We start from the raw sequence: 142,698 nt of genomic DNA on the forward strand, positions 1-142,698 counted from the left end.
TATTCCGATGCATAACTGGTACAGATACCATGTTATTTATTACTGGTAATAATAGTGATTATTAATAACAAATACATTTAAAGTCCCTCGAGGATGTTGAATGACTATACGGTAGTCTCTAGTAGCGGCCAGTCCTACAGATTTAGATACGAGAGTTGAGCGAACTTGTTCACAGTGTTTCAGATTGTGCGATAAACGAAATATTAATAGTTAAAAACTCTAATGATTTATGTAACAAGTAAAAATGTTAATGTCATTGCACCCATTTTAAGTTAATAAGCATCGAGTCGTCGAAAAGGCAGTTGACCGGCTCGCGTTCACTTTCGCAATTTGACCTACCTCAAGAAACAAGTGTTTCCTATGGTCAAGGTAACCCGGTCCGTATTTTTTTTTATTCGTGGATTTCAATGCGGCAGAACTTTAGTTGTTTTTAATTAAATTTATTCTATCGTCCGAAGTAGGTAATTTGAAGTATTTAAAGAATACCTCATTAATCTAAAAGTAAGAAAGTGATCGTAAAATTAACGTAAAGATATTCCAATTGCATTTAATTAAGTACTTATGAAGGTGAAAGAATTTATCTAACTGGTTTTATAACAATTTGTCTGGTTTTAATTAAATAATAACTAAGTAGTGTTTGAGAAAAAGAACAATTAAATTAGGTTATAAAATTGATTAATTGATTTCATAGGTATGTAAAAAGGTATTAAAAAATTTGTTTACAGAAATTATATTTATTGAAATCATAAATAAAAGTACAAAATATGTATATTGAATTTAAATATTAAAAATAAACACATTTATTTTACTTCTTTTGATAATTCTGAAATGAAAAGGCAATTACATTTATCGAGAGTCACATATAAGCCGCAGGGTGGTCACCCCTGTTATATTAGATGAATAATATACTTTTATTCAATCTGAATTAGTGTCAAATATCCTAAATATAAATATATGTTATATATTAATTCGATTTTATTTTTATAAAACTGTTGCCATTTATAAATTCCCTAAGGTCCAATTTCAATTCTTAAAGCTTATTGTTACACTGGGATTTTGCATGAATATCCTCAAATATAAAATATTATTTTAACAATTTAAATTTCTATTCCAAAAGTTTATATATTTAATTACCTATCTAAAATTTGTTTTATGTCTCATTCATGCAATAGAGTATCTAACAGATTTTTTTTATATTAAAATTACAACAAAAATTATGTGATTATGTCATTTTTTGAAAGTTTCTTCATATTCTATTTTTGCATTGAACATATTTCAAATAAAAATTTCAGCTATTTCAAGAATTTAAATTTAAATTCTAAAAGACCATATCTGCAATTATATCATCTTTACAAAATTTGGTTCAGTTGTCATTCTCGCATCAGCATCTTCAAATATAAGAGATTATTATTTATTTTAATTTCAAGTTGTCTCCATGTCATTTCTAATTCCAAATGTCTATCTCAGCAATTATGTCATTTTTCAAAACTTTGTTTTATATCTCATTTTAGCACAAGGGCCATCCGTAGATTTTCTAACTCAACAACAAAATTTTAAACTTGCAATTATATTATTATTCCAAAATTTGTTCTACAACTTCATACTTGTCTCAGGATGTTCAATTATAAAGCTTATTTTAATTTAAATGTCATTTATCAATTGAATATTAAAAAAATAATTATATTTCCTTAATAATGTATTTTATTATTTTGATCCTATATATATATATATTTATTTTAGAATATATATTTATAAAAATTGACATCCATTAATATTTGATTCATAGCCTGTTGTAGAACATTTCATTCCAGTTTTTTCAACTTTATAAGTTCAAAATATTTCCTAATAACTTAAAGAACGATATCAAGTTTTAATATTATTCGATTATTCTACTAAATAATTTTATTCTTATTATTGTCGTGTATAAATGAAGGATAAAAATAAGAATTTGTGAATAGGAAATAGATAATAAAATAAAATGAAGAAATCGATTGATTTATTGAAACACAATTGGTTTATTTCAAAGAAATATAATATTCGTATAAGGCCAAAGATTTAACACAATTTGTTTATTTAGATTACTATTCAATTAATTAAATTATTAATATTTTTTAAATTTATAATCACTTTATATAAAAATATATATTAATTAAAAATAACTATATCAATAAAGTTAATAAAAATGAAGATATATTTAAATTAATAATTAATAAATACTTGTTTAATTAAATTATTAAAATATTTTTGAGTTTTATATAAAATAACTATTTCATATAAAAATATATATAATATTAAGTAAAGAATATTAGTATTTTAATAAAAACAATAAAATATATTTAAATTAAACATATTTCTGTATATGCTAATGCTATAAATTAGAAAAAGAAATAATTATTGTATTCAAACAAATGTTTCTAAATTCAATAATTCAAAAGAAAAACTTATTTTAATAATGCACAAAGGCCTTTTCTAGATTTTCTAACTTAATAACAAAATTCTAAATTTGCAATTACATCATTATAGTATTCCAAAATTTATTCTACAACACCATACTTGTCTCAGGTTCTTCAATTATAAGACTTACTTTAATTTAAATGTCATTTATCAATTCTGAATATTTAAAATAATAATTATGTTTCCATAATAATGTATTTTATTATTTTGATCCTTTATATATTTATTTTACAATATATGTTTATAAAAATTGACATCCATCAATATTTGATTTATTAAAAGCAGCCTGTTGTACAACGTTTCATTCCAGTTTTTACAACAACTTTATAATTTCAAAATATTTCCTAATAACTTAATGAACGATATCAAGTTTTAATATTATTCGATTATGTTGAAATTTGTCATAAGAAGTACTCAAAATACAACGACAAATATAACATATTGACAAAATGAAATATAGTTGTTCGATTGTATTGAATAAAAACGGACTATTAACTTGTCAAATGAATATATGACCCAAATTCTTTTAGCAAAAATATTTATCAATAGTCAATCCTCTGGAAGTGCCATAAATATCCTAAAGAAATGTAGTACCACTTAGTACTGTATTCCAGGTGGATGGAAACAAATTGTCCATTACGTTTATCTTCTTCACTCTATTTTATCCCGATCGTTAATACATGTTCTAACCGACGTTTGGTTTGTTTAAACGAAGATAAATACACATCACGCGAAGATCAATATGCTGCACTATTAAGGGATGGCAGGACTTTTGTAACTGTCCGATCATTTATTTTTTATGCAAAATCGAAACATATTTTGCATAGTTGGACTATAAGTCAATAAGTAAAATGATGCCAGAAATATTAAATCTTGCAAATTTATCTCCCTCATTCGTTTTAATTCGCACCTTTCGGGATAGAACACAATAAAGGTGGGCAGAAAATTACTCACTCACAGTTTTATCATATTATTTTTAAGCAATCCCATTTCACATACAAATACCATGTACCTATTACTTCTTTGTGTTTAATTTTATTTTGTTTATAAATTACTTAGTCTCATGCTCTTATGCAGACTTTACAATATATTATAATAGACGTTTCAGTTTGTGCCTAAAAATTTATCGTAATTAAACAAAAATTAAAAAATAATTACACAGAATTTTATGTCAAGTACGTCTCTGCCGACATCATTAAAATGATCTATACTGTGTTTAATATTTTAATGTGAAACTATTACATGTGTGCGTGGACGGCAACAGCTTTTAACCGCGACTTACAAAAAGTGAATAAAATATAACTTACACCTTGCGGTTTCTAACGTTTGTTACTACTGCTAGGTAATTCCAACATCAATATAACTTAAAGTAAAAAGTTTATTTAATGGTCTTAACCAGTTTATCTTCAAACTCTCCAACTGGTATATGCAATTTTCAACAGGTCTTCTTAAACAACATGCATTATTATTTACATGTTTTAAATACTAGCATAGTAAAGCAAATGTATTAAATAATATCCTAATGGCATAAAATAATAATTATTTCTAAAATCCTGAGCATTCATTTTAACACCACAATTGATGTTCTACTACAACTAATTATATATTTGCATATTCAATTTGTTTCCAATTATTTTCATATAATCGTGCCAGTACATAGGTGTAATTTCCGGAATTAACACCTCCAGCGAGGACAATTCTAAGGAAATCGTCATGAAAAAAGAAAGGTAGACTCTTGCAGAAGTAAAATTGAATTTATTGGCGTTAAATTGCGCTCTTAAAATGATGCTCGTATCATATGTCCAATTTAAATAATTTTAACTTCATCTTCCATTCTTTAATTGGCCAGTTATGGTGTTGCAAAATTGGCTGCATCCTTGTTTTTTGTATTTATTTCTTGCGTTTGAATATTTATTCGTATAAGTAGAACAGTTTATGTATTTAATTGCGGATGGCTTTTTTACTACTAACTATTACGACTTCGTAAATTTTCTGTTTTCTTGCATGTTGTTACAATTATCATGAAGCATGAAAGAACAATTGTAAAGTTAATTACTACAACTGAACTAGTTTTTGTGTAGATGTGTATTCTTTTTGCACAACATTAACACTTTTATTTTAAAAATCATAAATAGTATAAGTTGTTGTTTTTAAATCATTCTAAGAAATGGATTAGAAAGTTTATATTTGACGAATGGTAATTTATGTGGGCGACAAAACAATTTTAATTATACTTTTCCTTAACAAAACTAACAGTACCTACCCATGTATATGTAAACAAAATAATATATGGTAAACATTTAATCATTAGTAACATGTTATTTTGATGTAATTTAGTAGGGCCACCCAAACTCATTCTTGCAGTCAAATTTCTTATATAATAATTACTGTGTAGATAAAAAGGAGTGCTGATTTTCTATTTAGACAATAAATTATTTCTTTTGTTAGCTTTAGTGCGGTCTTGAATAGATCACTAAACATAGTGTTTACTATGACAATTGATGGCAAATACACGGGACTACATTAAAGTTAGTTGCTTGCACGGTGTCAGGACATTTGATACCATCTTTGACAAATAATGACACACTGTACAATATTACTTGCATATCCAGTCTACCACTCCATAAATTTATACTTGACTTGACAGAGATTAGTTAAAAATTATACCTTCGTGTATATAAGGATGTATAAATAAATAAAGCTTGGGAGATTCATTTTATGTCTGAATAATACATAATTCTTGAATTTATATTATATCGACTGATTACTTATATTACTATACGATAGGTTTTTCATATTTTTACATATAATATTTGCATTAATAATTAAATAATCATAACAATTATTATCTTGAATACGATGCAACATAAATAAAAAAATAAAATTGGCGGTTATAGATGCTGCCGATAGAAGTGAAAACTTCAAACATAATGTTTGAATTAAATTTATCAACATCAATGTGGTTTTCACATCTACTGACATGTTTCACGGTGTAATTTGAAGGAGCATTAGTCCTATAATATTTGTCCAGCTGATCTATTGTTTCCTTAGCCGTTTTGCCTCTCAAAAAAATTAAAGTTGGCATTTATAGAGACTGCCGATAGAAGTAATAACTTAGAACTTTTAGTATTAAAATTTGAAATTTTATAATGTTTGAAATAAAATTATCAACATCAATCTGGTTATCACATCTATTGACACTCCGAACAACAATTAAATGCATGTTTATGTGATTTTTATTATTCAAATATATTCAAACATTATTTTAATAATACTTTCAATTATTTCATTTGTTCTAAATAGATACAATAGGCTTGTAGTTAGAAATGAAAATGTTTGATTTATCTAAGTATCGTGTAAAGTCGATCATTGGACATGGCCATTCAAATAACAATCAAACAAACAATGCACAGTATATACACATTGAACTTTTCACAAAATCTATTCAATTTCACTTATAAGATATACACAGCACTATACGTCAGCTGTATAGCTACAGATATACTGCTATAAGCATGTCGGTGACGCGAATACACGAGATTTCATCCATCCAAAAAGTGTCTAAGGCGCTAAGCACACTGCGCGTGCGTCACTATCAACACGATTCCCTGGTTGCTAAACAAACTTTGAACAATTGATGAACGAGCATGTCAGTGACGCGAATCCACTTATGGGAATATTCCCTTACCAAAAAGTGCCAAACGCGGCTAAAGAAGTTTTCACTTCAATAAACGTCAGATTTAATTTAGACATTAGGTCGTGAAATAAAAAATTGTAATTCAATAAAATAAATGTTATGAATGTTTAAGTTTATTCGAATTATAGTAATAAAAGTAATAATTACAATTATCCATACGGTAATAAATTTACTTATTATAACGCACATAAATGTGTTTTCTGTTTTTACGATCTTAATTTAAATCTACTTGTAAATCTGTGATGTCTTATTAAAATGTAAATATATATTATTAAAATAAATATTATTAGTACTATTGTAATAAAAATGATGATTACTGTGATAATAAAGTTATTTACTCGTTTATACATGTTAAATAATTGTTTAAGATTTTATTTATAAATTGTAAATGGGTCTTATTTCAAAATTAATTGGAATAATAAAACAGAAAGAGCATTTTAAAATAACTATCTTGGTTCTAATATACAACAATTATTTTTTATTATATAATATTATATATAATTGTATTAAAATATAGGAATTAAAATATTTATATACATTTTAAAATACTAAATAATAAAATATATATAATAATAATCAATAATATTAATTATTATTGTATTTTGTTATATTATATTAAAATTGAAATAATAGTATATGAAAATTTAATAAAATTAACATCCTTTTTTATAATCTTATTTTATGATTTCTAACTGTATTATAATATTTTAAAAACAGATTTTTATATAGATTTTTTAATACAAAAAATATGTTTCATATTTAATCATTTAATATACATCTTAAATTTCTTTTTTAAAATATATTTATTTAGATATTTATTTTATGCACTGTTGTTAAAAAAAAAATATGTTAAAATACAAATTTTCATGTGAGATATTAAAATATTTATTTATTTATATATTTATTAGTAATAATTGAGTATACTCCATTCAAACTAGGTACGAAGTAATATAAACCAATTTAGTTTAGTAGTAGATAAATGTCATGTTTCTTATTGATCAGTTCGGAAGGGTTGAATCGAGTTCTTTCATAATAAAATTTTGTCAGGCTAGCATAAAGGAGAGAGAGCATAAAGAGTATCATACCATTCGGGTTACAAATTTATTTAATTTATTATAAGTATCATTTATTTAAAATTACGGTAAATAGTATCAATTATAATGTTCTCTTTTATCATTGACATTCACGGGTGCTGTTCGTGAAGAGCATATGTTTACTTCGTTATGTACCTTGTGTGAGTACATTATAGAACTAATTCTAATATACATTGTATAGTAATGGTAAACTAATAAAAAATAAATTGAGAACATATTTTAAAAATGATAAAACAGAATGTTTATAATTAAAATTAACTGTAAATATAATGCCTACACTAACTAATTATTACAATAAATCTTTAAAAGAAGTTTCTTTTAGTAATTAATATATGTATTTTTTTTTTTTTCATAATACTACCACGAGCCACTCCCTGTCCATATGTGCATTCCAAACTTCGATAAACCTTTAATGACAAATGTTATAAAATCAGAGTCTGAAATCTCGCTCGGCTACCGTTACAAAAACGACGTGAGGTCCTCTCCGAGGTGTTGCAAGTTCGAACCCTTTTGCACCTTTTAGTCAACCCCCTCGAACCTATTGAGACGTCAGATTCGACTTCGATTAGATCTCCAAGAATAATAAAGTGATAATATTTCACAGCCTGGAACAATTCTTAAAGGTGGTCGACAAGCCATTCATAACTGTTACGTGCGGTTTTTTATTTTATTATTTTCTTTTTGGTGGCTGCGTCCCAGAAGACAAAACCATACGCTGATCGACAGACTGATAAACTAATCAAGTTGTTTTTGTACTAGACATTTTAAAGTAATTTTTATTTGATAGGAAAAAATGATCTACATAATTCTACATTTAACTTAGCTATTCTAAATCAGAAAGTCTCAACCGTATTATATATTATTATTCAATAACTTGACATTGATTATTCAAAGTGCACTGAGATGCAGGCATATCGCATCTCTGTAGACTTTGGCTAGACATGGTCTAGGAGCAAACCAGACTGATTCATGTAGGTCTAGGTTACCTACATTCTCTGCCGTCTGCGAACAAGTGTTTAAAATCTATTAGATTAGAATGCTGGTACTCGTATATTTTTATTGTTGTCTGGCGGTTAAGCTACACCTCCGCTATGACAATATGGCAAGAAATGCTCTTCTATGAATATTATTTTTTGTTTCTAGATATGTATATAATTTTTATTTTCAGTGATAATTTAAAATTCATAAAATATAAATAAATAGACTTTGCGGACAAAATATTGGAGAATGGTTAAAAACCTTATGACCAGATAGTGAAATAACCTGATGTACTCATTACCCATAATATGCATAACTTTCCGGATAAGCGTGCTAAAGGTTTAGGAAAAGTCCACACGTATAATCTGCGCTGGAATTAATTAGGAACTTGTAGAGCGGTGAGTACATAATTTTAAGGTAAATTTTAAACAAGTAACAAATCAGATATTAAAAAATAAAAGGAGCAGAACCTGACTTTACCGTAAAAAGTATCGCGGTAGGGTTCCAATTCGTTTGAAATATAAATGCGTGTAGAACTCACGTACGCTCTAACCTATAAATTATCTAGTACAGGACATCGCGCAGAAAGTGCTTTACACAAATTACACCTATTTCAAAAACACGTTTAAATCCTATTTGGTTCGGAATTTGAAAATTATCTCGCCTTACGCCATATAAGTACCATACGTTTTACTTATGCCCCTCTATACCGTTGCAGTCATGCAATTGGGTTGATTGTGCGGTAATAAACTCAATTGTACACCCGCCTGTCGTATTTTTCTTCATTAGTTATGCTAAAGCTGCGGAAAATGTTACACTAATTCTCTAAAAGTAAGCTGTTAGGTGATAGAGAAGCTCATTTGGATCGCCGTACATCATAATTGTGTGACTGAATAATCTTAATCTCGGTTTTCATATATCACGCAAGATTAAGATGTTGTTGTCACAACGTATTTCGTTTTACGTCCATTTACAACAGATTATTTATATTATTAAAATATAATAGATCTATTCTGATCCATTAGGATTATCAAGCGTTGTCACTACACGGCACCGAGGTTTCTTTTTAATAAAAAAACACTAAACATACGTTCGTTTAAAATTACAAAATTTCACCCTTTTCACATTGTGTTTGTCTGTTGTAGTGAAAGGGTGGTTCATCACTTATAGTCACCTAACCCTTCATTATGGATAAATGCCGAATAACAAGGGTTAAATTACACTATTGTATGTACCACTTAAATCCACTGCCGCTGTACACACGGCACAGAGTCAACAAAAATATTGATGGGTGGGATTATGGGAAAGGATTTTTACTGATTGCTATCCATTGTTCGATGTCGTTTTGTAATATTTTAAAAATACATATCTGTAATAAAGAACTGTGATTCAACATATTAGTTAGAAAAAACTACTAGTTTTAATTATTCTTAACGGGTAATACTTGTATAAAAATAAAAAGCAATAGAAAACAAATATTAGTAAAAATATTAGCAATTTTAATATTTAAAAAATATAAAAACAATTAAATCACAAACATTAAATATGAATATATGAGATTTTGTCTAAATATATGTTAGTATTTTTTGTATATTTTATATATTTTATTATTTAGAATATTCAGTTTTGTTTAATATTCAAACTTCAATAAAATAATGATAATTAAATTACGACTTTTGTAACAAATTTATAAATATATTCCTATTCTTTATTTTCTAAACCTAATTCAAACAATTTTATACATATTCTTTTTATATTGTATATATTTTTTAATTTTATTGATAAACTATTGAATATATTTTTTTACTGGAAAGAAAAATGTTTACACACGTCTTTAATTTTCAATTATTTTTATTTTTTGTTTAATATCTTTATTTCTGTAAAATATAATTATTAAAATATTTATTTATAATAGTTTGGTAAATTAGAAAATTATAACTAATTTTAGAATAATTATTTAATTTTATTACATACTTTCTTATTTTCTTTCTGAAATCATACAAGTTTTGAAAAAACGATTACAATATTATCTATTATTTAAGAGGTTATTCAAAAAGAAAATAAAAATTACGATTTTTTAAAAATTTTATGTATTTTTTATTTTGAATATCTACTATGACATTTTTTTGCACATTACAAAGATCAAAAAATTGTAGAAATTGCCTTTTTTGCATATTGCAAATATTAAGGAATTATAGAAATTGACGTTTTGCATAATATTACATTTACAGTAAAATATACATATTAAATCAACAATAATTAAATAATCACATTTAATTGTATAAAATTTGACTTTATTTTTTTTTCTAAACCAAAATTAAAACATTTTTTATCATTATCGATAAAATATTAAATACATTTTTTTATTTTTTGCTAAAAAGACACAAGACAATATTATTTATTATTTAAAAAAAAAAATAAATTAAATTTTTTTAAAACAATTTTTTATATTCCTAATTAAATACTTTTGAGTATTTTCTATAACACTTTATTATAAAGTACAAAAAATATTAAAATATATCTTACTAACATTAATTATTATTAATGATTATAAAAAATTCTATAATAAAAATTTATTATATACTTCCAAATAATAGCCAAATTATAATAAAAATTTATTAATAAAATTATGATTTTCAGGTGCTTAAAGTAAACAAAGTGGAATCATAATTTGCACCACACATATATTAGTATCCAATATTTACTCTAAGTGATTATAAATGCCTTCTCTAAATAAAAAAACTTATACTTGCAATATGATTTAATTATTTTTTACTTATACTATACTTACTTATTTAAACATTTTCTACAGAATAAAACTCATTAAGAAATTGTATAGTTTTGAAACCTATTAAACATACCTAATAATTATATCGTGGGTGGTAAAGGAATCAAAAGAATGTCTTAAAGCAAGATCGAAAACATAAAAGGTAACGAGCGGTTAAGAGCACTGTATTTGTCAGATAAAGTTTTTTGTTACTTTTTTTTGTGTGATTTATGTGCAATCAAAATTAGCAATGGACAAAAAATTTAAGTATGTATAAAGAAATTTGTATAATAAGATGTTCTCAATATGTAGGAAAAGTTAAAATTGATTTCTAATATTTACAAGTTAATTTTATTTTACTTTCCTAATATTTTTTTATTTATAAATTCATCTATATTCTATATTTTGTACTACATCTATATAATAAAATTATTTTTTTAAGATGTAGTTTTTTTAATAAATATTTTAATACTAGTTAAAAACGGACCAAGATAATATTTATTCAACCGTATTGTTAAAGTAAAAGTAGCAAACTATTTTTTATTTTTCTATAACGATCACTTTCATTTCAATTTAAGTACCTATTTTCAGTTACAAAGAACAATGTGCAAAGTAATCATTGACTTTGAAATAAATTGTCTAAAAGATTAAAGGCTTAGAACATTAGGTAAATAAGGTTTGCATCCCATTCCCGCTTCCCCTTTAACAGCGTCCCCATCCGCTGATCAAACAGTGTGAACAATATCGGATTGCAATTAGTAGACCAAATCCCAGAACAAATCGCTCTGGTGTCCATTCGATGTAAAATAAACAAGGGAACGCAACGGAGAGCTCGATGAGAGGATATTAACGAACCCCACATATTTATGCAAATACAAAACCTGAAAATGATTACTATTACATTCATTAATATGATAATAAAAATGAAGTATAATTCCAAATTAATTTGTGTAGTCTATAAATGAAAAGTGCATAATTAATACATTATATTTTCTAGCGCCAATAATTAACGAAGCTGATGCCACCGTCCGGTTTGCATTTTTACATTATCAATCAATTCTGCCAACCGTTAAAAAGTAAAATAGCACACGTTACATAAAACGATGTAAGTGTGCAGTTCGGAAAAAATGTTAGAATATCACCTGTACCCACATGCTTCGGCACACGCCCGTTAATAGTTACTATCATTATCTATCTAATACGCAGTACGTACTGTACGACCAGCCAACCAACCAGCCAGTACTGAAGAAAGGTGCACGCGTCATCAGAACTTACTTGCCGCGTTCTTTTTATATCTTTCGTTTAATATTGCCATAGCGATCAGTGGTGGTACTAATAACGGTCATAGCTAATTTTATTACATGCAATATATTTAATAACGATGTGTTCTTCATGAACTCAATATAAAAATTGAATTCTTATAAAATAGTACCAAAAAGTTACTAATTTCATTGAAATTAAAAATATTTCTTTCAAAAATTCGATTTAAAGAATGTGGACTGAAGGAATGCTAAATGGAAGAATTAGAAATATCATTGTTATATTTTCTAAAATTGTTAAGTAGAAATAAATGTATAATATTTAGTGTATATATTTGTTTACATATCTACATTATTCAAATTTATGATGTTTTACACCTCAAGGTATGAATTTTGTTTCTTCAATTTTAACCAATTTTTGTAGTACCAGCGATCAGTGGTGGTACTAATTACAGACATAGCTAATTTTATTTCAAGTGATATACTTAATAGCGATGTAATCTTTACAAATTGAATGGAAGAAAATACATTATCATAAAATTGTACCAAAATGTGTTGATAATAATTCATTGAAATTGAAAACAAATTTTATGAAGGTGTGTTAAATTTTAGTAATACCATTTTCGAATGTTTTTTTAATTTAAAGAAAACATCCAAGCATAAAAATTGAAAATCTTCAACTCCTTATAATCTTTAATACACATTTTCCTTTCTAATTGTAAAAGAATTATAACAACAATATCTCCGATTTAGTAAAATATCCTGTTTTTCTTTATGCATCACTATCTACATTTCTGAAATTTCTTGCACCCTAAGGAATCCATTTTATTTCACACAATATATTTAATTGTATAGTTCTAAAATATTATCAAAAAATGTAAGTCGTAATTTTAGTGAAATAATGAAAAGAAGTACGACAAATGAATGAATAGAAACATCATTATTATGACATCTTCATAATTTTACAGAGAAATTACAGTATAAAAAATGAAAATCTCCGTTTTACTCTAACATCCTGTTATTCTATCCTATTCTAATTTTTGACGGTAAGTAATACTTTTTGCAGATAAATAGAGATATTTGTATTACCAAAATATTTGTTAGATGATCATAAAAAAAAATATGACTTTGAACATTTTTAAATTTTGAAATTGATGAATTAATCCGAATCGAAAAAATAGATAAAAAAGATAAGAATCTCGTGACAAGTTTTTTTGAGCAATTTGACTACTGAAAAAGAAATGTGAATGATCTAATTTTTCGTTTAGAAAGTCTTAGTTTGTTTGCTGTACAATATGCATAACATAAATTTACAAACGGAATAATTTTAAAATTATTTACCAAGAAATATAAAAAGAGTATCTTAATATACCTACTTGCATATGTACATATGTATGTATGTATGTATGTATGTATGTATGTAAGTATGTGGTGCAGGTTAGTTTTTAATAAGGCTAGTTGAAGTCATTATTTTTTGTTGATGATCGCCACCAATCAACCGGAATTAAAACATAGCCGGCTATAAACGAGTAGTGTTCTAAACGCCACAATTTATTATCATCGAGACCGGGTAGATAATAATCAAGACGAAAGAATAAATAGTTAAAATGTTTGATATCCGTATTTGGCTGTATGTTCACGTCGGCATATTAGAGAGTATTAATATCGGTTACTTCAAAGTTGCATGTTCCGCTTTGGCTCCATATATGGATGCAGTATTGGCCATCCAATTATCTTGAAAACTTAAGGACAAATTGATTTGAAATCGCCATCATTCGTCACCTAATTGGCTCGAGCCAATAGTATTTATTATAATTCACTGATCGCTGTAATGAATAATATTAATTTACAGATCCCTTGAATACATAAATCGCTTGTGAAAGATTTAAGCAAACATTACTTTACACAATTTATTTTCTGGAAAATCTTATCTTAGATTAAAATACAGTAACATATTCACTTACATATTTGCTGCCATATTACTATATTAAGAATAACATAGAAATGCGATATGGGTAGGTTCCTTAAATGTATATAATTATTTAAAGTATGTTGCTTTAAAAGTGCATTCATATAAGGCATAAAAATTTTGAAAAATTTTATTCATAAGATGTTTTGAATAACTTAATATTTAGATGTTATATATCATGCAAGGTGGTACCAAAAATGGCTCCCATCATTTATCCATTCATTTTACTATTTCACAACCTACCCTTTAAGGAATCTGGTTAGTTTGTAAATATATCGTGTTCAAAAATATTTAAATCTTACTTTTTTATAAATAAAAAATTTATTGCATTTTAAACTGTGTTGACTACACTAATCTCCTCAATGTAATATATTTTTGTAATTCGACAATTTATTTCAGAATTAAGCGTGTATCTACAACTCATAACTAATGTTTTTTCACAGAAACTGTGTACTGCGAAACCAGCAGGAATACCACTGGAGATTAATGTGTTACATGAATGTCTTTCCACTTGAGGTCTTTTATTTTGTAGTAGGCGCAATAAAACTGAAATAAATTAATTCGCGACACTATTAAATTAGACGCTAAACAATTTTATGCTGAAACTTTAGCCGACTTAACAAATCTGTTGACCACCTTGATATCTCATAAATTTGATATATGTTCAAGTCATACTTTTACAAAATTTAATATCCAATGTAAAATTTATAATTCTGGACAAAAATATTTTATAAAATTATGACAATTAAAAATATTATACATAATTAGGCACAGCTTTCAAATATGTACAGATAGTTAAAATTCTCATTACATTTATTTAACATTATTAACGTGAATTATATGGACTAGTAAAATGAAATGTTCTGCAAGATTCCGTCACTTTTTCACACTGCAAACTGTTTAATATCTTGTTATTACTTTATTTTAATTTTTTAAGCTGCGGCACCTTTGCTCATTCACAATGTTTAATTTACCCTGTTAAACAACAAATTTGTAATAAAATTCCGTGAGTGCTTTTTACCCATATTCTGTTGCTGCTGAGTTTGTTATGAAGTTATGTGAATTCCGATTACACGACCACTTGAGATAATATAGTTAAATGGCACAAGTTCTTGTTGCACAATTAGAGTAAAAATGTGCATTCTATTTAAATTATCTTTTTACATAATCGTTATTAAAATGGTCAAATGTGTATAACAGAAGTAACCTGGTAAACAAATTGACAGGAATTTTTTTCCTTCATTGGGAAATTAACCTTCGTCTCTGGAAACAATATGTACGAGCTAAAAATGAGGAACACGCCCCACGTATGCCTTTAATTAATTTAAATTTCTCCTTGTACACATTATGGTTGCAAATGTTAAGTTAGGAAGAGATCAGTCGTGTTTTAAATTATATGGGGAAGCGTTTCTTGAGGCGTACCCTTTTCGATTTATTGATGGCTACTTATATGTCCTTGTCAACTTTGAAGTTTCGTTAATATTTTTTAAGTAGTTAAGTAAATAGTGTCTTTTTTTGTTTTTTCTTTAAATGTTCTTGTTAAATTACGTATGGGTAAAAGAATACATTATCCTCTTTGAAAATAATGTCTGTCTTTATTAGTTAATTTACTTACTGAAACAAAAAAAAAAAAAAAAAAAAACGTATGTAAAAAACAGTTAAACTTTTTATCGTACGTACACTTATCTAGTCTAGATACGTTAGAGGTAAAAGCACAATAATAATCGTGGCCATACTGTTAAAAGGATGATAAAACATGCTTTGTACACGTCAATGAGGTCCTCGATTTCAGCTGCCTACAGCACGTGACATCTGCCTAGGCGACACGCGCTTTTCATAATTTTCTACTTTATGTACTGTTACCTAGCAATATGCATTTGCAACCCTTGAAACTTTATATTGTTGTGTTTTATTTTGAAAAGGTTCTGGTTACAAGTCAAAAGGGTTTGCTGAGTATGACGTAGTAACGTTCAAATTACAGGTATTTGGGGATTAGTACAACAAACTAACTTTATATTTTATTAACAAATACACATAAGTACTTATAAGTTCAGAGTTCAATTTTTGTAAAACATTTACTTCTACTTTTCATCTACAACACAACTATCTCGAAAGCTAGCTAAAATATCTACGATTTTGGCATATTTTGAAAAAGTATATATTTCTTATATATTCATTTATTTCTTGAACTGACGGTAAAACATTCTACTGGTAATGTACTCAAAAAATATCTCCTTAAAATTATTTTTCATATGTTCCATTAATGATAATATTTAAAATATTCAAATTCACCAGAAGTAATATTATATCTTAACTAATTTTAATAGATTCATAATAATATATTCTTAGAAACCCCGATATTTCCAATATTTTACAGGCAAATTCAATTGGTTTTACGTTAAAAAATTTTTCTTTACTGCAAGAGAAAGCGTGAATGAAAAATTTTATTGCAATATTTCGAAATCTGTACACATCTGTGGAGTATTAGAATGTCAAATGTTTATTTGATTTATCTTGGAATATTACTTACTTATTACAATTTCCGAGATAATTAAGATTGTCGTTAATGAAACATAATTATATGAAAATTTGATGACGTTTTTAAATTTATGATATATGATAAGTATGATATTTAAAAATATATTATTAACATACCTTAATCACTAATTTTTTATTAGTAATTATTGTGTATATATTTCCCAATTTTCACGTTATCAATTACACCGTCTTTGTTCAATTATCTAAAAGTGTGTATGTTATTTTAATAAAGTATTTTATTGTATCAAAAATTGCATATTTTATGTAAACTTGATTATCATTTTAAAGGCAAACTTTCCATTTAAAAAATACACTTATTATCTTTAAATTTTAAAGAGATATATTTTTATTATCTTACAATATACATAGGAAAGTATATGTAGGTTAGTTAAAATAAATTAATAAAGTTCAATAAAGCATTGGAGTCGTGACTAGTGATAATTTTTCTAATCTCAGAATAGTATCAAGGCAAACACACAGAGCCAATAACCAACCTGCTCAATATGGTTAAGAATATTTCTGAATTTCTGTATTCAAGCATTTTTTAGATTGCGTAATAAATGGTAAGAACATTTTTATGCATTCCTGCTACACTTACGTTAGTAAAGTAGCATGGTCATTTTCCTCTTTTAGGAGACACAAAATTTGCCTTAGAGCTTCAATGTCAAAGAACCGCCTAAATAGACACTTGTTTTTCAGAAAAGCATACCCATTCAAGCAGAGGAAGTCATAACTCGTTTCGCGAGAAGACAAGAGAAAATTTCCCTTTCGTAGATATTCCAGAAACTAGAAATATCAATATTGTATTTGTGGCAATCAACCTTTTATGAAAAAAAAAAAAAAAAATGGTCTACAGATATTTAAAAAGTGTACATTAATAAATTTAAAAACTACATAACTAAATGAATATGGGTTTCATTATCCGTAATGCATCATCAACCATAATCTCCCCTAATTTGTGTTTATTTGCACTGCAGTGGACACAAACAAGTATATAATTGAAACTTGTCCAAAGTATGTCTGAGACATTAACAATAAATACCCCAACAAATTGCAATTTAACAGCAAATAATGTTTCAGAGAATGAGAAACGCATTAACAATAAAAAATTGCCAAGGTCTTTTTTAATGTTGAGCTACCACTACCAAAAAAGTTGATAATATTTCATTTATATGAGATAACTTCACAAATTTACAGTACATTATGTTATAAATTTAATGATATTATATTATATGTGTATTTGTGCAATTTTTTAGTTGCAAATATTTTTTGCCAAATTGTTAAAATGTAGGTTATTGTAGGTCATCGGAACTATAAAAAAATCGATTTGCAGTAATCTTTTCGCATGCATTAGTACCCGTATATTAATCATTAAAAAGAACAGACCGATAAAATTGGTCAAAATATTTATTTATTGAAAAAAGTTTGCATTTTTTGGCAAACAATGAAATAAAAGTCTAATTTATACTTAAAAAGCAATACTATTAAAATTCTCACATTTCAAGTTTTATATTCACATCATAACGATACATTTTTACAATTATGCGAATTCAAGGCTTAATTTATATTTTAATAAGCAGTTTAAATATGTTATTAAACTTCTTTAATTGTAATGAGATGTCACTAAGACGTAATTGAAATGAATTTACGACAGCCTAATTAAATTGCGTTATAATTGCATCATGTTGCAATAACTGTGGTAAACTTCTTAAATTGTTTGATTTAAAAAGGTGCGATTACACGAAATATCATGATACGTAATTACCGAAGCGGCGTTATTTGATCTTTCTATGAAATCAAAAAGTTCAAAAAGTAATTTAAACTTTCTTTCTTAAATTATTACACAATTTTATTGAAACTGTTGAAAGAAGTATTTAAAACTTAGTCATTAAAAACTTAAAATTAAAATAGTTCATGGAAAAAAATATTTTATATTCCCATCTGTGCTTATTGTAATATTACAATATCTCAATTCTCTGTCAAATGGTTTAAATAATGTTATATAGTTCTTTTTCTTTGTCAAAACTTTTTTTAATGTCTCGAGAATAATAAATTTTAGTTTATTATTTGCCAATTTTAGACATTATTAAATATGCATTTTGTGAATATAAGCAAATTTAGGTTACTAAAAATTGTATTACTTTTTCTTGTTTATTTATAAGAGAATTTGTAAGCATAATCTCTGTGGATATTGAGTTTAAACAGTAATATAAATGAAAAAAAAAAAAAAAAAAATAATTGTGGCTTGTGTATATTTCTATATAAATCTTCATATCTTTGTCAATATTTTAGATTAATTAATAAAGTTTATACTGTCACATAAATATAAATCAAGAAAACATTATTTTGGAGTTCATTTTACTTAAAAAATTAAATAGTTGTTTTTTTTTACATACGCATGTTTTGTGCTATTAAACTTAATGGAAATTATAGAATTGTCAAGGTAACATTCTTTATGTTGTCTATACGACAAATAAAAGTAAAACTTAATTGTGTAAATTTTGTAAAAATGTGAAGCGTTATAGACTAAAAACTATTGAAAAGGTTAAATTAACTAGAACTTACTCTTTATTTTCTTATTGGTACTTTTCAAAACTTGAATTCTATAGAATTTTATTAAAAAGTGTTTTGTTTTTGTAATTATTGATAATTATAATAAATTACTTAAAAAGTATTATTAAAAAAGGTCCAATTACACTAAAGATGGTAAATAATTATTGTAGGAGCATTGCAAACTATTTAAAAATGAATACTGTCACATAAGTAAAATTAAAAAAATAGTACTTTCTTGAGTTTATTCTGTAATTAAAAGTTGTTTTACTTTAGCACATTATAAGAAATGTTTTGTGACGTTAAACTCTATGGAAATTGAAGAATTGCTCAAACAACATTATTTACATTTTCAATACAATAAGTTTTTACAGTGCTTATTGTTACTTTTGTAAATCTAGTTTCTGTAATAGTCTATTAACAACTATGGCAAATTTCTTTAAGTGTATGATTACAAATGATGCAGAAACAATAAAAATGGTAAATAATTTGTATATACACTACCAGTATTGTTATTATATTTTTTATTAAAACATATGAAAATAAAAATATGTTTTAGCTTCTTGTGGCCATTAAATATTGTATTTTTCCTCGTCAAATATTTTTGATACTGTTGAAACAACAATTTTGTTTGCTTCTTTATATACTAAGTAGTAAACTATTAGTGTAAAAAAGTTAAATCAAACCTAAATTATTTCTAAAAATAATTAGAATTTACATCGATAAATATTGCATTTGGTAGTGAAAAGATTCATATGCTCTGTATTTATTTATACGTGCACTTGTATCCACAATTAATTTGAATTAATACTTAGTTAATAATTTTTCAAGGAACATAACATAAGCTGACATTTACATTTAGCTTTTAATTTTATAAAAAACACCTACATCCAACACCTGCTTGTAATATGCAATGCGATAATCTAAATAAACTTAATTCAGAACCGTAATTGTTAAATCCCACAACGCGGAATATCAACTTGTTCAACGGCGCAGAGTTTTATTGGTCGTGGTCATTTGCAAACTTAATTCCGTTTACTTAGCTGGAAAGTATGTAAGAATGATTTCAATTTGTTTCAGTGGAGAACAATTAAAAAGTTGTAAAAGTCGGAGCGACAAACTCTCAACTACGTTAGGATTTTTATTGGTACCTAAGGTTTATTGAGACACTAAAATTCTCCTGTATCTTACAAGATTATTTAAACTAATCCAGTACGTACTTACAAAAAAAGAAACAACCTTAAATTATTCCACCCAGATTTAGCACGGTATTATTACAAGAGCATTCACTCCGCTTACATTTGATTTCATATCATCGCGCACATATTAATTTAACAGTTGAAACAATCATTGACCTTCCCGATCATAATGATAAGGAACCATTTTTCTTTGTTCCAGTTGTAACGTATACACAGTTAGAGATTTCGGGAGGGAAGAACTGTTACGGTTGCGTGTGAACGGGGTGGTCCTGTAGTGTCCTTATCGCGTGGAGATCTGCCCCGCAGGACACCACTTCGGTTATGCAATTTGGGGTTTATTGCAAAGGCTCTGCTGTGGTCGCACTACCAGACGCTCTCGATGAGAACTTATGTGCCGACGGGGTGACGGAAAAAATGTATTATTTATTTTAGTTTTTCTACGACAATCACTAGAAGAAGTCTTCTTAAAAACAGATTAACAACCTGATTTATCAAAAACAAGTTTTTTATATTATACTATAGTTTAGTGATTATTCAAATGAAGTTGTCAAAGCGGCCTTTATATCTTTTAATAGTTATAATGAAAATTACTTCAAGTACTTTATCTTAATAAAATCTGGGTAATTTATATGAAAATGAGACTAGTTACCTCCACTTTTTCTTATAATCACTTACTTTTTTAATGAAATTGAAACTATTTAAAATTGTACAAATGAAATCTATTTTACCTGTTCTTAAAAGTAGTTTATACATTAAATGAACATGAATTGAATGAAATGTCTACAGATTTAATTACTAAAATATATTAGTCACTTCAATAATTATTTAAAATAGAAATACATTTTGGAATACATCACACATAAACTTCTTTATATATTTTTTATTTCATTTCAAAACAATTTTATTTTTAAATATATAGTGATTATTTCCCTATCAAACCAATATATTAAAAATTATTGTATATAGTAAACTTGTTTCCATCTAAATAAATACAGAGATACGCTAAGTTGTTCGTATATTTAGAGATTTGCTCCTTTATCTATGATTTGTAAGGAATAAAAACGTGAAAAGCCATTGTTACATCAATCGAAAGTCTTTAGCGCGTTAGATAAGACGAAAGTAAGGGGTAAGAAGTGCAGAAAATAATGGGAATAGTGAGATAAGAGCAATAATTGCAGTGGAAACTAATTCGTACTAATTGTGGTCAGTTAACTTCCTCATCCTTATCTCCTGGTTTACACACTGTCGACGTTTAAGGCACTATATTGATAGGGGTGATATTCTGAGGAAAAATAATATATGAATATTGCGTATAAAATATACGTATACTACTAAAGAAATTTTGTATTACAATTTTTATTATGATTTCAGGTTCGTTTGTAATATAATTTAATAAAATTATTTAATTTTTATTTATAATATAATTTTAATAAAGATTAAGTATGTTTCTACTATATGAAATAAAATTTTGAACTCCGTGGATAAAATAATAGATAACTAATAGTTCAAAGAAAATAATTATTTAACATTCATTTGATATATAATTTAAAAAAAAAAACTCAACTATATTTCTATTGTATATAATAGTAAGGAGTTTTGATCTCTGAAGATAAAATAATATTGTGGATAAGTCGTTAAAGTTCAAAAAATAAAATTTCATAATATTTATAAATATAATATAATTTAAAAAAAAGATTAACTATGTTTCTTAACTGTTTTGAATTTGAAATTTTAAAATACCTGCTTATTGCATTTAACAAAATGGTTTGTTTTCTAATTCGTCCTGACGTAATATCAAATTAATTGTGGAAATGAGTAATACTAAAGTGACATTTATAGTTTGAAATAATTTATATCCAATGTAAAGCCCGCTGCGATTATAAGCTTCCACTCTATGAATATAAATTATGTAATTTATCTTTCTAGCAAACGCTAAATAATCATTTTTGTAGTTATTGAATCAATTAATGCCTTTCATAAATTCCAATGTAAGTATTTATAACTGCAAGAAATAACTGCAAGAAATAACTGCAGTTTTATGTCAAATTGTATATCAAAAGTTTTTTTATTTATATCAAATATTTTAAAATTTCTTTCTACATATTTTAGGGTAGTTTGAGTGCACTATATTCGAAAATATTTTTTTATTCGGAATATTTGTGACATTCATCATGATAATGGTAATTTATTATGTGAAACCCAGAATGAATAGTCCAATTAGAAAGTAAATTACATATATAGTGGTACCTAAATTGTTTCCACAGAAAGAAAAACACACAGTGGATGAAATTCCAAAATTATGCGGTTCTTTTACTATTTTCAGTTTCTTCTACTTTTTGAATTCATCAATTCATTCAACAAATAAACAAAGCCAATATTAAAAGATTTACACTTTTACTTTATTCAAGGCCAGATGAAAAATGAAAATATCATAAAAGGAAATAGAAGGAGCTGGTATATAAGATTCGTCTCAATCGACATTTTCGTTGATTCTGAAAATTTGTATTTTACTAAATATAAAACTTTTTTAAAAACATAAATAAAACAGATGACTTACGCCCCCTAGTTATCAACGAAGATAATGTATTTTATCCCGAAATTTACCAGAAATATCACTATATCTTAGCTAAAAATAAATTAATATATTTAGAATTAGATATTTTTGGAAAGCTCAATTATTTTAAAGTATATAGATTCCGCTTAAATAAAAATGTATGTAAAAATATTATCTCGAAAATTTAAAGAGATACAATTGTTAATGTTTTGTTTGTTATAATAAGTAAAAGAAAGTCCGCTTGCAAGTTTTCATTGTTTGTCAACTAATAAAAAAACAGTCAAATTAGCAAATTTGGTACACCCTACTGAAAAAATGTATGTATGTATATATTAATAATATAACCTAGTCCTTTACCCGAGCCCAAACAAATATAGGTGGGGTAGCAACGAGTTTAATGAGCTCAATGAAATAAAGAAACCACCATTCAATAAAAAGCGCACATGCAAATATAAAGTGTAACGCGTCGACACATATTTGAATAACCCCCCGGGTGGCGGCAATGGCATTTGCATAGAGCTGGTAAAAGTGCGTAACATTGTGCATTATTCAGCATGATCTTTATTGGCTAATAAATCCGTTTCGCCACGCCAGATCAGTCTTTGTCACTCAGAGGAATCAAAGCGTTCGCGGGGCCCGACCACAGACCGTGGCTGCATCGAGCTTTCACACTCACCTCGTAAAGGAGATCGTAAAATTTTATTACGCAAGGGTTAGGTTATTGAATATGCGAAAAAACTGTCACAACACTGAGTTGCTTATTTATGCCGTGAGAATCGCTTTATTTTGGATGAGTTCATCGCGTGGTCGTGTTCTATATAAAAGCAAATGATTCGGATAATTGAGCAATATACTGTGTATGTTGGTCACTTTGACTCGGATAGTTCTAAAAATTAAGTACTACGTCCATGTTTTATTTTACTTTACTAGTTTCATAAATAAATGTTCAACATTTTAAAACAAAATATATATTTAGTTCCAGCACAATTGAAAAAACTTATCTTCATATCATAAATATTTTTTAATATTTAAATAAGCAAACTTCATTTTATCAAATTTTAAATAATTGTTCAAATATTTGTTTCCATGTCATTACAAACTTGTTCGAAATGTCTTTGAATTTGTTGACTTTTTATAATGTTAAAGTATATTTAAGTCAAGAAACCGGAGGGTTTCTAATTTTCTAAGAATTTGTGTTGAAATATTTTTCTTATTCTGATAAATATGAGTCATCATCACCTATCTATTGAAATTAAAAGTTTTTTTCTGCCACAAAGAACATTTCACATATTACATTATTTTTCGAAATATTTGAAGATTTCGGGACTTCTAAATTATGGAAAATAATTTTTAACTCTTCAGATAATTGTCTAATAGATTTACTTACTTTTGTTTTTCTTTTGAACTTAAACATTATCCGTATTTTTTTAATAAACTTTGATTCAAATCAGTAAAATTAATATCATGTGTTTACAATCAAACTGATTTATTGGATTTGAACTAATCGATATTACATGAAGAAATAATTCATTTTAAAAAGTTAATTTGGTGCGCAAATTATCCATTTCTTCTATCACTGGAAAGTACATACTTAAATATGTTGTATATTATTATTTATTGAAAATAGGTATAACAAACAACTTAATAAATTATTTCACAGATAATTTAAAAATAATAAGACTATAAAATGAGGTTAGAATCTTAAAAAAAAAATGGAATATATTATTAATAATATCTCTATTGAGATGTGCATAGTTTTCTCAGAGATACGCAGATTGGATGTATTATATGAACTATTCAAGATTCAGAATGAATCTAACTTTATCACTAATCGATATGCAAATTATCCGAGTCTGTGTTGATCTTTTTCTTCTGAAAAATATGCTTAAAACATATATTTCATAAACAATTTATCATTATTAAATGATTTTAGTTTTAATAGAGGAAGGGAAGAAAGTACTATATTATTAATATATTTTATGCAATATCTAAAGAAAATTGTCGATGTTTGTGCCCCTTCATATATACATTTATATCATAAATTATTTTACCCACAGTAATCCGATATTACCATCAATGTACCATATGCAAAAATAAACCATATAAAGAATGAATATTTAAATTATTTTTATAACAGTCAGAATAATAGGAAACCGTTTATAATAAAATTAAATTTGAATATGATGCTCAAATACTAAAAATTTTTATTATTTCAATTACAATGGCTCAATTATACTCTAGCTGGAGTCATAAAAATACTATAAATCAAGATGTATTTTAAAATAAGTATTTTCACCCCTTTTAATTCTCTATTCAATTTGAATTAAAATTAACTGCTCTAGAAATTCTATCAGGTCACATATCATTATTTCAAATAATAAATCTAAAAGTATAATATATGGGTATATAGAAGATAGTAAGGTTACATGAAATCATGTCAGCAAATTTTACTAAAAAATATAATAAATAATAATTATATGTACATTATCGCTCATATGTAGAGCAACTTTGCTTTAATACAAGTGTACGTTTAAATATCCATATTATTGTCAGTTATGCAGTATGTTTCATAAAAACGATACAGCAATATAATGGTTTATTAGTGGGTTTAGTTAGGTACTTATTAATATTTGAAAAAGGGTAAAAAGTAGAGCAACAATAGAATAAAAGAACATTACGTACATTTAGCCTTCTTTTCCCGTTCACCATTCCATATAACTTTACTACAATTTGTTGTTTAATTTGTATTATAAATGGTCATATCTAGGCATTTTAGCTTTAAGGAACGAAGTCGGACACAGAAATAAATTTTAAAATCAATTGTATTGAATATAGTGTTTAGTTACTTATGAATCCAGCCCGAAATAAAATGTTGTATAAAATTATGTAAATAAAGATATCCGTATATAAATTGAGGTACGAAATGTTTAGACACTTATTAATCATAAAATTAATTTAAATTAAAAAGAATTGTTCTTTTAATAAAATGATTAAGTTTTTTAATTTGTTGCTCTACATATCAGCGATAGTGTATATGAAATCAAATATAAGCTTTCAAACTTAAGGCATATTATTTATTTATTAAAATATATTAATTATTTTTAATTTTTTCGATGGTATATAGTTTTATATATAATTGTATATATGTAATTTTAATTTCATTATTTTTTTCCAGTTACCACTACTGTAAAATGGACTATTTTAAAGCCACTACAATAATACAAAGTAATATAGAATTGAAATAAGTCTATATTCAGTTATTTATAACCTATCAGATGTTCACTTTATAAGTTAAATATTATAGAGACTAAATTTTTAATAATATAATATGAGATGGGTCATGCAAAAGGTTATGTATAACATAATTGAGCTTTGTTCGTGACAAAATAATTAGTGATGTTGGAGCTTTTATAGTTACATGATTTACCTAAGTGGATAGTTTATATTAATAACAATCATCAAACCATAGGCGATTCAGAAATTTTAATTAATTTTTGACATAGTTCTTTTATCGTATGTTTGTTAATTTTTTCAGATCGAAATAACATGTTTTCAAGAGTATAACAGAATAATGGTAGGTTAAGTAAACGTTAACTCCAGACAATCATATCATGAGGGACGTCTGGTAACGTACACCTTGTCATTTTGTATTCCATTCGGTCGGGGGCGTAAGCCATGTGACCTTTTCATCTCTATTATCAATCTAATTTGAAAATTGTTACACAATCGTTTTTACGTGACAATGATTCAAATTGAGTTATCATGCATGAAGGGGTTACTTTTGAATATGAAATGAACGAACCCCTTGGACATCAGCTTGCGGCAAGATGTTCACAAAATGTTGAATTTTGTTTTAAAAACAATTTTACAAGAAAAATTTAGAACGTTTCTTCTTCTAGTAGTTCATCATAATAATATCATTATACCCGTAAATCTATTCACATTTGTAACAAAACGGTGACTTTATCACTTTAAAAATCAAAAAAGTACCCATTGTCCCTATGAAGTCTACAACTAACTCGAATGTGGATAGATGATTTTCAAGATAACGTCAGTATTGTTCGATGCCATACGGTTCCCGCAAATCACAATAAATTTGTCACAATTTTAATACAGATACAGAATAATGGCTACTTGTAGTGCGTTAAGTGGCACCTATCGACGGGGTGCACCTCACTATTTGCAACGGCCGTTTTTGTGGGCTAATATAATACTAAGTGGTTTATACGATTGTATCCTGAAACAGCTTTTTCAATCGTTTGATATATGCAGCTGGGTACTTGAGAAAATCTAAATTTTTCATGGATTTATCGTAATTGGTCACATATATTTTATTCAAAAACTACATAATAGACCGCAACCAATGTACCAAATGTTATCAAAAACGTTTTGTGCAAATCTCATACAATATCTATCTGTCTATTTTAATATTTTTCTTTCTAATTAACTTTTAATTAAAAATAAGACTATAACTGTGTAAATACATCTTATTAAAATAACTAATAAAATGAACTAGACTATAGTCAAGAAATATAGTGCATAAAGTACACCTGCAAAGTACTTCGTTTATTGCCAACAAACATATTTTCTAGCACCTGCATTTCAAATTAGAAGAAACGTCATTCGTTTTATGTGGACGGCTATTTTGAACATTTACAGTGATTCACATTCCTTTATTAAGGGAACATCACCACAGAAATCGAGTATTAAACAGATATGCATACATAACATGTTGTTAGAATGAAATTAAATAATATAATGTTTTGAAACAGACATTGTAACTTCTAGTACTACTCTAACTTATAATATTTTCATAGAAAAATGCAAAATATAGAATTTTATAATGACCACTCATAGTATCTGTTACTATATTGAGTCCTTCTAATTATTCCCACAATCACCCTCGCAACAAACATCAGAATTGTTTTGTATCTGTCAAAAAACAATTGTACAATCGCCCATGGTCAATGAAAAAAATCCCTTGGACAGTGTATCGCGCCGTAGGAGATCGGCATATGCTGCCGGTCCGCAGTTTAAAGTTTCCACCCTTGCAATGTGCCGCAAGTTAAAACCACCCTTATCGATAGCGGACATACTGACGGGAAGTAGACTGTTACACAGCCACCCTTAATAAGGATAATGGACAAACTACTGTAATGATTTACTTTTGTTTTTTGAAGTGTCATAGACAATGGGTAACACTAAACCACTGTTTAGGATAATGTGCAATAAATAAAAGACATTTTGGTTCGTGGGAATATCATTTAAGCTTTGATGTTACATTGTTTTGATCATTTTATGGCTATTATGAATTTATTGTTGCGCTTTGTATTGTGTTACAATTGCAATTATTTTCTTGATTGGGTAGTACAATCGGCTGCGTGAAGGGTGTAGAAGGTTACAGTGAATATGCAGGAGATACTTAGTATTTATAGGTATTTATTATTAATTGATTTCAAAGATTTATTGACAATAACTCATTGTGAATGAATTCTCGTAAAATACGGGTTTACTTTTGTACAAAAATATACGGGATATATCATTTCTAAAAACGTAGAGGCACATCTAATACCTCCTTCAAGTTTTGTGATAAAGTAATCAAAAAGTACAAATTGATGTGTTCAACATTGGTTAAGTGTAATATAGAAAAATTCTGAAATTCAGAAAATTAAAATCTTTCGAATCCGTGTACTGTAATTGTTTGAAAACAATCTCTTTTTCATACTGGAGGACACATAAAAGTTATACATCACCCAAAATCTTCAGTTGTACTGCTTTTTAAACAACTACACATTTTTTTGTTATTTTTACATAAATGATTTTTTTTGCTAAACAAAATTGAACATGTCTCTCGGATATAGAATAGGTTTTTAGAGACCAGTCCATAAGAATTTCCGTTAGTAGAAATGGCACTAAATTTTTACTAACTGTCAGGCATGCTACAGGAGTCAGAATATCATTAGCTACAATCAGAACAAATACAGACACGTTGTTCATCGAGTTGAATCGACTCCAATACAGTTTTGGAATTATGTTCTTTTCTCAGATGAGACTTGTTTAAACAGCAATAGCTGCCGAATTCGTGTTTGGCGCGAAATATTAAGAGCTGCACAATTATCTCAAGAGCTATTCATTCTCGAAGAAATTCTCCTAGAACTCTCCAGGAGCTAGTGGTTGCTGCAAGAGAACAATGGGATAATCTCCCCAGGATGCAACTGATCGCCTTGTTAATAGCATCAGGGAGCGAATACAAGGTTGCATCGTAGCCCAAGGTAGAAATACATTGTATTAAATGGTTATACATTGTTTTCAATAAAATATAAAATTTTCTTTTTAATATTTTTTTTATTTTAAAACAACTGTATTTGATATTTTGCATAAAAACATCTTCTAAATAAATAAATTTCCCTGTAGAGTTATCTTATAAATAAAGTATGTTCTATAATTTAATAATAAAGAATATTTTAGGTGATACATAACTTTTGAAATTATGTGTCTTAGTGATATTCTGAAAAATATTAAAAAAGAAATTTGTTGAACCAATTTTATATTATTTAAAAATGTGCATACATGTAAATAAATTAACAAACATTAATCATATAAAGCCTAAGTAATTAATTTAATTGTAACACAAATGGAAGATCTTTAAGGGCAGAACGTTGTTCTAAAAATAATGTACTTGGAGTAAATATTATATTTAAATTCTTAATAATTTTACAAATTATTTTGCACTTTTCGTAGTATTTTTGTAAATGAATATATTTTAATAACAATAATATTAATTCTGAAGAAATAAATCGTTTAACTACTGAGAGTAATATATGCAACCACATTACATTCAAATGGTGATGTGAAATTGAGAAGTTAATGTAGATAACCCCAAATACAAATGCGTAATCCGGGTTGTCTATGTATTTTTTATAATACGCTTGCGTGGCTAGTGAATATTGCGTGATTATTTTTATATTTAAATTTTTTTCAAATATGTGAACTGCTGATATTAATTTGTTATTTATTACTAAGGTAATGTGATTTTCAATAGTAGTAATTTGTCATACTTTTTTATTATTTGACAATGTCATATAATAATGCTTTAATCAATATTTACAATAAACAAATTATACTACTCAAAATATTGTAATTACAAATGACATTTATATAAATCTAACTAATCAATATAACTCTAATATAATAATAACACTGTTAGTATTTTTAATATCTTCGTATATATTTCGTTTAAAATACTAACCTCATTTTTATGGTACATCCTATTATTTTTAAATTCTAATTTAATTGATGATTGTCTTTTGAATAAGTTTTAAGTTTAAATATAAATTTTCCAGTGGTAGAAACAATGAACGGAGACTTGGATAATTTGCGGATTGATTCAATTTTTCAAAATGATTTATTTTCTCAAGCATATTCGACCAATTCAAATCAAGTGAGTGAACAAAGTCAGATTGATTCCGAATTTCTTAAATGTTTCACAACAGAAAAAATTACCACGTCACCCATGGTGGACTTTCGACGCATTCATCAATCAACACATGATATTAGTATCAAACAAAATATTGAAGAAAAATATTTAAAACAAAGTTTATCAAAAAAATTAAGAACAATATTTAAGTCTAAAGATAAAATAAAAACAAGTAAATCTATTAAACGTCGATTATCTGAAAAATTAAAAATTATTATTCGTAATTTAGAAGCTAGTGAAACGGAATCCTCAGTTGAACTTCCTGATGTATCGTTTCACGTTCCTGTTGAAAATGCTACTATTCCTATTTTCGACACAAAAACAACTTTAGACTTTAATATGATATGTTATGATGATTCACATATCCGAATTACAGATATGAAAAATATGTCAAGTCCAATTGATAGAAGAGTGGAATATCCTGGTTGTAACATGAACTATAATGACAATACCGCTCCTCAATTTCCAAGTTCAAACATAAGACCTCAATCTCTGAATAAAAGATTAAAATGTTTGAAAAAGTGTTCACATGGTAAAAATCTTTGTAAACTAAAATCTAGTAATTATTTGGATATATCTTTAGAAGAAAACTATAGGAATATTTATGATATTATAAAAAGTACTCTTGAAGAAAATGTTGTGATAGAATCTTCCTCGAGTTCTCAAAAAACATTACTTACATCTAATTATAATAATAATTCAAGACCAATTGATAGAAGAGTGAAATCTCATGAGTGTAATATGAATTATAATGATAATACTGCGCCTCAACTTCCGATAACTAGCAGTCCTCAAACTGTTTATAAAAGATTTGAAAAGTGTCCACACAATAAAAATTTTTCTAAACTAAAATGTAATGATTATATGGATATATCTTTAGAAGAAAACTCTATGAATATTTATCATATTATAAAAAGTACTCTTGATGAAAATGTTGTGATACAATCTTCCCCGAGTTCTCAAGAAACATTACTTACATCACATTATAATTATAATTCAAGATCAATTGACAGAAAAGTGGAATCCCTTGAGTTTAACATGAACTATAATGTAAATCCCGCTCATCAACTTCCAAGCACATACATAAGACCTCAATCTGTTTATAAAAGATTAAAAAATTTGGAAGAGTATACACACAATAAATATCTTTCTAAACTAAAATATAATGATCATATGGATACATCTTTAGAAGAAAACTCTACGAATATTTATGATATTATAAAAAGTACTCTTGAAGAAAATGTTATGACTCACTCATCCACAAGTTACCACGAAACATTACTTACATCTAATTATAATAATCATTTAAGACCAATTGATGGAAGCGTGTATTCTCTTAACACGAACTTTAATGACAATACAACTCTTCAATTTCCGAGCTCAAGGATAGATTCACAATTTGTTTATAAAACATTAGAAAGTTTGGAAGACTGCCATTACAGTAAACATATTTCTAAACTAAAATGTAATAATAATTCAGATATATCTTTAAAAGAAAACTCTAGAAATATTTATAACATTATAAAAACTACCCTTGAAGAAAATGTTATGATACACTCACCTCCGAGTTCCCGAGAAATATTACCAAACGAATCGGTAGTGTGCCAACCATATAGTATCATTCAAAATGCTGGCGATGTAAATATCAATATAGACAAATCATCGAATTATGAAAATAATTTAATCACTGAAGTTCAGGAAAACGAAATTCTAAATCTTATAGAATGTCAAGAATACCCTTTAATAAAAGAGAATAACTCAAAATACAATTCTACTCAAACATTAAGCATATTCGAGGAAACAATTGAACCTAAACAGAACAGTAACGCTTTACAACAAGATAATACAAATGTTATGAGTGAATGCCAAATTTCAACAGATATCATAAATACAAACAATGTTTCTGATGGAAATCAAAAAGAAATTAACAAAGAAGAGTATACAGATTGTACTATTGAAATTAGCAGTTCATTAAAATATAATAATGACGTTAATAATATATTGAACTTAGTAAATTCAAGTACAATAAATGGAAATACACAATGTGCAAGACGAAATAATGAATCCATTTCAGAATTATTATCCTCTATTGATTCAGATATTAAACAATCTACTTGTTTAATAAATAAATTATTTGAAAGAAATGATGTTGTGGGAGATATGAATAAAAACTCTATTCAAAGTTTGAATTCTTTAGAGATCAATACCACAAATGGGAACTCGCTATCTACACGACAAAGTGATGAATCGACTTTAGAATGCACTGAAAAAAATGAATCTTTCGAAAATTATAACGCCACAAACAAGCTAGAATGTACAAATAGTTTTGAAATATCACAAAATATGGGGAATTTAAAAAATAATTCTGTTCAAGATTTAGAAAAATGTTACGATTTTGTTGAAGCTTCTCCTAAAAATATAATAAACATTATAGATGACATTTTTGGAATGAGTACACAAAATAATACGCAATCTAAACCACTAAGTAAATGTACTAAAAAGGATGCTGTGAATAATGCTGAAATGGAGACTTTTGAATTATCCGAAAATATAGGCGTGGTAATAGAAAACTCTATTAGGAGTTCGAAAGATAAAGATAAGAATCTTCCAGAAGAACTGTCTTCTTCTAATAATTTATTACAAATATTCGATGATATTTTCAAGAAGAATGTCACAGGAGAGAATACAGAAGTAACTCAACAAAGTGTGTTGTCTTCACCAGAATTATACACGTCGAGTAGTCTAGAACCTAAACAAAATGTTTCTGATTTTGTTGATATAATACTTCAATCGGAAAGAGTCGATGTTCATCAACGAATGCTCAAATATCTCGAATCAGAATCTGTGCCAATATTGGATATTGTTCGTAAAGTATTTAGTGAAAAAGATTTTAGGATAATTCATGATCTAAGTGAAAAAACACAATTACCAGCCAAACATGTATCCATAAATAAACAAGTTAAACAAATTGTAAAGGGAAATACAAGAATATTTACAATGCGAAAATTGCAAAGGAAAAATGAAGTATTTAATTTGGAAAATCGAAAAAGCCATGATTTGGACATAATATTTTCACAAATTACCCAACAACACACAAAATTTAATGACGTAGAATTAGATACTGTCGAATATACTAGTTCTTTTGATATATTTGAAGAATATGAACTACCAATGTTTGGTGGTGATTCGGAAACTTGCCACAGTTTAAGAAATGCTTTAATTTATATCTTGGATAACAAAAGTATTTGTTATGATCCCGAAAAAGAAGGTGTTGTTAAAGATGTTAGTCGAATTTATGTGATTAGAAAAATTGAAGAAATATTTATAAAAGTTCTTAATTGTTTTGATAACAACCGAATGCCAACTTTAAAATACAGACATGCGTGTTGGGACAATTGTGTCTTTTTAAATGGAAGGTATGCAGTGTTTTACTTGAGTAAAATATCTAAATATTTATATATGTATATATTTATAGGTATCAATTCAAGTCAAAAATTAAAAAATTTAATATCGTAAATTTTGCCCATAACTGTAGTAAGAAGAAATTTTGTTTAATGCTTTTCCTTTTTGATAAAATAAGAAAATTAATGATTATGAACACAAAGTTGACGAAAAGGTAAATATCTTAAATAATCAATTTCCCTCATAGATATATATGTAACTTATATTAATGTGACTTATTTTCAGAGAAATATATTACCAAATTAAGTCATATGTACGAAACCAAAGTATTATTGACAACACATTAAAAAATATCAGTAATATATTGGATGTCGGTTTATGGGACTTAAACATATTAGCACAGAGAGGACTTGTATACGGTAATATGCACCTTAAATTATCTTCAGGAGAAATAATTAATTGCAATGTTCCTGGTATGTACAAGTTTATGAATCTTTTAAATGTAATTTTTAAATAATTACATATTTTAGGTACTGCAATACCAATGGATATCAATGATATCATAAAAATAAAGACTGCTGCATATTTTATTCTAGTGGTAGAAAAAGAAAGTGTTTTTCATAAACTTATTGAAGAAGATTTTCCTAATACTTTAGCAATACCTTTTGTTTTAATCACGGTAAGTTTTAATTATTTAAACTCAGTCTCAAAAGTCTTGTACCACTATGTAAATGAGTATTTACTTGTTTGAATTTAATTTCAAGCAGTGTATACCTTATACTGTACTTGTGTTAAGAAAATTGAAAGTCGGCAAAAAGCAAACGATTTAATTTTTTTCACAATTTTAATGAAAATAAGCATCTATTTGTATAACGCTATATCCATTAACTAATGGAAACCTTTACAAATATTCTTTCTTTGCGGGAACAAACGGGTTCCGTATAATAATAAATAATAATAAAGTAGACCCCGAAGCGGAAGTTCTAGGGTGCCACACAGACAAAATAGGTTAGCAGCCTACGGTGTCATTATTAGGCTACAAAGCACCAACTCTGTTCAAATGCAACTTTCAGAAGAAGGATTACTGCTAGTGGATTACGACTTTCAAGCCCTAGGCTTAGATACGCAACATCAAGAGGCCCATTTTCATCAAAATTGGCTTTCACCTTAATGGTAAAGAGTTTTTGAATTCGAATCCAGAGAGAAAGTGGGCGTAACAACGACTTTTCTGCCAGTGCGTCCATATGTGGATGGGTAGGACTGGAAAAGTGATGCTTTGGTACATGTTCCTGTGATGACAATACTGGCCCACATCCAACCCACAGGCGATTTAGGACGTTTCTATAGAAAGAGAAATTGAAATAATGGAGTTGCCAACAGTTTCCTCAAATATAAGTCTTATATGGTATTAATTGTCTCAATTAATTCAGCGCCGTTTATCCATGAATATTCTAGACCTACAGTTGAGGAATGGAATAATATTCTTCAATAATTAGTGATAAGAGACATGCATAGACGTATAAGTACTTTACTATACAGCAAAGGATGGAAATACGAGGTGTAAAAATTAAATTTTTATCGTTTTTGATAAAAATATTCGTCGATGCTCAATTTTAGTGCTATTTCTTTTTACTTAATTATTCTCCATTTGGTAATTATTAAAACATTTTAAAAATCCTTTAAAGATATAAAGACAGATAATAGGTATAGGAAAATAATAACAAATTGTTGTTAATTTTAATTCAAATTATAGCGTGTTGCAAGATTTTTGAAACTAAATGTCTACGAAGTTATAACTGCTAAGAAATCATGGTTATTATTATATTACTATTACTTCACGATAAATAATTATTTCTTAAAACCACATTTATCCATTCTTAGCTCAGATTGCATTTTTATATTTAATTTAATTTATGACAATTCCATGTATACAATTTGTAAAAGTTTATTGTTTACTTAATTGTATTTCAATATTGACACAATATGTATCCGAGATTTAGTAAATTCATTCATTAGAAATTACGTCAAGTGACATCTTTAGATTCAAAGACAAAAATTAAGAAGAAAAAATGAAAACATTCATTGCACTCAAGTCATATAGCAAAGGAAAAATTTAATTGACTAGAAAAGTTTAAATATAAATAATCGTATAATTTATTAACAGATAACTTTTCTAATAGAAAAAGTGATTATCATTTGTATAATATGCAACAACTGAGTTATTCATTAAAAAAATTAAAATTGCTTCTATCCTAATTGTGAATTATGATATGTTTTTAAGAATTTTTATGAACGATGTGGAGTCATTGCTCTTTATTGTTATATTTTTTAAATTTTGATTAAATATTTATAGGGCAAAGGATATCCAAATTATAATACTCAATTATTTCTTAAAAAACTTTACACAGTAATGTCGGTTCCAGTATTTATTCTAGTAGATCCAGATCCATATGGAATTCATATTATGTTTACCTATAGATTTGGTTGCCGAGTAAGTGCACAATAAACTGTTTTCTAATTGGTTATTATTATTATTATAAAATATTTACGTTTTAGACTTCTGCTCACATATCTGAATATTTAACCATCACTAATGCTAAATGGCTTGGAGTGTTTCCCTCGGAAATAAGTAAAATGTCTATGTCTGCGGAAGAACTGAATAAAAAGGATAAAAATTTGATACAAGATTTACTGAAATACCCTCACCTATCAGAATATCCAAAGATGAGGGAGGAATTACAAATTTTATTGGATCACAATTATAAGGCAGAAATCGAAGGATTTGTTAATAATTTTAATTATTTCAGTAGAATTTATTTATTAGAAAAATTTATTGAGAAAGCTTTCATTTAAACTTAGTTTTAAAACCATTCATGTATTTTTATGGTATTTACTACACATTTTTAGTTATTTTTTCTAACATGTTATTTCTTTAATCAGTAATAATTTGTTAATAATTTTAATTACTTTAGAGAATTTATTTTTTAGAAAAATTTATTGACAAAGCATTCATTTAAATTTAATTTTGAAACATGCCTCTTTAATCAGATAATTTTATTTTCCCTTTAGGATTAATTTAAATATTTTATTATTTATGTCTTTTTTTTGGATAGTGTTACAAAATAAATAAACAAATTAGATTAGTGTGTAAACAACGAAATGTAATGCAACATTGTCACCAACTAAATAAATGTTAATGCAACAATCACAAGAGTACTATAAATATTTTCCCTTTACATTTCTAGAAAATAAAAATTGAAACCCAATCCAATACTCAATTTGATATTTTTTGTCATATTCGACCTTACGATGACGACACAGACACATCTTTTTTATCCATCTTCTTCGTGAGGAAACTTTCAATGACAAAGTCTGTTGGGAGATTGAGAATAATATCATTTTAAAAACTCAGAAAACTAATCGACAGACTATCATGAGCTTATTACTGATTACTGACATTTGCTTCATTCAACCACACAAAAAACTCAAACAAATTAGTGGGCAAAGACAATATGGTGGCTGGTATTCCTTTTTACTTGTATTTCAACGATATGCATTTCATGAACCAGAAAAAGGTAAGCAAAATAAGAAAAACAATCCACAGCGGAAAGGAGGGAAAATGAAACAACAACAGGACCACCTAAAGCGAACCGAAAATGAACACACATCGTAATAAACTAAAGTTAAACCTACGATACAAAAAGTCTAGAAAATAAAAATTGCCAATTTCATATATACAGAAAACGATAACAAAACAAAAATAATAATAAAAATAGCACTTTTTTTGGAAACAAAGAATCTTGAGGAAGCCCTTAAATATTAAAGTGCACCATTTAATCAAGGACTGATAATCATGAGGGATAGCACCAATTTGTAACAACTACTTAGGCCACCACATAGCAAATTACATAAAATGTAAAGCATATCTTCATACTGGAAAGTCATCCCTAAGAAAAAATATTAAAAATAATCCCACTCTACACCTTAAGGAATTAATATTACCCCTTGTCATAAACAAATATAACAAAACACTTTCTCAGACACAAAAAAATCACAAACTAAATTAACATTAATGAAAAGAAGTAAGAGCTAACGATATATAGTCTTTAAAGAAGAACAAAGTATCAGTATATGTCTTATTTAAATCTAATTTTATCCCCAGCTCAAAACCAAAACAAATCCACAAACCTTCCCTACAACTTCAAACCTATAAGCCTAGTCCCAGCATTAACGATTTTCTACGCTGCATCGTACTTGCAATCTTCGAACAACACGTCGATGGTGTTTGGGAAATCTTTTTTTTTCCAAAAAATAGATTCTTGACAGAGCAAAAATATGCCGCATATATAATACCCAATAAATCCTGAATAACTTTATAAAAGATTATATTTATGTTAATTTTATAATATATATCTCGATGAATACTAAAAAAAATAGAAAAGGTTATTGTCATGTTCAAGTTTCAGACTCTATAGTCTTATAAGACGTCAAATTAAAGAAAAATTAAATCCAAAGTACATTTGCGCCACATTAAAGCATAGCAAAGAATACCGATTATTGGTTTTAAAGGGATTGAGGATTAAGAAAATTCAGAGATAAACATGTGAATATAAAATTGATGAAGTAACGACTGAAACTTCTCAACAATCCATCTGTTTCATTACATATAGATCCATTGTGAGACATAGCACGTACAAAAATAAAATTAACATAAACAAAAAATACATAAATATTTTATTTTAAAAATTAAAACTATAAAATATATTTGTCTATCAATATCTAGTGTCTTAAACATGATCTTTTCCAGCTGGTACTATACTGTCAGTTCCACATGTTATTTCCATGGTATCAGTCATATCATACATTTGAGATATGAGCGTCTGTTTCTCTAATATCTTTATTGTGTTGTCTCTATAATATGTCAACAAATTTTCAGTTTCTTCTTCAGTTAATTTGTCGAAGAACATTTCAATAGGTTTACAAATGGGAGGTTCGGCAGGCCTAAAATTATGACCTAAAATATTTAAAATTTATTATTGTAGCAAAAATTTTAATCAATATTTAAACCTCGTTCTACAGATATTTTTGATGGAAGCTCTGGAGTATCATCCCAATACAAGAAACTAGGAATCTTAGGTTTAAGAATCTTGTATCCTGCCCTTCGTCGACTAATTAATTCGTTGGACAATTTCTCCATAAATAACAAAACATGTCGCGACATTGATTCCGGTGCATTCTCAAATGGAATCTTTCCAGTCAGTACCAAATTTTTTATTCTTAAATATTCCTTATTCTCTCTATCCCTTATTCTATTGTTAAGTTGTGCAATGGCATTTTCAAGTATTCTAATTCTTAATTTTTTTAAATATTCTCTATCCATACAACGAACTTCATTTGTGCCCAGGAGAGTTTCCATAGTTTCCCGCACCACTGCCATTGAATATAAAATACTAGGATTTTGAAACCAACTTACCTGTTATGTAAGGATTCTTCGAATATTAATTTTTCTGTACTATTAAGAAGACTAAGTATGATACTAAATTAAAAACGCAGATTAATCATTTATTAACTAAATATAGTAAACTGTAAATATCCACGTTCAAAATTTAGTACTTTATACTTATTATTACCATATATTACCTTAGGCTCATATTTTACAACAGCCACCTTGGCAGGTTTACAAATTACGGAATACTTTATTTTTGGTAATTTATTCATATTTATAATGGATTGATTGATTTTTGCTGGAAGCTTTTTTTTCTCAGAAAAAAGAAATCCTAATTTATCCCTTTTCTTATCAGTGTTCAACAGTGCTATAATATAAATCATAAATAAAAATTTATAATATTAACTTAAATACAGGATGACCATCCAACTTATTCATTCGAAGTTTATGGACAGTGGATAAAATTAATTTGAATTTTTTTTTGCAAATATTACTTGACTTGAACTACTTTTTAGTTTATTTTAAACAAATTAAATTTCTAAATTAACTGTATCATTTTTATTAGAAAACCCTGTATATTTTTGGATTTTAAAATTCTATATGTATTACAAATAAAATGGTCATACCACGTCCTATGTCTATATTCTGACATATCGACGGTTTAACTAAAATATTTGTAAAGCGAACTACAAACCTTGTAAATATAATCTATCTATTGTTCATCTTCATTTAAACTCGCGAAACAATAATATTAAGTCGCGTATTAAATCATCACACCGATGGTGTCATTAGTTACTTTTACTTAGGTGTAGACTGTTTTGTCGGAATTGTGCATCATAATTTCTTATAAAAAAGAATTATATTTTTTCAATTTTTATCATATTATCAGAACAAAATTGAATAGTATAAATTGAAGCAAATAAATGTTAAGCTAAAATTATTATATGCGTTTAAAATATAAGTGCCAGTAATAATCTATATTTCAGCCATATCTTAATATACTTATCACTACTAGAATTAGAACGAAATGACTGAGATATGACTGGGAAATTCAAAATGAATATTTTGATTTAAATATATCTTAGAATGAATGAAAATTAATTGGAATTTCATAAACCATCTGTGTTGTTCATTTGTAACAACTTATTGATTTTTATGGAGCAATTAGGACATTCTTATTTTTCTAAAACAATTTATAAGTGAACTACACTCAAATATTCATTCATCGTATTATCGTTATATGTAATGATTTGAGAACTATTGAAAAGATTTAATTTAATTTTACGTGGCAATATTATAAATGCGACCCTTTCTTATTCGTGAACTAATAAAAAATTTCAATAATCCTCTTCATTAGTTTATACTGTTTAAATAAATTAATTACCGATGAACTATCTTGTATGCGATCGAAATGAATTAAGAATTATTAGATTCGTACTTTATTTAACTCTTTAATTATCTCAATTGGGTGGTATTTTAAGAAAAATTATCAATTGAGAAACACAAAGAAACAGTTATCAAAAGTGAATAAATGAAAAAGTGGGTATTTTTTTTAATCTCATCCAAATTACCCAAAATATATAGTTTTTTGAAAATTTCTAGTAAACTAGTGAAAAGATGAGTTTTAGATGCAAGTTTATTATTCACAATTATTTAACTTAACACTGCTTCTGTAGAAACTAGAAATTTATGTTTATTAGTTTTTAAAAAAAAATATGCACATGCCAAGTAATATTTTATAATTTAACTGATGTGTATTCTGTTAAGACAGCTTTTCGTTTGTTATTCGAATTGTTATAATTATAAATTTACTCTAAATTAATGTCTAGAAAACTAACAGTCTTGTTACCTGCTTTTCGCACAGAGTGTTTCAAACGCGAATCCATTATGTGTTTTGTCTGGAATATTATACAAACAAACTGTATAGGCTTATAATTAGACTTAAATACATATTCAAACTTATATGTCAATTTTAATTGACATTGCTGATTTATTATGCCAAATTAAAAAAGTTTGAATTATTTATTTCCATGCTATTATATTTATAAATTTATATGTGTCCACAAATCGGTATGCAAAATTATTTAAGAAAAGCTTTTTAAGATACTTCGAGGTAATTCTACACAACATTGCATTAAGTATCTTCACTTTACTAATATTAAAGGTAAACCAAATTTTCAAAGAAGAAATGTTCTCCAATTTTCTGATATTATATGGTAGTATTTATTTTGCGTATCCACCTGCCCAATGGTAAATCATTATAATTTTTGTAACTTAAAAATGTTATTCAATACACCTTTAATGAAATGATTATTCTCCTTAAAATGGCGAATGCGTTAACTATGCAGGATATCACTAATACATGATTTGGTTTTACAAAACAATTTTATCTAGGTATCTTAAGAATAAATTTGAAAAGTTTTTAAGACTTTAATTCATTTTTTTCATAGCAGATAAGAAGGTTTTTTAAATAGTACCAATGCGTTAAATTTCTTAACATAATTGGTACATTTGTTTCTTCCCAAAAACTCGTTAACAAATCCTTGGAATGTTTATAAGAGAGCTGAGTCAAACATTGAGTTAACTCAACTTCATTTAAAATTTAATGACATTCAGGAAACAAAAAGATTTAAAATGTACTAACCATTTTAATGTATTTATAGGGAATTTAAAGTTTACATAAAGGAAATTTTACATGGAAAAAAGATTAACTGCTTTTTTATATCCTATCTTCTTTTACTTTCTATCATAACATTTTCATTTTTACCCGTTCTTGATCCTACCATAAGCTTGAAATGTCAATAAAAATTTTAAACAATAAACGTTGAAACGGATACATTTATTAATTTCGTTGCTATACATAGTAAACAATGAGAAACTATTGCTGACACTTTTCCCATATGAGATGTTTCCGTTAAAGTATGTTCTCTACCTTCTGTCTATTAGACAAGATCTGATCAAGACGGTACAATTCCGATGTACACTAAATATATTTCTTCTGAAAATCGTCCAGCGCTTTGCTCATGTTGTAAAAAGTTTCAGACTCAATGTGAACTTTTTTGAAACTAGGTAACATATGCTTTACAAGCGTATTTAAAATAATAATATTGTATTATATATTCTATAACATGTGGATTCAGAGAAAATTTATTTTTTATCTTAATCTAAGAAACCTTAGAACGGAATGAAATGAGTCTGTAATTAGATTATATTACTGTCTCCACTCTTGTAAACGGGACTTTCAAGCAGGTAGGGAAACAATTATTTTATTCACGTACATTGAGGAGTTAATAGAATAATTATATGTAGTAGGGAAAACAACTCACGATTGTGGAAAACTATATTTCTAAACATAAAGATACTTAACTTATTTAAACAAATTGTTATTTATATACAGCATCGAGAAATGTTTTGAATGAAAGTAGTATTGTGCATATCTAACAATTCAAAAAAAGTTTGTGATTAAAGGCGAAAATTAACGGTACCTGTATCAGAATTGTTTGAAATTATTAACAGAATTATCTTATAGCTTGATTGAATTTTCTTTACTTCGCTCTACCACATATTAAAAAATATAGTTATTTTTTTAAGTAACTTTTTGAGGATCCTCTTTTATGTAAGTTAATATATAATATATTCAAGGAGGTAAGTAACTGAAGCCTTTTTTCTTTTTTTCTCTTTTTTAATAAATAGTTTTAAGTTATTGAGAAATTGTTCACACTGGTCTAACCTAATGTATACTAACTAATTAAATCAGCCACAGAACAATTATTTGGTTAGCAATGGTAAATTACCTATTATGTAGCCGATACCAATTTTACAGAGTTGTGCGTCGTATGCGGCAGAAACATACCGCTTATGTATTACAGGTATTATAGGGATTGTTATTGTGTTCCAGGATGAAAATTTTATTAATTAATTTGATAAGGATTTGATATAGAAGAACATATTTCATAATTCTTTTTTTTTTCGATTACTATTTGGTTGATTAACCACGTTTTTATCAATACCAACGTTTGCAGATACCTACCTCACCATGTTCAAAACGACTACAGCGACCAATATGTTGCTGCTACAGGTGATGCTCTCCATCAATCAGGAAAAATCATCATCATCAAATTAAAATAAGGAAATTTTATTGCCTAGCAATTGACAATTAATGAAGAAAAATCGTAAATAATTCATTCATTGGAATTGTTACAGTTTCTTTTACTTTCCTTGTAATCAAGTTTTTCCGAGGAGGAAACTGTTCCAATGTAATTTCTAGCGCCTTGTTTATACCTGTTCTAAAGGAAAGAATTATTTTCCACTTTATTCTCAACAAGGGCCTTTTTTATTATTTAAACTGGTTACATCCAATTTCTATGAAAGCAATAGCACTCTTATTTAATGTACCTTTATCTTTTATGTCGATATTTCACCACTATTTACAGTTTTCTACTTGTGATCAGATGAATTATTATTAGGAGGTTTATAGACACCTTCTCCTTTTTTTGTCTTTAGTTAAGATTTATTACATTGTTGTTTTACAGTCTATATCCGATAATAAAAAAAAAACATTTACCACTTTTCAGACAAACATCAAAAGTATGCGGCGAAATAAATACAGAATTTTTCTCGTCAAATATTTTCCGAGAGAAGCTAAAATTTTGATATTTGTACGAATAAAACTCTTTTCTACGTAATTAATTATAACGATTTATTTAAACGTTTTGTCTGCTTTATTTTTATTAATAGTTAAATATAATACAAAAATGAAACATTTATTAACATTCCATAATTATCTAACACGGCTGCATGACTTAAAATTATTTGTAATAATCTCAATATTAATTAATTAATTGGTGTTTTGCACGTTATTTTATCATAAAAACACTGATGTGTACAACAATTATATTTTAGGCAACATTTTTCTATAAAATTATGAAAAAAAATTCTCAAAGAGCAAGTCAAATAATAAATTAATTATAATAATATATGGCGAAAATACGGAATAGGCCTTGCATTTTGTTTTAAAAAAGAATTTGACTTACTTTTTGAGAAAATAACATCTAGAAAATTTAAACGGTTATTCCTGATAAGTGATATAGGCCCAATGATTCCAGAAAAGTAGTTTGTTATTTTACATTCATTTAAATAAAATATTTACAAAATAATTACGAAATTATTTAATCACAACAACAATGTAACACTGGTACATTTAGAATGCACAAATTATACTATTAATTTTATACAATACTCAAAAATAAAATACTGTACATTCTAAAAATACTTATTACAAATTAAATATTTCAATTTACATAAATACAAGTAGTTTATAAAATTTGGAAGAGTATTTTATAGTTAAATAGCTGTTCAAAGCTGTTGAAAGTTCATTAGTTGAATTATAAAATTCTGTTAGACATCAAACAACACTAAGACAAAAGACTTATAAATAACACTGACTAAGGATAAAATGATAAGTTTTTGTTTAAAAAAAAGTTATTACCTAAATTTTGAGAAAAAATATTTCAGTTTCAAAATTTACCCTGTGAATTGTTACGTCATCAATATAGATACTAATTTCAAATACAAGATCGAATAAAATACACACCCACGAAAATGATACAATTTAACTGATTTTGCACAAAATTTCTCTTGTTTTTAAACCAGAAACATGTACGGTGAAATATACTGCAGGAATAATAGTAATTTTATCCGATACTTATATTTTGAAATCAACAAGAAAATAATAATAATAATAATAATAATATTGTATTATATTGAATTAATTTATTTTTTTTAATACCGATCTACAGAATTTTATTATTCATTAAAAAAACAAATAATTATTCGTTCCTGTCATATTAACATTGGTCTTAATTAAATATTAACAAAGTAAATCAATTTCAACATTATTCATTTAGGCACTCTATACATCAGCGAAGAGATAAAATTTTTAAAATTGATCATAAGTCTACTTGAAAAAGTAAATACAGTAAGAGTTGAAAATGTTATACAAGTAGAAGATATAAATATGTAAGAACTTTCAACTATAAAGATTGTCCTTTGCCCTTTTTAACACAGCTATACTAAAAATCTACGCGTACACTATAATTTCTTGCTGTACAGAGCATTTCATTGAAACTAAATGAAGCACTTTGTAGATAGAACGGGCTTAATTTTTATTGCTTAAATTTTTTGAGTGTCTTCTATTTTCGTTTTGTTAATATTTTGATTTTTTTTACTAATTACTTTCTTGTACTGTCTATTGCCCATTCTACCTCAGTAAAATTCACAACCTTGTTATTGATTCATTCGTCTGAATGTTTTTAATAAAAAGCTCCATTTACATAATTTGAATAAATAATTGATTATAATCAATTGGATATTCGAATGTACTTTTTTTACAGATAATTGACTTTTATTCTATTCTGAATAACTAAATATAAACTTTAAAACAGTTAACTACAAAACTAACAATTAACAACTGAAAATGCGATTCGATTGGAACTATGTTAAATCAACATGCATCGAATAGTATTTAAAATATTTTAAAATATTTAATAAGTAAAATTCGTTGCTTTAGGAACCAAAAATACCTCCATATAGAGTTCAATTTAAAATAATAATTACAACGCTTAATTCAAAAATACGAAGACAGATGCACTTTCAGAATCATATAATACCCTGTATAAATTGTAAGGCTTTTATAAGCAATAAATTTAATGATTGGCTTAGCAAATTTAGAAATAAAGAAAATATTTCTATTCAGTCTTTTTAATATCTGAGGATTAATATCAGACATAGGAGATATCCTTCTAGGGAACTAGAATGCATGTTTGCGTTAGTGAATCTGTGGTACTTAATATGTACGTATTAGTGATATTTACTACATAATTCTTTTTCAAATAGTTAAAAGTTTAAGTTTTATCAATAATAACTAGAATTCAGTGTAAAAAAGGTTATTTCAAGGCATATTTTGATTCTTGAGCAAAATAAATATAATATATTTCTGGACAAAATAATATTATTATTGATATTAACATTTATTTGATTATAATAGGAAGGATAATTGTTTATGCTGATCAGTTTAGAACTGAAAAAATAATTATTTAAAAAACTGTTACACTTTTTCAATATAGGGATCATTTAGTAACAAGAGGGCTAAATTCAATAAGTTTAAATTATGACCATGTGAGACAAATTATAAAATATCAAAGTATTAATCTTTAATTTATTCATAAATACGATTTCATGATACTTTAATTAAATAAACTAATTCGTACATATTTTAGTGGAATTGTTATTAGTTGTATCAATATAAAAAGTATTTTAATACTGTTAATATAACATAGTACCAAACAATCCCATCTACTAATATTATTCTTTCTTTGATAGACTTCAGTCCATATTAATCTACATTTATAAAATACGAATTATCAACGTAGTCAATTAAAAATTTTTAATTCTAATTCGTTTTTAGTTTGAGTATCTACACTGTCAACGCCCTAATAATTTTAAAATCTATGATATCAATATTGATGATTATTGATTGCTTGTTATCAGAATAAGATGAATTTTCTCACTAATAGTTCGTTTTCACATATTACGAAAAATCAAGTGAAATCGAGGGTGAGGGGGGAAAAGGTATTCGTCAACATAGAATTCCCTAAAAGTTCATTGAAAATACACTTCATCTAAAATATTTCCAGTCTTATAACATTCTACAATCCTAACATTGAGTTTATATTTTCTCTATATTTTTTACTTGATTTGAAATAAGAAGAAAAGAGCTACATAATTTTTAAAATAAAATATGAAAAACAAATATTAATTGTCTGAAAAATTCAATGACCTTTCAGGGTAAGATTAAAGGATGTATCAAGTCTGTCACTTAACAGTCTTTTAAAGGCTTTAACGTGATGGTAGTGTAATAAATAACTAGAAAGCGTTTTTCATGTGTTCTCCTCTCTTTCTTGTTTTGCTCTTTTCTCTTTTTCCTTTTCCTCTGTGTCTAAGTTAAGGCACTCTTCGAAAAAAGTTTGCATAGAACGGTAAACGTGTTCAATAACACCTTCCAGTTCGTGACCCTCGTCAGCATAACTCTGAAATAAGACATCGTCTATGATTTTATTGTCTTATGTTGCATACTATTTTTAATACCTGATATTGAAACAGAACCCCTGATTCAGCTAAAGCCCTTGAAAGGGCAATACCATGCTGATAAGGCGCTGAGAGGTCAGCAAGGCCATGCATAAGGAAGAAGGATTTTTTGGGAATATATTTTGCTCTTTGTGTGGCATCTGCTTCCACATAACCCTTGAAGTTTTCCGTTGGAAGACCCAAGATTTTCTCCGTGAATGCAGAATCTAAAAATACATATACAATTTTTTACAATAAAAATGTTTAATGCAAATATAATTTTAAAAATAATAATTATTTATTTAATATTGTCTATATAACCCATAGATTACAATTTAAAAGTTTGTTATATAATATGTATAACAATAAAAACTACAAATACGGATTTACTCACTGTAGTATAACCAATCAGCTATCGGACTAACAGCAATTCCACATTTGTACACCTTTTGTTGGTTACCTAAACCTAATACCATGGCAGTAACGTAGCCACCATATCCCCAACCCCACAGGCCTACTCTAGTCTTATCTAAGTACTTATATTTATCTAAAAGGTGTTCAAGTACGGTGACCTAGAAAACACAATTATCCTATTAAACTATTCTAATAAAAACCTAATAACTATGATGTGGTTCTACTGTTCTACAAATTTAATGTTTAGTTGCTAACTACTATGCAAGTCTTCTAAAATACCGTATATAAGAAGAAGTTTTTATGTGAAGAATCTTACCTGATCTTTTACTTCAACTCCTCCAAGTTGATGGTACAAAGCCTTATCACTCTGACCCTGAGCCCCCCTTACATCTAACTTAACGTATACTACGTCACAGTGACTGGACATGTAAGTACCCCAATCCACTTTAAATTGTTCGGTAACTGCTTTACTACCTGGCCTACCATTTCTGAAGGAATAAATTATTTATCTAATGCATATGAAAAATCAACTAAACAACTTACACTTCAACAATGACAGGGTAAGCAGCATCTCTAAGCTCCTCCCTCCACGAAGGCGGCAACAAAAGCTGAACCTGCGCTCTGCTGCCGTGAGGTAAGGGTACTTCAAATGACTTCTTCTTAGGCATGGCAAGCTCCTCCAAAATCGGCATCTTTTGTGGCCGAGTATCGTACAGTATCTTGAGCAGCTTGTGCGAGGTGGCATTATGCATGCCAGCTAATGGAAGACCAGGTCCTTCACACTGAAGGATGTAGTAGGAGGCGTTTGTATATTCTCCACGGGGACTTATCTATTTAAAAATGAATAAATATTCAATAGGATTGTACAATATTAATTAATTAATAGAAATAATTTACCAACGCATTAAAATGAGTGCAATTGCCGTATAGATATCTACTACTCCACAAAAACTCGGTTAGGTCACAAGTAATGCAGTGGGACTCTAAACGACGTGCGTCATCCGTTGATGGATCTTGAACTACGAATAGATGTCTCTGACCAGGTTTTCCATCTTCTGATGATAAGTAATATCTAAAATTTAACAAATTTAAATATATATAGGGTGTTAAAAAAAGGATGTAAAATGTGTAAAGTTATGAATTGTTTCGGAGAAGTTGAAGAAAACACTTGTAGTTGCTTTATCCGTAAGATGCATAATGAGTATAGACATTAAGGCAGGCAAGTTTTTCTTTAAAAATTTGGATGGGTGATTTCTCGGTTTTGTTGTTTTATCAAACCAATACCGCCCATCAAAACTTTCTGCATATCTCTAGCACTTTTTGATTACCATTAGAGAGATATAGATGAAACACATCCACGAAAATGAACCGATTTGCAAAATGTAATGAAAGAATGCCTTATTTAAATTCTTTAGATTTCTTTTTCTGGGAGTTATTAAAAAACTTGTACTGTGGTACTCTTGTAAATATCCTCGGGGAGAAGTAGTTTTATAAATTACTTCTAAAATCCTTTGCCCTAAAATGTTATGTCTGTTTGGAAATGGAAGAAGGGTAGTTTGTACATCTTTTGTAATTTTGTTCTTTATTATTATTTCAAAAATCTTCCATATCTCCGAAACAGTTCATTTGCAGATCTATGTTCATTAAGACTCTGCTTATTTTGATATGTACTATTACCCTTTTTAAATGATTTTAAAAAAATTAACACTAAATATCGAATCAACAATCTATATTGTATAATTTCATTATTAAGATGTTAATTATTTCCGAAGTCATAATGATACCAATACAAATCGATTAATATTAAATGTCTAAATGACTTCCATGGTAATTTTAATATATTATAGTGTATAATGATATTCCAGTTTAATTGGTTTAATTTATAGGATAGGATATTTAAAAATTAGCCATAAAAAATTATTAATTTAACATTTTACATCAGTTTTACATCTAGGATATTTGAAATAACCCGGATAGGCTTAAGAAGTGTATATAACTTTATTGCTGCCAGTGGATAATTATGACCTATAAAAATTTTAACAACTTTACGTTATTTCTCGTTGGCTTTTAAATGTCCCTTTGGATTAGTAACTGGTATCATCAAAGGGATCATTTAACATAAAAATCCACTACCATAATATTTTTATTGGTACTAATTTTTACGCAAACATAAAATCTTATAGCACAATAGTTTTTTCATGATTTATTTCTTTAATAATACAAATGAAGAGCATCCATTCAAGACATCTACATTAAGATATGGCAAAAGATGTTGTGTATTAACATATTTTTCACATTTTTATTTAAAATACCCCCAGAAAACATGTACATATCCTTTTCTAAATTAAGATATGTGAACATGATTTTTAATAAACGTTCCTCAAATGTATACTTTTTCTAGAATCCTTTTCTGATTTAATAATACGTAATACAAACATGAGATGACTGGCCGTGTCCCAGTACAGAATCTTGGTGACTTCATGCCGACCGTGGCTGATGACTGCGATGTGCTGCTGAGTGACGCTGATGTGTTTGATGTGAGTGAAGCTCTCACGGCTGCCTTCCTGAACAGGAGCAAGCATCAGGAAACTGTCGCCATCCGGTGAAAAAACAGGATGTTCTTGGATTTCCAGCCAAGAGTTCTCGTGCGCTCTTTCCGCATGTGTCTAGTTAAATAAATGGAATGCATTAATAATTTTGGCATTTTGACATATCCCAAGTTCTTACTTTATATAAATAGTATTTGGTATAACAGATATAAAATTACATTTTCTGGTGATTTAACTTACCAAATATTCTAAAAATATATAAATGTGAACATAATTTAAAGATTTAAATTGTTAAAAAATATGTTTCAATCAATTACTATTACTTTTTCTTATAATTTGAACTATCCTAAAGAAAAAACAATTTAACTTAAAAAATAAGTTAATTTCTTTCTACCTCAACTTTAAATTACAACTTTACACAGTCTTTTCATAGGCAAAATCAGCGTTCAAATTTCGTCTTCATTCAAATTATTCTAAATTTCGACAAGAATGGCCCCTTAATCGTCTCTCTCTTTATCAAGCATAGCCAGACGTTCGTACCAATTCCAACGAAATAAATTTGGACACATGAGCAGATTGCAGTCGTGAAATATTCTGCATTCGTACAAAATTTAGACCAATATAAAAATTCATATAGCGCCATATATTTTTTCAGAATGTCCAAAAATTAACACTCATTAATAAGGTTATTACAACTAATGCCTCTCTACACCGTAGTTGTAAATCCACTAAATAAGATGGTATTTACAATAGCAAGTTACATTGGGTATATCTCTCATTTGGCAAATATGTAAAATAAAAAACTGATTCAGATACCACTTAATGGCGTATGAATTACATTTAAAAAACTATTTCTTCTTTCCAACTAAACAATTTATTTATTTTGGTTAAACAAAAATTTATTTTTATGTCCCAGTCGTTCCTTTGTATGGTATCCGATTGACGTGTTAAATTCTGTATCAGCGTCGTATCAATTAGAACAATATTATCGTCGTTAAAACATGATTACGTTATTCTGGCACGTGACGCCACTTTCCTGACTGATCTAATTACACAGCTGACGGCCCCTTTCAAATTTAGCGTGAACGTGGCCAGTCGGACGGGAAGCGAACAGGCGACATGCATTTAAACATACAAACCTCGATGCAGGTCCAGTTGGGTGCCAAACAAGCTGACACAATGCTGAGGTTTTGTGCTCTGTTAATCCACACTGCGGACACTTGCGTGTTCTTCTGTCCAATCCAGCCGGCCGATGTTAAATAGTAATCCCTGCGAATAAAATCACCATTAAACGGATCTTCACATTATCATTAATGAGGCTGAAACGGACAGTTGTTTTAAAAAGTTCTGATTTATTGGTATCATGTATAAATAACAGAGATGGAAGGTAATGAACATAGTTGGGAAAAGTATATGGAGCTAAAAGAGATTAATGTAGAGATACAATGAATTTTTAGTGTTTTCTTGATTAGGTTAAGTACTTTTGAATCTAACCTCATATTTACAGATTTGAGGTATTTTTTAACTTTTACCTCTTCAAATGTTAATTTTTATTTTTACGCAAAATATCTTCACATGTTATTGCGTATTGCTGCATATCCCATATTATTGTATATTTCATTTAAAATAAATTTATTCAGTGTTATTTGAAAAATTAATCAAATAAAGGCTTATACAAATATGTACATACATTTGTAATCTGCTAATTAAATTGGCACACTTCAATTCGAAAACTGCAATCCGCATGGAAATATAATAATCATGGATACCGAATATATACGATATAAACAAAAAATAAAAACGAATCTAGTTTAATTATCTGTCGAATGTACCAATTACGTTTTAATCACAACATTGTTCCAGTGACCGGCGTGTTGTTAGAATAAAGCCGGATAAATTGTCAGGATCTATTCACCACAATTGGTCACTGAATGCTCATTTAACTGATCAACGTATATAGCAGAACCATTTATAACAATCGTTAAGTCTGCTGTGACCACATCGTCAAGTCCTTTAATTAGTTTATGGGAACATAAGACACAACCTGAATTTTGTTACAATAATAAAATTTAACATTAATTGTGACTAAAGGAGCTAGGTGTTTAAGTTAATATTAACTTACTGTCCTATTAAGGCTTTTGGTGGAAGAACTAGGTGACGCTGAAGATCCGTGACATTAGTCATGTCTAAGACCCATAACTGTACACTAGGAATGGATGATCCAGGCTGCGTTAACATTGTAAAATTCGTGATTAATTATTTCCAATAACAATCGTTCAAAAATTCTTACCGTGGGATATCGAACAGTCCTGGAACTGGGAAAGGAAGGTGGGGCTCTTTGGGCCGACTTACTAGAAGTTAATGTCGTTCCCGTTGAAAACCAAGGAAAATTTAAAATTCCTACTTGACTGTCATTAAAAGTTGCATACATTAAATGAGTGCCATCATAGGAACTCCATAAGGCCTCCTGGCTTTGTAAGACGTCCTCTAAAAATACAAACAATTTATGCACAGATAAGTTTTAGTTATTTATATTCAGTAACAGATATACACTTGGGAAATTGCAGTCGGTTTTATTGCGGTAGATATTTTACCTCGTTGAAGAGAATTAATGGTTAAAATTAGCTTTAAACAACCAATCAAGATTGCCTTCTCACGTAAGTCCAGTCTGACACTGCAAAATGGTTTTAGTGGTTCATTATCCAAGATAAGGACTAAATCGATTGTGCTGAAACTCCTGGCATTTATTTCAACGAGGCTAGCCAATTTGGTATTCGATTTTTAAATACCTAAACGTTTTAATTACAAATGTAAATTATTTATAATAAATGTATATGGTAAACTGAGTTAATAGCTTACTTGAAATTTAAATTTAAAAATGTTCTTCTAAGGCCATTTTTATATTTTAATAATTTATTAATTTTGATATTAAAATATTAAAATTCAGTAGAGATACTTTAATTTTATCATAATAAGCCGCAAAAAATAGTGAAATCCCCAATTCCCAAAATATAGAAGAAATATTAACATGATGGAGACTTTAGTACACATGTAGTTTGTTCTCATTAAAATTGAATTTTAAAAAAGTTTAAAAAGGATGTTTATTTCTTAAATGTATCCCATAAAAAAGATATTTAATATTTATAAACTACAGAAGACTTGCGTCATTAATTCAATTTTTAAATTTTATTAAGTTACCCATATCATAATATTTTAGACATATATGGAAAAAGAAAAATGTATATAGACTACCTTGATACAACCAATCGGGGATGCCGTTGTATATAAGATCCGGTCTGCCGGTGTCTGTAAGCCTGGTGTCAGTCTCATCTGTGGGGGACTGTTTTAAGTAGATGTCATTATTAAATACCATTAGTAGGGAAGTGGTTTGGCCCAGCCAACTGACAAACTGCAGCCGCTCTGGTTGTGCCTTCGGGGACGATTCTAACCGAACGGGAATATGATGACTGAAATCATAATGTTTTAATTCATGCATCTATTCATTTCGATTTTTAAATATAAGAACAAATTCAGTTGTGCGGATTTTCGTACATGTCCAATCGTTTTTATGTTATTTAATTTTACAGTCACCAAAAAACAATCTCAACAAACTCTTTTAAACCTTTATGTTAATTATATCATTTAAATTTATTAGTGCATAAATATTCATTATAAGCACGATTGTTAGAATATCTGCGTAAAGTTATTTCAAACAAAATAAATCTAGAAGTAATATGGGGACAAAGCTGTGGTAATTTAAAACAGGAATTTTAATTATAAGACCGCAATTTCCTCAATATGCCGGTTAATATGGACTAGACCCTGCTTTTAACGGACAGGTATTACTTATCTGGAAAATTAACAGCGGACGGAACTAGCGTGCACTCAGTAATGCAGCAAGCTACCAGCGACTATATCTCACTGAACGATGAGTGTATGTCCTTACAAAATTTATTAGACAACATTTTCAATTAATAGGAATTAGTTAACCTACTTTTACTTAATATAATCCATGATTTGCCTGGCCAAACTTTAACCCGCATTAAAACCTAACAAATAACATTATGAATTCGAGTATTAAATGGGGTAATATACTCAATTTATTACTAAAATCTTAATGTGCTCTTGACACAGTAAGTTAATTAAACTAGCCAGATTCTTTATGAAATTAAGCAACATTATAATTTTCTTTTCACTTAAAATAAGAATTATGGCGTATATTTTATCAGTAGATTATTGCACGAACAAATACATATATTAAATCCTTTGTGGCCCTTAACTATTAGATCTAATTTTATGCAAAATCGATAGTGCATGTAAGATTGTAGTTACGACATAGTAAAAAGACTTTAAAATTATTAGGTTCTAAATATAGTTGCTTATTAACATGTAAATCTCACATATTTACTTTAAAGTCTCCGCTTGAATAGTACATACTGCATTAATTTCCTGAGCAGCTGTAATTCGTAAGAGACACAGCAAAGCAAAATTTAAAAAATTAATTAATGTTAGTAAATATATTAATTATAAAACTCAGATGTTATTAAAAATTATTCAGTGTTATAGGAAACATAATTGTCAAACACCACAAATCAAAATTAACCTTGGTATTTGATCCTCTGCTAAATATTCATCCGAAATGTATAGTGGTTGGTAGTGTCTGAAAATTATTTTGAATTGTTATTAACGATATATGAGAAGTGTGTGCGGGTATATCAAAAACAAAATGGGACTTTAGTATAGTAATATTAGTAGATTTCTTAAAAATTTGAATTACTTATTTTCAATCGGAAATATATTTATTTTTCTAACAATTAAATTTATTAATGATAATGTAATAAAAGTAAAAACTGTTATTTGTTCAGTACATGATCTTATTAAGAGTGTTTCTTTCAATCACCATAACTCTTTGAATATTATTTCATTAAGATTTATAGTATAGTACTATTTAATAGAGTTTAAAAATTAATCACAAGAAGAACAACATATATTTATATATGAATACAGAAGAAACAATAATTAATTTCAGGAACTAATTCTGAGTGAACTAACTGAACAGTATAGAGAATATGTATAGTGAATTTAATTGTGACGTAAACGTTAACTGTCAATTTCATAGTTAGAAGGCTTCAAATGTCACAGAGGTATGATGATGAAAACAAACTGAAAAAATCAGCAGAGAAAGCAAAGGTTTGAGCTGTATCAGGAAAATTATAATTTACTTGAAAATCCATATAAACTAATAACATTTACCTATTGTTATGTTTATTGGTTCACTTCTTGTACATTAAAATTAATTAATTTCAATTAAAAATTTATTTATTCTTTTACATATCTATTATAATTATAAAATAAGAAACTGAAAATTTGATATTGATAATGTAATAAAAGTATCATAACAGGAAAATATAACTAATGATTTTAAAGTTATAGTTAAATAATTATTTCAAACTCTGTAATTTCAACAAACTACCGAGGTATGATGAAAAAATCAGACCCGAAACGACATAATTTGCCTAATAACAATTTTAATAAATTTCTATTAATTAAAATTTCTTATTTTCAATTAAAAATTGAATTAAATCAATAAGTGAAAATGAAATACGAAATTTTAAGTTTTATAATGTAATAAAAGTAAAAACTTTTATTTTGTTCTGAATATTGAGAGTTTCTTTGGACCACCATAACTCTTGGATATTTATCGTAGTCTAGATATGATAGTAATCGTAAAAGTAATTCAAAAAATACATCAACCTGGTTCTTAGGATTTACGTACATGTATATTTATTAATGTATTTTATCTTTTATGGAACAGCAGTGTTCAATGCGAGTAAATGAGTTCATCAGTTATTTTACTTAATATATACAAATAAAGTTTAACCAATAGCACTATTTTATAACCGAGCTTAAATAATTCTATAACAAGGAGAAAAATATATATTGAACTATGAATAATAGCAGATAAATGATTAATAAATAAATAATTTATTTAAATACTTGCTTGGCATCAGAACCTTCAAGTAACACAACTATTAACTTCATAGTCAGTAACCTCTACCTAACTGTAAGGAATGATGAAAACAATTGAGGAAATAATTAAAGGAAGTAAAATCTGTAATCTATTTCCTTAGCGATGCACCGTGAACGATATGAGAGGGCTGAGTCCCCTCATTATTAGCTTCACAGTATCTAAGAAACTCAATGAAACAACAATACTGTAGAAGAAATTTGTATTCTAGCATTTCTAATATTTTTTTAATGTTGTTGAAATCTCGTCAAATCACATAGGATAATTGGATAATTAACTCGTATATTAGTGACTGTTAACATAATTGTATGCAAAGGTATTAGGTATGCAAAAAAGGTATTAAATAATTTTTTTGCAGAAATTATGTTTATTGAAACATATATATGAGTATTGAATTTAAATATTAAAAATTAAACACATTTATTACACTTCTCTTGATAATTCTTGAATGAAAATGTACATTTATCGAAGCCACAAATAATCGTTGAAAGAGCCAAATCTATATCTTCCTGTATATATTATCGGAAGAAGGATTCAGAAGAAAGTGATTTTGATTTTGTGAAGATGATTTTTAATTCATTCCAGAATTGGATTTTGTGGGTAGATTTAACAATAACATGAAATAAGTAAGTTATTGAGTTATATAATGATTAATCTCATGTGTAAAGCTATATGCTCAATAGCTGTAAATTATGAATAATTCTTCAAAATAAATGTCAAAAATTGTCATATTATTTCTGTCTAAAAGTAAATCAACTGAAAACCTAAAAGAACTTCTCCACTGTTAAAGAGGTTTGTGTTATATCTAAATTGATGCAGGATATCAGAATCATTTATATTACCTGTCAATACATACTTGTGTCATATAATGTACATCTTATCCATTTATACGAAGTTTAAAGAACAATTGGGTATTTCATTCAGTTTAAGATTTATATTATATTTGAAACACTAATTTTTAAATCATCTCCTCGTTTTTCGTTACGTTAATCTAACTACTCCTTTGCACTTTTCTATTGCTACCTGTAGGTACATTATCAAATACAAAAATATTAATTTTTAATCGTTTTTAGCGAACAAGTGTTCTAAATTCTAAATAATTTAGTATTTTATCTATTGATTTTGTTTTAATTAGTTGGGTGTTGCTTAGAACGTTCTGTTCTATAAGGACTTAATTTCACATCCCGTCATGGAAATAAGATGACTGAATTATATTCTAATACACTAATTAGTATATATTTTTATTAATTCACAGTAAAACTACTACGGATATTACTAGTAGTTCATGAGCTCAGCAGGAGATGATGCCAAGCGTCATAAGAATGATAAGATATAAAGCAAAAAGTGACACTAAAACTATTATAAGTGTGTAGCAAAGCAACATTTTAATGTGGAAATCGTTCTCCTTATTATGTCGTAACGAGTCTCTTTAAAAATGTTTTGATGTTACCAAATAACATACATACACTATCGCTCAACTTTCGAAGTAGAGCAATTATAAAATAAAATAACAATTATTTTTAATAACTTCTAAACATCTTTTTACGATTGATTTCAATAACTTTCCACTGATTTTGAACTTCTTCATAGAATTCATTCAAATTTGACAGTATTTTTGCAATTTCATCCCAAAAGTTTTCAATTAGATTTAGATCTGGGCTTTGTGCTGGCCAGGATATTATATGTACTCCTGGAGAAGCGAACCATTCTTTAATGAACTCATACGTGTGATCGTTATGTTACTGGAATTATACCTATTATTAATTGGCATTCTTATCAATGAAATTGTTTTCCATTGCCTATCTGTTTAGTTGAAATCTTCTCTTGGAAAAAGCAGACTTGCTATAGAGACCAGTTTCTTTTAGTCTTCGTTTTATGGTACTCACCGACTCACTGATAATGTTTATTTCTTGATTTATGCCGGATGCTGATAAAAGGATCGGGAACAGCAAGCATTTTTCCTGTTCACGCCTCTGATAGTTTTGCGTTTTCTACTACTTTAGGTAACTCCTTCCAGAAATTGCCCTGTATTAAAATTGGAAATCGTCCTCGATATGATCGATTTGTTTAAATTTAAATCGACTGCAATTTTACTCTAGTTTTACCATTTCAGGACTACAATTTGTTGTTTAATTTGTATCGATGTCGGACATAAATAAATTATAAAACCAACTGAATTGAATATACTGTTTGTGAACTCTGCTCGAAATAAAATGGTATATAAAAACTATGTAAATAAAGATCCACATGTGTTCGAAGTGTTTAGACACTATAACATATAATAACATAATAATTATAAAATTTATTTAATAAAATGATTCTATTTTTTTAATTTGTTGTTCTATATATGAGCAATAGTAATATTTTAGTCATTTTTGTATCTTAACAGGGTTACTATTATTGATATCTTAGGTTATGGCAAATTGTCCAAATGAATAATTTCATTAATATTATTAAAAATTTCAAAATTTATGAGTCCAATTAGATTTTATAGTAATTTCTAATGTTGTGAATCGGCCTGATCATTTTGGCTCAAGTAAATTAAATTTTAAAGTAAAAAGCTTGTCGCCCCCCAGAATTGGCAATTAATAAAGAATTTGATTGGCAGTTTTACATACATTACACAAACAATTTTAGTTAAGATAAAAATCGTAAGAAGGATGTCATGAATATTTGTATTCTCAATGAACCTCTACTAGTGGCGGAAGCTATAAATCACCAAAATTCAGCGTGTGTTGGGAATTATACAGTTAAACATTTTAAATAATACGAAGAGAGCCGTTTATCATTTTTACGACTACTTTGCGTGAGACTAGTTATTTCAACCTGCGTTTTACGTTTTACCAGGTTAATTGTTACATGTGTGTAGGAAGTAGTATTACTGTGTATGAACACTAAACAAAAGTTTATATATAATTTAGCAGAATTATTTAATTAAAGTTAAAGTGTGTGTTTGTGTAAATTTTTCCATATGACGGTATTTCATGTTTCAAGTGTAATTCATATTAGCGTTTGGTCAGTTATCTTTCTACGCGTATATAGCGGAATTATGAAGTTTGTAGATTGAAATAAAAATCAAATAATTTAACTCGCATTTTATGGTTACAGAAACTGCAACCAATAAAATTGCATATTGTTTTACCAAAGAGGAAAATTTCTGTTACATACATGTATACATATTAAAAGCAATTTTATATTTTGCACACGAATGGAAAGCGGAAAGAAAAACACTTACTCTTTGGTAACGTCATAGATGGTGTAGTGTGCTGTGAAAGATTGTCTGAATACCTGTAACAAAACAAAAACGTTATTGAAATTTATGAGTGGACGCCCAGAGGCGAACGTTGCACACAGATTTAATAAATATAAACGGGCCAGAAACTCGGCACCAGAATACACCTAAATAGAAATATAATGGAAAAGTTTTACAACCGTTTCTCTCTTCTATTTCGAACGAATAATTATCAGATTGCTTTGAAGTTTAATCGGTATGAATAGAACTTTGTAACGACAGATTTCATTCGTGTTTATCTGTTTTGAGATTTTTGCTAACAAAAGCTCAATAATACTGACTTTGTAAAGGAAAATTAAAACATACAAGATAACTAAATTAATTTTTATTTACTCTTCACATAGCTTATATAATTGAAGATCATCTCAAGTTTTCTGTTATTACATAGATTTTCTGGGAAGAAATTTGATTAACTAAAGGGGAAAACATCTTAATTATAAAATTTAATCACTGAATTGAATGAATATATTGATATGAATCTGTGTGATGATGTAATGTGACATCTTTCTAATATTCTTCAATATTCATTAATGTATAATATGTAGTATATAATATGTGACCATCGAAAATTTCCCATTCGATGTTATTTAAAGTTATTAATATTTAAAAAAAGTAAGATGAAACACCCAACATCCTTTTTTTATTATTGAAAGAATAAACTTTTGTTGAAAATAGTGTGCTTCATTATCACTGAAAATATTTTGAAAAAATTAAATTAAATTTATATAAAATATAAATAAAGTTTGAAGATCGATTCAAAATCCAGTTTAGAATATTATTTATAGAATACAATGTGATGAAACAGCACATTAATAGTATTTTAGAAAAATATATAAATATAATATAGCTGCTACCAAAATATCAGATTGAAATCTATCCAAATTAATCCATAAAAAGTCCAAAATTTCAGTACTAAGAAGACTTCGGAAATGACAATATTAACCGTTTAATGTCAATGACAAAAGTGTACAGTACATAGAAAACTTAAAATTTAAAAAAACACCCATTATTTTTTAAGCTACATTTTTTTCTTTTGACCATTCGTGAGCCCATAAAGAGCCTGAAATTCCTACAAGTAAATTTTTTTGATTCGGTAGCCCCAGCCCACGAAACTCAGTGCGGGGTGTAGCTTTACGGTAAAGTTACGCCCTGCACTTTAAAAGTAAAAATGAACCGGTTATTTTTCGAGCCCAAAATTTTTACTTTTGGGCCGAAATTAGCCCAAAAAGAGTCCAAAATTCCAACGTAATTGTTATGTCGTTTTGGTGAACTGCGGGGTGCAGTTTTACTCCTCTCAATTTAATAATTTTTTCCATGTATGAAAATATTTTGAAACAATTAAAATTTCTCCTAACAAATTAAGTTTATAAATAAATCCACTTTTTGTTTTGTAGTTTATTGAATCAGTTAAATATGTTAATCCTAAATATGTTCCTATTTTCATTCATTTTCTGTAAGAACCTCTCATATTAATTTTCTCTCTGTTTCAGTCAAGTCGTTTTAAAATCTTTGAAAGCTTTCACTATTAGGGAAAACACTAGTGTTATTGTTGGAATTACAAGAAAATTGAAAAAGTTATTGGCATTTATAGTAGGAAAACGTAGGAAGAATTGCCAAACATCTTGTTTAATATTTATATGAATGAAATGATGAAAATACCAGAAAAACATCATATATAGAGTGTTTCGCAACTTATTCGATAAATTTTAACCACATATTCACTGTTATATAAGAAGTCTATTTAAAAAAAATATGATAAATCGACTACTTATGAAACCGTTATGGTTAAAATTTGTCGGATAAGTTGCGAAACACCCTGTATAGAAAGTTAAAAATATCAGAACGGTGTGCTAAAATTGGAATCGGCAGGCAAAAGCTTGTATTCAAATCAATGGAAACAATTTCGATAATGGATTGAATTATTTTTTACCTAGTTTACTGTTGCTCTGTTACATTTTTTTATTAAAATGGACTTATGCAACAGTGAGTATGTGGTTAAAATTTTTCGGATAAGTTGTAAAACACCTTGTGTAACAATTTTCTATTCAATTAAAACGAATTGGGTACCGCTGTGTTACGTTTTCCTATATTGGGATTGTGGTTCAGTATTAGAAATTCGAAAAACTAAAAAATCAGTTATCATATGCAATTGGAAGGAGAGTTTTCATTCTAAACTATTCTAAATAATATTTAATTTAATGAAAATTAAACTATAATTATATAAAATTAGACGTGAAATGTAATGTAATAAATATAATTATTAATTATTATATTTTATATGTCATTATTATAGATTAAGTACATATTCTAGAATAATCGTCAGACGTTATTTAACACTAAAATCCGTAAATTTATAAAAAAAAAAAATGTAAAAAGTAACAGGGGGATCAGACGTTTAATCCATTTAACGATAGGAAATAACTCATTTTTAACAGCTCCTAGCGTAAACTTTTTATTTGTTTTCGTTTTCCTGGATTAGATAGAAGATTATGTTTCGAAGTTTATCGAGAGTAGGAGCACCAATGCGGTATGATTTATTAATACGGAAGCCAAAATAGAATTGCCGAATAGAAGATATCTTTTACATTATATTTGGTTTTTAGAAACGTCCTAGTTTATGACAGTCATTAATTTTAATAATTTACTGCGCCGGTTTAGTCAGTGTGGATAATATGAATAAACAAGGTCTAAATAGTAAACAGAATTACAAAAAAACACAGTAAAACTGTTCGTTATATTCTCAGTAAAAGTTGTCGTATTATTGGATTTTTTGAAAATTAGATTTAGAAATAACATAACTAATGACTCAATCGTTAGTTTTAAATCAGATAGCTATTTGTTAGAAAAAAATGGTCACAAAGACGGACATACCGAAATGTTATGGCCGAAAGACTTTTGGCAAAATGCCGGTCGGCAAACGTTCAAGTGAACACTCCTCCAACGAAATGCCCGCAGGATACAAAACACTTTACCGTTACAAACCAATAAAACATATTACTGCATGCCGTTTTTCCAATACGACAACCGAACATGGCGTGTCAGGAATTGAAATTTTACAAGGATTTACTAAATTCTGAGTGGTTTTTATGTAAAAGGCAAAAATATTACCTTCTAACAAACATATACTTTATAAAAAGGATTGATAGAAATCTACATAACGGAGTCAACATTTATTTATTTACTACAGTATTTTTTCAAAACCTTTTGGACAATGAAATTTTGGCCAGAAGATTTTTATATTATAGAGAGACCAATATAACCACTATAAATTTATAACTTTCAAAAGTATCAAGTTTTTTCTACCTCTCCAATCTTCTAGGATCAGTAAATATCAAATATACTTTTTTTTTAATTTTCAAATAAGAAAACATATATTTATAACTAGCTGTACTCGCGACTTCGTCCGATAGCATGTTGAATACGATCGTTTTCTAGACTGTGATCTCGAGATTCCAAAGATTCTTGAGCCCTTAACAATGAATGACGCGTTCTATCTAATTGTAATCGTTCATTCCTCTCAGAACTACTTTCATTCGACCTAGACATGGACATCTGTAATCTACAATTTGTAAGACGACTTTCCCTATCTTGTTCAGATTCATTTTCACGTCGCAATCTTTGGATTTTGGTCTTTCTCATGTTTTTAGAGAGATTTGATTTTAGGCATAAATAAATATTAGAAAAAACAACTATCTACGTTACTAACTAAATAAACACAAATGTACTTAATTTATAATTACTTATAATTATTACTTAAAGGTAAACAAGGAAAGCAGTAAAAATGTAACAAAATATTTTGAATTAATATAAGATAAGAAGAACGGATCGGTGGAATTATAAAAGATACCTATCAATCAAATCAAACTATCAATCAATCGTTGGTGGGAGAAGTAGCGGGAGGCGCCCGACGAGACGGCCCACTGGTGGCATGCGCGTGAGCTGCGTGAGAGCTGCGCGTGGTACTGGACAGTACTTGGACATTGCAACATTACTTTATTTTTCTAAAATAAAAGTAGTCTAAGTTACTCCTTATTACATCAGCTGCCTGCCAATAAAAGTCCCGTCAAAATCTGTCCAGCCATTTCAGAGATTAGCCGGAACAAACAGACAGACAGACAGAGAGACAAAAATTGTAAAAAATGTTATTTTGGTGTATGTACCGTATTTATATTCATATGCATATAGTAAAAAATTTCAATATTACAAACAGACACTCCAATTTTATTTATATGTATAGATAGTACACATATATACAGGGTAACAAATTAGAACCTAACTGCAAGGCATAGCACCACGCGGGAGGGATAAAAAAAATAATAAAAAAGAATTTTGATTTTCATATAGGACACGTACACCTAAATTAATTTAAATTATATAGATTTCCTGTTCTGACATGTCTAGATTTTTATTACGGGCTAGAATAAAAACATACAGGGTGTTTCACAACTTATTCGAAAAATTTTAACTACATACTCACTGTTACAAGTTCATTAAAAAAATATGATAAATCAATTACTTATGCAACAGTAAGTGTGTGGTTAAAATTTGTTGCGAAAAATCCTGTATAAAAGGTAAAAAAGAACGGTGTGCTAAAATTGAATGCGGTGGATTCAATTCAATGAGAATAATTTCGAACAGATTTTATAGATGGATTTAATTATATTTTATCTCGTTTCCTGCTGCTCTATTACAGTTTAAATTTAATTGCAAAATTAAAGATTTTGAAAAACGGTTGAGTATCTTGTAGGGCCACCTCTAGCTTCCACAACAGTTTGAATACGATGAGGCATGCTTCGAATTAAGTTATTAATCTTATCTTGAGAATTATTGTCTCAAATTTGAGGTAAGGCATCCCGTAACTGCAGTGTGCAGTGTAAGAGGTGGTTCTTGACCGCCACAACATCCTACATGTGTTGGATGATATTCTGACCGGATGACATAGTGTGTTGACGTCTAAAAACTGGAATTCCGCTCTTACCTCCTCGAAAATAGGGTTGATGTTTGCGATGAAGTCTCTTCTATACATTTCACTGTTCATGTTGTCGTCACAAATGTATGATGGAATCCGGCAACTTAGAGCGACGGTACCCCAAACAATTATCGAGCCACGTCTAAGAGCGTGAGCTTCTTGGACAAATTTGCGATGCTTTGGAAAATTTCTTGGAATCCATGTCTTAACTCGTTTCGAATAACTATGCAAATCTCACTTAGAATACAGCATGGCGTTCTATTCGCCAATGTCACCCAATGTTGCGTATCTCGCGCCCAGCACACCCTGTCACCCTGTCGGTGACTCTTCTAAACACTAAACCAACTTCGTGAAGTAGATTTCGAATGGTTCTGACAGATATTCTTCTACTAACGGCGGCGTTAAATCGGCGAAGTATCAAGGTGGCCTATATTGTGATGACCCTTTTTACATTTTGGACGATGTAAAGGCCCAAGCCTTCTAGATATACTATGTGTTTCTTATTATGCCCTATTGGTTTCAATTTCACTTAGATAATGTAAAAACATAATGAACTGGATGACTCGAAGAAATAAGAAAACTAACTAAAATGTTTACATTTTTTTACCGGGAATAATAACCAGGAATAATAAATTGTTTTGAATTTTTTTAATGGAGTGGTAAAAACGCAGCACATATTTGAAAAAGTAAAAATTTGGAAACACTCCCCAAATAAATATGTTTTATATTAAACAAGAGATTTTGGTTATTTGGTTAAGGTGTATATTTTACATATGGTACATTAAAAATATATTATATAATAAAATTACTTGGATTATCTTGTTTAACCAATTAGCATAAGATTGTTTAAAACTTTGGTAAGTAAAAGAAGTTATAAAACTAACTGACAAAATAAGTTACCAGTAAAATCTGATTTTGTTAAATTATTTGTTTCGAAGCGAAAAGCAACGTTTAATTTGTAGGTGTCCAAGGCTCTAGAATTAGCCGCACCTCAAACAACCGCACTCCGACACGCAGGCTTTGAACGAACTAACCGCGGACAAAGTGTTTGAAAATTGCCTTTCTGATTTACGACGCTTCTACGTAATTTACTTTATCTACACAGTAAACAAAGTTCTGAAACATATTCATTTGCCTCTAACAGCAGGAGGGTTGGTTTTGTAAACAGTTTTTCAGTCTACTAATTAAAATAATTTTTTTCAACTATTTGTAATTTTTTTTGTTTAAATATTGTAATAATTTCAATATTGACGGTTTGTAGATATAAGCACCTTAAAATAAATTAATAAAATTAACTTAAAATACATAGTTGACAAATTAAACCTGTATTTAGAAACTTCTTTTAAAAGAAAACTTTTTATACAAAAACAATTAAATTTTATTGTGAAGTAGATTCAAAAGAGCCTTATAAAGGGATTAGAGCATATTAAAAAAAAATGGTAAAACGAATTTCAAGTTTTTGATAGATTGACAGTTTTTATGAAATTTCTGTGCCTTTAAAAATTATGCCATGATAAGATGATACAGTTGTTTGGAAAAAAAAACAAATTTCATAAACTCAAAAAAAAAATAAGGAAATTAATAAAAATATATGTATTTAAAAAAATGTGTTTTAATTATTAATGAATCAATATTTTGCTAATGATAAGAAAAAAAACATGAACATTTTATAAAGGAAACCATTTAACAGGCATACTATGTACAGATTTGGCATAAATAGAAGTTATTCTATTTCAAATACACTTTTAAAAATAAATTAAAATTATTTAATTTAAAAGAAAATTCGCTTCTACCAGTTGAAAAGTAAACTGACGATTAAAATGTAAAATTTGAAATCTTCTGTTATTGAAAAAATTAATTAAATGTCTAAAGTGACTGAAAAAGGACAAAAGTTCCATGACGTTTTCTTCTACATTTCACTCAATGTTATTTTTTGACAGTGGTTATTATTTAATTTTCAAAAATATATGTTATATATAATTGTTTCTTTTGGGCTATTCACTATCACAAACAACCATTTTAGTTTAACTAGCGTCCAGAGTGAATGGAATATCGGATCGAGATAAATTATATTTCGTTAGAAATTACGGCTCAGTTATCGCTGATATAATTTAAAATTTCAAGCATTTTTTAATAATTTTCAGTAGACTTATAAAATCAAAATTGATATAAGAATATGATTGAATTTTTATGACAAAAAGAGAAAAGTTTAAATATTATACTAAATCTTTAAAAGCTTCACCTTATAATCAATGTGTAAAGAATTTCACTATTTTTTGTCGGTTGTATAAAGAGCCACCGATAATCTACCATGATTTGCTTATTCCTCAAGCATCGATATACGTTGCTTTCTTAAAAGCATACGAAATTACTGAAAATCCAATTAAATGTCATATTTGTACCTAAGAATCGACATTAATATTTTGGTATGCCTTAGAAATTATGTTTAGAACTTGCAAAGAAGAAGCAATGAGACTTCCTTTCATATCTCCTCCACCATACACTTGTTTTATTTTTATAGATGAAAGTTAGTGCTTTAATATTGCAATTGTTGCAAATACCTATTAAATAACTGAGTTTGTATTAGTTCATATCAGTTTCGTTATATCTTAATTTTTTTGAAGTTGGTTATATTGAGTAAAGTATTAGTTTCATATTTTGAATAGCGACACTCGATCCGGTTCAAACTTTATTATTTTTTTCATTTCTTATTTAATATTGTTCATAATACTATGTAATTAAATAATGTGAAACTCATGATATTAGAATTATTTACTGTTCAAAAAATTGCTCAAATCACGAAAATGTCTAAAATGATATAAACAAATTGAGTAAAAATTTATATGTGTTTAAATTATATATTCACTAAAACCACAAAAACATGTGATATTGTTGTATTATTTCAAACAAATTATCAGTAGTCAAGAAACTTTAACACATTTGTTAAATATCATATTGAGTAACATTTAATTAAATATAATTCTGATCTTGCACCACGTAGAACAGTGCTCGAAAACAAAAAATAAAATGTCAAAAAAATAAATAAATAAACTCAAATGTATACATTTCAGCGGTTTAAAACAAAATGAAGTCTTGACATAGTCAAATAATAAGACTTAAATATGAATTATATTCTAACACTACGTTTTGTTTTTTTTTTTTCCAAATATTGAATTTCAGGAATAATATAATACGCTCATATATAAAAAAATTAAATAGAATAGAAAATTTCAATATTTTTACCCATATTAATCTATAATTTTTATTAATTTTTTAATTGTCCTAATAACCACCATATTACAATTTAATTCATAATGTATAAACACTACATTTTGACTCATGCCTCTATATTTATCTAACAGGAATTAATTTAAAATAAATTGCACCTGATAATTGTACTCTGCTCAATTTCAAGTCCAATTTGAGCAGCTGACGGAGTAAATTTAATCGTGTGTGTGGCTTAACGATTCGACAACTTGAACAATACAAGCTCGTGTAGTTTAACGGGTCTTTGTGCAAACTCTTGTTAACTTTACAGCCTAATTCGGCTACTTGGCCATTGCTTCTAGCTTTTGCTCTCTTGTTTCACTTACTTTCTTTAACAACTTCTAACGATTTCTTTCGGTGCGTGTGTAAGAGATATTTAGCTTAATGTTCCTATAAATATTGCTCATATAAGGGTGATAAGGGTGAGACTGATTTTAAAAAGTGGTACATTAAATTTCTCATTACGTATTTTTAGCTGGAGGTGTTCCGTTCACCATAAACTACGCCAGTCACGAAATGCACCAGCGTCGGTTCTAAATGGAATAACGTAAATAACTTTCGGTAATATATGATTCCACTTTTGAACAGCATCATTTCCTATTTATTGATGTATGTTCGTATCAAATAAATCACAAATTTATATTGATGTCTCAATACTGATATATAAATTATGTTATTTCGTGTATATTTCTTCAATAATTTTTTTTATACAAAATAATTATATTTATATTTTTTACGACGAAATCCATATAGAGAGAAATAGAGATGAACAATCAATTTTGCCATGTAATATATTGACAAGAAACTTTACTGGTTCTTGTTGCTAGCAGTGAGTTCATAGAATGTTTTTACAACAATAGATTGTAATCGGTGTTACGAGCAGGGTATACATTGTTCTTACGAAAGCTCAAGTACTTAAGGTATAGTCTGAATCCAATAGAGAATTGAATAGATTTCAGACTAATTTGATGACAAGTGAAAAATGGGATTACAGACAATACTTCAATACTCCAATTTGCTTCGTACTTGTGCAGAAAACAGAGTCTGTAATGCAATTTGAGAATTTAGAGATTTACAATTACGTAAGACAAATTCCAACTTACAATAAAACATTTCTTTAACTGGAGGTTGTTACTCTGACACCATGCCACCAGAGTGTCAGTATAACTTTGTGGAGTAAGTACAATACTATCGACTTGATAATGTAGCTTGAGATGATCAGCATAGGCTAGACTACAGCATAAAACTAAACACAAGTCATTGATGAATAAAAGGAATAACAGGGTCCCAAGTTAGACCCTTGTGGTACGCCAGAAGATCTGGTATCTGATTATCCCTTGCAGTTTTTTTGCCCAACTTATCGATACTATTTAATATGTCAGACTCATTCACTTCATTAAGCTAAACACATTGATAATTAGAAAACGCAGATTCAGTGCGACAATCAGACGAGGCAATAAATACCCTATTAAATTGATCTAAAATTATAGTGGTTGTTGAAATTCTAGTGATTTGTGATTTTTTTCGACTTCAAATAGATACAGGGTTCAGTCTTCACATTAGACAATATTTCTTCTAAGATTTCCTGGGTAGTGTTGGGTATGTTGTTTTCTGTTCTTTATTCTCGGAATTGTTCACATTCGGTCAGTATATGTTTTATACAGTTTGTCGCAAAAGGGTGGTTCTGCAGCGCTTAAAAGATATCCACGTGTGTGTTTTGTATGACCGATTCTAAAACGGGTTATTATAATCTTTTCTTGTCATCATATAAACAGTTTTTAATTGCTTGTAGAAGTGGATCCTTGCCATACAGTGGTTTTATACCCATAATTGAACCTTCCAAAGGTGGGGCTAAGTCTTGGGTTGTTGGTAAAAGTTTTGTAGAATTTTGCGTAGTGTTTCACTGATGTAGCAGCATATTTAAGGGTTTTTATTTGTCTTCTTAATTTGAGTAGTGGTTCGTTGGATTCACTCAAAGCCCCATTCACAATATATTTGTGTAAGCTAAATCAAGTACACATTCATCTGCATTCACAACTTTGTTAACTTGTTGTAGATCCAATGGAGCAGCAAAATTATTTAAAATGTTACTTTTTGTATCAGGCAATCCAATGTTAAAATTTCTTGCGTTAAAGTTGTCCACCAAAAATACACGGCAGTCCAACAAGGAAGCCGATAACGCATCAAGAAATGCTTCAACATATGTTACAACATAAAACAGTACGAGTTTAAACAACACTTGCTGACAACAAAATCTATTAAAGGTGAGAGTTCATGTATATGAGGAAAAGATACAGGTTCGCTACGAATGCATTTGTTGACCGCAAGTAATGCAGTAACAATTCACCATTCGAAATTGAGTCACATAACCAAGTATTGGATAGGGCAACCAAATCATACTGACAACTGCCAATACTTATGATAAGTAAAATTGTTGTGTCTTAGTTCTTAAACACCTAACGTTTTGATAATAAAGACTGTACGTTTGGTTAAGACTGTTGGACACCTTTAGTTTTCCTGTTCGGAATTAATTGTAGTAGGAATACCGTGTTTGTATTTAATTCGAATATTTGTTTCTCCATCATCAAGACGAGTTTATAGACCACTTTGGTCTTTTAATTTGCAGCTGTTACGTAAAGCTGTGCGATTATTCTCAGTACTAGAAAGAACAATCTTAATTGGTCGTTTGTTCGTCGTTTTGTTAACTAGGTAACATTGAGAATATGTAAAGTATGAAAAGTTGTTGTGTGATATATAAAATCAATTTTAAATTGGTTTGACATGGGTTCGGGTTAATGTTTTATAATTCTATATTTTATTAGATCCGTTTGCTGTGTGTAGTTGTTAAAAATAATTAATATAAGTTTTTATTATAATTATTATATATTTTTGAAGGGCTTGGTTTTATTTCGACTTTTTAAAGGCAAATTTATTTATGACATACATTATTTCAAAAATTTAGTAGATTATAAAATAATAATTTTTCACACGGTGTTTCAAACATTTAATTGGATGTTTTTAAAAAATTCTCTTTTTAATGATATCTGTGACACCATATTTTCTGATAAACAATATTTTTTTATTTTATTCAGTGTCGTTAGAACGAAATTTAAAGTTTTTCTCTCAAAAGGAACCCAAGTATCGCACCTTAATTATTTTACCTTACTTTAGAAAAATCCTGTATATTGCTATTCATCAGAACACTATGATTTACAGTTTAAGAAAGTTATTTCAACCATTGTAATATGTTCAAAATTGAATTAAGCAAAAATTTTAAGAAAATAAAATATAAAAAATACTTACCGATTTAACGTCATGTTGGAAGAGCACATATTTTAGGTCCTTCGAGCACTGATATCCTTTAACGTTCAGTTGTCTCTAAAAATAAAAATATAATAATAATATAATTTAATTAGCTGTAAACATTAAAATAAAGTAACTCACCAAAGTGTGATTCGTTACTAAAATCGAAATTGTAAAATTATTACTAGTATCTAAAACAGCCAAACTACCGTCGTCTGCTTGAAAAACAAAATGGGCTTGGGATATCCATGTTGAAGGCAGCCTTCCAGGATTTAGTTTACCCTGGAAAAATAACTTTAATTAAATATCTCCCTATTTGATTTTTTACCGCATTCTTGTTTGTTTTCTTTTTTGTTTCAATGCAATTAGCAAAATTACGAAATAAAAGTGCCATTTTATTTGATATGCAAATAGTTAATCTTTTTAATAGAACTCGGTGTCCTCGAGTTTAAAACGTGATATTCGCAATACAAGAAAGACTGTAATTTTCACAGTATTCGTAGGTCAAGTAATGGAAGAGTAGGAATTTAACGCTTGACTTATTTTTAATAGTCTTTATGAGGGTCCTCGTTCAATATTATCCTCTCGGCTGGTCCTCAATTGTTCTCCCCTATTTTCTTTATTCACTCTTCAACAGTCAAATTGATATTTTATTTCGGTAAATGATTAAACTAATGGTGCAGGGAACCAAATTTACAGAATAAAAAGTAAAGAGTATATGTGACTAAATGATGAATGTTATAGGGAATAATAAAACTTGAAAATTTTCGCTGAGCACAATTCATATAATATGAAATATTAAAAAAATCGATTAGTTTAAATAGATTGTGTTACGACTGTCTGTAACAGAAATGTGTCCTAAACATGCTAATCCTAAAAGGGATTTATTCATATCGATTATAAACAACAGATGTTAGCTTTAAATCACCGGCTGCAGTTTATTGTTTTAGTTCATGTAACATGTGCACCTGATATTAACATTAGCTTATTTGATTGATTGAATAGAAATACGATTAGGATTTAACTAAAATTCTACAAAAGTTATAACAATATATTTACATCAAGCTCTGTGTTTATCGTTATTATGTGTTATTTATTAAAAATTGTATTAAGCGATCATTACAACATAATTCCAATGAACATATTTCAACCAAACGGTACCAAACTGAGAAAGTCTCGACTTACATCAAACACCTGGTTCATTAAATCAGCAATAATAAAATCTCCACCAACAGAATAAATAAACCGAAGCACTTGAAACATTTCATTAAGATATATTTAACGTCAGAAAATATTTACCTTCACTACACCAAACAAATTAAGATACTAATACGAATTGACAATAAGATACGAATTGCATGTAAGAAATATGTTGAAAATCATTAATTGTTAAATTATATATTTTTTTAACTTTTTGCATTATACTTGGAATTTTTGAAGTTCTTGAAGCATTACATTAACGTTAAAATTAACTTCATTTAGGGTGTGGAAGTCGGTAATATTTAGCATCGATATGTTTAAATGATAAAAACAATGATCTACCTGTAATAATTCCTCTAGTTGCATCCTCTGTCCACGCCAATAGAGAAGTTCATCAACATAACCAACTAAAAAAATGGCTGCTACTATTCCCGATATCACTAAACCTATCACTAATAGGGAGAATATTATCGACCACCAGTTATGTCCCTCGTCTTCATGTAGTGCTAGCTCCTAAAGAAAAACAAAATATAAATTAAACAATTAAATAAAGAAGTAATTTTCTGTAGTAATGTATTATAGATTGTTAGGGTCATTTCTAAACGTTTACTTTCATTTTTGTTAGATAAATTGTCTTGTATTATTTGCGAAGCAGCTTGTTCAACTGTACAAAATGCGTTTCCGTGCCAATTTTCATTTGGCATATATTAAAGAACAATAGTTACATAGTATATTTATTACAATTTTCCTAAAATACATTTCCAGTTATCATCGTAACTTATGTCGAATAATGGTTTAAATCAAACTGAATTTATAAATTATTGAATATACAAAATTATTAAATAAATGTTTTATTGTCAATGCTAAAATACATGTTTAAGTAAATAAAAGATTACACCATTTTTTAGTACAAAATCAAGTATTCAAACAATAATGCGGTAGTCAATTATAACTTTAATAATAATTATTCCTTTACAGAAGTTTAGTGTTGTCTTAGAATGCTTCAGAAAAAAGTTTGTTTACGTAGTTTGAATAAAAAATTCAATTTGATTTGAACCCTTTCGAATCTCGATGTTTTGCTGAAAATTTACTTCCGTCAAATTCAATATAATGTATTAAATTACGTTTGCAACGTGTTTATATATATCTTCTTGTAGAAGGTTTTGAAATATTGTTGATAGAGATTGTCACAGGCTAATATTGTAGATATTGATTAACATATTTATTAATTTGAAACTAAATTATTTATATTCAACTTAACGTTATCGTGTTTATAATATTATTTTTGTTTTTAGAGCATATTTTAGAAATTTTATCGATAGATTAATTAATTATAAAATAATAAACTGATTAATTTTAAATTTAACTCGTTAACTCATTTTTTTAATAATAAATTTAAATTAATCATTAATTATTAATGATTAAATTAATATTTTTCAAATTCAATAGGTAAATATTAACTTTTCTTAAATTAAATTTTACACATTTATATTTTATTATTATTATGTATTAGTAATTTTATTCTTTTTATTATTTATTTGATTAAGTTAAACTTTTTCAATTTTATAAATTTAATTAACTAATTTCATTTTCCTTTCCTATAATTTAAATTTAAAATTAACTAATTAGTTTTAAAAACTGAAATTAATATCTTTTAATTCAATTTGTTAATTTAAATTTTTTAAGATTAATTTTTTTAAAATTTAAATTGACAATTTTAATTTTTATATATTTAATTCACACATTAATTTCTTAAGAAGCTACGCAAATACGCAAACTTTTGTTATGACCGACATGTAATTACAACTTGTTTTTTATTTGTCTTTGATTATCATTAATGGAGAATTTATGGATAATTTTTAGAGTAAATTTATTGCATATTTGTTTTATTTAAATAAATGTATTAAAATTTAATTAACATATGTTTATGTGCGATTCCTAACGTTTTATTTTTAAAATTATTTTATAATAAAACTTTTAGATTTTAAATATGAGAAAACTTTGTTCGATCCCATCTTATTTTATTTCTCTAATTCTAATAACTAATTTTATTGTTTCTATTTAATTGATTAGTTTGTTTTATGTGTGATTAATAAGTATGTACTTGTAAAATTAATATACCAATAAATATGATTTTAAATATGAAATAATATATTTTTCAATCAATCATTTTTAATCACTCTATATTTTTTCTGGTAATAACAATTCATGAGAAAATTTATTCAAGAAAACAAAAAAACTGTTCAATCATTTTGTGTTAGGTTTAAAAAAAAAAAAAATAATTAATGCAAATTATGCGAAAACTTAATCCACAAATAATCATTTTTAATTATACGAAGAACGAAGTATTTTTAGGGTGCAAACTTATTCCGAACAATTTGTCGACTTTATCACGTCGTTGTTCGTCAAATAATGAACGTAAGAACTTTTTTGGTAATGCCTTTGCTGGCGCTGGCTTTTTCGTAATTTCCACTGGAAATATCAACGTTCATAAACTAAAAGTGGGGAAATGATTAAGACTCCTAATAAGTGGCCTTATTTTGTCATTTTGTGGCTTTAGTTCGTTAGCAGATGACAATTTATAAATCGCATTTGGGTCAAATGAATTTAAAATGAAATATCGTTGAACAACCACTTCACTCAGTAGTTATGACTGTGACACCCATTTATACGCCTGCACTTCGAGTTGTGCTTTTGTTTGCTATTACATGTTTTATTTAAGTCCTTCATATTAATTAAATAGATAAAATTTAACAATTAATTAATGTCTACTAGAATAAACTTTTTATAACATTTTCTGTCTTACTTACATCGCATTTTCCCTCATGAACCGTACTACAATTTCTGCAACTAATTTTCCTTATTCTAGGAACGTTAACGGAGAGGGTGCCGATATTCGCCAATTCCCGTTTCTCATTTACATCCGAATTCTCACTTCTAGCATCACAATCACTGTCAGTTTGCAAATGGTAATTCGATATTGATTCGTCCGACAACATTTTATTATTAAACGGAACTATATTTGACTTAAAAAATTATCAAGATTTAAGCACGTAGTTTCGTGTGGATTAGTACATCAAATTTCATGGTATCTAAACTAACTAATCAATTCGATATGATTGGTTCAACTCCAATGTAAACAAACAGTCTGAAAGATTTCAATTTGCGTTTATGCTCAGAGGCGTAACAAAATATAATTTAAAGTGAAAAATTTATTTTTGGTGGATTTATCAATTTGGTAAAATGCAAAAGCCATATGCAAAATAAAAGAAGAAAATATATGTATGTATCCAATACAAAAATGGTAATATATATATTTAGATCGATATTTTATGTTTATTCATTGAGTTCTACGTTCATGTGGAGTCCAAAAATAGCTGCCGATTAAAAGTTGGGCTAGGTAAATCAAAGACTACAAGTTTAAAAATACTATTTGGTAAATTTTAGCCTACTTATAAACAAACCTGTCAATAAGAAAATGTTTTATGTTTTTAAAAAATAAACTTAGACAAAGTTATAAATAAAACGTATGTAAAATACATTCAATAGAGCAAAGTATTTCCAGACCAGGCATAAACATTAATTTATAGTAAAGTAATTAATATATATATATATATATATATATATATATATATATATATATATTATTTTATTTTATTTTATTCAATAATTTGAACCATTCACCTACAGAATAGCAAATTTGTGAAACTAACGCACCACAACAATAATAATTGATCATTATTTTCTGAAAATGGGAAAAATAATAGTAAATTACATTGGGCTTCATTTGGCCGTCGAAACACAAACACCCATATAATATATGTGTACAGAAAAAATCTTGTGTTATAGCACAATTTTTGCCCTGTGCTAGTATTTTGGTGAAGTCATCAGTCTCTCAGTGTCGTTGTAAAATTCAAGCTTCTTCCACTAACAAAATACTTTGAACACAGTCATCTCGAGTTACATTTTTAGATTGGCTTTCCTTTCGAAAATTAAAACGAAAATACAATAGTTTAACCTGTTCTGTTTTGTGAGTTTTTTTTCAAGAAGTACTGATAGACCATGATTGTATAAAAATTGAAACATTATCCCTCGTACATACGAATTGAGTAAGTAAATTTGCGTTGAAATGTTTGACGGGTGGCGGTAGAGGAGACCTGCGAGGGTGAACAGTTAAGCTCCGTCAGGGAAGCTGTGTAGAAGTCTTGGCTTGGCTTGGCTTGGCATAACCGTCGGGATCACCGCGTTTGATACGACTCCTAATTGTTTGACTATTAGTTATAATCCTGTGCCTGTTAGTTCAATTACATTGTAAGGACTATCGATATAAGTAGAGTTAAATAAATTAAAGCGACTCTTAAAAAAATAAGTAAATCCAACGCAAATGTCGTAATATTTAGTATCCCTTATTGGTTATAACGTCCTTACATACTTTATGGCATAGACGAGATTAATATCGGGAGAACCATTCTTTAACAAGTTTAGTCGAGTATTTGAGTCATTGTCATGTTGAAATATAAATTTTAACGGTATTTTCCATTCACAATAGAATAGCATGACATCTTCTAACATGTTGTGATACACAAATCCTTCTATTATGTGAATCGGTCCATACCGTAAGCGGGAAAACAACCTCAAACCATAATATTGCTTCCTTCTTGTTTAACAGTTCTGATACCCATGAAAAAAAAGATATCTTGCTTTTCGATTCTTCTTTTGAAAGACAGGTTGACACCACATGTTTTGATACAAGAAACTGTTCGTTTAGAACTTTTTGCGATCTTCCTAAATTATAAGCAACAATAATATTATTTTTTAAATTCCCCGACAAATGTTGACCACGCGACATTGTTTTTAATGTAAATACAATATTCATGAATGAAAGATACAAATACGACTGAAAAATACTTATATACTAAATACTAATATACTAATACTAATACTTTAAATTTGAGACGTATATTTTTTTGGTTTTTAGAAAAGATTAAATAAAAACAGTTTCTCTTCTACTAAACGTGAAAAATGAGGGGAACATAAATGAACTAAAGTAGAACTAAAATAAATAAAGTAACGGATAAAAAACAAATGTTTTATAATTTAGACTTTAAACATTTTATTTAATATTCAAGATATTTTATTTATTTTTTTTTATTTAAGATTTTATTTAATATTCAAGATCTAATTTTGTCCCATACTGTATAATGTAATAGGGCAACTTCCAAAATTAATATCCAAAAATAAATTCTAAAATTATAATTTATTTCACCTATGATTTAGACTCTCCTCATTAAAATTTAAATTTTTTTATGTAAACGCATGTTAAATTTTTTTATATAATTCGAAAAAGATGTCAAACATATATTTTACAAATTTGTCTCTGAAAGGTTTGTTTTTATACATTAAACTTTTTAAAATTTTCGACGTCGCTTATTCATCACTCTGTATATTTATGGAAAATTTTATTTATTCCAAATTTTAAAGACAACTATAGTTTTTATTGAAAATAAATTTGAAAATTATTTCAAAATTTTAATATTACTGTTTTTCATAAATAAATAGTAAAGTTATAACGATCTTACTGTTCACTTGAGGCAGATTTTCCTGGTGCGGACACATCCTGTACAATAAAATAATCTATTTTAAAATGTATAAAGAAATATAAAGTATATTACAATTTTCTCATTTATCATCTGTTTATGCCCACGTGAAAATTATAATTACCGGTCAGATGAAGATTTACTGCCCTATAAAACTTATCCCATAAAATCTACAGTTGTGAACTTTTGGTAATAAATCGCAAGGAAAATATTTAAATTGTATGCTTCACACACAATGAAACAAGGATTAGAACACATGACGTCAGACAGTGATTTAATAATGGAGTTGGGTCGTTGATAAAGATTTATCACATTTTTCAATTTTAATTTGAGTTTTGTGTCCACATTTCTCAAGATTTATGGCGTTCCTTAAAAGGTAATAAATTGATGTCTCAAAAATCATTTTATATTAGTTTATATTCTAACTTAATTCAATTTGGTTACATTATTACAAATCAAATAAAGATGTAGTAGTTGATTTATATTTTACATATTAGTGTATAAATTTCAGTTTATAACAGTTCTATTTTGTGTCTTTTAAGATTGATCTTACAATAAATTGAGTTTAAAAGTATACACACAATTGTTATTTTGTTAGGGTTATTATTAATCTCTTAATATGCATAAAATTTATTTTAAAATATTAAAAAGAAATAATGATAATACCCAAATATGATTTAGAAAATTGGCTACAAAACTAACAAATTGTACAGTTTCCATAGAAAATATGAATATGTAAGTACTTGAATAAACTTAAAAATAAATATAAGAAATCTAGTATCATGCTGAACAAATTCATGTTTTACAAGCTAAAATTATGTAATATCACAAGGAAATGCTGCATCCTTTCGAATCTAATTAAAGTAATCACAAAACTATTTGAAACTTTGCTACTTTTGAAACTTTTGTAGTATTCAAGGAATAAAATTCAAAATGCAGTAAAATGTGCTTTTGTGCAAACTTCATTAGCTGGTGCATTTGGTGCTTATAAACTAACCTATCGACTACGTTAAACTTAATTTGAAAGTAGAATTTAACTTGCTATTCCGGAACTTCAATTATGAAAGGCTGTCTGCTTCTTTTGTAAATACAAATTTTGAATATGTCTTATTGTTTAACAAATAATAAATATAAATAATTATTTTATGAAATGGAAGTATTAGTAAAATATAGTAAATTGTTTGAAAAAAGTTATTTTTAAAAGCATAATCGACAGTTTGCCACCATTTGCACAAAACAGCCCCACATAATTGACCTTTACTTTGTGAAATTTATGTTCACACATACAATAAGATTCTGAGAATAATATGTGGTTTTATTGGGAAAATTTTCTATTGTTAATAATTTTCTTTGATGGTGGTAATACCCTACTTTGTCAAAATTTATAATTCTTTTAGTTTTGACAATACCAGTGTTAAATTGTATAAACAGCTATTAATTTACTAATTAAAGATATATTAGAACAAGAATTTATATTAAAATTACTGGGATAGTATAAGTCGAAAATTTATCTTAAATCGTCAATATCATGTTCCAAATTATGTTAGAATACGCATTTGAAAAGTTCTGTATTATTTATACAAGAATACAATAATATATAACTGTTTTATTTAGTAACTAAACTATACTAGCTAAATCTTTAAACTTATTTTGGCACATTATTTATAATATTCCAATACATTTAAATTTCACTTACACAAGAACCACCAAAGAATTATGTATAAAGTTTTGTCGAGAAAATTTTCCTTTGTATAGTTTTTTTATTGTAGTAATTGCCTTATTTATCAAGTTTGCAGGGAAAGCATAACTCTAAACTTCACAAAGTAAGCAAATATTTCTAAAGTTTTATTGAAATATACTAAAACTAAGTCAGTACTCATTCCAAAACAACATACCACTAGGTCTCCATTCTGATTATGCACTATGAGGGCGGTTTGTAAAGATTTCAAAATATACATAAATGTTTTTAATTTGTTTGTACTTTTATAATTTTAAAATATTAATTAATATAAAAATATATACATCTTACTATAAAAAAATATAAAAAAACATTCTATATCTAAGTATTTAAAAAATCTACTTATAAACTCGACCAGACAAATAATAAGTAGATTTACTTAAGGATAAACTTAAATTGATTTTTTAAAAAAAAATAAACATATTCCCACAATTTATCTACAACTTTTTTTGAATTATCTTATTTATGAAAACTATATATAATTAATTTAAAAATTGTGACATTTCTTGGTAAATTCTTTTTTAAATCCAAATTGATATCGTATCTTCTGCATGATTTGAAACGGCGAAGGCGAAGAGAAAATATGAAAAACTCGGAGAATAATTCGCACGAGACGAGGTGCGGAAACTTCCAAGGATTTCTAATTAAAATTATACCGTCACTAATTCAACAAATGAAATTCTTAACAATTAATTTTATCCTACTTAAAAGATTTTCTCCGGCACACAGCATCAAATATTCAAAAGGGTCTGAAGAAAACCTCTTTGACTCTCTGTACATTCCCCCAAAAAGGCAATAACTATTAAAAAGTTAAAGAGAACACTAACATAATTTTTGTTTATGTATTTGCTATTTATAATTCCTGTAAATTTTCGTAAATGGTTTCTAACACAAGTTCAGACAATAGCTTAATATCGAATCTTTTATCAAATATGTATTTGGTTTTTGCATGGAGAACGTGTGCTGCATAGAATTTAAACAGAGAATTTCAGCTCACACTATTGCCAATTTTCTCTCACATCGAGCTTTCATCTTCGATTTAGTTAAATTGTGATCTTTCGATAAAATTCAGCCATTTCGCGGCACGTTTTCGATTTATTTGTGCATGAAATTCTTTCAAGACTAGTCGTGCAAATATTATATAAAATTTATATTTAAACAAAATTAATTTATTTATTATATTTTATTGAGATGCAATTAGAACAGATTTGATGAAGAAAATTGATTTAAATCTTTACAAACGCACACCCTTCCTGAGAAACTCCAACTGCTAACCTAAGAGTGCAGTAATAAGTTCAACTGTCCGCAACTTTAATTAATGGTCTGTGTCAGGCGACGCCCCGACATTGAGTACTGACCTCTTCGTCACCTACCTCGGCCTTTTTGGCTTTCGGATCAGCGACCTGCAATGTTTCGTCGGGAGGCAGCCGCCACTCATTCCTGTCCGCATGCACATTGGCGTGCATAACGCCGACGCCACTGGTTTCCCACCCGTCGCCACGACCCTAAGTGACGCCACTGTCCCGACTCTAGACGAATCTGATGCGCGAGAATTTACCGACGTTCGGTGGTGTGGTATTGGGATGTACGCAGCTGCTGTCGGTCGAAGCTAGGAGCCCTGGTGGGTCCCTAGTCGAAGCTGGGTCGCGACGGCCTTTTCCGAGTCTCTTCGAAATCGGTACCTGTAAAGAAAATTACATTTTATCACCAATTTTGTTATATCTAAATATGCAATAGTCTAACACATTTTTTCATGTTTATATAACACTTATCAATAGTACATTACTTTTCATTACTGAAGTGAAAACGTCTTTAGCCGTGTTGGCACTTTTTGGTAGGGAAAAATCTTATTGGTTCGTGTTACCGACATGCTATTGTGTCTTCGCGTCACCGATATGCTTATAGCGTATATCTGTAGCTATTCAGCTGACGTATAGTGCTCTGTATATCTTATAAGTGAAATTGAATGGATTTAGTGAAAAGTCCAATGTGTATATACTGAGCATTGTTGAAATAGTGTTTTTGTTTGATTATTATTTGAATGACCATATCCAATGATTTAAAACTCAGTGCTACAAAATATAAAACGACAATCGATGCGTTTTTACGCGATACTTAGATAAATTTGAATCAAACATTTTCATTTCTTAATTTAGTCACCATATGCCTATTGTATCTTTTTTAGAACAAAATGAAATAATTGAAAGTACAAAAAGTTTAAGTATTGTTGAAATTAATGATGCAAACAATTAAAATAATGTTAAAAATCAAGTACATTGAAATTAAAGTAAATACAAATACTATCTATCCATGATTGTACATTAATTGTTATTTCAATTGAATTGCATTTGATTGAAATTTAACAAAAATGTTCTTGTTATGCTTTCATCATTTATGCGTCATACCAAAATTAATATGTGCATTATTTTATGACATTAGTCACTGAATCCTGGATATAAACAAAAAAATGTCTGATACAGCAATCGATAAAGAATAAAACAGATAAACAGTCCCCAACTTTTTTTAGTAACAGCAACGACAAGTTATCGAAGTAAGGACATATTTTCCAGACACCTACTCAGACATCTTTATATAAAATCACAATATATTTTGGAAACACAACTCTCAATGTAAATATTTTTTATATTTGGCAGGAAAATAAGATTTAGAACATGCGAATAAAAATAAATAAAATAATATTATTAATTTATTTTGGCCACACTTTCCAGATAAATAATTTTAATTTGTCTAAAGTATTTAATACCATATTATTAATTAATTTGTATTTAGGAATCTCTTTTCCAAATGCTTTTTAATAATAAATGTTTCATAATTTGTCTTCAGAAGAAAGATTTGAAACATTATCTGTTATCAAACAAAGTTTTACTTCCATAAAAGTTTTAATATAAAAAACTTCACTAATTATAGTTGAGATTATATTAAATAGACACTTTTAATATTAAAACAGCGAAAAAAAAAACTAGAAAACTTTGTATAATAATATAAATGATTGTCAATATAAAAATATAATTATAATATTGAATTATAGAATATCCAAGAAATAATATTATCTGGACTATCATCCAATACAAGAATATCGGAATCGTTAGTTTAAGAATCTTATAACTTGCTCTTCTTTGATTAATTAATTCGTTGCACATTCTCTCCATATACAACAAAATATGCTGACATTGGCTCTGGAGCTTTCTCAAATGGAATCTTTCTTATCAGTACCAACTCAATATAATTATAATATTGAACAATAGAATATCAAAGAAATAAATGTAATATTAACAATAATGTTAATAACATAACCGTTGTATATAATTAAATTTAATAATATATTTAATATAATACAAGCATAGTAATGGAACTGAAAATGATTATTTCAATATTGTCCTTCATTAGATTGTCCAATTAAGTTTAAACTAATATTGAGATAATAATTTTAAAAAGTAATTTTGTTAAATGCTGCCTTATTTTTGATATATTTAAGATAAATTAATACAAATTAATGAAATTTTAAGTACAAAAAAGAGATAAAAACAAGCAACAAATGGCAAATAGCATAATAAATGACGTGATGTTAAATACACTCAGGAGGGTGATTTATATGCCATATTTATTCTATGTGTGGACAGTGATGCAAATGATATCAATAAAAAAACCATAGACAACAAAGTTAAATACTAAATATTATTTATCGAATATATATTAATTATAATGTAATAACTATTTTCTATGCTGAATGACCGTTATTCTTAATAATATACATACTGCGTGCAAAAAAGCTAGATATAATTGATTTATCCCACATTTTTTTTTTAGAAAAATATTCACCTATTACAGAATAATAATTGATTAAAAAATGAAACAAAAATCTTACATCATAAATTGCCAAAAACTAATAATTTGTTAGACCCCCTCTATGATTAAGACATTTATTGAAATGTAGTGGCATCGACCTAATAAGATTATCAACATTTCGTTGTGGTATCTCATCCCACACGAACTGAATCTGACGTCTTAGTTCATTAAGAGTCCGTGGAGGGCGCAGCGTGGCCCCATCATATCCCACACATGTTCGATTAGGGAAAGGTTTGAAGATCTGGGTGGGCAAGGCAGTAAATTCATATGGGAGGCTTCAAGGAAGTTTAATGTATTCCTGGCAACATGTGAACGAGCATTATCTTGCTGAAAAATTAGTCCGCGATCTCTTCTTATTTAGGGATGAAAGTGATGCTCCAAAACGTCACCTACATTGCGAGGATCACAACTTTCTTTACGTCGCCGTCTTATTCTTACCAAGCAAAAGCGTAATTCATCTCTAAACACAATGTGATTCCATTCCTCTTCTCACTGTTGACGTTCCATACACCGGTCATTATGTTAGGGCGATAAATCTGTGGGCCAAGGTAGGTACGGAAGTAAACAGATTGAATACCAATTGGACTACCTTCATCAGCAAAAAATTCATCAGCAATCATCCCCACAGAACTCATCCTGTCCCTTAGGGCCAATAATCTAAGGCAACGGTCTTGTGGCTCAGTGGTAGTTATGGGTCATCCGGAACCACTTGCTCTACCTCTTCTGTTCTCCTCACTCCATGACTGCTTATATTCTATTACAATATTCACATTTCTGATCAAACGTTTCTCGAAACGAAATTTCTGCTTCATCCAGGCGCACTATTCTGTCCCTATCAAACTCGCTTAATTGGCCCAAATTATTTCTTCTTCGTATTCTAAGCATGTTAAACATTTACTTTTTCTGATTACCTCAAATTGGTAAAAAGAAACAACAAATGCAATCAATGACAGTTCAAATGTCATAACATATATTTATTTTCTATTTATTATGTAAATATAAATAATATTTTTACTGAAAATTTTTGAAATGCCTATCTCTCATAAAATATAGAGAATGTGTTAAAAATATATTTTTATATATTATGAACATGAAATGAACAGATAGTATACATAAAATATAATTCTATCTATTTTATTACAATCGAAATTCTAGGTAGGTAAATATTTCAAAAATGACCATTTGTCAAAGCTCGGTTAAAACAAGCTTATTTATTATAAACACCTTCACTGTTCGATTAGTTCAGATCCTAGAATAGACCCAATAAACAAAATTAAACTTAACATATTATACATTTGCACAACTTTAAAATATATCGTGGATGATTTTTTACTTTCTCTCTCTCCCTCTCTCTCTCTCTCTCTGGCCCAGTGTAGGACCAATTAATAGAATTAAAAAGATTAAGGATAAAGAAAATTTCAAAGGTACACAAGGTAATGACTGAAAAATCAAAATTGAGTATATTTCAACAAGATTTAAATTAGATTCAAATCAATGAGAAGAATAAAATTAATATAAACTAAAAATATGTATATAAATATTTTATTTTACATATTAAAACTATATATATATATCTTTTATTTACCAATATCTAATATGGCATATATATTCTTTCTCAACCAGTTTTTTCTTCTTTACTATCACACGTTATATCCATGGCATCAGTTAGATCATATATCTGAGATATGAACCTCTGTTTGTCTAATATCTTTACTGTGTTATCCTTATAATACGTCAACAAATTTTCAGTTTCTTCTTCAGTTAATTTATCGAAGAATATTTCAATTGGCTTACAAATGGCAGGTTCAGATGGCCTAAATAGATGTCCTAAAACATTTAAAACTTATTACTACTTTAATAATTGTTACTAATATTGAGACCTCGTTCTATAGATATTTCCGAAGGAAAATCTGGGCTATCATCCCAATACAAGAATGTTGGAATAGTTGGTTTAAGAATCTTATAGCTTGCTCTTCTTTGATTAATTAATTCGTTGCACATTCTCTCCATATATAACAAAATATGCTGTGACATTGACTCTGGAGCATTCTCAAATGGAATCTTTCTAGTCAGTACCAACTCTTTTATTCTTAAATATTCTTTAATTTCTTTTTCCTTTATTCTCTTGTGTATTTGATCGACAGCATTTTCGATTATTCTAGTTTTTAATTTGTCTATATATGGTCTATCCATACAACGAACCGCATTTGTACCCATGAGAGTTTCCATAGTTTCCCGCACCATTGCCATTGCATATAAAATGCTAGGACCTTGCCACCAACTTACCTGTTTTGTAAGATTCCTTTAATTATTAATTGATTTGTACTATTAAGAAGACAAAATATGATGCTAAATAGAGAACGCAGATAAATCATTTATTACATTAAATGAATATATTTTACTAAACGGCAAATATCCATGTTCAAAATTTAGTATTTATTGTTAAAATATATTACCACAGGTTCATATTTTTCAACACTGATCTTCGCAGGTTTGCAAATGACGGAAAACTTTATTTTTGGTAATTTATGCATATCTAAAATGGATTGTTCGATTTTGGCTGGAAGCTTTTTTTTCTCAGAAGGAAGTAATCCAAATTTGTCTCTTTTTCTAATATTCTTCAATACTTCTATAATATAAATAAAATATAAATATTTAATATGTTTATTAATAAATGTTAATATGTTTATTAAACAATATTTTTTTTATCAAAATATATTAAGATTAATCCTAAATAAAAATATATTAGACCAGATTATAATGCACATACGGAGTAGTTCGTTGCAAATTCTTATGTCTTATAGTACCCTAATAAATATTCATTTGTTATATTTAAATTCATCATTCATTAAATCATTTTGGCGTAACTTGATATATGTTAAGTATCATACACTAGTTAATAAATTAAAAACACATAATAAAAAGTCTAAGGATATTTTTGAAACCTTATTTAAAGAAAATTAAGATAAAACTGTTTGTTAAATTTCAAATATAAACGAGAAAAGGTAATTAAAGGTAACATTATTAGTTTTTAGCACAATATAAAATCTAATTTAAATTGACTAAAAATTATTGTAATAAAGAGTATATCCTCCACGACTGTCTGTAATTGCTTTACGTTTGTTGGGTATAGACAAAATAATGTTATCATTATCATTTATTATTAATATATTCATACTATCACAATCTTGTCCCGTGATTACCTCCAGTAAGATGTGGTCATCTTATTGACTTCCTAGAACGTAAATTGACTTCATGTAACCTGTTTCTTACAGTATCTGTGTTCTGGTGCTATAAGAAAAGGTTGTTGTTGCTGTTGGAGCAGTTAATGTGAAATACCTATCTCAAACAATAATTTTGATAGAATACATACTTAACAGTCTAGTAGAATGAGAAACAAGAATAGCTTGTTTAAAAGACTAATAATTTCTGTATTTTCATAAAATAGCCTTAGACTTTTTTTGTGTATCTATATATATTTTTAATCACTGTTCACCGATGACATGAGTAGGTTCTGATCACTCTGTTTTTTCAATTTAAGATAAATATTACAATAAACTGAAAAAAGGGTAATAATTAAATTTACAGATAAATCTTAATACACTTCATCCATTTGAATATTGCAGAAACTTTGATATCTTCTCTATATTTTAGGAGTGTATTGATGAAACTTTCCTCTGTTATTAAGATATTTTGAGAAAAGAACAAATGACGAGAAAAATGTTTCTTAATTGTCATATTTTAACTGAAAATTGAAGTTGAATATTTTGATGTGAATAAATAAGAATAAATTTTGTTTGGACGTAGTGAACTGCACTCAAATGTTCATTAATAAAATAATCGTTTTACATTTTAAAGATTTGAATACCGTCGAAAATATTCGCTTTAATTTTACTTATCAAATCAGTCTCGAAAGTTTAAATATCAATAATCCATTTTTCATTGATTTGATGAATGAAACATACATATAGTGCAGTTCAAATACCAATAATTTCTTGTTTCTACATTTTTACCGGAGAAAACTATTTAAAAGACAAACACAGAGCTGACAGATGAAAATCCTCAAACATTCCAACAACATTTGATCTTCCAAACAGTTGTAACTCGACTATTTTGCATACCATCGAAACAAATTAGGTTCCATGGGATGCGTAATTTATAATCTTTAAAACAACTCCATGCACTCATGAAACAAATAGTATAGTTTTAGTTAAATTTCTATTAATATTTGTATAATATTATTCACAAAATGTATTATATCGTGTAAGAGGCATGACATTTGAATTATTTAAATTTAATTAACGTATTTACTTATAAAATATGTGATTTTAAAATGTTTTTCAATATTTATAAAAAATAACAGTTACCTGCTTTACTCATTTTTGCTTCCATTATGTTTTGTAGTCGGGAATATTATATAAATAAGCTGTATAGGCTTATGCTATGGATAATGTATAAACTTATATGTCATATTTGTAGTTTTAATGACATTTATTGATTTATTATGACAAGTGAAAATTGTTTACTTTCATATTACTACATTTATAAATTTATCTAAATCATCCTATAAAAATGAACAATCTACAAATATAGAATGCATTAAAAACCTTCCCTGAGCTTCTAAAACTTTTTGCAAAAAATCGGCTTTTTTGAATAAGTTCTGAAACACTTCGTATATAATAACAACTTTTTGATGTAATTGAGACCAGTTGAAATGATATTAAAGTTACATATTTCTTTGTAAGAATGTAAGAAACAGTGCAGAATATGCCTTTTGGAGGGAACAAAAATCATCCAACTAGAAATTCATATGATTAAAATGCCACTTTAAGCTATACCCTTTTAAGTTTAATTTTATTATTCTGCTCTACTAAGATTCGGATCTAAAAGAACTTAAAAAAGTATAATACGATTTTGAAAACACATAACGCTTTCACAAATAGATAGTGGGAAAAACAAAGAGTCATAACTTGTTCATTTAAACACCATAAATCATGTCGAATTTTCCACGTAGTAAATAAAAAATGTAAATTTAAGATATAAATTATTTCAATGTTGACATTATCGCATTTTCATACTTGACTATACTAATGGATAGAGTTTGCTGAAAAATAAGTTGTTTGAAAATTTATGAATGTTTATGTGTTAAAGTGGCCACAATATGCATTTTAGATTTTTGCATTTACTGCTAGTATCTATATTTTGGTTGCATCGAACTGGCCCACTATTAATACTTTTAGTTACTTGTATTTATTATATAAGGGGTAACCCATGCCGACTCAACCACATTAAAAGGGTTTTATTTAAAAAAAAGCGTATTAATGTACGATCGCTTGCAGTGAATGTGTGGGAATGGAAGGAAGAGTATTAAAAACTGTGCAAGTGTTCAAATGCGACAATAGTAAATAAATATTTTCAGATGTATTGACATACTAGCATGAATAATTTTTGACAATTTAATAATATTGCACAATATCTATTTTGAATCGGATATTAATGTATACAACTGTTTTACAGTTATTATTGTTTAATTTATGTAATAGCATCTAACTGTTGTCCTAATTCTAATATATTTATTCTAAATGAACTCTATTATAATATAATATGTTGGTAATAAAGAATTATATTCACATTGTATGAAAGTATTACAGTTTTTAACCACATCGTATTTATCATTAAAAGTTAAATTTATAACGTAAATAAAATAAATAAATTCAAAAATAAGAATATATTTCAAAAAAACAAATCATTCTAAGCAATAAAAGCATATTTTAACAAAGTAAATTATATTATCATTCTATAAACAACAAAAATAAAAAGAACGTGTGTTCTTTAAACATTAAAATACACAAAATTATAAAATACAACTGGTATTAAATTATAAAGGAAGAAGAATAACAATCCAGCGCAAGCGATTCTGAATTCGAATTGTAACTGCAAACCTGTCGCTGACCGTATATACTAAAAGACTTAAATTTTGAAATACAGAGTAGTAAAGTCTTGTCGGTACACAAAATGTAAATTAAAGTTTTGAAAGGAGTATTTATTTTTAAGTACTCTTACACTATTCTTAATTAGCAATTTTCGATGGACGATGGAAAAGGGTTTTTATTTACAAATCTCCTAATGATTCGTTCAATATTCTGCATTATTTTGGCCTTTCATCCTTGCGTTTTCTTTTGGGACTTATATTTTTCTGTATTTCCGACAATTGTATCCGAGCAATTTAAGGTTTTGGCTATATTTCGGTGTGAAATACCATTTTGATGTAGTTGTTTTATTTGCTTTCGTCGTTCTAAGGTACAATGTTGTCCTCCCCCCATTGTAACTAAAATTAATTATATTTTCATTAATTTTACTTAGTTAATAACTTATATAGGTACAATATATTTTAGTTTTATCAATTAAAACGGCATGTCCCTGTTATTTCACACACACTAATTTGTGCACATTACACAAAATGACAAAAACCCGCAAGCCGATAAAAACATACTACCCCCAGTCAACAGTTTTTTGTGCCTAAAGATCCCAGTTGCCAATTTAATGTGTTTAATTTCGAATAAATTTAGACAAATTGTATCCCAGGGGCATTTTCAACTTATTTCACACAAGTGTCCCTATTAGTTTTCACATGACTGTATGTGATATTATACTAGGAATATTAATATACATCTGGTTTGAAGACCTATTACAAAAAGTGTTTAAACGTAAGGTAAAAGATTTGAAGAAGCAAATTCATGTGTGATTACAAAAAGTTGTAAAAGAATATAAATTTTCTTCAGAATATTCTAAGATGTTATTAATAAAATATACACATTTCTAAGAACTCTTCCTTCACAAATTTAAATTCAGAAATTGTTCGTGAAGAATTCCGAAATTGTTCGTGAATAGAACAAATATTTTTGTCCATTATAGTTACAATTTTAATTATAAACTATAAATAAGCCTCCCTCATAAGTAAAGTCGTGAGAGAAGTTATTAAGTTAATGAGACGTTCAGCGCTACAAAATTTGTTTCAATGCAATGAGAATTAGGTGAGTTACATATATGACTATTTTTATTCGATACGAAATTGGTATCACTGGATGCGTAATTCAATTATCTTTCTAACGAAATGTATATCATTAAGAATGGTCCTTCACTCACCTATTTATACATGTATTTTGCGATTACTGCCTTTAACAGTTGTTAAATTTATTAAAATCTTTTTATAATTGTACATCAAATTAATATATATTAAAAAGAAATCATCAAGAAGGAACCTGGAACAAATTTTGTATACCATATCATGAGATACATTATTTCAGAATTTGGCGCATTCACCTTTAATTAATAATCTTAGGAATGGTGAATGCGCAGTTGTGCGTGGTAAATATAAAGTGCTCATCACTGTGCAATTCCATAAACTATTTTTATATATGTTTCAAGAATTAGTAATTTAAAGGTAATAAAAGTTTGTAAGAAGTAATATAAAATATTAAATGGAAGGATTTAGGTAACTATTTTGAACAGCTTCTTATATATTTTTTAGGGTAATTCGAATATTAGTTTTAGTTTTTCTTTGAATCCATCTTTCAACAATTTTGTTTTAAAATTTTAAACCTATTTTATTTTTCAAATAAGGCTATTTCTTATTTTATATGCTTTTAGAAAAAAAAATGAAGTGTGCTATTTATTTTTTTCTTTAAAATATTCTTTAAATATTGTATTATTTATATCTTGTACAAATTTATAGCAAAAATATATAAATTAAAATATTATTTTTTTAGGGTAATTTGGGTATAATAATAAGAGAATCACACTTACTTTCATCTAATTGACGGTATATTTCACTCACTAGCGTTCTAAGTGAATAACAACCCCGTCTGAATTTCGAGATTCAGTTATATAATGGCAACTTTGTGTTTTAATGTTTATTATTTTACTAAGCAACGACCACAATGAACAGCAAGCAATATCATTAAGTGAGTGAAAGGTAATTTTAAATTACACACCCAGTGGCGTTGAATTCGATTCGATTGAAATAAAAATAACTGAGTTACAGATGATGAAAGTTCACATTTCATATAATTTATATTTATTAATACTTTTTGAACCATTCCTTAGATTTAAGGTTACAAATTATACTAGTAAACATTATTAATAAACAGTATTCAAAACTTTTCTTCCCGATTAAAACATAATTAATAACAACTTCTTATGTTCTTCCGAACCCAGTTTACAGGGAGCTGGCATCTTTGTCAGTTCTATCTTCTAGTTCAGCATACCCCGTATATGCAAATAAAAGTCTTTTTTCCCCATATATGATTTATCGTACATGGTAACACTATGGTTATGATCGTTAGGTCGGTGCCCGGAGAAGAGTTTCTAACTTTCCCCTCTTTGTCCCCTAAAAAAACCAACTTCTTATATAAAATTAGATAAACATTGTTAAAATTTTTTTAACTACATGTAATTTTCAGTAATACTTTTTATTTAATTTATTAATGATAATTATAAAATATTATATCTTAATGACACACTGTGGTCCTTATCTAACAAAAAAAACACAAAAAAAAATAATTATTTCTCTACATAGTCCTCTTTTATGTCGATATATTTTTCACACAACTCTACTTTCTTATTGTCTACAAGTCTTTTACCATCGAGTCATTTTTGGAATTTTTTGGAAAATATTTCAGCGGGACTAATAAATAGAGTGCATATAAAGCAATTCGAATTTTATTTAATTGATTTTGACCACTACAATACAATACCAGTGAATTATAGTGTTGGAACAACCCTTTTGTTTTCGCAAAATGTGCCGTTCTTTCCTAATATCATTACTGAAACATAGTAATAAGTTTGCATAATACCTTTTACTTTTTTGAAGATAATCAATAAAATCACCTTTCCAGCAGACGGAACCGTTTTGGCCTTCTTTGGAGCCGATTTTCCCCTTTTAGGTCATTGTTTTAACAGTTCGTGGGAAATTATAGACCCACGATTCATTCACTTTTATGAATCCACACAAAAATTAGGTTCTGATGTGGCGAAGCGTGGGCAAACACTCTATTAAAACATTCACACAACCCTATTTTTGATCACTTGTGAGAAAATTCCGCATCCATTTCACTCACAGCCGTTTCGCGTCCAAATGTATGGTCAATATACGACATACATCATTTTCTGAATGCCACACTATATTTTGTATAAGAAGGAGCAGATTACTTCAGAATAGAATATTTTGATTGGACTGTCACCTTTCAGAAGAGAGAACTGAATCACATAACGATGATCAAGTTTTTCCATGTTCGCAAAATTTGTCGAGAACCTTGACTGTTGACGATCATCAAATAACTACTAATAATATCGTGATACTTTTCACCAAAGAAATTGAAAAACCATCATCAACCTCAGTTGTGAGTATGTGTGTGTAAACAATCTAATAATGAATGAAATCGTTCAAATGCAAATTTTCCTTCTTATGCTTAACAGCAAAGTGAGTTGGTCATATTAGGGTATATAAAAATGTTGGTTTATGTTTTGTCAGATTATGGTGCAGAATTGGAGCTCGCATTAAAGTGGATAGACATAAATTGACATGGAATTTTAGCCCCGCTTATCTGTAATCCTCTCAGCAAGCGTCCAAATAGAAACTGCACTTTTATGTGGTATACGCCCGTCACTGTGACCATTTGTAAATACCAGACACAGGATTTGTCGACAGACTACCCCTAATAAAATACAAAAAGAAAATAAACAAACACCAAACATTGGAGAAATAGAAACCATAACTGTATCTTTTTCGTATCCCTTTCATCTACAAACTTCACATAAGGAGAATCAGTTTTATTCTTCTCGACTTAAATTGGTTACACTTCCTATGTTGTTTAGTTCTTTCCGTGATATCTTACTAATATACTTAATAAATTTATCTGTGATATTTGTATCAATTTCTTGTGTTTAAATTGGATTTGGGTCGAATTTAGAAGTTTAATTGATTTTTATGTTATAAAATGAAATTACTACGTTACCGATTTTATCATTACCATTTGACAATATAATAAAAACTTATAATTTTATATACACTGCAATTATTTCAAAAAACAAAACACCAATAATATTATATTGCCACAAATTCTTAAATAGAATAATAATTCATAGCTTCATAGTTTAATACAAGCAACACTCTGCGTGTCTCTAAAGAAATTTCACCCAGACACCAGACCCTGAATCTGCGTCAATATTCCTAGCTAAAATGTATTAACTATCAATTATCGGATTTATTTATTATATTTATTATATTCAAATTAAGATATAAACATAAAAGTTTCAGTATAGACATGTATTATTTTTTTATTATTAGAAATAGAAAATAATTGTCTTGTACTAAATCAAGCGAATAGAGTCGATGCAAAAATGCATTTCAAACATTGTCTACAAACATTTACCTTTTACTCTATAATATAATTAAATGAGGGGCAGTTAATTAAATTATTTACAAAATAGAGGGTTACACTCACAATATTGTTGAAATGAATCTTTCATGCATCTCATTTTAATTCAATATATGTTAAATTTAATATTATGCTTTACTTAATAATTTATAAATTATAAATAGTAGATGTATGCGTTTTATGAGTCACATAGTTATCAGGCAGATATAGAATGCAAGTGGTTTGTAGAAGATGCTTAAAGAAACAAAATTAGAGCCTATGAATGAATGGAAAACACTTCTTAGTAAGTCTCCAAGTCATAAATTTCATTTTAATTTCTCAAATAGTTTATTTTCGATACTACTGTTTGACAAATTTAGTATTTAAATTTAGTCAAATATTTAATTCAAGAGAACTCTTTAGAGAAAGAATTACTAAATACATTCTGTTATATTATTGTCTCAATAAAACACTTCCTGGACTATCTTCGTCAAAAATGTTTGATTTGAACTATCTAGTATTTTTTCGTTAATAATGATCCTTTATATATAGTTTTAATTCAATCATTTGTTTCTTTTTTTGTTTGTGTTTTAATATTTATAACTTATATTAATAAATTTTAATTGTTGAAGTTATTTTGCTGCCGATCACACTAGTTAAGTTAAAAAGCAATTTGGCATTTTAACAGTTTTTTGTATCTAGCCTTGAGTAGGCAAACAGCCCTTATACAAGCGAACAAGAAAAAAATATTATAATAGATTTTTATAACGCGAATAAAGAAAAATTAATTTCAAATCCAATTTTTATATAAAAAGTGTTTAAATGGGTGCCAAATATCACTTTTGAATAATAGTCTCGTAATATCTTGCCTAAGCTATACACCAAACAGCCCACCTTGTATATAAGAATTAATAGAATACTAAGTAATTTAAATGATTCTATTTTATCATATAAAAATATTTATGTAAAATATGGTAATTAGTGAAAAAGGGGACAGCTAAACAACAACAACGAGTAATCGAACATAATAGGTACTCTTAATTATATTTACAATTAAATTCCCTTGAAAAATTTTTGATGCGATTTCACTATGACCTTATTTGAATGAGCTAAAAACTCAGCAAAATATGCTTGCAAAAACACAAAAAATGGTCGATAACTTAAGCAAGAGCTCCATTCGAATAATCCCATCCTAATTGTTGAGAACATTTTCATTTTAAGAGGGCACATTTTGTTTGACCTACATAGGCTTCCCAGCCTTATCACGTTCACGAAGATTAAAAGTGTATAAACCACGTCTGAGCTTCGAAAACAATAACTGCCTACATGCCCCTGAATATAGTGAGTTTCCGTTCCTTTCTTGTCCTAACCTATAGTATCTGGATATTTGGAATAAAAGAATGTAATATTTAATTTTTATAAAATAAGAAATAGACTTAAGTTATTCTTATGTTTACATTTAATACATTATTTGTCATAAATATAACAATAAATTATATAAATTAATATTACAGATAGGTACATTAAAAAACTGTAAATTGTAGCAAAAATACTTTTAATGCTTAATAAATTAAATGTTTAGAAAATTCATTATTCAAAAACTACATTATTGTCATTAAATCACTTTATAAACCGAATTTAAAAAATTGTTGGCAACTTCTCAAAATGAAGATACGAAGAAAAAGATATGAAAATACATCAGAATTAAAACACTAAATTGAATTAATTTGAAAATATTTTAATATTTTATACTATTAAAAAAATAGATATATAAAAAGACTATAAACTGTAAAATATTGTTGATAAATTAAATTGATCACTTTCAAACTCTTCATTTTAATTTAATGCGAAACTTTAAGAAATTTATTTTAAAAAATAAAAATAAACTACATAGCTATTTTTATAAGAATAATAAGAAACTTTTTTTGAAGAATTACTTCAGCTAAAATTAAAACTTAATGGTTGAATAAATGAATAATTTCATATCATTATTAACATTTATAATTAGAAAATTTTATAATTCTGTGCAATTAGTTCTTAATTTCATAGTACTATAACGCAATTCAACAAAAATAAGAATCTAAATATTTTTAGTAAACAAAACAATAAACGTTAGTAATACGATTTACTTGTTTGAAAAAATCACTTAATTCTGAAAATTATTGTAATACTCAATTCTTCGTATTCGTATAATCTGAAAGTCAAATAAATTTTGTTGATATAGTAAAATATTGCGACCCTTTTACCCGACATAATAAGCATGGAAACAATTTATCATCATTAAATTACCATATTTATTTAGATTGTGTATGATAGGTTAACATATTTTCTTGTTTCAAAATAGTACTCTTTTATTAATTTCTTTACTTGTAACAATTATTTATAACATCAAATTATTCAGCGTTTTCAAAAAACTATCATAAAGAATTAGTAATAGTTATTTATTCAGATTCTTTCCATGAATGTATTTAATTTTATGATGAATAAAAAATCGAACTATAAAAATTATATGACTTACGTCCTAAAAAAGTTGACCTATAATAAAACAGTGTTCGAAAATTCCAAAAGTTCCAAATGTTTGAAGGTCTGCTCTCGTTTTATTACTCTTAATTTATGAATAGATATACCGAGCAATTCGTTTAAATTAGACATAACAAAAACTAAAAGTAATATTCATAAGGTGAAGGAAAGTAAAAATTTAAAATTGTTATATTTTGCTCAGTTCTCCAGAAACTTTTTCTGGACCACATAAGTGAAACGTTTTGTATAGACATAATATTTCGAACGAATAGCTTTTACTACACACTTACAGAAAACATTTTATATGTAAGTATTTCATTTTTATTATCAAGTGTGCATTGCAGTAGAAAAATATTTTATGGGAATAAACACATTTTACTTGGAAGAAACATACCTGAGAAATACAAATTTCAAGCTGTACAATGTAAGGAAACAATTATTTCGAATTTTCAGAAATATAATTTTTAAACTTTTAATTATTGTTGATTTATTAAATTAAAATTAAATATTCAACTAACTGACCTACAGATAGTCACTTTCCAATAAAAGAGTAACTCATTCTAAAATGGGTCCAAATTTTTTTATGGATGCTTCATAAATTAAGGCACCACTAATATAATAATTGATCCTGGAATTTTGGAAATTAACAAAATTCGATTTTTAATAAATTATTGAATTTTATATAATATTAGGTATTTTCATCTCTTTTAAAATTATAACCTCTCAATTTGATGGAGTTAAGGTCCGAAATATGAGCTGTCCAAACCTTAGTACCAATTCTAACGAAAGCAAAATCAAATGTGTATAGCTGTATTCTTTGAAATTAAAAAACTACAAAAATGGAACTACAATAGAAACCTGCTAGCTTTCATCAAAAATTTTCTCAACCAAAGAACCTTTCATATCAAATCCAACGGATATATCTCAGAGAAAAGAAATCAACAAAATGGGACACCACAAGGATCTGTCAATATTCTTAATATTGATGAATGATATAGTCAAAGATATAATTTCCAACTCAAGCCAGACAATTCGCAGATGACCTGGTTATATATGCAAGATGTGTCATCATCCATTCCATTGGTACTTATATAAAAACATTCATCCGCCATCTCGAACACTGGTCAAGACAAACAGGACTTAATTTTTGTCCAGAAAAAACAAAGGCCATCCTTTTCAGTGGAAAAGATACGCAACAATTAGTTGATAACATCAAATTTCTTGGAGTTGTTTTTGACTACAAAATGAAATGGGAAAAACACTGTAAATCGCTAAAAAAAGTAACTCAACAAGGAATTAACGTCTTGAGTTGCATAAGCAAAAATAACTGAAGTACTAATAAACAAAGCCTACTACATATATATATATATATATATATATATATATATATCAGTCTCATAAAATCAAGGATTAATTATGCAGCAATTGCATATGTATCAGCCAGGAATTACATCCTTCGAACAATACAAAATATACGGTTTGAATAGAGGATAGTAACAGGAACTTTCCATACAAGTCCTATCGAAAGTATTCTTAGTGAAGCCAAACAAACCACCATTCAAATTAAGAAGATAAAGTCCCTATGCTGCTACAGTTACATCAGCGAAACACCACCCAAATTCTACAACAGCAACTACCACTCTATTTGGATAAATTCTTTTAGAAAATGCACATGAAAGCACACCAATCTCTATGGCTGAGCCATAAATTAATGCCAGATGAATGCTTATCCTATATACAGAATGGTTTACTCACTTTTCTAAATTAATTCATGAAAACAAAGTTTATAGTTTAAATCCCAAACAAACTAAAATTTCACCCTAAATATTTTCAAATACCCGGCAAATTCCCTTAATTAAAATTCTTGACATGCGGTATGAATGCAATTCATAAGCAATGGCTTATACACGCCAATATTATTCCCATCAGCAATTTGAATCCGCAGCAATATCGTGCTTAAATCTCCGCCAATCCGGTCTCTGTTAATTAGTGTTCATCCCGAATATAGAACCAGTTATTTTACACTACACGGCACGAACAATACCGTCAACCGTTCTATTCAATAGAGTGTTCAATTAAGGCAATTATTGTGACATCAAGTTCATTTCGGGTGCGAAGCCGAATATGGGGTGTGCAATGGTTATTAACTGTTTCCTTCCACACTCTCACGGTGTTTCCATTAATACACGTACGCTAAATGCGTATCACATGTATCACAATATAATTATAATTAATCTTATTTTAAATATTTTTAATGTTTACACTTTATTACATTGTAATATACAGGGTGATCCAAAATTGTTGATTTTGAATTGTAGAAGTATTTCCAGAACAGATGGAGAACTTGTTGATTGCAGCACACTGTAGCTGAAATTTCTAGCAATTTCTGACACATCCTCGACAAGTAACATTGGCGATATGTTTTTAAAACCATATTTTATATTCACTAGAGTCGACGTGGTTAATTATTCCCATGAATTGTTTGTTTGTTTGTTTGTGTCAAATAAGATATTTGATAATTTTAAATCCATTATCATATGACATCTATTCCATATATTTAATAAAAAATATACCATAACTTATCCGAAATTCTAATAAGTTCAACAGAAAACGAGATAAAAATGTTTGTTTGTTTGTAACAAACCTTACTCTACAACTTTTTTATGCAACGTTTACTTCTTATTTTCAATCATTGTAACCCAAACAAAGGCAAGGAGGAACGTTGAAACGACGAAATTGGGTAAGACCTGCCCAAGTTTACTTGCAGGTCAATGGAGAGAACTTTGAACAGCTTTTGTAGAATAAGGTTTGTTACAAATTCTAAAATTTTTTATCTCGTTTTCAGTTGGATTTTTATTAGAATTTGTTTTAAAACATCGACTTAATATTTAGAAGTACATATCTGGTTAAGAAATTTCGGATAAGTTATGAAGCACCCTGTAGATATTTGATATTAGCAGAAGTATCCGAATAACTTAGCTAATATAATTCAATATATTCAAATTACATAGTTTAATTTCTTTGACATTTTAAGAGCAAATTCATATTCCCCGAAATATGAAAAAATATATCCAAATATTATAACTTACTTCAACTATTATTAATATTATTTTGAAATAACTATCTCGTATTATGTAAAAAAGTAATACTATAAAGAAAAATTTTAGACCCCTGTTCATTTCTATTATTCATTAACGATTTATTTTATATATCACAGGATCCAACCCATTGTTTTTAATTAGATAATATATAATCCCTATTTTCAACACAACTAACTTATAAAAAACTAGCTTTCGATATATCATTATGGACATAAGTACCTTAAACTCATTTTGAGAAATTGTCGTGTTTAAAACAACTAAGCTTTGTGCGTTCTTCAATATGAAACCCATATTACTTAATTTAAAACCAAATTTTTGAAATACCTTGATTTTAGATCCGATCCACATTCCGTAATAAATATCTGTGAACAATATTTTTGGGCAACAAGTTAGGTATTTCCTTATTGGGACATACGAAAATTACAATTATTATAAAAATTTTTCCCAGTATATTAGAGGAGCTTCATTTTTTAGTTTTTAGTTTCTCAACATAGTAGTGAACATAACCTTATATTTTACACCAATTTAGTAGTAAGTAAAATTGCAGTAGATTTAAATTTAAGCAGATCGATTATTTCGAGAATGTCCAATTTTAACAGAAGGAATACACTAAAAGAAATTCCCAAAAGTGAAAACACAAAACTAACAAAGTCTTGAACAAGAAAATACAAATGCTTATTGTTGGCGACCTTTATCAGTGCATCCCGCATAAATCAAAAAATAAACGAAGTCAGTGTGTCGGTGTATATTTATGTATACCACCGTATATTTATTTTGATTTATCAAAGTATCTCATATTATGAAAGTGTCCGTAGAAAGATTTTTCCATGTGTCAATCTGCCATCTTGTTTTAAGCTTTCCTATTAAATTGGAAAAATGTATATATTTTATTTTTCAATATACGCAACAAAGTTGATAAAATCAATCAATATGGGGTAACCTGTACTTTATTCAAACAGAGACATATTTCAAAGGAAATAATTAATGTACGATATAAAGATTTAATTTCAAGCCCTGGAAGGTATTTAAGGTAATAACGTGTTTTATGTGATATACGTGCAAGATGTTGAAAGCAACTTCTCCATTCCGTCAACGTGCACGCCTGTTACATAAGCTTACCTTATCTTAAAAAAGAGTATAGAACACCTTTGTATATGTTTTCCGACAGGAAAATATAAAACTACATTTCTATTCATATTTATCTTTAGTACACTTAGTATTCATTGCATAAGTGTAATTAAATAAGTCTGCCTGTTATTTAAGGTTTTAATTAAAGTTTATTCTCAACATCATCCACACTCTTAAACAAGTAGGTTAATTAAGGCAGCAATTTTGTCTTTTAATTACTTTATCTATGAGTTCACCATTAACGTACATTTTTGCAAATTTTAATTTAAATAATTTATGTAAATTAATTGGGTTTTTATTAAAAAGTACCTTAACACCCACTTATGCTGAAACCATGACTGACACAATTAACTCTAAATCTTTTTAAGTGTTCAAGTAAACATTAAAACTGACACGCGATTAACCTAAACATCTTAACAACTTTTGTGGGATATATCTTACTAGAATATAACAGAAATATAACAATCATTTTAAGAACAATAAATTATCGCTTAAATATATTTTAAAAAATAATTTACAATGGATTAACAGAAATGTCAATAAAACCTCGGAACCATTAACACTTACATTATTCAGGAAACTGTTAAATTCCATTAAACTATATGGATATAAAAGTAGTGGCGCACTCCGAGGAAAGATACGGTGCAAGAAACTCATTTAAGATTTAAACTTTACATCGAAGTACGCCTTAAACTTTCAATAAGTTTGTTTTGTGTCCTGTGTTCTCTGATCAGTGAACAGCCAGTGACTGGACGAGCGGTTTAAAGTAATGGAGAAAAAAGGACAAACACTAAGTCGCCTTTCATCAAGGGGTGGAGTGGCAACCGCAGGAGAATTATCTGTAGTCCCGTCGGGACTATGTTTTAGATTGAAAACGCGTCAGAGATAATTCCCAGAACTGGCCGGTCACTCCCTCGTTCCTTATCCGGAACTCTTTAATCATCACATTGAATACGTATTATGGACAATAAAGGATTTTTAAATGGTTGGCTTAATATTGATTTCGTCAAGAGGTTTTTGACTTTAAAATTTGACACATTATTACACTAGAATTGTAACTATATCTATTGTAAGTCACATCTAATTCTAATAATAATAATAATACTAATAATTATAGTTGTCGAAAATCGGCCTTTAAAGGCCATAAGTCCATTTTGAATCTAATTTGTGTCTTTTTGTCGTCCGGTGCCTACTCTGCTCCGATTTTGGTCATTATCAACCCACGCTTGACAATATCTCATGATTTCTGTTAGTACGATTACCGATTTTTCGAAATGAAAAACTCGCCTTCCGTAGTCCAATAATTCCACCTCTTTCAATTTCACTTAGCCGGCAATAAATTTCACGTACTCATACTCTTAAACATTTTAACATTACTAAACATCCATGTTAGATCCAACCAAACAGATTAATATTTTACATTAAAAAAACCAAACCAATAACATAATTTCTTTAATTGTAGTAAAAAAGTTTACATGAGAAAAATTTAGGTCGTTTACTTCTTGTTATAACATCTATGTTTTAGCAAAACAAACCAATTCAAACAAATTTGAACACCTCCTTCTTGATTTTGCATTTTCTTTGTCAGTGAGTATATAATTTATTTTTCATTCGTCCAATATATGTCAAGTAATTTGTTCAGTTTCAGTTAAATTTTAGGAGACCGGAGGTCGACGTCTCAACATTCTTTGTTCTTCCGCATTTTATGGTTTGTGTGGAAATTTTATTTTTCGTAATTTTTAAATGCTGCTTACAGTGAATTTACTGAAACTGTACCAGAAAATTGAATAGTGAGTAATTTAAAATTTTAATTTAACATGAGATGAAAGATGAAGTAAAATTATATCATATATTTATATATGAATAACACATCTGTAGACAGGAAAACAAAATCGCTTCTTGTTCGCGACACTTTTATCAGCATATCCCACATAAATCGAGAAATAAACGATCTCAGTGAATTGCTCAGTATCATAAAACGAAGACTAAAAGGGCCTGGTCTCTATGAAAGAGCGAGCAGCGAAACTACTTTTTGCAAGAGAACATGTGAACTAGACTGATGGACAATGGAAAACAATTTTGTTTTCCGGTGAAAGACGGTTCCAATCATTCAAATCTGATGCCATTTTATAGGTGAAAGGACCAATTAATGAATAGTAGAAAGGTAGACACAGTACACTAGAACCACTATGGTTTGGGGATATTTTTCTGGGTTTGGCATGCGCCTACTGGTTAAGTTAGACGGGATAATTGATTGTTTTGTTTATCGTTACTGTATCTGTAGAATCATATGCTTCCATTTGTCGGAGGTAACATGAGTTTAAGGTGAACATTCCAGCACGACATTGACCCGAAACACAAGTTTAAGTTAGTTAAATAATGGTTCGCTTCTCAAGGAGTACACGTAATACCTTGGGCAGCACAAAGCTCAGACATCAATCCAATCTACTTTTGAAAAGAAATTGATCGGAACATCAATACAAAAAGGATATATATATTGGACGAATGAAATTAGTCAGTATTATCTACAATAATGTAGAAAACGACAACATTGGAATGGCATCAAGTCGTCTTCTCTGATGAATCCCAATTCTGCTTGGCTGGACATGACTTCTGAAAAAGATTCAGACGACTTCGGGGAGAAAGACGGCAACCTCAATTTTATGATGAGTGACATGTACACCAAACAAGGGGTATTATGGTATGAGATGCTATTAATCATGGGAGTAGGTCATCTTTAGTTTTTATTAGGGGCAACATGACTGCAAAACGTTATCTTCAGGAAGTAGTGCTCGGCGCTATGTTACCAGGATTAGTTTACACTTATGTGAATCTGATGACCTTTCATCCAGATAGCATGTTTAGGATATGATGGGTAGAAAGCTAGGAAATTTACCCCAGCTCCCACGGACTTCTTAGTTTTGCATATTATTTTTCAGTCAAGACATTTATTTAGTGATGAATGCGGAAAAGTCGAAAGAATCGTGATGTAGTTTGGGAAAAAAAATCATTCTATTTAAATCACCTAATCTTAACTAAATTGAGAACTTGTTGGTTCAAATTGATTAAAATATGAGATTCAACAATAACGCACAACAAAAGCAGGAATGATTTATTCAGAGCAATCAAATTCCAAAGGAGCATTAACCCCTAAAAAATTCATAAACTAGTTGAATAAATACAAATTAGACATAGAGAAGAATTATGAAGCAAATTTGAATTTAATTAATTAAAATATGTTGTTTGAAAACTTACGTGATAAAATTTTCTTAGTTTCAAACATAATTTCTTTTGATAATTCAAAATTCAATACTTTGTTTTTTAATATTAATTGGTCTACAATATGCTTTTATTTTATATTTTAAATTAAGAAATAATTTAATACTTATTCCATTTGTAAAATCAAAGTTAATCTCACTTACGGTTCGTTGAAAATATTTTTGTAGAACCACATCACCTGCAACCAAAATTTCAGATTAATTTCTCCTTTGGTTCTTTATAAATGGCTAATAATAACCATCTTATTTTTTAGTGACATGTAAAAACACCTTGTAGATAAATGCATATTTACTGAGATAATACAAAAGTCTTGCATCGCCAACTTGTTTGAAAATTTTATAATACTTTAACTTTTCTTTATTAAATTTAATAATCCATTTGAATAAGAAAGTAATTATTCTGATACAGTATTCTACAAAAAATTAGAAATATAAAATATTCTTTAGTCTAATTCTATTAGTTTATTAAAATATCTTTACTCCAGGTATTGAGCCTTAGTAAAGCCATTATAAACGGTATTCAGAAATTATTAAAAATGAAATTTTCTCAAATTTTCTATAATTCAACAGAAACAGAACAAGTTTGCTTGTGAAAATATATAAAACAAATGAGAAATTACTGTACCGTATTACTTAGTGACTGAGTGTGTAAACGGATATCAATAACAACTGAAAAGATCGTAATATGGTTTTGGAAAAAACACAATCTAATATAATGATTACCGTAATCACCTAATCTCAACTCGATTCAGAATTTGAGAGATCAAATTGATTAAAATATGAAATCCAACAACAATAAAATCAAGATTGATTTATTTGAATCAATCAGTTAGGATGAAAAAAATATAAATCAATAAACCAAATCAAATGAATTTGCGAAACTTGATTTTAGTAAATTAAAATGTATGTATTAGGTTTCAATATCAAGTAATTCCTTATTAATCAATATTTAACTTGTTACTATAATTATTCTACAATAGTTTGTTAACAGGATAAGAATATTTCAGATAATTAATTCGCAATGTTTTTAAAGAAATTTCAAATTTACTATACATCCTTATAATATAAACAAAATACAAGCATCATTTTATTCCAACAGTTTTCCATTATACCTCCTTTCTAATTTGAAATTTTTGGTTACACACAAATTCAACATTGTAAGTCAAGCTGAAATTCAAGAAATTTTATTTAATCTATGGTTAAGATAAAGTTTCCAGGCATTTTTATTACCATTTTTATGGCCTCTTTTGCCATTCAGTCATCAGGATCCCCAAACCATTTCAAAATAGATAACTTGATGATAAAACAGTGGACAATAAATAAAAAACTGCACGTAAATGTTTTACAAGCTATACTTTTTAATTTTCCAGTTTTTATAATATAAAAGCTGAAATTTCTTCAAGCATATATTATGTCTTTTATTTTATATAACCAACCCTATTTATCACAAGCTAAAAATAAAATTATTTTTCATTAATTAAGTAATCCAAAAGGTTATTTTAAACCGGAAAAACAGTAAATATTCCACGTCTTACATTTAATTTCCTGAGCGTTTTGTTCTCACAGTTTAGGTATCTGATTTTTATTCTACGGAGATTCTGTTGGACTTCTATTTTTACCGAAACGGTCGCAGAGGAAATGAATTGCTCTATATTCTCTGCAGTGGACTTTCCGGGGACAATTTGTCTAAATTACATAAAAAACCCCGCAATACCTATTTTCAGCACCAAACCGACATTAACTTTATCGCTGCAGTAATTGTTTTACTTTTGCCTCAAGATTTGCTCCATTCTACACAAACTTTTCTGTTGTACAATTCACATTTAATTTAAAAATTCATTTCTGTTAATAGTTTATAAATTATAAATTATAATATTAAAGTTAATATATAAATATATTATATATAAATTCAAATATATATACGGTCGGCGTCAGATCTGCAGTTACACCTTAAAGGCTATATTCGCTTGCGGCGAGTGTGTGAGATTGGAGGGGATAGTAGTAAAAACTGTGCGAGTGTTCATTGAACACTGTTCAATTGTGACACAGTAAATAAATGTTTTTAGATGAGTTTTTGCAGCAGATTCGTATCATTAATTTTTATCAAATTAAGAATATTGCTTATTCACATTATGTATTTTGAATTGAATATTAATGTATACAACTTTTTTATAGTTACAGTTCTTATTGTTTAATTCGTATAATAATTATTGTCCTAATTCTCTATTCTATATTTATTCTAAAAGGTATTTTACTCAATTATCATATAATATGTTGGTAATTAAGAATTATACTCTATCATACGAAAGTTTTTACCATATCGTATTCGTATTAAAAGTTAAATGTATAATTAATGTAAACAAATAAATTCAAAAATAAGAATATATTTAACAAAACAAATTATTAGTATTAAATGTCTATTTGAACAAAATATATTGTATAATACTTCTATAAATAACAACTAAAATGAAACATAATAGATAAATACAAAATTATAAAATATAATTAGTCCTGTTTAATATTAAAAAGGAATCTTACATTTTAGTGAGGTTGGATGCTGGATATACTAAATAAAATGTTCCATTAAGACAAGCTATTTTGAATTAAAAAACTACAATCTCACAAGCCATAGAAGTTTTGAAAATATTTTGAAATAAGTAATGTTGATTTTTCTTTATTGGTTTAGTTCTACTTTTTTTATTATATGGTTTATTTTTGTTGATCAAGATACATGAAAAATATTGTAAATAAATTAGTTTAATAAATAATTCAAATCTACTATTGTTTAAAAGTTTAAATACCACCCAAAAATTCATGTTATAAATATTATGATCTATATTAAAATTATAACTAAAATTGAATTCGATCAAATAATTATGAGCAGTTTCTCATATACAAGATTCTCAAAAAATGAAAAACAAAACAGTCGTTATTAGTGATAATTAGAATTTTAAATTTAATAACAGTTTTAAATTTAGACATATCTCTGTATTATTGTTCCCTTGTTCGTGTAAAAATATAATTCGCATTCGCGTTTCATCAGAAATATCTCGAGGCATCTTTACCTTTCGACAGTGCAAGGTAGATTAATTGTTTTTAATCGGTGATCATAAACACGCGGAGTGAGCGGGCCGTATGTGGTGGGGGGCCGACAATGCACCGCAAGCGAATTTGAATTCGAGGTGTAACTGCAGATCTATATATATATATATATTTGAATTTTTCTAAAAAATGTTGTAAATACATAACATTCATTTTATGATAAGTCCAGTCCTTCCGCAGAATGATCTCGGATTTTCCTCAGCTTGGTTTTACTCTTCCGAAGTCAGATTTCAGTTAGCCTGGGATGAGATACCACAAGAATATGTCGACAATCGACGTGTCTTAATAAATGGGTCCGACCCATTATTAGCTTCTGACACTTTATGTTTTAATATTTTTCTGAAAAAACTGGAATAACTCAATTAGCTGTCTTTTGAACGCAGTATACGATAAAACTGCAATATTTCATATGTTTGCCGTGGACCAGTAGAACTACACAATACTGATTCTTAAAATTATATTTAAAAAAATAAAATTCCATATACTTAATTAGTTAAGATTAATTTAAAATCTTTACGAAAGACCTGCATTGAATCACATACGATAGCCAGAGGACACATGCAACAACATCACATGATACATTTACAAATTCAGATCGGTAAAACTGGAGAGGATCCTTGTTCCCATCAAAAACCGATAAAATTGCATTAATTAATTCGCGATCGCGGAAATCATAAACCGTTGAGCTATTTAGTTTATTTGGATTCTTTTTTTAAATAGACTTATAAAAACCGCATATTATATAAACAGTACATATAAATATCATTATATATAAGTATTATTAATTTAAATTAGTAGGTCAAAGATTTTGTTTAATTAGACAAAATTCAAATATTAATTATTTATTTCGTTATACCATACGAAAAGAATTATAACCTAACCTAACCTAATTTTAATCAAATTTATATTTAAAACGGAGTATTTTATGAGGAAGAGTTATAACAGTTGATAAATTTGGATCTCTAACAAATGCGAATATTAAATATCTATTAAGAAATTGATAGAATTAATTTTAAGCAAACATTCTTTTAAATATGTGATTAAAGGAAACAATAATGAATGAATAGACTTAATATAGTAGTTTTAAATAATTTTAGTAGAAAAATGATTATAAAATATTTATTTTGTAATAGAACATTTTAATTTCAATAATTAATTATTAAAATATTTCGTTAAAATTTGTGTGTAGTGAAATCACTTTTTATTAAAGGACAAAATAATGTTTAAAATCCATTCAATTTAGAGTATGGATAAAATAAATAAAAAATATTTTAAAATTTATCTATTAACAAAGAACAAGAATATAATTGGTCCGATGTAATGTTCTTCTGTAAATAGAAGATATAAATAAAGATAATCACACAGATAAAGACACAATCCACGTGGGTACATTTAGTAAGTTCTCCCTAGTTTTTGTTTACCAGCTACTGGTCGATTTTTCCCATGCAGCGATCAACACGAGGATCACAGGCGACAATGGCCGGTGTTTTGTTCGGAGGAAGCTTTAAGTGCAGAGAAAGTGTCGTTTTCCAGGATTGAGATTGCAGAGAACTCATAAAGGGACCGAGTGTGTGAGAGATACATCACGAGCCAGACTAAATTATGGGTTTTATGGCTCCGAAGTTTTACTCAGATAAGAACCGAAAACGCATATGCTTAAAATCCGTAAAAAATATCACACACATGTTTGTGCACATGACATTTCGATGTAGTTCATTTAATTGTATTAATTTATTGATTTGATATTTTGCAAATAAAATATATAGGGTGATAACCCTAAGTAAATCATTAGAAATTGACTTTTTCAAACTGAATGAATAGATTCATATGAAAATGTCTGTATTTCTAACACTTATAACAAAATTATTCCTATTAGAAGCGAGTGATAATATTCCAAAATATTCAAAGATCCAGTGATCAGAATTCATTGATTTTTGGTATATAAACACTTATTGACTTATATTGGCTGATAGTATTCAACTTTGTCCTGAGGTAGCTTAGGGGTAAAACAGCAAATGGAATTCCACAATTTACTGTATGAACATTTCACATGGCCAGCCATCATATATAATGGTAACCAAAACATATAAAACAAAATAAAATCGAGACTCATCTCTGAAGATGACCACATTTTATTTCACATCCCAATCTGGCAAACTGGCATGAAGCACAAACTGAGAACCCTATCAAAGAAGTCCAAAGACCAAATTCTGCGGAATATATTTCGCTGAGTAAGAAACCTTTCTTCCTCTGTGAACCACTGGTTGGAAATTGTACGAATGGCAACAAAACAATTTGTAAGAGCTAAAATTCAAAGAAAAGGCCTTGACTTCGTCCCTTGAACGTCGGTCGACGTTTTCCTGAACCTGCCATCCAACCACTTTCAGACCACACCCTCCAATACCAGACAGTGTTTATCTCAATTATCACGATTTCTACTAACGAAAGTTTCGTCTCTTTTAAACCAATAAGTAATTCCTATCTAATTCACGTAAATGTCTAAAATTTACTATTTGCATTCGTCCTAACAACAATGCTTTATATAATCCTTTAAGCATAACAAAACTGAAGATAATAATAAATAGTGTCTGTATTATGCGAATTTAATACATACAACCTTCAAAATTTAATCATTTTTCTATTTCATACGAACGAGCATAATTTTACTGAAATTGGACCACTAGATTCTTTTTTATTCCACTTTCTGTCACTGAGTATATAAGATATATTTAATGTTTTAAATGTAAAACAAAAAATTTAAAGAGCCTTTCTCGGATAAACCTTATACTTAAAAGTATAGTGTAAATGTTTTTTACCTTACTTTTAAAACACTGTTTTACCAATGTCAGCCAGTAAGTCGCTGGAAAAAAAATCGAGAGATCGAGAGAATTATAAAAATAATATTTGCTCAAGAAAAAAACAGTAACATGTCATATTTTTCTTTAAAAATGTTTTAATACTAAACTTAATTAAAATATCTAGAGTTGCACCATATATGTATATTAAATAAATATATTTTTTTGAGAACTTTACCACTTTGTATTACAAAATTTGAGACGTCCAGAACATACGTTTACATGAATTTTTTTCTTAATGTGTCAAGAATTGCCGCTTAAATATGTTACCTTAGTTTTGAAACAGTATGGACATACAAAATAATTTTCTCATTAAAATATATATAATTAATTAATATATATTTTACCTCAATTAATATAATTTTGTTATTAGCATTTGTAGATTTCTAAATATGATGTGTTTATAAGAAGGCAAATGTGTCAAGGTTAATATTTATAGTGACAAAAATCAAATTCATGCCAAGAGCATCAAAATGTCGGTCTAGGCTCCAGTACAATTTTAAAATTATAGATATAACTTGAATATATTTAGAACTTTTATTATTTTTAAATTCATGTAACAAGAGACAAACACATTCATAAAAAATTAAGTGACACCCTTAAATTAATGGTATTTAAAGTTTAAGCATCCAAACACGACAGACAAATTTCACACTAATACAAGCAACTTAATATAGTTAATGCAATTTAATTTCGTATTCGATTAAGTTCGGGATAACATCATCTACCTCATCGCCCTCTAATCCTAATCAAAGGAAATTGAATGCATCCTAACACCATTACACCATTGTTTACTTGGGGATCTTCCTGGGTACAAAACAATAATACGAAATGTTAAAATAAAATAATTCTCTATACATTTTGCTTATTATATTTATACATTCATTCATTATTAATTGATACACCTTTATTTCAGTTATAAGAACTTTTGTTAGTTTCATTCTAAACACGAGAACTGGTAATTTGAAACATTAATAAACAGATTTTAAAAGCAATAAACCTACAAATCAATCATTATCACCTTGGTAATTTATTTTTCAACGCAATTATCATCAATTTTGACAGCAAATATCCATTCTCATTCCGTAGTTTTCTTCCTATAAATCCGTCCAATTCATTTACAAATTGCCAGCACACACGAACTTGTGGAATATTGTCACGAAACGATTATAACAATAAAACTTAATTTTTATCACACACCACTACACGAAGATAGATCAAGATTACACAAGTAAACAAGCATCAGATTTATGGCAAATTATGATGGTTCTGGCTGAGAAAACTGACAATCTACTACTGGCCGAAATGTGTCACTAAAATGAAATTCAAAAATAAACCGGGCCGGTTGGCGACATTAAATTCTGTGCGAGAATAATAAAATTATTAACACTTGAACATAGCAGGAATAAAATTTATTTTCGTAAAATTAATAAAAGTAGCATGAAAAAAATTCGGTGCACGAGGTTTATAAATGGGTTTGGTCAAGTCGACGTAAAAAATGTTTTTTGGGAGTTTACACGCTTGCGATTTCGATCTGCTTTCCCCCATTTTAGAGAAAACTTTATTTTACTGTTCTTTGCGTGCAAGCACTTTTTGCATTTTATGTATACCTTTACATGGTATAAAGAATGAAATTCTCTTGGGCAAAGGCCAATTTTGTACTCAGGTAAATTATTTTCATATTTTGTACATCTAGATTAACTTGGGCTTTTACCGGTATCTATATATAGGAAGTATATAATTTTCGGAGAACTATTTAATGCAGCTCCTGCCAACCACATAATCCAACATATTTTAAATTATTTTGTAATGCTTCCATTCTCTATAACATTGTGGTGATGCAGGTAAACAAACTAGTAAAACAATGCAGTCTGCGGTATAAATATTGGAATCTAAAATTTCATTAAAATTTTTGTGATTCTCATATTTCTAAAATATTTCACTTAACATTGTCACTAACAAGACCTTATTCTGTTAACAATATAAAAACGTAATTGTTATATTTTAGTCCTATAAATACTATATTATATAAGGCGTTTCACCTAACTGATTCTTTTGTATGCCAAGCATACATTAATTAATAATTTGAGTTAGTCAAAATTATTCGAAATGAAAAGAAAAGCAATTTATATAGAATTCAAAGACCAAGTCTCATTTAAAAAAGCAATGTAAATATCGATTCATCTGGATGTGACAGCGCCTTGAAAATATCTTATAAAATAGCAGATTGATCTTTTAGTTGTATATAAGTTTCTAAAGAACCAGTTGGGCGAATCACCTTGTATATAATATTAATTTTTATTTAAAATGTCCTTTTCTATGCACTTTTAATTTTTAATTTTATATTCATTTAATATTTGTTCGTGATACAAAAAGGTATTTTTTCAAATAAAATAGAAACACTTGGTATTATGTAATTCTAAATAAATCAACGATAAAGTTTATAATACAGAGTTTAAAATTTCATCTAACTAAAGAATCTATTACGTGAATCACTTAATATAATTTAAAAATATATAAATAATAATCATATTTTGTAATTTGTATTCTATACCTTCATTTGACATATTTACGTAGATATTATGTATCTGAAATATTTTTTATGAACTATTCATGCGTTGTTGGTAATTCTTTTTAGCTAGAAAAAATTATTTGAAGAATTTACATAGAGTTGAAAAATGCAACAATATTTATTTGTAAGGTTCCATTTGAGAACACAAAGTGATAATTATATTATTTTATATTTAAAATATATTATACTTTTTTCATTTCAAAAATAATATCATCAGTAAACTACAGTTTCCAAACTATGTAAAATTTTAAATTTTGTACACCGGGTATCAACGAATCCATTAGATAATACATAAATTCTAGGACACTCGATATATCAAAACGAGATCTGGTAAATGGTATGGAGAGAAGAGAATTCCTTATATTTTTCACTTTTTGGTGAGATGAGTGATTTATTTGACAGATAAGAGAAATTACACAGAATCAAACAACTAATTTTATTGACATAGCAGAGATCATTTTCTTTAGTTTAAGGGGTATTTAGAGTATGAATAAATATTATAAAACACCAATTTAAGTATTTTTAAAAACAAACTTTAAGAGCTGTTTTCCTTTCATGGAGAACTATTTAAAAAAATATATAAAAAATTTTGGAAGCTTGTATAATGTAATATAGACAATTTTGAAGCTTTTTTATTATGATTTTACCAATGAATATCAATTTATTTGAATAATCATTTTGTCTTATACATTTCCAAGAAAGTTTTTTAAATTCCAAAAGTTCATGAAATAGTCAATTAATTAGAGTTTAAAAAGCAATTTGAAGGGCATATATTTATTAAATTCAAAAGTACTTATTGTTTTAAGGAATTAACTTCTAACAATGAATAACAATTAATAAAGAATATATTATAATATATATTTCTGCAGACAATTTATTACTTTATAAAAAAATCGAATTTATGTCTGACAACAGGGTATTATAAATTCTGTGGCTTTCCTGGTGTCGCTACGGTCAGCGTTCCCGAACGAGAACGAAAGAGGATGTTGAATTTTAATTAAAATGTTACAAGTTAGAACTCTTATACAGCATTTCAGCCAACCGAACTTACAATTACACCCTTCTCTAACATACTCTGTAACATTTGTGGAACAAAAACAATTTCCGATTAATTATAATTGATTGATATCATTTCACTAAATATATAAGACGGCACTTCATTTTTCGTTTAATAATTGTTAAAATATAAATTACCTAATTTAATTCTTAAGACACTAAGAGTTAATTAACAAATAGCCATTAGGTTGTTGTTTAATAAAATATTATGCAATCAAAAAGTCGTTATTCGTGTGATTTATTCGTTCAATTTGTATTCTGCGCGAAAGGTAAATCGTAGAAAACAAATTTTATTAATCGACTCTACGAAAAGTTAGCAGCCACTGCTAATTCCGTTGATTAATTTTGTAATTTTTAGTTTTGTTCGTTGTTTGTTCGGCTCTTCTGAGAACACATCTTTCCAACTCGATATTAGAAACAGTTAATAATTGTCTGAGCAAACTGGAATTGCCATAATGAATCAAAAGTTTATCAGAAATTAGAGAAAACGAAACTTTAACACAGAAAAGCGACCGTTTTTCTTAGTTAGTGCCATTTGTTATTGGTTCTGGAAAAGTATTTAGAAATGTGTGTGCACTTCTGATTTATTAATATGCTAATTATTAATATTAACAATTAAAATCTAATTTTTTTATATCTAAAATTTTATTCATGTATTCAATATTACACATTATATTATACAATATATTATTAATTTCTTTCTTCTTTCTTTAATTTAATAAATCGTAAATATTATATTCCGATATTTTAAAAACAAGATCTATGATTTCTATTTAAAATATAACAGGTGGTCATATTATCTCGTAAAATTAAAGATATTTTTCTACGAATCTTATACTATATAAAAGTTTGCATTTAGAAAGTTATTAGGCTCGAGGAAAAAAAATGAAAAATCTTAAGTAAAGATAATTTAATAAATCACAAATAATACATTGTATTTTCTGAAAACTTGATTTTTTTCATATTATAAAGGCAAGCTCATCTGTTATTTAAACTTGAAATATAAGAGTAAACATATTATCCAATAAACTTAAGGAATATAAGAATATATATAAATAAAAAAGTAATTATATTACATTACATTCGAAATCTGCCAAAAATTAGTATCTTATATTCCTAAGAATGTATAATAAAATAAATTAAAAGTTACATCGTTGTCGAAATTTCCTAACTAAAATTAAATAAACAAATTATAACAGGATCACAGATAAGTGGTCACAGGCATTGAAATACAGTTATGTGGTGGTCAATTTAGAAAAACTGAACTCTGGGTACTGAAATCGTTTTTTCTCTATTTATTTTGAAAATATTGCACAATAAATAAAATTTTTTCAAGATAAACATAATTAATTTTTTTTTCATTAGTGCAGACATAAAAACATATTTATATAACTGGAAAAATATATACGTAATAAATACTATGAAAATACGAATATCTCGGAGACATATTTTATAACTGAACTATTAAACAAGTCTAATAATTAAGAAGAATTTTATTATTATATTTTTATATTTTAGTGAAATGTTACTAATAGTCACTAATAGTAAACAGTTTTCTTAACGGGTAAACAAATTAATAATAATTTAGAAAGCAAAAATATATTTATCTCATTAGTTGTAAATGTGGAACATGTTGAAAGTATATTAAAAGAATTTATTTAACAATAATATTAGTAAGAATGATACATTTCGAATTAAATAAATATTATTAATATCAAAAAAATGTGTAGTATATAGACAATTACAAATACTGCTAAAATTATATGAACAATAGAACTTAATAAGTTATTTCATTTATTAAGCTTTTGTGTTCGAAAAATAAAATTTTTATTGACAATTTATTTACTCATTCTCTTACTAACTGGACATTAATATGACTAATACGAAGTATCGTAGTTTCTCGTTTTAATAACGGTTGAACTGTCTACAAATTTTAATTTCTAATTACTCTTCTTATTTTAATTTAACCTTTGAATTAAAAACAATTTACGCAATGCCCCAGGAGTACAAAAAGAGTTTCGGTTTCGGTAGGATAAAGCCATAAGAGAAACGTGTACGGTGTGCAGTAAATTCAAATGGAGGTCTCAAAGTCAGAAAATAAAGTTAGAAACAGGGAGAATGAATCGTCATTATTGCCTGATGTGTAACAAGGAGGCGGGTTAAAGAAGACGAAAAGATAGATACGAAAGAGCCGCATAAGAAACTGACGCAGGATACAGCATTTGTTATGCTAGAGTTAATTTTGAATGGCGACCTTTTTTGTACATTCTGGAGTTATGTATTTACAAACAAAAAACATTTCCAGCTGGTCTGAATTGATACATTCTTGAGTATTTAAAAGAAAAATACCGTTAAATTATTAATTAAACTGAACAAGGGTTTTCCTAATTTTAACAACTACCTCATTAAAAAAAATTAATGGAACAAATAATCAGGGGCTGTTACAGTTCGCACGCGGATCATGAAAAAAATTCAACTTAATTTAGGGGAAATTGCATGCGAGCGAAAGCGTAGTTTAGATGTTATCTGTAAGTATACGCTTTGCTGAATAACATGAAACGTTGTGTTTCAACGGTTAGGTGGAATGGTTTAAACTTAATATCGTATTTTGGAAAATCACAAAAGCAGCTTGTTAGGGGAACGAGATAAAAATCAATTGAGAATGTTCCTAAGTATCTCTTATAAAATTCCGTTTATTTTGAAAAGTTATTTTAATCAATGAAAAAATATTTTAGAAACTGTTATAAAGTATTATATAATTATATTACTTTTACATTGGCTGTCAATAAAGTTCGTTTCAAAAGGGGCGACTAGTATTTAAGGGTAAACTGAAAATGAAACAACAATCACATGATCATATTTTACATGAAATGTCAAAATAAATTTGGAATTACTAAAACTAATAAATGTATAAATAAAAGATAAGGACTTATCAGGAAAAAATATAATATTATAATAAGGTAAATATTAATTTTAAATTATTAAAACGTTTAAAAAAATTATTTATATATTTTAAGTTTGACTAGAGTGACGACGATTAAGAGATAAATTAAATCTAATAATAAAATTAAATATATTCTATTCTATGTTTAAATAAAATATAAAATAATAAATAATAAAAAGATAAAATCAAAAGTTATTAGAAAAATGAATTAAACTCAACACAAATACAATTTATAAAACAGAAATTTGAAGCTTAAATTAAAAATAAATAATTAAATAAATGAAATTGTTGAAATATTTATTATAATATGATTTTGATAAAGATTACATAAATAAAATAAATAAGAAATTACCAATTAAAGTAATAACAATTAATATAAAAAAAATAAAAAGATTAAATAATAATCATTATTAAAGGAGGAAATAATTTTACAAATGATTAAGAAATAAGAGATATGAATAAAAATTATTAGAAATATTAAATAAACTAAAAACAATTTATATAAAAATATTAAAATTTAAATAAATTAAAAAATTATTTATTAATTAACAAATTGGCACTTGACCAAGAGGATTTTATTAATAGTTACATTAAAATAAGAAATAAATAAACAATATTCGAACTGAAGTATAAAAATATTTCTATTCATAAAAGTTGTAAACATAAATTAAGTATCAAACATTGATATAAAAATATGTTAATAGAGCTATAATATGTGAGTATGATTCTTTAAACAATATGTCTATTAATCAAAGATGGAAAATGAAGCATCAAATAATTAGTATGTGGAAATGAGTATAAATGAAAAAAGATTAGATTAAGAATAGATTAACTTAAAGTAAGATGAAATAGTTAAGAAAATCATTTTATTCGAAGAAATACTTTTTTGACAAGACTGATTTAAACAAATTGACTATACTATCTATCTATACTATTGTACCATCTGGTACATCACCAAAAGTACTGTGTATCCATGTTGTATTTCCTCTTCGGAAACAAAATCGTGAAATTCAATATAAATGGACAGAATGAAAAGTGAATTATTTAGTCAAGTGGTACCACAAGATATGATAAAAAATTGCATGGTTTATTGAAATAATTACAATACAATTTACTTTGTAGTATCACATTATATTTCTAAACTTAATAACTAGTTTTGTTGTTTTTGATTTTTAGTTCAGAAATAAAAGAATGACGTTCTTGAAGAAGTGTCTCTCAAATAAATTCATAAATTTATAAAAAAATATTGCACCTTAAAAAACCTAAGTAGCAAATCAAAGTGGTTGAAAACAACAGATAATATCTCCAATGCGAGACAAACAAAAACAATAAAGAATCCATCGACAGACAGGATATCATCACTCGCGTATTTGAGTTGCCAGGATACGTACGGTGGTGCGTAGAAGGCGCGGAGCGAGGGCACAGTCCTGGTGCGGGCTGTAGCCCGTAGGCCGACGTGGTCCCGCTTTCTCCCGATCGATACAGTCTTCGTCCCTCAGCGCCGGCCCTGCAAAAAATACCACACATACTCCATTGCCTCCGCGGCTCCTGCTCCTTTCCATTCTATCCCGTTCGGTTCGTCCCGCTTCCGTCTTGCTTTCCAACGCACGCAACCGTTTCGCTTACGACGTAAGTACGCAATTTGCCAGACCTGTCGCGGAATTCGGCCGCCGTCCCAGACTGGGCCACCAACTTCCGCAATTGTCGTTAAAAAGTGTTTTTTACATTTTTATGTATCTAGGTCAGGCATGGCTTACAAAATCAAAAACGTTATTAAAAAAGTTCGACAAAACAAGATTGTTTTACCTCAATCAAGTTAATTATCCAATAACTTTATCATTTTCGTTGATGCTGGACATAAAGGAAACCAAATAGAGATAACAAAAGGCTTTTGATAGGAAAATTGAATTTTGGTAGACCTCAAACGATTCGTGGAGCCAGCCAGCAGAATAACAAAATGCACCGAACTCGGTGGTGCACAAAAAGCAGTGGCAGACCGAAAACGCAAATTTGCACGTCATTGTCTCTCATTAATTGAGGCCAATCTACCGCAATTTACCATTACGAATATCTACGAGCAAACTGTTCCTCCGTAATTATATAAATTAAGTGTAATTGTTCGTCTAATGAACAGCACTACTCGTTAGTAATATGCAATAGAAAGGCTATTTTAAATTATACTTTTTCATGGTCATATCTTTCATTATGCAATTAACCATACCGTTAATTCATTTTAAAAGTATTTTTTTTTTTTTTCGATTTTTTTCTTTATACGAAAATATAATATATTTATTAATTAAATTAATATCACATATTGAGTTACAATGATAAGTTAAGCAGTAATCTAAAAAACTATCAAAAATATTTAAATAAATGTCTTGTTTAACTAACTATCTTGACCACATTTTATGTAATTTTATTTTTAATTTCAATTGACGAATTAAAAAATGGCTTAGAAATATGTCCTTTACACGTTTTACACTTCTTGTCTATAGTAACTGATTCTAATTTTAAAATTTTGTCTTGTCTATGTAGTAATATTTCTTTAATTTTGTATTTTGTAATAAATATTATTTCTTCAGTAATCTAACAAATAGTATCAGTTTTTAAATTTAATTAAAAATTATAATTCAATTTCAATTTATATTATTTTAACAGATCTCTTGTATTAACAATAAAATATTTAAAAGGACAAACAAATCTTTGTACGTTTTACATATACATTTTGTTATTTATTTTCTGCCATTAATTTTTTTATGATCTGATCACTGATCCAAGAAATTGACGCACAATCTATAAGCACCGCCAATCTAGTCAAAGATTTTCCATAAGATAGTTGGAAGATTTCGTGGATCTCATAAATAAATTTCCCGAATTTTACTTTACTGGTGATCACACCCGAAGACAAATGCAGGGCAGATATCATCCTACAACTCCTGTCCAATATACTTGAGAGCACGTTAATTGGGTAGAAGCGGTGTGAAAAAAGTTCGCTTTATGGTTGAGTCTAGATTTTGCCAACACACATTTGATGATGATGGATTCGTGAGTTTCCATGACCAACCAAATGGGAGTTATCCCCAATGTCATTTATTAAATACCACCTTATTTGGCAAAGGCATACTTATGGTATAAGGAGGCATTTCGTTAACATCTTCGTTTCTTAGTTGTGTTAAATAAGGACAATCTACAAATGTTTCACATATTTTTACTAACGTGGGATAATGCTCGACCACACACTGCTCATTTGGTTCGAAATTATCTTGCTTCCGATGAGATTTTTAGAAAAAATAAATAAATACTTATTGTTCTTTTACGTTAAATTCTTGCAGCATGGTAATTTATAAGTTAATGTAATATCAATTCGACCTGCAATGATCAGATAAGCAGTAATTTAAAAATTTATCAAGTAGTAACAATTTTCGAATTTACTTAAAAAAATAAATACTTGATTTATCAAAAACAAAAGGATAAAAAATTAATTCTATTATTGTAAAATACCATGTTACTAAAAAAATTAATATTCAATATATAAGGTCGAGAAAATAAAAAATAAAACAAAGTTCTTTTATAAGTAACTTTGGTTCAACGCAAACATTTAGACAAATCTATAAAATATAAAATCTTATGAAACTTCTCTTTTGCACCTGTTGTCTCACACTGAAAGCTGCCTGTTGAATGTAAATAGGAAGTGATATGCTGACAGTAACGCCGATAAAATTATTTAAACCTGAAAGAATTCAGCATTTCCAAGCCCAAATGCAAATATTTATAGTCAACTTCTTTTCCCTTAATTCCATTAAACTGATTTGCGATCGACATGCAATGGCATCGTATTGATTAGCGTGCCTGGAAGTATTTAAAGTATTTGTTTTGTTTTTTAATTTAATAAAGTGGAAAAAAGAGTGTGATTAGCTAAATTGTGATCCACAAATTTTAACCACAATTCTAGTCTATATATATATATATATATATATATATATATATACTATACACTATCGCTCATATGTGGAGCAACAAATTAAAAAACATAATCATTTTATTAAATGAACAAATCTTTTTAATTTGAATTAAGTGTCTAAACATTTCGTACCTCAATTTACATATGGATATCTTTATTTATAGAGTTTTTATACAACATTTTATTTCAGATATGGTTCATCAGTAAAGCAACAAAACCCTATATTCAATACAATTGATTTTATTTCTGTTTCCGACATCATTCCTTAAAGCTAAAAATGTCTAGAAGTGTCCATTTATCGATACAAATTAAAAGCGAAGTGAAATTGCAGTAGATTTAAATTTAAACAAATAGATCATTCCGAGGACGATTTCCAATTTTATCATAAGAAATATACTGGAAGGAGTTCACAAAAGTAGCAGAAAGCGCAAGACTAACACATCTGTGGACAGGAATACAAAAAAGCTTGTTGTTCGCGGCACTTTTATCAGCATATTCCACATAAATCAAGAAATAAATGAACTCAGTGAATTGGTGAGTATCATATAAAATATATATATATATATATATATATATATATATATATATATATATATATATATATATATATCAGATATAAAGATGATCTTGAAAATTTGACTGACCTCGATTGAATCAAATCCGGCTTTGAAATTTGATGTTTTGACTTTCAAAAATTTGACTTTCTACAGCTTCCAAGTATAGGGTTAAATAACTGTTGATATTTTTATGGAGGTCTATTCTGTTGATATGTGCCCATTTTTTCCACAATTGTCTCGATTTTGTTATTATACGGCCATCCAAAGCCGATCGATTTTTCAGAAAAAGCTATTTTTAGGTGGCACTAACTTTTTTCTTGGAATTATCAGGAAAGTTAGTCTATTATATTTTCAACAAGTTTTGAAAATTTCAACTAGAGTTACAAAGTCTCGAAAATTGCGTTAAAATCAACAAGCAATTTATTAACATTTGTCATTTCAACATATATTATTAAAATTATACAGTTAAATGGTAATTATTGTAGCATCTTAAACTTAAATTTATTGTATTTTGTAATTCAGTATCACATTGAAATATACAAAAATATTGTTAGTGATTTTGTTCAATATTTGGAAAATTTCTGCTTATAATTTTAATTGATCTATTTATAATCTTTTTCTCACTTCTAAGGTTCACAGGTATAAAAGAATGGTAATTCGAGTATTCTTAATTTTACATTATCGAATCATATTGTATTCTTGTTAAGTAGAATTTTACTGGAAATTTTAATCATGCCATCATACTTAATACAAGCAATAGCTTCAACGCCACCTTCAATATAGATTTAAAAAATGTAGGTACGGTTGCAGCGCTTTTAAACGTGAAATATTTACTTTATACACCACTTAAATGAACAGCAATAACAGTCACATGTAATAATTAAATCAGGTATAGATTTCTAACTAGAAAATAGATAAATAATACTTTAGGATACTTTCTAAGATTTAACCCTATAGAGCTGTAGACTTAAGAAACATTTTGAAAGCAGGTAAAATTTTGCTAATGCGGTGGTTTAGTTGAAAGCTTCAAGCTAAACAGGAAATGAGTTTAACGCTAATATCGTTGTCTTAAATGTAGAGGGTTCACAGAGAACAATGTCGTTTGAACGGAACCTCTAAGTTATATAGAAGTTATAGAATATTGATTGTCCATATACAGTGTTTCATAACTTATCCGAAATTTTTTAACCACTTCTAAATAATATGTCGATTTCTTAAAAAATTCTAATAAAAGTCCAATACTCCTTACTCTACAAAGGCTGTTCAAAGTTTTCTCCATTGACCTGCAAGCAAACTTGGGCCCGTCTTATGCAATTTCGTCACTCTTGTTCCGACGTTCCTCCTTGCTGCTGTTACCGGAGACGTATATTCTGTACTATAGTATGGTATAATTCGGTAGAAACAAAAAAAAAACAGATAAAAATTGTAAATATTAATTGTAAATATTAAGAAGTAAATACTGTATAAAAAAGTTGTAAAGTAAGGTTTGTTACAAACTTTAACATTTTTTATCTCGTTTTCTGCTGGACTTATTGATTTTTTTTTAAGAAATCAACTTATTATTTAGAAGTACATATCCGGTTAAAAAAATTCGGATAAGTTATGGAACACTGTATACCGTATCAAAAATGATGAGCGTGTCTACTCGCATATTGAGACGGAACATCAATACCCCTTTGTAAACAAAAAGGAAAGATATACATGCAATTATGTGGGCGGGCCGAACTGACTGGAGGGGATCATTTGGTTTTGCTGCGTTTAGCATGCGGTTCGTCTCCGCAGACGTTGTTTTTAGTATATTTTATTTAATTTTTGAGATACATTTTTATTTTGAAAAAAGTAGTTTATTTTTAGAATACTTATTTTTGTTTTCGATATACCCTCAAAAAATATTTCATTTTACAGATTGAAAATTATACAAAGTTACGGAATTTAAATGGAGCATCCGAAGAACTCGAACTACATCCCTACGCATACGGAGAGTTACTAAATGCATTCGCAAAGATTAATTTACATTGTGCGCCGGCGCGCACCAGCACGGCGCATTGTCTCTGAGAGTGGGGATTCTTACTACCGGGCAAAACTTTTCTCTCTTTGTCGTGCATCCATCTCTTACAACATCCAGACACGAAGAGCATTTTTCGTACGGTATATATATAATTAGGATGGTTTCTAATATAAATCAATTAATTAATTAAGTTAAGGTATAAATTAAAAAAAAGTGAAAAGTCATTTTATATATTTTAGAAAATTGGAAAGCAATAATAAGTATAATAATATATCAACATACTCGACCTAGTTGAGACAAAATTCGCTTATGCATTTTATAGCATAGTTTAAACAACTCCCCAAGTTAATTATCATGCAGATTAATTTATATGTAAATTTTCAGGAGGACCTGAATAAAATGTAATATTTTAAATTTATCTAGGAACAGTTGTGAATTGATGGAGTGCTTTTAATGTGTAGAGGTGCATGCATACATATTTCACTTTGACATATTTTTCGTGATTCACCTGTTGTCCCACTTTCTAGACACCAGCTCCCAGTAACGCCTGTTGATTACCGACGTTGAAATCTGATATTTATTTAAAAAGTGGTCGGTATCGACCTTCATAAAGAACTCTTAATTATGATTAAAACTAGATTATAATCTGGTAAGCTTGTACCTTGTCTGGTTTTTAATTTGTTGTATATCGCATTAAATAAATATTTGCTACAATTTAAACGAATAAACCGTACATTTACTTTCTCATCATAAACAAGTTAACACATGTCAAACAATATAAGTTGTTTCATATCAGTTGTTTCTTCACAAATTGAATTAGCTTCTAAAGTTATAAAAGTAAACCGGAGTATCCGATATTAATCTTAATGGCATTTTTTGTTATTGTCAGCAATTCAAGATATTATCAATTGATCTATACTCTTTTTCAATAACTAAATTATTTTAATTATGAGAGTATTTCAAAATTTATTTGATTAAAAATTGATTGAATGTGAAATATATTGATGATATATAGAATTTATATCTTTTTAATTGTACTAATTAATTATAGTTATTTGAATAATCATTGTCTATTATTCAATTGAGTATTATTACTCCGAAGCTCTACCTAACTCAAATAAAAAGATGGCACTTACGTTCGATTGAGTCAACGTTTGTGAGATATCAAAATATTGTATAAAATAACTTAATAGCTGTTTTACACATACAAATTTATTACACAATTTATTGGATAATTTATCAATTTAGTATCATCAATTTGTGTATTACTTGTACTATTTTTTCGCTAAAACCCAGGATGGATCTACCTTGTCGTAGTCCTAGTGCTCAGTACTACTCCAAAAACCAGTGGTAGTGGGAAACTAACGGATCCAACCCGCAATTCCAATCCGAATCTTCCACAGATTGGTCTTGCTCTTCCGAACCCAGATGATAGGAGGCTGGCATCTTTGCCTCCTGCCTTACGTCTTCTGATTCAGCAAACCTGTATATGCCTCGGATATGATATGATCTTGACACCCATATATGATTCTTCATATATGTATGTCATTTGGCCTATGATCTTTGGTTTTAGGTTTTTAAGGTGTGAATTCGATACTGCATCCGAATTCCATCAGAAGAACGTCTTTTTTAAGATTCTCCCCTCTTTGTTCCAAAAAAAAAAGCTAAAACCAGCAACAAGCTTTAGTTATATCCATAACACAACTGTTCTTTATTTATTCTGTTGTTTTTTAATATAGATATTGTTAAGAAGGATTAATAAAAATTAATTATTATACAAAATATAAAATTGGCAAAAAATAAAAATGATACACAGTAAAATGTAGCTCTCTAAATTGAACAACAAATAAAGACGTATAAAATAAATATAAGCAATGTATCCACATTACTACTATTGACAATCAGTTTGAGTTTCTTTTGTAATATAGATTTATTAAGAATAATTAATAAAAATTAATTATTATACAAACTAAATTTAACTTGTCAAAGTATATATTACACTATAAATAAAAATATTATGTACCCTTACACATATAAAAAACCTGTCGTATAAATTAAAATAAATTTACATAATAAAGAATAAAAAATGTAAATTCCATTTTTAACACGCGTGTAAACATAATTGTTAGTTATTATTTAATCATCTTTTCGTGATATTAAAAATGCGCTAACTAAAACTGGATACCGTTATTTGTGTTTAGTACTACATAAATAACATAAATTAACTCTTGTGCATTAAGTTTTAGAATCACAAAAGTGCAATTAAATCACATATGGTATATTTTCAGTCACTTTAGAATTGTGTTTCTACTTCAATGAATTCAGTTTTCTGAAAAAGTACTTCAGATATTTATTAAATATCCTTTATATACATTCATTTTTATATTAAAAATATAACAATAAATAAATAATGAGTAAATTTGTTTTAAATACCATATCAGATTATTTTAATAATAAATACAAGTAAGATGCCTTAAATTTATTTAAACTAATAAATTAACTGCCACTCAGTAAGCTTTGACTGTTGGTATGTTCTAGGAAGCTAACTCTAAACTATAAAGAAATAGGAATCAAAACACAATACCACATCAAGAATATTGTAATGGCTCTCATTTGGAGCCTATTATGGGCATACAGTTAACTAGTAATCCATCTAAAATCTCCGATTTCATAGATTAGGAAACATTTTCTAGGCAACCATACATTACAACTAATATTATTATTATTAATTATATATATAAATTTATGAAAATAAAATGTTAGTGAAATTTACAAGAACAAATTATTAAAAACGTGGAAAGCTTGCAATAGGAAATTATAGTCGTTTAGAATATGTTCACTGCAACATTTACCAACCTAGACTCAAAAAATTACAAATTTTTATAAAATTTGTTAAAATTGTTTGTGTCTTATAATTAAATGAAACTTCATGATTAAATAAAACATCTAAAAGAATATTGATATAAACAAAAACTATAAACATTGTTTTCAATTATTAATTATTTAGAACTGTGAACTAATTTTATACAAAACAAAAAACAAATTTAACATGGAATTCCTCATGGTAGATATTTCAACCATTTCCTTTACTACTTGTTGGGAAGACTTATAATAAAGACCAACAATTAATACAGTTAAACCAGGAACTTTGTTTCAAATGCGAGTCAAAGTTGAAGTCAATTTTAAACTTGTTTCCTGTGCTAGACTCGTTTTTACATACTACTCTTACAATCATGCATCCCAGAGGGATGCCTTCAGGATACCAGTGGTTAAACTTTTAAAAGCCAATTACAAGAAAAAATAGTTTCTTTTTTATATCGTTAAGATTTTACTAAACAAATAGATGAATTGTTCTAGTAGAATAGTTCTGGTATTTAAATTTTTCAAAGATAATTACAAGAAAAATTTGTTTCTTTGATACATTTTTAAGATCTTATTAAATAACCTGATGAATAGAGATTAACTATTACCTTGAATATAAAAGAAAGTTGCACAGAAAATATTTGTGCCAAGTGTACTTTAGTTTCATAGAAATTAACAAGATATAAATATAAAATAATTACCATTGTGTTTAAAAAAAATCAAAAGTAGTATACAGCTTTTACAGTGTATTATTAGATTATTTAAGAAACTATATTTTAATAATTTACAACAAAAAATCATTTTAATGCTATTGAACAGTGATTAAGGAGGTACTTACCAAAATGACAAACCATTGTACTTAAGTCTGATATAAATGCATTATTAAATTAATATTGATTATGAAATTTAAAAATATCATAATGTAAAATCGGAGTAAAAACCTTTTACGTTAATTAATATATTGAATAAAGATCTTTTAAAGTAAAATTAATTAAAAGTTTGCAGCTACTATACATCAATTTTACTATATCGGCAATTTTCTAATAAAATCTCGAAATACTCTATAAATAATGAATAAATGAAAAGAATATTAATTAACAAGCATATTGTTTAGTCTAGAATAAATAGAATCGTTAATTTGCCATTTTCAGATTTTGAATCATTATTTAATATATTAACTTATTCAAAATTAAAATTAAAATATAGATCTTGTAAAATGTAATCATCTGACTATTTAGGAAAATCACAAAATATCACCTCCTTTAAAATTCTAACATAAAATATCGAAATTAAACAAAGCGTGAATTTGCATATAAAATTCGTACGTACTTCGTTTATTGCATGAGGAAGATCTAGTAAAATTTCCTCAATATTACCGTCGAAATTTTCCACGTCGGCATTGCTGGCGTCGCCCCACAATCATGCGTCCCGCATCGTCGACTTTCCAGATCAAAATCCCGCCGCCTATTCGGGCGGATATCATTTTAAATTTTATTCACACTTCCATTTCAAAGGGAGATTTTTCCAAAGCCTTATCACTTCTGTATTAATTTTGAGACTTCATTAACTGGCGCTCCATCGATTGTTCAATTTTCGGTGGCGAAATTAACCACCGAAACAACACAAGTAGTGAAAATAAAAAATTGTTTTTTAAAATAAAACATTGTTTATTGTCTATTTAACGGTCTATTTGTATTTAATTTGTTTCATTAAAAATTAATCTCGTTTAAATACAAAGTATAGATAAATCCGATTGATTTATCTCTTTGTATTGAATAATGAATGTCCTATCTATGTATCTATCGGTTTACTGTTTCAACAGTAAATCACAAACTATTCAATTATCAATGTATCGAGATCGAAATTTGTTTTTCCTCCCCCAAGTATGGAAGGCAACAGATGGCACAAAGGGCCGCTAATGTAACATCCCGTGTGTTACTAAATATTTAAAATCAATTTTTACAAGTATATACTTTGATACTAGACCAGTTGTGACAATTTATATATTTAATTATAATATTACATTAAACAGATTTATTTATCAGATTACAATATCAGAACTTAGATAATCCGAATCGTGAATTGACAGAAAAAAAGTTCGATTTATCGAGACATCCTATCTTCAAAAAAACCACAATATAATTATGAATGTGCGCGTGAGTAAAAAATAGAAGTAGTTGACCATATCTCAGAAACTAAATAAGTACTAAATAATTAAAGATGTAATTAGACATTTGTCTAATTTATTTAGTCTGAAAATTATGCCACATGTCTTATTATGAGTTTCTAATCATAAGTGTTTAAAATAAAATTGTCGTCACGTTAAATATTGAAAAAGATAAAACTTAATTCGACTGAACTAAAGTTGATAAGTTTCGTATCAATCTTCTATATTTTATTCCTTTTTTACATTAGCTGTTAGAGAGACTAATATGGTTACTTTATAAAAAATAAATGCAATTTATGTTAAATTACATTTCCGAATAAAAAAATTAAGACAAAGTCTCGCCAAGCGGTCTCTAAAACAACCTAAGAAAAAGTAATTGGATTAAAATTCTGACAAAACAGTCTTAACAATTATTTTGTAAAATTGATTCTCTACTTTATCTTTTTAAAAAAATTTAGATAAATTAATTTTCAAAATAAGAAAGTTTATACAAAGTGTAGCCAGTTGGCCTCCATTTCATTAACTATTTTTAGAAAAATTTAAAATAACCTAAGAAAAATTATTTGAAATACAATTGTGACAAAACAGTCTAAATAATTATTTTGTAGAAGTGAATTAACGTAAACACAAACTAGAAATATGGGAGAAACGTCAACGCATACACATCAGAGACGACAGGGCCAATGACGTAACAAGCAATAAAGGAAGAGGAAGAAAAACAAATGAAAACTATCGATTTGTTTACTGTAATAAATTTAATAGAGAATGGCAATTTATTCCGAGGGAAAAACCGAATTGCTATTCATGAATTCCTGTTTAGTATTTAGAGAATGGGATCAGAAATTTATTTGAATTTTGTCAAAGTTCAAAGTACGTATTAAAGGTAAATAAATATTGAAGTAATTATAATATATTTCTGTTCCCAAAAGGAAAAAGTAATAAATTATATTAAATAATTTAAAAAATAATATATTGTAAACGTTTCAAAATATTTATATTAATAATATGATATATATATATATATATATATATATATATATATATATATATATATATATATATATATATTACACAAATGATTAAAAAAAATTAGTATACAAAATCCAAAAGGAATATTATACCTTTAACATTAATAAAAATCTAAATCTTAACATACTGGTAATTTTTGTCTTTATCCCCTCTTTATACTACCTATATTTTATTCCACAAATGAGGAAAATATAGCTAATATATTCGAAATGTCATGACATTGTTAATAAATATTGCATTACACATTCAAAAATTTTGTAGAATAAATCTAATTAATTAAGTTTAGGTTGCGTGTTGTTACTAATGAAATCTTAATTTTGTTCATAATAACATTCCGCAATGAAAAAATCAAGAACTGCACTACTTATGTATATATTAATGTGAAGAGAGTAATTAAAATTTGTAATATATAATTCAGAATTTTCGTTTGAAATGAGTGCTGAAATAGTATAAATAAAGAGTCAATTATTATGGAATTTATTTTTTATTATAAAATTAATGTACCTTAGATTGCTTATTTAGATTTTATTTATTAAGACAATGAATTGAAATTTAATTAGTACTTTGTTCTTAATATATAATGAAAGACTAATTTTGATTGACAGATTATAAATCCTATTTTCGAAACGTATTCATTATCTACGTCAGTTAAAGTCAGTTAAGTTATAAAATTCCTTACTTGAAAATGGAGAAAATTAACTTAATCTTAAGAAACTAATTATCACATTCTAGTTATTTGAATATTTATAAGATTTGAGGTACTAAATTATACCCTGTAAGTTTTTGATTTATTTTTAAAAATAATAAACTTTTATTACATTTTTTCTAAAACTCCAAATCTATTTATTTTTACTTAAAATTACTTATAATCTAAGATGGTAGTTCCTTTTTGAAATAAAAGCCTAACATTTCATTCAGCCTAAAATTGTACGTGTCAAATGGAGTTGAAAAGTTATTTCATGTTAAATTATTAGAAGATTTAATATAACCCCAGAAAGTTTGATGTTAGTTTCAAGATTTAATATAATACTCCTAGGATGAAGTTATTCCATATAATATTGATTTTCAAAGTTTTATACTTAATTTTTATTCTCTGACATGTCATTTGCTGAAAATGTAATCTGATTACCTAAAACACATTTAATAAATAAACTATGATTTTATAAATTAAAGACAATTTGAAAGTGAGTATTAGGTTATAAGCAAACATTTAATTCTATTATTAATGTTTAATGAAATAATTTAAATAATAAATTTTCAGAGAACTCAATTTTTTTAATATTTGTAATTTTAAAATAAAAAAGTATTTTTTCTTGTTAGTATATATAAATTATATGTTATACATCAAATTAATAATTAAAAAAAATTAAGTCTTACAAATGTGAAATATTAAATATCTTGAAATAAAATTTTATAAATATATAATTTAAAAGATATATTTTAAAAAAATTCCAATATAAAAAATTGAATCAAAAAAGTGATATTTAAGAAAATTAAATAGAAAAATATCGACACTTATTGTTATTTAAAAAATTATTTTTTAATAATTTTGAATATTTTACTTACTTAGAAAATTGAAATATTTCTGAAATTTATTAATTTTATTTTTATTATGTATTTTTATGAATTAAGTTTTTTTGTTAACTAAATAAATAATAATATTTCAATAATTTACAATTTTTTAAGCATATTAATTATTAATTAATTTTTATTTTTTAATTGAGGCAACTTAAGTTTAGGGCAATTTAAAATATATTTCATAGTTTTCAATTGTAATATATATACTTTATATAAATAAACTTATATAAAAAATTTAAAATTCTCAAAACATTTAAAAACGAAAATCGGAAATCGAAAAATATATATAATTAATTAATCAGGCATTCACAATTATTAAATTAATTATTACTTAAATTTAGAGTCAACTAAAATATAATTCATGGCTTCATAATAACTTTTAATAATATTTTATACTAATCTATCTACAATATTTTAATGATTTATTCACTGATGTAATAAAAAGAAGCAAATTTTTAAAAATCTTTTAATATTCTTTTGAAAACTTATTGCGGAATTTTAGGAAACAATAATTGTATAAACATGTTTAACAAAACAAGTTTTAGATATCTCAAATGTCAAATTTTGTAAATAAAATATTAAAATAAATTATAATTTTAAATTGATAGAAATAAATTTCACCTGTGTATACCTTGATCTTAAGTGTCGTCCTTCGGCACGCACTCAGAAAACCGTGAGCCAATCGTATATCGGCTGGATGAACTAAAAGTGGAGTTTCGGTCACGGACCGCACTACTCATAACTTCCGGCGGTGGACGGGGCCGCCTAGATCATCAGCACTTCACTGGCACACAGTCTGTGTGGATGGGCGAGAGTCTCGTACCCGGCTCCGGGACGCATAGCTCCTCTCCGCGACCGGTGAAATACTGCAGCAAGGGTTTGCCTGGACGGCTGTGCGGATAGCGCCCCTCGCGGTGCTCCTCACAACCGTTTTTGGGTCGTTTTTCTCCACTGCAAAGGATACATCCGAAAAAGGAACTCGTCTATGTACCTATACCTTAACCGACCTGGAGCTACCGATTATTTACCAAACAGAAGCCTTACTCTATTTACTCATTTTTAGAAAATATTTATAATTTATTTCAAAATTATCCTAGATAGATATGGAAGCGATGCTGCTGTCTAAATGAACCTCGCAGTAATTGTAAAGGATGAAGTAATTTTAGCCTAATGGTGAATGATCCCTAGGGCATTAGACAATTGATTATTTATGACATTTTAAATAAAAACTATATGTGAATTTGTTCTTAAATAGAAAAGGAATTGAGCTAAATAAGAAATCAAACACAAAATTAGGTAAAAATATTAGTACATTTAAATCTAATTATAAGAGGACTATCACATGTTTTTTTTTATATTTACTCTAAACAATACGAACCCTTCAAAATAAGTTCGTTAGAGCATAGATCTCATCGTTAGATCTATTTTTCATATTTGGAAATAATAAATAATCGATAGGTGCAAAATCAGGCAAATATAACACACAAACATCGAGAATTTTTTAAATCATTTCTGGCCTGGTTATTTAAACAACCTACTCGATCTTCATCTTCATTCTCTTTATGTTCCCTTTCAAAATAGTCGAAGATGAAAATGCATGATTTCTGCTTTAATTTTATCATTTGCATTATTTTTCTTAAAAAAAATATTTTACTAATATCGACATTCAAGTTTTACCATGGTTGCAAAAATATAAAAGTTGGTTAATTTAAATATCTTTTATAATATAAGAAATTTGTTGTATATATATATATATATATATATATATATATATATATATATATATATATATATGTGTGTGTGTGTGTGTGTGTGTGTAATAGATCCTGTTCGAAGGACCCAATATTTTGTATGTGCTGGACTAATAAAACTGCCAAGTTTATGATTTTTCTGTTTATTTTGCTCGGAGCATCTGACTTGTGTGTTGCTCTCGAGCTGACTTAAAAGTAAGTCTCTTAAAGATAATTCACCCTAACTAAAGGGGGTTGCGCATTAGACGTTGCCAATGTTGACAAATGCTCTAACAATAATATCAAGACAGTTTCTACTGCAGTTTAATAATTTTTCATTTGTCAGGTGTAAATTAATAAAAAAATATTAAATAGCAAAACGCATAATCTGTTACCAGCAATAGCAATTTGTATATATGTATATTTGAGCAATGTTAAATTTTCTAGACAAAACATTTAAACTAGTTCACCTTTATTACAAAAACATCAGTGACAGCTACTCAGATGAGGCAGGTGAGGCAGATCATTACCTATAAAAATAATTTTAATGACATCACATTAATATTAAAACATACATTTTTTATATTTTTATTATTCAATCGTATTTCTTCTCAGAGTTGTGAAGATATATGGTATAAAAAAGAATTTTATAATTAAAAAAATCTGCTATCAACATTTACATGATCATTCGAATTTTATATTGTTAATTATAAAATAAAATATTGTTTTTTTTTACCATATAGAATGTGCCCTACCATTCATAAACCTTACAAGCCGTCACTAAAAACATTATGAAGATATTATTTTAATAATTATTATTAATTAATTATTAAAATAAACTTACGCACGCTGATTAGTTAAATTAGAAATTAACAGAAAAACAACAACGTATCAGTAAATAAATAAAACAGTATATGTCTTGTAATATGTATGTAAGCGATTCTGAATGATTGAGTATGCTGTAAACATAACTCATTTTTTGACAACTGACTATAAATAAGTTGATATTTGTACAGTTTTTATTCAAATTCTCCTGGAATCAACTTAACTCTATTATTAACTATTTGTCAGTGATAGATGTAATCGACATTGAGTTGCCTTTTTGGAAAGGGTTGTTTGGTTTGTGTATTCCAACGATTATTCATAAACTACTCACATACATTTCAGAAGAACTCATTTTTCAAACGAATATCCTTTTTATATGCCTGAAATTTTTAACAGTCGTATTAAAATAACTTTTACCAATTATTGTAGTTGTTACTACAATAAATGTTGTATGTGCAACAGTAATACAATATTTTATATCTATTTTTATAGGAGTTACATTAAAGTCCGTAGAATATCGATTTCAATTTTGCATGTGGACCGTGTTGAAAATATATTGCACAGTGATGAAAATCCGCATTATTTGTTGTTTTAAAATCAAACTCTTTGTTTTGAGTAAAAGGGAACAAATGCTTTGGCCGATGCGGCACACATATCAAAACAAATAATAAAAGCTCCGTAAATGTTTTTGAAAACAAAGGAAGCTGCATTGAGATTAAAATAACTGCAGGATACTTTTTCGAACAAGCCAAGATAAAACTAAACTAACTTCTGAAACAAGAGATAACTAAATTAAAGCCACTGAATAGTATATTTGTGAAACAAAAGGATATTATGCTCTTTTCTCCATTCAATTTTGTGGTTATTTAAATTATTTTTCAGGATAAAATTGACAAAAACTAATAAAGTCCGAATTTAATTTTAAACCGGCTTTGAGTTCTTGTAAATAATTTCTGAAATAGGATTACCTTTATCTAGAACAACATGACATACATCAAACTTTCTCTAACTCATCGTAGTAGGTGCTTATCGCGTGACTTCATTCGTTTTATTGTTTCTACTTTTATGGTGTGGATTTAAAGACTAATATTTTTCAGTAAAATTTTGCCTGCCGTTTTGATCTGACTTTTTTAATTAAAGGCATGCGATACTTGTTAAATTTCGCACCATGCTTTACAATAAGGTCTAATGTATTTTAGGTGTCCATTTATCGATACAAATTAAACAATATATTGTAGAAAAGTTCCGGAATGGTGAAAAGCAGAGTAAAATTGCAGTGGATTTAAATTTAAACAAATCGGTCATTTCGATGAAGATTTCCAATTTTAATAGAAGGGATACACTGAAAGGAGTTAGTTATTAAACGTGATAGAGAACGCAAGACTAACTGAGCCGTGTACACATAAATAAAAATGTTTGCTGTTTGCGACCCTTTTATCAATATATTCCGGATTAATCAAGAAATAAACGAAGTCCGTGTGTCGGTGGCTACTATAAAATGAAGACTAAAAGAAGCTAGCCTCTATGGTAGGAAATCAGTGAAGAAGTCCTTTATTTTTGCAAAAAAATATAGCAAGGAAACTACTTTTTGCCAGGAAATATATGAACTGAACAGACGGACAATGGAAAATAATTATTCAAATCTGATGGCCAAATCTGATGGCATTTCAAGGATGACAAGACCAATTAATGAAAGATATAATCTCAAGTACACTACAGTGAAGCATAGTGAGGGAGGCGTTATGGTTTGGCGATGTTTTTCTGGGATTATAAATCGTTTTGTATATCATGACATTCTGGGGAATCATATGCTTCCATTTGCAGAAGATAACATGAGTTTAAGATAGACCTTCCAGTACGATAACGATCCGAAATACACGCTTTAGTTTATTATAGTTAGCTAATATGAATAAACTCTACGAAGAAGTTGAAAATCAATGGAAAGACATATCGAACGATTACATAGAAAAACTACAATCAAAGAAAAAAGACGTTTAGAAGATATTGAAAATAATGGATATACTACCAGATACTAAATAAAGGAAGGCTTTTGAATTTTTTTCAAATATTAATAAATACCTAACTAAGCCCACCAATAACTGCATAACTGACAATAATATGGATTATGAAGCAGATGAAAGTTGCGTAAGAAAAGAGTTTGATCCATCTGAATTCTGAACGAGACATCATGTACAATAGAGAAAGTAAGTCTACTGTATCTGTCATGCATGATTTCTCTCAAATTCAGACGGGTCAGACGCTTTTCCTACTGTATATAATGAGTCATACTTCAAAAAGTGTTGGTAACTTTTTATTTAATAAATATATCGAAATGAAATTTTGATCATTTATAGCTAAATTTTACAGGATTCATGTAGAGAAAGGCGTAACAAAAGTTAAAATGTGCAAATTAATGTAACATTATAAAATGTCGAAGAATATATATAATATTTAATAGTGAGTGTGTCCTCTATGTCTTCGACGCAACGTTGAGGCATTGATGGTATCAATCGGCGAATCAAGTCTAATTCTTGAAGGTTATTTGCAGGTTCAAGATTTTTTATGCGTTATCCTAGAATGTTCCAAAGCTGGTCACTTCATAACTCTCAAATGTGGTCTTGCATTTTCTTGTTGTAAAATTTAGCCCATACTGATTCATGAAAGGTAACACCCTTCGCCAAGACGTCAAGGACTGTATGTCTGTTTGAAGTTATACTTCCCCATACCATTGCAGATCCTCCTCCAAAAACTCTTTCTTCTCTCAGTCACAGTTGTATTCAAATATCGTTCTCCTTAGCGTCTATGGATTCATCTGCAAAAAGAACCTGTTTATGTTTCAGTTAATGTAGATAATGTGTTCATTAGCAAAGTTTCTTCTTTGTGTAGTTCATTCAGGAGCAACAATTGCGCGTCTCGAATGTAAATTGGCTTCATGAAGTGTGTTACGTACGGTTTGAAAAGATAAATGTGTCCCTGTCGCCATAAAGTGAAGGTTTCCTAACTGGAGAGCTGTTCTTGTTCGCTCTTGAAGTGACATCTGATGTCGATCTCCTCAAGCAGTAGTTAGTCTCTGACGAGCAGTATATGGTCTCCTGACTGATACCAATTTCTCTTCACCGATTCCACAATGTGAATAACCGCCTGACTTGTCCGGGGCATACTTGTTTGCCACATACTTCTGCGATCGACCTTCTTGAAGAAGTGCAAAGGCCCTAACAACTTCATCTCGATTGAGATGTCTTTTTTGCATAATAGATCTTCCAAGATCATTGTTATTCATGGCACAAGATCGATAAACATTGTCATTCGTGAATTAAACGAGTCTATTCTGAAACATTTTACGATAGATATCTATTATTTTAGTTTTTCTTCAGATATTTAAAAAACTTTAAAATGTACTATAGTGTGTGTAACTAATTCGTACAAGATTATACATGGTTATCTCAAAAAAAAATGCGAAATATTTACATTTTAAATATTGATACCTATTTCATTGTGACTAGTTTATAAGTATATTAATTCATATCTCAAATATCATATTTCATATTTCATTTTTCACTCATCATATTCACATTACATTTATTATCACATATACTTCTTATATGAATTATATATCACGTATTTTATGAATTTCATGTATTTTATTTATTCATTTATTTCATGTAGGCTGAATACTATGAAAAATACCGTTTTTTCAGGACAATATGTGCCCCCAAGTACTTCAATATTTAAGAATATGATTTTATGATTGTTTTGTATGTGTAATAGTTTCTGCTCGAAGGACCAATGTTTTGTTTGTGCTGGACTAGTAAAACTGCCAAGTTTGTGATTTTTCTGTTTATTTTGCTCGGAGCATCTGAACGTTGTGTGTTGCTCTCGAGCTGACTTAAAAGTAAGTAACTTAAAGCTAATTCACCCTAACTAACTACGGGGAGGGGGTTGCGCATTAGACGTTGCCAATGTTGACAAATGCTCTAACATGCCGCCCGCCTTGAAAATACAATTTTCAATAGACAAATAAATATAATTAATACATTGGAAATCAGAATAGGAGTCATAATAGAAAAGTCAATCACAAGGTAGCGCACACACTTTCGAAATTGCTCGTTTTAGCACACCGGTTGTGCTTTTTACACTCACTACACGCACTTCTCCATCTTCACCAGGATGTAACTCAAGAATGCGTCCCATACGCCACTGTAGAGGGGGCAGTTGATCGTCCTTAATGATGACTAGATGTCCTGGTTTGAGGATGTGTTGACCCGCTTGTTTCCATTTCAACCTGGCTTGGAGTTCGGACACGTACTCTTTTTGCCAACGTTGCCAAAAGTGGTGTTTCAGTTGATCCAGTCGCTGGTAATTATTGAGTCGGTTGACAGGAATGTGGGAAAGGACAGGTTCAGGAATTGAAGTTAAACATTTGCCAATTAGAAAATGACCCGGCGTTAACGGAGATAAGTCATTTGGATTTGTTGATAATGGACTTATTGGACGCGAGTTTAGAACTGCTTCAATCTGTGACATTACCGTATAAAACTCTTCAAACGTAAACTTATCATTGCCTAATATTCGCCTCAAGTGATGTTTAAAGCTTTTAACACCAGCTTCCCATATACCTCCAAAATTAGGTGATCGCGCAGGAATGAAATGCCACGTAATACCTTCTTTATTCAAAAATTGATTAATATTATCTACGTTAGTGTCAACAAACAGAAATGCTTCTTTCAATGCGGAGTCTGCACCAACAAAGGTGGTGGCATTGTCGGAATATATGTTGGAGGGCAAACCTCGTCTAGCGATGAACCTTTTTAACATTTGTAAAAATGCCTCTGTGCTCAAATTAGTTAATAATTCTAAATGGATAGCCTTTGAAGCCATGCGAACGAAGACACAAACATAAGCCTTTATGATTTTAGCACCTCTTGTTATTCTATCTTTCAACAAAAATGGTCCTGCGTAATCCAAACCAACGTTTGTGAAAGGATTGAACTGATTAACGCGGCATTCAGGCAGATTTCCCATCAAATATTCCATATTCGTTGGCTTAGCCTTAAAACATCGAATACATTTCCGAATTATTCCTCGACATACGGTGCGACCTGAGATTGGCCAATAATTATTCCGTACGGAATATAATAATTGTTGAGGTCCGCAATGTAACAGTCTGACATGCTCATTTCTGAGGACCAATTCTGTTAAAACATGACTCTTTGGTAAGATGACAGGATGTTTTTTGTTAAAATTATAATCACCGTTAACTAATCGACCACCCACACGTATTAAATTGTCGTTATCAATAAACGGATTTAAAGACAATAGTCTGCTTTTTTTATTAATTGGCCTTTTATTTACCAAATCATTATACTCAGTAACAAATGTAGTTTGTTGCATTACACGTAGCAAAACTACCATAGAATTTTTTAATTCGGTACAGCTCAGAGGGCCAGATAGTTTTTTTTCCTTACAATTTGAAATAAATCTTAACATGTATGCAACAACGCGCTTTAATTTTGTTATCGACGAATATCGTATGAAGATGGATTCGTCTGTAATGGTTGTTTGCAAACAAACAGTTTTGTGCTCTGTAATTATGTTCGGTTCAGATTCCGTAAATTCTGGCCATTCTGACTTATCTTTAATGAGCCACTGTGGGCCATTTGACCAAAACGTGGAGGTTTTTAAAGCATCTGCATTCGTACCTCGTGATAATAAATCTGCAGGATTTGACTGAGACCTTACATGATTCCATTGTTCTTGTTTTGTAAGTGATTGAATCACACCCACGCGATTTGCAACAAAGGTTTTCCAACGCGATGGACAACCTCGTATCCAACAAAGAACAATCGTGGAATCTGACCAAAATAATTGTGCTTGAATGTTGAGTCTGATTGATCGTCGTACCTTGTCTGTTAATTTTGCGAGTAATGTTGCAGCGCATAATTCAAGCCTTGGCAATGATACCTGTTTAATTGGTGCAACCTTTGATTTGGAACAAAGCATTTGAACAAAGTACTGATTTTTAACCTTACATCGTAGGTAAATACAGGCACCGTAAGCCGCTTCAGACGCGTCTGCAAAACCGTGGAGCTCACATTCCTCGTACTCTGGCTTCAACACAAACCGATCAATCTTCAAGTTATTCAAATTTTGAATATTATTTACAAACTCTGACCAAAGAATGGATAAATGACCAGATATGGGATCATCCCAATCTAGTTTTTGTAACCACAATTTTTGAATAAGGATTTTTCCCAAAATTGTGACAGGTGCAATCAATCCCAAAGGATCAAATATTTGACCTATTGTTGACAAAATGAAACGTTTGGTTGGAAGTTGTTGAGAACATTTAAGTTGACTTGTTTCAAATTGAATAATATCGTTACAAGCATTCCATAGTATACCAAGCGTCTTATTATTGTCATTTGGTCCCAAATGAATTAATCCAACATTTAAATTGTTATCTACTTGAAATTTAGATAACAATTCTGAATCATTACACAACCATTTGCGCAGTTCGAACTTGCCCCGTTGTAAGATGTTTGACAGTTCTCGCTGAATGCGCAGTAACTCCGCCTTTGAATTAGCACCCGTAATCACATCGTCTACATAGAAATCATTCTCAATGATCCTGCTAATTTCAGGAAACTCTGTTGAATGATCCATAGCTAATTGTTTCAAACATCTAACACTTAAGAATGGTGCTGATGCTGTGCCGTAAGTTACGGTTGCCAGCTCATACGTTTGTATTGCTTCATTTTTGTTGAATCTCCAAAATATTCTTTGCATGCATCGTTCATCAGGATGAACCAGAACTTGACGATACATTTTTGATATATCTCCTGTGAGAACATATTGATTAATTCGGAATCTCAATAGTATGGAAAACAACTCATTTTGTATGGTCGGGCCGCTGCATTGAACATCATTTAGCGAAAGACCGCTACTTGTCTTGGCCGACGCATCAAATACAACACGTATTTTTGTTGTCAAACTTAATTCTTTTAAAACCGCATGATGAGGTAAATAATAATGAGTACCAATCTTCTCATCACCTACATCCTCGACTTGTTTCATGTGTCCTAGGTCGATATATTCTTGCATGAATTCATCGTAACTTTGTTTTAAATGGGTATTTTTCGCCAATTTTCTTTCTAGCGACTGAAATCTATTTAATGCTCCTTGCCTTGATTCGCCTAGCTGACCCTTTTTGTCGTTAAACGGAATTCGTACAATGAATCTGCCAGACGAGTCGCGCTCATAATGATCTTTAAAATGATTCTCGCAAAACTGTTCCCTTTCATTAAATATTTGATACGAATCACCTATTTCCTCTATTTCCCAAAAACGCTTCACGATTTCATCAGTTTTGTTTACGACTAAACAATTGACTGAATGCCTCTGATTCCCTTTACTCCAACCTCCTATAACGATCCACCCAAAAGACGTATTTTGCAGCATAGGATTATGTTTTCCCAGTGAAACACGCTCAGGCAGTAGAACCTTCCAAAATATGTCGGCACCCAATAGGATGTCGATATCATTGCATATATTGAAGGTTGGATCTGCCAAAGTAATACGACTTGGAAGTGTAAAGTTATATTTTGGCATTGTAGCAGAAGGTATGGGTTCTGTGATCTTATTCATAATGAAACATGAAACGCATGTTTTGAATGAACCTTGAACAGAAGAAATGTCGAGTATTGTTTGATATTGAATCTCCGATATAGTTTGACCAACACCAGAAATTTTAAATTGGGTTTTGTGTTTATCTAAATTTAACATTTTAACAGCCCTTTCAGTCACAAATGAACTTTGGGACCCGTTGTCAAGTAGTGCACGTAGAACTTGATTGTTGCCTTGTGCATCTGTTACATGAATTAAGACCGTTGACAAGTAGACTTGCTTTTGTTCATTTGCCACCGAGTGACTGACAATGGTAACTGGCACTTCAGGGTCAGTGACAATTTCACTTGCAACATGTGTCTCAATATGTAGTAAGGTATTATGCCTTTTGCCACATTTTCGACAACTAAATGAATGGCATGTTTTTGTGTTGTGTCCCTGTCTTAAACAGTTTAGACACAGCTTGAGCCTTTTAGTTTCTGAGATACGGTCATTTATTGAGAGCCCTTTAAATTTATTACAGTTGTAAATTGCATGATCCTTTTTACAATAATAACAACTGACCTTGACAGACACAGTGGTGGCATATGCGCTTGATTTGAATGGTTTGTTCTTTGGCTTTTTAGGCGTTTCATGTTCGAGTTTCTCTAAAAGCTCACAACGCCCTTTTAGAAATTTATACATATCCGCCATGTTTGGAATTTGTGAGTTATTGTTGACGATCTCCCATTCGCGTCGGGTAATATCGTCCATTTTGGTTGCGATTATGTAAATTATAAGAGTATCCCACGTATCTGTCGGCTCGCCCAAAGATTTTAGAGCACGCAAATTTTTTGTCACAGAGTCGTAGAGATCTCGCAATTGAACATGTGATTCCTTTGTAACATTTGGATGATCGAAAATGGCTTTGACATGATTGTGAATTATTAGGGACTTGTTCTCGAACCTATCTTCCAACAATTGCCAAGTAATACTATAATTATATGCAGTAATTTCAATGGACTCGATTATACGAGCAGCATCCCCTTGAAGACACGAGCGCAAATAATAAAGTTTTTGAACGTCGGACAAAGATTCATTTGCATGTATCAATGACTTAAATGCATCGCGAAATTCTAGCCAACCGTCATAGTGGCCCTTAAAACAAGGTAGATTTATTGTAGGCAATTTTATACCTGTAATTGGATTGCTCGCGACTGTATCTGATGATGACGTATTCGATTGTGTTTGATTATTTATGGTATAATTGTTGATTAATTTAGTAATTTTTGTTGTAACGTCATAGAATGAATCTTCAAACTCCGCCAATTCAGAACTATCCTCATTATCTTCTAGGTAGTCTATTTCTGTACAAATGGTAGAAAATTCATCTAATATACACGAATGTTTTTCCAAACGAATTCTTAATTGTGCTATTAATTCGTCATTAATGTTTGCGGTGTCTATAGAGTTTACGTAATTTTGCAACCTGGTCAGCTTGCCTTTGATTGTACGACGTTTACATTGTAATTTCTTAATGCTTTCAGTAGACATTGTGATCGTTTTGTTTTTCAAATGTAAAGGATTTTTTAAATTGGCAAATGTGCATGCAGGTAGTAGATGGGAAACAAACTTACCGACTCAAGTGGTTGTAGACACGTGTTACGCAGGCC

General features: G+C 28.1%; 3 protein-coding genes across 4 annotated transcripts; 1 reads left to right on the forward strand and 2 right to left on the reverse strand.

The window, feature by feature from the left end:
• The first annotated feature begins 33,799 nt into the window (after positions 1-33,799).
• LOC126265373 (meiotic recombination protein SPO11) lies at positions 33,800-36,804 on the forward strand. The gene is made up of 6 exons (XM_049966602.1): positions 33,800-33,952; positions 34,012-34,152; positions 34,224-34,411; positions 34,469-34,617; positions 36,292-36,429; positions 36,495-36,804. Exons 1-6 carry the CDS (start codon positions 33,894-33,896, stop codon positions 36,789-36,791), a joined length of 972 nt encoding a protein of 323 aa, XP_049822559.1. The 5' UTR covers positions 33,800-33,893; the 3' UTR covers positions 36,792-36,804.
• A 1,845-nt stretch (positions 36,805-38,649) lies between these two features.
• LOC109596544 (uncharacterized) lies at positions 38,650-41,336 on the reverse strand. Its single transcript, XM_049966603.1, has 4 exons — positions 41,234-41,336; positions 39,579-39,751; positions 39,006-39,411; positions 38,650-38,952 (listed from the first exon to the last, which is right to left on the reverse strand). Exons 1-4 carry the CDS (start codon positions 41,268-41,270, stop codon positions 38,726-38,728), a joined length of 843 nt encoding a protein of 280 aa, XP_049822560.1. The 5' UTR covers positions 41,271-41,336; the 3' UTR covers positions 38,650-38,725.
• A 2,736-nt stretch (positions 41,337-44,072) lies between these two features.
• Positions 44,073-111,411, reverse strand: LOC109596385 (inactive dipeptidyl peptidase 10). Of its 2 annotated transcripts, XM_049966598.1 has the most exons (18): positions 111,156-111,411; positions 81,239-81,547; positions 72,873-73,043; positions 71,472-71,612; positions 71,331-71,405; positions 59,735-59,787; positions 55,075-55,131; positions 53,724-53,938; positions 52,762-52,958; positions 52,594-52,697; positions 51,611-51,740; positions 50,359-50,588; positions 48,820-48,994; positions 48,466-48,752; positions 48,239-48,410; positions 47,903-48,080; positions 47,530-47,735; positions 44,073-47,471 (listed from the first exon to the last, which is right to left on the reverse strand). In XM_049966598.1, exons 2-18 carry the CDS (start codon positions 81,329-81,331, stop codon positions 47,322-47,324), a joined length of 2,634 nt encoding a protein of 877 aa, XP_049822555.1. In that variant the 5' UTR covers positions 81,332-81,547; positions 111,156-111,411; the 3' UTR covers positions 44,073-47,321. The 2 variants fall into 2 exon arrangements, with proteins under 2 accessions (XP_049822555.1, XP_019867490.1); XM_020011931.2 differs by lacking the exon at positions 55,075-55,131.
• Positions 111,412-142,698: the final 31,287 nt, after the last annotated feature.

Source organism: Aethina tumida, chromosome 4 (assembly GCF_024364675.1).
Source record: "Aethina tumida isolate Nest 87 chromosome 4, icAetTumi1.1, whole genome shotgun sequence".
Lineage (NCBI taxonomy): Eukaryota > Metazoa > Arthropoda > Insecta > Coleoptera > Nitidulidae > Aethina > Aethina tumida.

What these genes read in the sequence shown, in the direction of transcription:
- LOC126265373 (XM_049966602.1), top strand. Translation starts at nt 33,894, where the DNA reads ATGCCAACTTTAAAATACAGACATGCGTGTTGGGACAATTGTGTCTTT. An exon ending in TGTGTCTTTTTAAATGGAAG is followed by an intron (nt 33,953 to 34,011) that starts GTATGCAGTGTT and finishes ATATATTTATAG; the next exon opens with GTATCAATTCAAGTCAAAAA. An exon ending in AATTAATTGCAATGTTCCTG is followed by an intron (nt 34,412 to 34,468) that starts GTATGTACAAGT and finishes TACATATTTTAG; the next exon opens with GTACTGCAATACCAATGGAT.
- LOC109596544 (XM_049966603.1), bottom strand. Translation starts at nt 41,270, where the DNA reads ATGGATTCGCGTTTGAAACACTCTGTGCGAAAAGCAG. An exon ending in ACACTCTGTGCGAAAAGCAG is followed by an intron (nt 39,752 to 41,233) that starts GTAACAAGACTG and finishes TTTATATTATAG; the next exon opens with CACTGTTGAACACTGATAAG. An exon ending in TTGTAAAATATGAGCCTAAG is followed by an intron (nt 39,412 to 39,578) that starts GTAATATATGGT and finishes CTTACATAACAG; the next exon opens with GTAAGTTGGTTTCAAAATCC.
- LOC109596385 (XM_049966598.1), bottom strand. Translation starts at nt 81,331, where the DNA reads ATGCACGCCAATGTGCATGCGGACAGGAATGAGTGGCGGCTGCCTCCC. An exon ending in GACACGGCCAGTCATCTCAT is followed by an intron (nt 48,995 to 50,358) that starts GTTTGTATTACG and finishes GTTAAATTTTAG; the next exon opens with ATATTACTTATCATCAGAAG. An exon ending in GAGTTGAAGTAAAAGATCAG is followed by an intron (nt 48,081 to 48,238) that starts GTAAGATTCTTC and finishes TGTGTTTTCTAG; the next exon opens with GTCACCGTACTTGAACACCT.